General features: G+C 43.4%; 1 non-coding gene across 1 annotated transcript; it reads left to right on the top strand.

The window, feature by feature from the left end:
* The first annotated feature begins 97956 nt into the window (after positions 1–97956).
* Positions 97957–98031, top strand: Trnat-ugu. Its single transcript has one exon. It is a non-coding gene; the product is annotated as a tRNA-Thr (tRNA).
* Positions 98032–144179: the final 46148 nt, after the last annotated feature.

The raw sequence follows: 144179 nt of genomic DNA, 5'->3' as shown, positions 1-144179 counted from the left end.
CGACGCAAACCATAAAACTGTTCGCAAATCCTGCTAGGTAGCTGCTGGGTCAGCGCGGCAGATTGCTAACACAAGGAGCCAGGGTTCGATTCCTGGCCGGATCGGAGTTTTACTGCACGCAGGGACTGTGTTTTGTGTTGTCCTTAACTTCGTATTGTCAGAAAAGACACAAGTCCTCTAAAACACTACGTCATATCGTCATTGCACTATTGAGGAGTTCGTATGCCCACGAATCGGGGGGAAAAAAGCTTTTCGAGGATGCCTTTGCGGGAGTCACCTCTGTGTACTTTGGCGCACGGTGTTTGTTTTGTTAGTAAAATGACAACGCAGTTGATGAAAACAATGGACATGTTGGCTGGAGAGAGACCGAACGGAACCAGGTGTCGTTCTCTAACAAATCACGAGTGATGCTAGCTGATAACGTACCCGAAAATATTCAGAGGGAACGCGGGACGGAAAACAGGACAACCTCTGTGAGCTAAACATTAAAATATCGTGATGGCGGACAGGTGTTGTGGACAATCACTTGTTCTGACCGACGTAGTTACCTCTGAAACACGCATTTTTTAAATATCGAACCGAGAAGTCAAATACCATTTTTCGTAGATGTCGTTTTAAAAATGTTTCAGTAGTTTTTTAATAACCATTTATTATTTAAAAAATGTTCACCCATTATTTCATCCCCCTATTCGGTGAATTTCCGAGCAAACTGAAACATAATTTTTTTAATGTCCGACCGAGAAAGCAAACAGTTCGTAGTTCTAGTTTCAAAATTTCCTCAGTAGCACATTTTTCAAAAAATCTTTCATTCTTAGGGGGTGGAGTTTCGAAAAATCCATTGTTAAACGAGGACTACGGTATAAGACACATACCCTCTCCAAATTTCAAATTTCTATCCTCACCGTTTTGGGATGCGCGATGATGACTCAGTGAATCACTCAGGACTTTTATTTTATATATAGAGATTAAGGACGAGTCATATGCTTGCTTTGCCTGTTTGTGTGCCACTGAAGTGGTACAAAAATTGTCTATTATACTTCGTGTTGAGTGCATAAAAGTACGATATGGTCGATATTACAATATAATACTGTAAATGACAACATATACTACCGTATTTGGATCAGCAAAACAATACATTTACACAATGTGTGCTCTCTCATTTGATTTCGTAATTAGTCTGATCGGTATAATTGGGAACACAGCATTCTCTCATGTGTACAGAACAAACTTAGGCTGAAACTGAAGACACTGCATAGTACATAATAGAAAGCTGAGAGATATCAACATGACCTCTTCATACAAATTTATCAAAGCAGTTCAACCCTAAACTGGTACAAGGGTCAAACTCTCCGTGATTGTGGATGGGATAGCATTAGATTCAGGAAAACAATGACATAAGCGTTACATAGACTATTTCCATGTACGGATGTATAGTGCTCTCTCTCTCTCTCTCTCTGTATGTTATTTCCGCTCAAAGTAAATGTAAATGTCGTGTGACTAGGGCCACCCATCGAGTAGACCGTCCGCTGGGTGCAAGTCTTTCGATTTGACGCCACTTCGGCGACCTGCGCGTCGGGACCTTAAGATTGACATTCTGTCGCGCTGACCCCTTAGCTACCTGGGGCGAACACTCAGAGATTGATACTTTGAAGAACTAAGACGCTTTGTTTGCTTAGTGAAAGAACAATGATACCATTCCACTAACGAATGACACTGGACAGAAATAGCAGGCAGCCGATTTGAGTTGTCGGTAGACAGTAATCATTTGGAAGGAAAAGAAATGAATCACTGAATATGGAATGAAATGATATTTAATTGTGTAATTACAAACGATGATAACAATAATAAAATGTTAAGAAAATTAAACCAGTCAATGCCATGACGATGTTGCAGTATTTAGGCTTGCAGGAATGAAGATACATTTCAAACGGTATAACTTGTGTCGCACGCGAAGGTCGAAGAGATCTTGGACATAACATTGGTAGTGAGCTATAGTGTATAATCTGTGCTCGTCTTGAGTAACTGTGGAGTAATCTCTACAGACAGGAAGGTAACGACCGGCACATCCATAATTATGGACTGGACCGTCACTAACTGGCAATTCCGTCGTAAGACCATCGCACGCACGGCCTAATAAAAGGGTATCGGGTCGCTACAAATTGCGTTCATATATTGATGAGCGACTTTTCCTATTACGCCTGGTCATCTTATGTCTAAATGCTGAACCAGTAAACATGTCCTTTTTTTTCTAAAGATATTCACTCAGGCGGCCATAATCTTGGGTACAGGTGTTAAAAAGAAAGACGACCTCTTCCCCTACTATAATCAAACCTCCGCGGTGTTCGGTGAAGGCAGAATTAAACTAGACCATTTTCCATTCAGCACTGATGACGGCAATGAGCAAAGAGAACAATATTCTGCATTATTCAAACATTCATTTGAAACATTTTGCGTTTCCCAGTCATACCATCATCTTCAAGTGGACTACTTTGTGTTTGTTATCTGTACTCAGATGCACCTAAAGGCATTTAAATTTTGGTACATTTTCTGTTAGCAGTATTGGAGGAGGCTACTGGAAAGCCGGAATTGATGTTACACCAACGATTATTTACAAAACGTACGAAAGTTTCGTGCACCCAAGCATAACTGACGAAATCTCTTAGAATAAACTGGATTAGCAATTAGTTCTAAGGAACTAACTTGGTGAGGTTTAATGTGGAAGTAAACTACGTCGCTTCTCTGAAAACTAATACATTTAGTAATGCGTTTGCATTTGTGTGACACTTGGCTCTTGTACTACGAACTATGCTTTACGTGTTTTTCTCTCTAGAGATCAGGGGTCATTGATTGGAAACGGAGGACGGTTCAGTAGAGAGGACAAGCAGTGTGTAGTTTTTGATCAAATGTTCATATCAGTAGAGTTAGAAACTGATCTCGACTTGGCTGTGCAAGATTAGTGTATAATTGTCTCCCACTACCTTCGCAAAAAATTTATGGTTATTTTAGTCAAGGGGACAGAGCGTGGTTCGCCAGTCAAATGTTTTTGGTGCAGCCAAAGGGGTAAATACATCGTATAACGTAATTGTGTTCGCACCGTCTTCTGCCTGAATGACTTCCTTCGCGGCAGTGAACTTTTCAAACCAGAGGGCCGAAGAAACATAGTATTCTCTTATTAACCAAGGACATCATGACACCCAAGTTCAATGGCGTTCTTCCCAAACTGACGCTAGAGTTACGTTTTTAAACAACACTATACGAGCTGCAGACGAGGCACTGGTCCCGTATAAATACACTACTGGCCATTAAAATTGCTGCACCAGGAAGATGACGTGCTACAGACACGAAATTAGGCCGACAGCAAGAAGATGCTGTGATATGCAAATGATCAGCTTTTCAGAGCATTCACACAAGGTTGGCGCCGCTGCCGACACCTACAACGTGCTGACATGAGGAAAGTTTCCAACCGATTTGTCATACACAAACAGCATTTGACAGGCGTTAGCTGGTTCAAATGGCTTTGAGCACTATGGGACTTAACTTCAGAGGTCATGAGTCCCCTAGAACTTAGAAATACTTAAACCTAACTAACCTAAAGACATCACACACATCCATGCCCGAGGCAGGATTCGAACCTGCGACCGTAGCGGTCACGCGGTTCCAGATCGAAGCGTCTAGAACCGCACGGCCACACCGGCCGGCGGGCGTTGCCTGGTGAAACGTTGTTGTTATACCTCTTGTAAGGAGGAGATATGCGTACCATCACGTTTCCGACTTTGGTAAAGGTCGGATTGTAGCCTATCGCGATTGCGGTTTTTCGTATCGCGACATTGCTGCTTGCGTTGGTCGAGATCCAATGACTGTTAGCAGAATATGGAATCGGTGGGGCCGGCCGGAGTGGCCGAGCGATTCTAGGCGCTACAGTCTGGAGCCGCACGGCCGCTGCGGTCGCAGGTTCGAATCCTGCCTCGGGCATGGATGTGTGTGATGTCCTTAGGTTAGTTAGGTTTAAGTAGTTCTAAGTTGTAGGGGACTGATGACCACAGCAGTTAAGTCCCATAGTACTCAGAGCCATTTGAACAATTTTTTTTGAATCGGTGGGTTCAGGAGTGGAATACGGAACGCCGTGCTGCATCCCAATGGCCTCGTATCACTAGCAGTCGAGATGACAGGCATCTTATCCGCATGGCTGTAACGGATCGTGCAACCACATCTCGATCCCTGAGTCAAGAGATGGGGACGTTTGCATTACAACAACCATCTGCACGAACAGTTCGACGACGTTTGCCGCAGCATGGACTATCAGCTCGGAGACCATGGCTGCGGTTACCCTTGACGCTGCATCACAAGGAGCACCTGTGATTGTGTACTCAACGACGAACCTGGGTGCACGATTAGCAAAACGTAATTTTTTTGGATGATTCCAGGTTCGGTTTACAGCATCATGATGGCCGCATCAGCGTTTGGCGACATCACGGTGAAAGCACATTGGAAGCGTGTATTCATCATCGCCATACTGGCGTATCGCCCGGCGTGATGGTATGGGGTGCCATTGGTTACACGTCTCGAACACCTCTTGTTCGCATTGACGGCACTTTGAACAGTGGACGTTACATTTCAGATGTGTTACGACCCGTGGCTCTACCCTTCATTTGATACCTGCGAGACCCTACATTTCAGCAGGATAATGCACGACCGCATGTTGCAGGTCCTGTACGGGCCTTTCTGGATACAGAAAATGTTCGACTGCTGCCCTGGCCAGCACATTCTCCAGATCTCTCACCAATTGAAAACATCTGGTCAATGGTGGCTGAGCAACTGGCTCGTCACAATACGCCAGTGACTACTCTTGATGAACTGTGGTATCGTGTTGAAGCTGCATGGGCAGCTGTACCTGTACACGCCATCCAAGCTCTGTTTGACTCAATGTCCAGACGTATCAAGGCCGTTATTACGGCCAGAGGTGGTTGTTCTGAGTACTGATTTCTCAGCCTCTATGCACCCAAATTGCGTGAAAATGTAATCACATGTCAGTTCTAGTATAATATATTTGTCCAATGAATATCCATTTATCATGTGCATTTCTTCTTGGTGTAGCAATTTTAATGGCCAGTAGTGTACATCGTGATGAGGGATATCTCGGAAGTAGCTGAATCTTTGGTTTGTGCAACAACATGCATGCATTATGACCTGGTCTTCCCTCGGTGATCTCGTCGTTGTGGAACGCATTACGGATCAACACAAGTATGCATCTATCCTTAGGGACTACGTCAAGCCCCACACGCCTGTCGTGTTCAACGGCACGAAAGTATCTACCAGCAGGACAGCAGGAGGAGTCACACAGCTCGCAGTGTATGTGCGTGGTTCGAAGAAGTTTACTGTACTCCCCTGGCTGCCAAACTCCCATATATAATCCTAATCGAGAATCTGTGGAATCACCTCGATCGGGGTGTTCGCTCCATGGATCCTCAACGGAGAAACCTGGCGCAGCTGGCCACGGCATTGGAGTCGGTATGGCTCATATGACTGTCGGTAGCATCCAAAACCTCACTGAGTCGCTTCCACACGTCTTTCTTCGGTCCTCGCTGCAAAAGGCGGTTTTTCAGGCTTTTGGCAGATAGTCACATCATTGTAACTGTACAGTGTATTTATTGCACTTTTACGTTCAGTCAAAGAAGAAATTGCCAAAAAAAATTACTTTCTTATAGGCACTAGTAAGTCTATCTATCTATCTATATCCGAATCCCGCTCCAGCTACTGCCGGGTCTGGGTGCTGACGAGTCCTCTCCATTTGACTCGGTCCTCCCACCACTTTTCTTCCTCCACTTGCTGCCAGGTCACACCTCTCCTTTCAACAGATATTCTCACTCCCATTTTCCACCGTGTTCTTGGGCGCCCTCTAGGTCTTTTCCCATCCATCTTTAGTTCTTTAGTTCTTACATAATTTTGGGGAGTCTCTGCCCATGCATCCTCTTAACATGCCCATACCATCTTAATCTCTTTCTTTCAATTTCTTCTCTCATACTTTTTTGTTTGAGGTCCTTTCTAATCTCTACATTCCTTACTCTGTCCATTCTTGTTTTTCCCTTAACTGCTCTGAGAAATTTCATTTCCCCTGCTTGCAGTCTGCTCCAGTCCCTTTTTATCATTGTCCATGTTTCTCCACCATAGGTGACAATAGGGATGTAATAATTCTTATACATAAGGACTTTTGCTCTTTCTGAAACTTCATTATTCCAAATCAGTTGTTTTATTGTTTGCACTTGTAAGTTCCGAGAGTTCTGGAACCTGTACAGATCATCATAAACACCATTTCCACCCTTTTTATTGCTCATGAAAACCACACATTGCATGTTGTACCACCATACAGCGAGATTTTCAGAGGTGGTAGTCCAGATTGCTAAACACACCGTTATCTCTAATACCTAGTAGCACGACCTCTTGCATTGATGCACGCCTGTATTCGTCGCGGCATACCATCCACAAGTTCATCAACGTAGTCCAGACTGTCCCACTCCTCAATTGCGATTCGGCGTAGATCCCTCAGACTGGTTGGTGGGTCAAGTCTTCCATAACCAGCCCTTTTCAGTCTATCCCAGGCATGTTCGATAGGGTTCACGCCTGGAGAACATGCTGACCACTAGTCGAGCGATGTCGTCATCCTGAAGGATGTGATACACAAGATGTGCACGATGGAGGCGTGAATCGTCGTCCATGAAGACGAATGCCTCGCCAATAAGCTCCCGATATGGTTGCGCTGTCGGTCAGAGGATGGAATTCAGTATGGTACAGCTGTTACGGCGCCTTCCATGACCACCAGCGGCGTACATCGGCCCCACATAATGCCACCCAAAAACATCAGGGAAACTCCACCTTGCTGCACTCGCTGGACAGTGTGTCTAAGGCGTTCATCCTGACCGGGTTGCCTACAAACACGTCTCCGACGATTGTCTGGTTGAAAGTGTATGCGACACGTATCGGTGAAGATAACGTGATGCCAGTCCTGAGCGGTCCGTTCGGCATGTTGTTGGGCCCATCTTTACCACGCTGCAAGGTGTCGTGGTTGAAAAGTTGGACCTCGCCATGGACGTCGGGAGTGAAGCTGCGCATCATGAAACTTATTGTGTACAGTTTGAGTCGTAACATGACGTCCTGTGGCTGCACGAAAAGTATTATTCAACATGGTAGCGTTGCTGTTTGGGTTCCTCCGAGCCATAATCCGACGGTAGAGGTCATCCACTGCAGTAGTAGCCCTTGGGTGGCCTCAGCGAGGCATGTCATCGACAGTTCCTGTCTCTCTGTATCTTCTCCATGTCCGATCAACATCGCTTTGGTTCACTCCGAGACGCCTGGAAACTTTCCTTGTGGAGAGCCCTTCCTAGCACAAAGTAACAGTGCGGACTCGAACTAACCGCTGTATTGACTGTCTAGGCACGGTTGAACTACGGGCAACACGAGCCGTGTGCCTCCTTCCTGGTGGAATGACTGGAACTGATCGGCTGTCGGACCCCCTCCGTCTAATAGGCACTGCTCATGCATGGTTGTTTACATCTTTGAGCGGGTTTAGTGACATCTATAAACAAAGGGACTGTGTTTGTGATACAATATCAACAGTCAACGTGTATCTTCAGGAGTTCTGGGAAACGTGGTGATGCAAAACTTTTATTGTTGTGTTTATAAATCCAGATGTATTGTACGTTCCATTTCATTTACTGATTTTTCTCATATATTAATGATTAGGGGAAGATGAGGTTTTATGCTGTACACAACTAAGTGTATGACTTTCATTCAAGCTTAATGACAGCCAGCTGTAAGAGAAGTAACAAGTAATACTGAAGAATTTATCTTCTACCTTGCCTGACGCCGAAGTAGCTTCACTAGTCTATTTTCATGGTTGGGGAAACACGGGATTTCAAGCACAGGAAGAAGGGAAGGATTAAGATCGAATGACTTGGAGAGAACGGACTTTAGTATCACGAACGTGTGGTCTTAGATTATCAGAATCTAGTGAAACACTGTGAAAAGGAAATGTGGCGCCAGATGCCGGGGAATGCATATCACTGTCGTTTTCCACGTTTGTTTCGCGACGTTTATGCCCGGCTCTGGAGCTTCACCCCACAATGTTTATTATGTTGCGTACACCTGCAGACGTGACGGCCCTCCACAGTGTTTATAGTTCTGGTCTCTCTTATGGAAAGACAAACCGAATGAATATTCAGATGACCCAGTGGGTAGTTCCATCTGTCTCGAGTTACGTTTTATGTCAGGGTGTGGTACGGCAGATTAATTCAAATGCATTATTGCCCAACCTGACAAACAATGTCAATAAATTCTCGTTCAAATAGTTGTGTCGCCCTGTCCGCCTCATGTCACTATACTACAGGGGTCTATACCTCCGCATCGGGATTAAACATCACGTTTGCCCTTCCCTGTGAAGAAGATTTATAGGCATATAGCTTTTTGAGCCTATAGTATTCGTAAACTTATTTAACGAAAAGGAGATTCACCTTAGCTTCTATAAAGACAATACATAGTAATTCCAAACAGAAAGTAAATAGACTCGATCAGCTGCTACATACCGCGTAACTGACATGTGCTATTCCACTTCAGGCAACGAGTAAATTTTCAAAATCACCTCCGTACTTACAAATGTGCACTGAAATGGCAATGGATATTCCTTACTGTTACATCAAAAGTTATTACTTGCTCATTATGATAATAAAGTTATTTACTTACTTCACTCAGTTTGTTATTTTAATTGCAGTCGACATATTTCGATAAGGTGCATCTATGAAGTATATTCCGCGTTAACGTAAAGTTGGATGTTAATTTTAGATGTCAGATGCATGTGGAACTATTCAACCAATCTTTCAGGAATACTTAGGAAACGCTGTAATATCGAAACTGTATAATGAGCTTATAAGTTAAACATGTACAGATTGCTAAGCCGTGGAGTGTTGAAGAAATGAGTGTTGAAGAAATGTCATGTGGAATCAAGGTTTAGCAATTCAATCGTTTAAACTTGGAAAATAAGTAGCAGAGATCGGCGTGAAAGAGGTTGCCAATGAAGAATATACGAAAACATTTGTAAAAAGAAATCTCTGACAATATACACTACTAACCAAATTGTATAAGAGAGAACAGACTTGTAAAGAGAGAGAGAGAGAGAGAGAGAGAGAGAGAGAGAGAGACGCGAATTGACCTTGCAGCTACAGAAAGATTTTTCTAACTAGCATTTTGGGAGGTGTTAATCGTGTCATAGAAATAGGTTCCACACGTCAAAAAAAAAAAAAAATCGTGTTTCAGCACAAATGTATCATCGTCAGAGAGCAATCACCCAATCACCTGTATTACATATTTTAATCCTGTAATGACTTGATATTTTAATTCTACAACAATCACATGGCTGATAGCAAGACGTATTTTGGAGAGAAAATCGTCAAGAATTTGTTTTCTAAAAATTATTGTAATTTCTTCCGTTGACACTTTGTTGAATGGACCATTCGCAGAAATGTACTCGTGCACGACAATCATCTGCATATTGTGCCTGCACACGGCGGCATGGCACAGATACAGCAGGTTCTCATCTGGCACTGTCCAGAGAGTTGTGTGATCCACATCACTGGTTGCGGCTAATTGTCTTATGCTTACACTAGTGTCGCCGTCAAGTGCACGAATAAGATCCTCCTCCAGCTGATGTGCTCTCTTCCTTCTACGCCTCCTCCATTCGCAACTGGCAGGCAGAAACGCCCCGTATTCCCTAAGACGACAATCAGTTGTTTCAAACGTCTTCTTGTAGGGCCACTTTCGTTCTGGAAATCCCTTCCGATATAAACGTTGAGCGCTACGACCATTACCAGGAGCTAATCCGTACAGCAAATGGGCATCTGCCAACTCCGCATTTGAGTACACTTCCATTGCACTGCACCGGAAACCAAGTCCCTTATGAACTCCAAATTGTTGATGCAACGTGCTTGCATAGTCCGTGATAAAAGCTATAGAGTTGATGCTATGTGCTTGGGTGCTACCGGAGGAATGAGGCTAGCCGCGCGTCAACGCAAGCAAAGAAGTGAGTCGCATGTCAGCATTACCTTTGATACATTGGAATAACAAACACTGATGGTCAACCTAAGAATTGCAACTTACTATACATTATAGCCAGACGTAACCAAGAGGATATTTTGAACATTTCATGTAGGTAAACATTTCATGTAATGGTGGTATGTTCTGATTCTGTGTGTTTCCCCTGATTAACGTGATTATCAAGAGAAGGAGAAAATGGGTTCTGACACGGAAATGAAGCCTTTTCGGTCCCCAGGTCTATATAACACATTTCATTCCTCTACGGGTGCGGAATGTTTCCTGAAAGTTTGGCCCTACCTTTTTGTCACGCCCTGTATTCATTGTGCTTTTAGTAATTTAGGGAAAAAATGGGAAGACTTATCCTGGACTTGAGTCGCAATCGCTCTACTGGTTTAGTGCTCGAATATTATGAGATTCCGGTTTTTGTGTGAGAAGTAAGGTACACTCTTCACCAGAAACTTTATGTAGGAGCTAGAATGTTTTGCTTCTTTTTATAGCCCTCTCCTGTCTTAAAGATAGGCTGCGTTATAATCGCTGATCTTAGTCTGTAGATAATCATCCCTGAAGTGATCATGCCTGCTTCAAGAAGAAATGTGTCGACAAATTTCAGAGCTATCTGTTTGAGAAACAGTTTCGTGGAAAATTTGATCTTGTACGCCACTTATAAAATTCAAATATTTGCTGATGAAAGTGGAAAAATGCAACACCATGAAGTGCTCGTCCAATATTCATAAAACTTTGCGGAGATGTTCATCACATAAATGTTTTTGGATGATTAAACTTTCATTCCCTTGGTATCTGATGTACATATATAAAATCAGTATGAGATGCGAGCCTCATGGGCACGAACACATTTTCGTACTCATTGTGAAATGGAATCAAAAATCCTTCGAATGTCATCTTGAAGAGTTTATTGAGATGCCTGAATGCTATGTTTGAGAATATTCTTGGATGGAGACTAATATGAAAATCTACATCTCTCATTGCAACATGTCTAGAATGCTGAATGGGTGACAAATGAGGAGACAGATAGGCCAGTCAAGGAACTGCATATCCACCAAGGCGTTTGTGGGACAAACTGAAGTGTGGAGTCTTGCATTATACATGTAGAACAGGGGCGACCAAGAATTAGAATTGTGAGCTGTACCATGGCACGAGCGCTGTAGCTTAGCCTCCCACCGCCACAGCACGCTGTGTCTGAGCTTGAGGGAAAGGAGAAGGGGGGTGGGGGGGGGAGGGGAAAACTTCGAAAGCACCGCACTTAAATGGAAATGCAGTTGCACTGCATACGACTAGGTTTTAATTTTTCACGTTTCTCAACAACACAGATAGAGAGTTGTCAGTGTTATTTGTTTCCGGTGTGCTGAAGACATCATGTAATTTTTATCTGGTACGAACTGTCGGCATACGGACAGATTCAGACATTTTCACAAGTTTTCGCACTCAGGTTGCCAAGTGAAAGTGACTTATTAAGTTTCATAATCGAGAAAAGGTCATTCACACACATATGTTGGTTGAAATGTTGTAGCACTTTTGCAACCTTATTATGGAGATGTGGAAACTCTACCTGAGGTAAACAATGTGGGATTCCTAAGAGAGCTTTAAAGTAATAGGATTTCTCTTTAAAACGGGAATTACCTTGCAGGTCTATCAGCTGAAATGGCAAATGGTTTCGAGAACAGGTCGAAAACAGATGTAAGAGTGGCAGTGTCTTCGAAACGTTTAGAAAAATGTCCTTGCATATCTTATAAGACCGCAATGAATTCTACAAACCTGGCGTTTTCTTTAACGCTAGTGAACCTAGAGAACTGCATTGTCTTTGTCAGAATTTGTCGCTTCTACAGTGCGATTTTCGTTTTAAATGGACCCCCATCAAATCTGAAAAATGTTCCCACCTTGCAATGTCTTACTGTGGTCAGTATGCAATCAAGTCCACTTAAAACAGGTGTGCAATGAATTGCAGATGTTCTAATTTACCTTTCTGCAATCATTTTTCCTTCATAAATTCAACAATAGCGGGTTCATGTTAAACAATCGTTCCAGACATGTCCCTTTAGTTAAACAACGTTCTTCGCAGTAATATATAAAGTCTCATTTACAGTTCGTTCGATCCACTGAAAACTGACAATGGAACAACTCGTGTTCCACCAATTTTTCCACATGCTTCATGCCTGGAAATTTAGCACAAAGTGCTTCTTGATGTACAGAACAATGAATTTCTTTTTTATAAAAAATGAAATTCCTCCAGCTGTACTTAAGATTTATATTTTCCTCGCTACTAGTTTCGACGTTGTGTCAACGCCATCTTCAGGCCCGTACACTTTCGGTTACTGCCCGCCATCCATGTGGAGCATGTGTTGGTCTCACCGCGGACTTCTAGACAGAGCCACACACAACTGATTTAATCAAAAGTGTATGGGCCTGAAGATGGTGTTGACGCAACGTCGAAACTAGTAGCGAAGTAAATATAAAATCTTAAGTACAGCTGGAGGAATTTCATTTTTTATAAAAATTGCACCAGCTGTGTCCCACCTTCATCCAGTTTAAATATGGATGTACGACGATGAATTCCTTTTGTCAGTCCTAAGTTTTTGCTCTTTCATTGTCAGCTAAATCTTTAAATTCTTTCTGCATGGTACTGTAACGTTATTTCGTAGCAAATCTGCAATACCTGTAGATTACGCGACTGCATAATAGATACCGAGAATTCTCACCCCTCTCTTCTGTCATTCACATTCAGTTTTAAAGGCTTGCGACGACAGATCGCTAGATTGCCTCTTTTTGTGTAAACAGCCACTGGATCTCTGAACGTAATTCATACAACGAGCAGATAGCGAAGGGTAAAAATTGCTGACACCACGATTCCGCCAAACTGAGAAGAGTTGTGCCGACCGGAAAATACCGCATCGCAATACTAAAATGAAATGTCGCATTGTACTGAGTATTTCCGAGAAGACCGAGCAAACCTGAGACAGGCCGAATCTTATCCACCACGCAGCCCGCACAACCGGCTCGCGGGCCATTTGGTACGCTGTGAGCTGCACTGAGCTACAATATGCCATTCGGCTGGAGATCTCAACCGAGCTTCCCGTAACCTATTCCTGATTGTTCGTGGAGACACTCTGCCTGTAACCTCTACCTGCATGTCGTATTGTCATTCGTTTCTTTATCAGAGTCAAATGAACAGTTCTAGAATTTTCTTCTAAAAAAACCTATACCTACTTTTCTTGCTAAACAGTTATCCTGAGACCATAGTCACCACTCGTTCCGCAGCTATTACACCAGAAAAAACTGTGCTGTCTGTCCTCCTATGTACTTCATGCACGATCCGACCTTTATCAAAGCCTGAAAGATGACTATAAACTGCATATACATATTCTGGGCATCGTGTGTTGCGATCAGGATCTCAAAAGTTCTATAAAACATTAGGCACACCAGTAGCCGTTACGTACTCACACCATTCTTCTTCTTCTTCATCATCATCATCATCATCATTTAAGACTGATTATGCCTTTCAGCGTTCAGTCTGGAGCATAGCCCCCCTTATACAGTTCCTCCATGATCCCCTATCCAGTGCTAACATTGGTGCCTCTTCTGATGTTAAACCTATTACTTCAAAATCATTCTTAACCGAATCCAGGTACCTTCTCCTCGGTCTGCCCCGACTCCTCTTACCCTCTACTGCTGAATCCATGAGTCTCTTGGGTAACCTTGCTTCTCCCATGCGTGTAACATGACCCCACCATCTAAGCCTGTTCGCCCTGACTGCTACATCTATAGAGTTCATTCCCAGTTTTTCTTTGATTTCCTCATTGTGGACACCCTCCTGCCATTGTTCCCATCTACTAGTACCTGCAATCATCCTAGCTACTTTCATATCCGTAACCTCAACCTTGTTGATAAGGTAACCTGAATCCACCCAGCTTTCGCTCCCATACAACAAAGTTGGTCGAAAGATTGAACGGTGCACAGATAACTTAGTCTTGGTACTGACTTCTTTCTTGCAGAAGAGAGTAGATCGTAGCTGAGCGCTCGCTGCATTAGCTTTGCTACACCTCGCTTCCAGTTCCTTCACTGTGTTGCCATCCTGTGAGAATAACCATTCTTCACCTACAGGAATATCTACACAGAGAAAAACAAGTACCCATAAGGTTGAAATTTTATCAACATACGAAGAGGGACAATAAAGTAATGAGACTGATGTGAAAAAAAAATGTTGCTCACCGTTTTAGTCAAGATTAATGTTGTCTCTTTCAAAGTAGTTCCCTTTTGATTGCACAAACTTCTTCCAGCGCTTCTGCCATTGATGGTAACATTTCCGGAACTCATCTTCTGTAATATCCTCCAAGACCCTCGTCACGGCGTTTTGGACATCTTGTGTTGTTTGAAAATAGTGTCCCTTGACCGCCGTTTTGACTCTTGGAAACAGAAAAAAGTCTCACGGCGCGATATCTGGTGAATAAGGTGGCTGTGGTAGTACTGAAATTTGTTTTGAGGTTAAAAATTACTGTACTTACAGAGCAGTATGGGATGGCGAATTATCGTGATGCACAATCCAATTATCAGCAATATTGGAACGGACGAACAGTTTCTCGATTGATGTTCAGTTCTTCTGCAATCATTTTCACGGATAGTCTTTGATCAGATCGTACGAGTTCACGCACCCTGGCCAAGTTGACACCCGTCCGTGAGGTCGATGGTCGTCCACTGCGGTCTTCATCTTCAACATTCGTTCTGTCTTCACTAAACATTTTATGCCAACGAAAAACTTGAGCTCTTGACATAACCTCCTCTCCGAAAGCCTTCTGGAGCTTACCGTAAGTTGACGTCGCGTTTTCACCAAATCTAATGCAAAAAGAAATGGTATACCGTTGCGCAACATTGTGATGTTCCATTTCCGTGACGAGAGACACAAACACATGTTAACTTATTCCAGCACAACTCACGACTGAGCAGTTGCATCGATGTGCCACTTGGACTAGAAGCAGCTTATAGACCAAGGTCAAAGATGTTGTGCCTATGCAAGCCCGCACGGTTGCCACATCTTACAAAGAAAATCAGTCTTATTACTTTATTGTTGCATCTCATATTCCACCGGGGTGGAAATACTGGAATATTAATTTGGTACCATCCAATCAAGATCTTCATGGCATAACATTTTGGTTAAATGAAACTTCCTGGCAGATTAAAACTGTGTGCCCGACCGAGACTCGAACTCGGGACCTTTGCCTTTCGCGGGCAAGTGCTCTGCCAACTGAGCTACCGAAGCACGACTCACGCCCGTTACTCACAGCTTTACTTCTGCCACTACCTCGTCTTCTACCTTCCAAACTTTACAGAAGCTCTCCTGCGAACCTTGCAGAACTAGCACTCCTGAAAGAAAGGATATTGCGGAGACATGGCTTAGCCACAGCCTGGGGGATGTTTCCAGAATGAGATTTTCACTCTGCAGCGGAGTGTGCGCTGATATGAAACTTCCTGGCAGATTAAAACTGTGTGCCCGACCGAGACTCGAACTCGGGACCTTTGCCTTCGCAGGAGAGCTTCTGTAAAGTTTGGAAGGTAGGAGACGAGGTACTGGCAGAAGTAAAGCTGTGAGTACCGGGCGTGAGTCGTGCTTCGGTAGCTCAGTTGGTACAGCACTTGCCCGCGAAAGGCAAAGGTCCCGAGTTCGAGTCTCGGTCGGGCACACAGCTTTAATCTGCCAGGAAGTTTCATATCAGCGCACACTCCGCTGCAGAGTGAAAATCTCATTCTGGAAATTTTGGTTAAATCTTCTCTCGGTGCTATGGAGTCAAATGTGGTAGTGAAATGTCCTCTCTGTCGTTCTCAGTAGTTCCATAAGATGAGCGGTGACAACTACATGATTTAAACTATTCTCGTTAGTTAATACTGACAAAGAAGTTTCGCGGTTTCTCCCTATTTTGATCTAAGGTTTTTGCCTACTTGTACCACACTGTGTAGCCGGCCTTACTGGCAAACTCTTAGATATGTCCAAAAGATCTGTCTACAATGAGATGTCGTGGTCAGTCATGAATTTGATGCTTCTGGTCGTGCGAAAAAGGTAGCTGGTTCACCATCAAAGACTTTGCTTCCTCTTTCTTCCCCTGTAAAGGAAGCTGTAAATTTGATCCGTCGTGTGAAACAGGGAGTTGCGGTATAATTCGCGGTGCGTGTGGAGCAGCCAGGTGGGCGACCAGCTAAGTCAGGTCAGCCTGACCTTCTGACCGCCCACAGCGCACCAGACAGCGAGGATAGCGCGTCTCTGGGCTTAACGCGCCTCTTGCGAGTCCCGACGTAACCCCGTGTTAATCCTCGCCCACATGTATTCAAAGCTCGGCGTTTTAACGGAGAATTTTCTTATCCCAGCGCATCTCACAGCGAGCGCGAGTTTTCTCTTTACACCACTCGGACGTTCCAGAACGAACGGACAGCACTTCAGTCCCGCTCTCTCGCTGCTCGTGAATTATTTTCAGTTTTTTTTTCTACTAAATGTAAAAACATGCATGCCGGGCGGCAGTGGCGCCGCCCTCGGACGATGCTTGTACTAACACGGTGCGGCGTAAACTGCTGTCAGAGCGCTGCTTTACGGTGGGGAACGAGTTTGGGCTGGTGGCAACATGTGAATACCAGAGTGTGCCACAGTAAGGCGGCGTGCGAGATAAAATACCCAGCGCAGTGCCTTGTCTGTCGGCATACCTCTACATGAAATGCGTGCCGTCAGCAGCACGTGTGGTCTGACAGGCGAGTAACGAAAGGGGCTGTCTGCACATCTGACGGATCCCATTTCATGTACTAGCGACCTTACTGAACCACCACGTGTTCTTCACTTGGAGAGGTGGGGTGGGGGGGGGGGGTGGGGGTTATTGGTCATGTATGGAAGAGGGAAGAGAGGGTGGGGCAGGAGAAGCGCCATACCACATACCATTACATGCGTTAATGAGTTCTTCACTTCGTCATTGAGTGGCGGATTTAGTGTCTTTAGTGTCTTAAGCAACAAGTGTTCAGAAGTACACCTACTCGCCGCTCAATACACTGTAGGTACAGGGTCAAAAATTTCTCATATAACGTTATTATCTAGAGCAACTGTAGTAAAAAGCCGCGCGAGATTAGCCGAGCGGTCTCAGGTGCTGCAGTCATGGACTGTGCGGCTGGTCCCGGCGGAGGTTCGAGTCCTCCCTCGGGCATGGGTATGTGTGTGTTTGTTCTTAGGATAATTTAGATTAAGTAGTGTGTAAGCTTAGTGAATGATGACCTTAGTTGTTAAGTCCCATAAGATTTCACACACATTTGAACATTTTTGTAGTAAAGCCAGTTAGATCTTGATTGAATACAGACAAACGTCAAGTTGTGCACTTTATACGAAAAATTAAACCATTACGGGTATAAGTGCAGTTATTTTAATTGATGACTGATGATAACTTACTCAACAACATTACGTTAGTATTAACTTTCTTTTCAGGCTAATAATTACAGCTATTACAAGTTGTATTATTTTTAAATTGGTTAGTACTTCTAAGTACGCAAGGCACATGTAAGCCATTAATGTTTATGTTCCCCTAGACTATTCTATTATTGAAGGGTGGATGCATGAATGCGAAACAAATAGTCTATACTGATAGGCGTAATCCACTTCGTGGTGGAATTAGGACTGTGCAGTGAACGTCAGGTAGTGGATTACGAAACGTATTTACAGGAAGATAGACACAGAGAAAAAACAACTAATACATTGAAGTAGGTAAATAGTAAGGCACCAACGATTACAATATCTGTACCTATTGTAACAAGACATTCAGTTGTAAAGGGAAGAGACACTTCATTCAAGCACAAATACAAATACACGCCCGCGGACGCACAGGCGGTGACTAAGAGTGTGTCATATATGAATATGGTATATGCCGTTTCGGACATGTCCGAAAGAACAGGTACCATCTTCATACAGATAAGGCTTACCAGCCAATGATCTTCTTCAGTGCGGATGCACTCACATTGCCCGAACTCTTACGCGACTCGGTAGATTGACCGCCGCGAGCAATGAGTATAGTGAGCAGCGGCACTACCAACGTAGTATGTGGACAGTAAGTTGGGAATGTCGGTCTCACGGGGAACGTGCCAGAGGTAAGTGCCTGAAGTCGCACTATCCTCGGTGGCTCAGACGGATAGAGCGTCCGGGTCCGAGTCCCGGTCGGGTCACACATTTTCAACTGTCCCTGTTGATACTTATCAACGCCTGTCAGCAGCTAAAGGTCTGGATTTCATTGTAATTTCATTCAAGATTGTGTCATATTCGTGTTGACAGCTAAAATCAGCTTGACAGGAGCACGTGGAGGGCCATTTTCACACTATGCTCCACACATGGTTTTGTCTTTGGACTTCCACCGGCCGCTAAGGTGACCGCGTGACTGGGAAAACCCGTTCGTTGGGCAATATAATGGTTTCTCATTTCTCATGACCACTTTTCTCGTCCAGTTCAAAATTAAAGCTTACCCAAAAATTAAAGAAGACCGAACCACATGTGTCACTGAAGAGCCAGAAGGCTCGTTTGAAGCGGAAAATATGGATGATTACGCGTATGAAGACGCGCCTTCGATATCCGCATTCGTTTATACGTTATTGTAAGTTAAATGTTATAAATAATTCCTGAAGGGCAAAAGTAAATATCTCGTTAACACATTGTCCGAATGCAACAAACGAGTATCTATGGATACGGCTCGGAGAACTGTATCGGACTGTGATGGTAGATTTACTGAAATTATTTACATATTTAAATGAGAGGCCGAAAAGTTGATTTCGCACAATTAAAAACAACTTTTCTTATTAAATAAATAGATAAACATTAAAAGTGTCGGCAGTACTATAAACTTAATAGGAAATTATTTAATGTGCAATTTAAATTGTTCGTTGATATTTACACCGTAAATCCGAAATTATTGTTTATAAATAGAATATGGCAGATAAAACAGTACACTATTTCTCGGAAAATTTCCGTGTGATTTGATGTCTCATATGTGTACAAAAGGTTAACATTAAGAATTTCAGCAGTTTTCACGTTCAGTAGTTAAACACACTACAGAGGTGTTTGACTGAGGTTTCCTGGGTGAAGAGCGGCAATTTGGAGGGGAGTCTAGGTTCGGACGCCGTTGAAGGCGGTCAGGCTGTGTTAGTCTACATTAGCAGAAAGTTTTATATGATGAACAGTGAAACATCCGCTAGTTCGCGTGTGTGAGTTATTCACAGATTCTGCTTTCGGACATATTTTTCGGGATCTGATGAACTTGTTATTTTTCGGGTTGCGTGTAATACAAGCCTCACTTATAAGGTTTCAGTGTGAAGCCATTGTGGAATTTATAGACTTATGTACTGTGGAACTTTAACGGTTTTCTAAAGATAACTCACGGAATTAATCCTGGTTTATTCAACCGCGTCCAAGATTTTAAGAAACTCGGTCATTCTCTGAAATTATTTTATTGTGAACTGTGACTGTTGATTTTTCTATGTTCTTATTGCAAATAAACTCAAATTTGTGAAACTTTAAAAATACGTGAGTGCGTAGATGATTTTTGCAAAGCAAATCCTGCCTGCATTTATATTAAATACTTTTGTGGGCATGGGTACAATGCGAGGAATGTGAGTTGGCACCCGACAGACGAATCGTAGCCAAACTTGTAAGTCCAACCGCATTTAAAGGGGCCCACTGAAGTGTTTGATGCTGTGTAATGTGTCGGTAAATACTTTCGTGCAGTAGCACGTGAGGGCTCCGTGTTCATACAGAACTTGTGAACGGTTTAAGACCTTGATTTTTGGAGAGGTGATGAGAGAGATTGTATTTTATTTCGTCATCCACACTACATCCATATTCCCATACAACCCCTACGGTCGTACTGTACATTTAACGGCCTGTATACTCCGCAAGTCACTGCGTAGTACATGGTGAACGGAGCTTCGTATCCTATCAGTTTTATGTCTTATTCCATTCGGTTATCGAGCGAGCGATAAATGACTTTCTACCTGCCTATGTACGTGTCCTAATCTCTCTTATTTTCTCAATCCCCACGTGAGATATTCGATCGTGGCAGCTTAATGGTCGCACAGTGTTCTTCGCAAACAGTCCTTTAAATTTACCCAACTGGGTTTCGTGAGAACTACGTCGTCTTTCTTCCAAGCATTCCCCGAGCACTTCTGTTACCCTTTCAAGTTGGCTACATCGACATGTTACAAGCCTAACAATTAATTAGACTCAAACAGACACAGTTCTGTCATACAAATAAATGGGGATATATGGTGACACAGGAAGTGGAATGATGACATAACTGCGGAGTGAATGTAGGGCCTCGATTTATTGGTAAGAAACTTGGAAACATCAGCTCGTTGTACGAAAAATGACCAAGCGCTTCTAGGCGCTACGGTCGCAGGTTCGAATCCTGCCTTGGGCATGAATGTGTGTGATGTCCTTAGGTTAGTTAGGTTTAAGTAGTTCTAAGTTCTAGGGGACTGATGACCTCAGAAGTCCCATAGTGCTCAGGGCCATTTGAACCATTTTTGTACGAAAAAAGTCGATTGTAAAATGTTTATAAAGCACATACTGGCAATACGGCGCAAGTGTTTGAGATTTATCAGGTTGGACAAACGGAATACGTCAGGAATGCTAATGAAAAGTTGACAAAGAATGGCTATTGGTTTTTTAATACCTCGGAAAGTTAACTGCTAAGTACTCTAGAAAAGTCGCCGTACATTCTTGTGAAAATTTGCTAAGTGAATTATCTGAAGCAGTTTTCAGGACATAAATTCGGTTACTAGTCTGCAACATGTCGTTTCCGTGTACACCACGGAGACATTGAAGTATTATTCACACAGAGCATTTCCTTTCATATAACCTGTTTCCTGCTCTAGAAATTTCATCGTTCTTGGTTTAACTGCTGTCACAGGATTTCTCAGCACCATGTGTTTTAAGGAAAAAGCCGTTGATATCCATTACTATCTTGCCTTATGTGTAAGGGAGAAAATAGACAATTTGTCAGGTTGGCATGAAGGGGTGGATTATCAGGGCCACAACAATGCCAACACTATGAGATCTCCTACACCTAACGTCAGATGATTTGTAAATGTGTCACAGCTGTAGAATAAAAATTTTCTAAAGTTGCATTTTACGAAACAGCTTAGAAATAAAATCCAAGTGGGGAGGATATGGCTGGATGCTACAAAAATTCTGAAACTGTTTCTGATCAAGCAATGGTTTATTGCATTCTATATAGTGACACAAGGGTGCCAGAAATGAACAACAGAGAGTATGTAAAAGTATTCCTCTCTAGGTTAGCCACCCAAGTCGATTCTTCGACTTGTAGAACAGGACATAATATATCTTCCTGCTGCAAATGCAAAGGAAATCATTACTACATTCTGTGCCAACTTCTAAGCCGTATCGGCAGCATGTAAGTTAACGCGTGATCCAGCTTAACCATCTGCACATGACAAACTGCCTGTTGGCTTCTGCCTAGCGCTCTTCGGCCGACGTCTAATGGTTTTCTGGCATTGCGCGCCAGATACATATAATCTACTGCCGCGAGCTCGCTTCGGCTCCAGTCCACCACCAACAATGGAGAGTGAAACTTTGACAATGCCAGCCACTCGTGTTAGCGAAACGTCAGAAAAATCATGAGACAAACGTCGACCGAAGAACTCGAGACAGAAGCTAACTGGCAGTTTGTCAACAAGGGGCGGCGAAAGCCTTAACAATTTGGCATCTAGATTCCTGTCAAAAAGCCCTTAAAGTTTACTCAGACTGCTTGATCAGTTAAAAGTCAATCGTTTCCTGTTCCTCGGCTAATAGAATGCTAATGGCTATGGATAGATTGAGATGGAAATGCTATCCTACGATAATAACTTAACAATTTTTGTCAATGTCAGTATTATTTTATATTTCGACAAGATATGTTCTGACCGACACTTAATTCAACCTGTGACAACAATAATATAAGACGAATAAAACCACTTGAAACACTGCGCAATATACAGTCGAAAGAAGACTGATACTCAGCTTGAAGTAAAAGGATTGTGGCCAAGCACCGGAAAAAATTGAATGTTGTACGCTCGTGTTGTCGAATGTCTGTGTGTTTTATCACATAAACATGATTAAACCAACGCAATAGAGCAGTTATTTTCCGAACACTGACGCCCGAGTCCCTACACTAGGCGAAGCTCAGTGTCCATGTTGCACAGTGTAGCCTAAGCGCTGGGGAGCTGCTGTGACACGCCGTACTGGGGCGATGTGAGACGGACACGGTGGCTGCACTATCTGGATTCACCAGTGAACTCAGTCTGTCTTCGTTCACTGATGACAACATGCTTGTTTCGACGTTGTTGGTGCCATTTCGAGTTTTCTGCAGAAGACGTGTCGAGCTATCCTCCCAGTGTCGGTGTGCTGATACGGGGAGCTCACCACATACTAATTACATAATTACGCTGTATTACGATTAAACTAACTTTGTGATTGACGTTTCAGTGTGTCGAGTGGTAGTGTGCCTTAACGGAGACCATCACAATGAGTTTCAGCCTGTCAAGTACCGTTACAGAGGTTACCGAAGTGAGAGCTCAAGCCATTGTGCTAAGAAATTGCAACCTCTCCCTTCTTAATCGGCCTATTGGATTGCGATGTAAATGATCGTGATCGGGTATGCCTAATGAAATTTAACAATGAGTACGGCTATCGTTACCGAAGGAAAAAAGTACCTGTTCGTAGGAGGAAAGTGTACAACCGACCCTTCTGAAGGAAGAATCTATTCTAAACCTAATCTAAATACTGATAATAACTTTGAAATGGGTGGAATTTAGTGCTATTGCTCACGAACCACACAGGGGCAAAAAGGTACCACGTAAAATTTATAATACAAAAAACACCGATAGTATAAAAACCACTGATTAGCAAAAATGGGATAATTAAACGCTCGCCAGCCCGCTAGGGCAATGAATATCCATATTCTTGAGATAGGTAATGGCAAAGAAAATTAAGCAAATAACCACTAGCGTGGCAAAAGAAGGTTGTCACGCTTTTTCACAACACAACAGTTCACGAGAAAATAAATGAATCAGAAAGCACTGAGTTTGCAGTTACTTTTTCTGAAATACTAAATTTTGAAAGCACTGTTAAATGAAATTGCTGCTGAAATAATTGGTTGATTGTAACTAAAACTTTGTTACGTAAAAAAATGACTTTCAGTAACCTCAGCGTAACGTAATTCAAAATTTTAAAAAAGGCAAGCAATTTACTGTTAATTACTGAAAAACTGCACTGAATTTACTTTAAGCAAATGAGCAACTGATTTACTTTGATATAAGAACTATAAGATACTTACCAAGCCAACAGAAGTCACTCGCTTAGCTAAATAAAGAATAAATGAAATTGCGCACTCTTAATTTGTGCTGTATGTTTAATTATTGGTTTCGTCAGTGAACTTTTACGTTACTTTAAGCGAGTGAAGTTAATACTCAAAACTGCAAATCCGTTAAGCCTCTGTTATGGTTCAAATGGTTCAAATGGCTCTGAGCACTATGGGACTTAACATCTGTGGTCATCAGTCCCCTAGAACTTAGAACTACTTAAACCTAACTATCCTAAGGACATCACACACATCCATGCCCGAGGGAGGATTCGAAACTGCGACCTAGCGGTCACACGGTTCCAGACTGAAGCGCCAAGAACCGCACGGCCACACCGGCCGGCCCTCTGTTATGCAATACAAGAATGAACAGTTACTGAGGCAGCAAAATTTATATTGAAACTGGTCATTAGCAAACAAAAAAACTAGCAGTAAATAGTTAATCAATTTTCGTACTTTTACGACACTCGGGGATTGCATGGAAAGGGACCCTGCTTGTTAAAAATGCCTCAGGACGCAGACAGCACTGGTGGCCTATATATTTTAACTATTGCAAGTTATTGTTATGAAAGTTAGTCAAACTTTCTGAAACAAGTGCCACTGGCTAATGCCTGTACAATACTAGTTATAGTCTGTCAGTTAAGAGTATTACGATATTGTAGCTGTGCGGACGACGAAGTAGCAGCCCACGGCAATGCTGACCCGCCGCTGCTGCTGGTGCTTGTTGAGAACCACGAATCGTCTCCAGAACCATGAATAATTATGGGATAGACAACAGTTAGAATTGCAGCTTTCTCCACCAGTTCACTCCTACCGTGCTCTCAATAATCGCAGGTTAACGATGTTGGCGCGCCTACATTGGCGCGAATATAGCTGCACACCGCGTCTGCAGGGGCGTCGAACAAACACTTCCGCACTCTTTCATGACTCAAGCTGCTCTGCCTCCCCTCTGCTCACAACGCGACAGACTTACCATAAGCAACGATAAACAACGGCACAACTGCTGCCATTTCGTCGTTGCTATCGATACCTTTAAATAAAGTTCCCTTGGCGATTACCCAGCAATTTACAATACTTACACAATAATTACAATCAATTATATACATTCACATATAAATACACTATTACATCCATTACATATTAAATGAAGTTACTGTGATAAGGCTTAGAGATTATGAATTGGAAGTACAGTACAAGTTATCAACGTTTATTGATGATGATGATGACGTGGTCCAACACTCCGAGGAGCATAGGGGACGATGCGGGAGACCCGCACCGCCGTACTAGGCAAGGTCCTAGCGGAGGTGGTTTGCCATTGCCTTCCTCCGACGGTAATGAGGATGAATGATGACGATGAAGACGACACAATAACACCCAGTCATCTCGAGGCAGGAAAAATCCCTGACCCCGCCGGGAATCGAACCCAAAGGTCGAAAAATTTTGGGTGGTGCAAAACGTATTTTATCTGCATTTTCAATATTACAAAATGAGAAAGATGAAAACAGATCACTTCCTATCCTTATACTGGCTGAAGAATTGTTCCTTTAAATCCTAAATATCTTGTAGTTCGTGAAAGATATTGATGTTAAGAAAACACTTTGATGAGCAGTTGATAGAATTCTGCAAACTGAATTGTCTTCACATTTATCAGATCATTGAGGTATAAATAGAATCTTCTGAGAATTTTTTGTCCTGGACCTCCATTATTAAAAATCACTGGGTTATGCGATAGCACCGAAATTTCAACGGACATAGCGCGTTATTTTCCCCAAACTTATTATTACTTGTTTTTCTTCAGATAAACTTCACCACTGACGAGTTCTGAATAATATCTAACATCTTTTTTTGCCATGCAAAATTTGCGTCTTGTGCCAAAACTTAGAGAAGTTTACATAGATTCGTCTCATTAGCATTCTAAAAAAATGTTCAAATGTGTGTGAAATCTTATGGGACTTAACTGCTAAGGTCATCAGTCCCTAAGCTTACACGTTACGTAAACTAAACTATCCTAAGGACAAACACACACATCCATGCCCAAGGGAGGGCTCGAACCTCCACCGGGACCAGCCGCACAGGCCATGACTGCAGCGCCTAAGACCGCTCGGCTAATACCGCGCGGCATTAGCATTTTAATACAGCTAAAAATGCGAATGAATCCTGGAACAATGTATCACTAAGCTAAATAGTTAGTGAAAGATCCCTTTATTGCTATAAAAATGAACGTGTCATGTATTTGCTTATGTTGTTTCAAAATCCACGGCAAATTCTCATCTGCTAATGATGGCCGCGCGGGAGTAGCCGAGCGGTGTAGGCGCTGCCGTCATGGACTGTATGGCTGGTCCCGGCGGAGGTTCGAGTCCTCCCTCGGTCATGTGTATGTGTTTGTCCTTAGGATAATTTAGGTTAAGTAGTGTGTAAGCTTAGGGACTGATGACCTTAGCAATTGAGTCCCGTAAGATTTCACACAAATTTGGACATTTTATTGCTAATGATGGCCTTTAAAAATTACATTATTCCAGTGAAAATAATCTGTAATACTTGCATACTGCAGTAGAAAAGAAAGTCTCGCCTATTAACCGTATGTAAAAACACTCTCCTCTTTACGTGCTATCATTTGCCAAAGTCTCATTTCCATAGCACAAACTGTTTACGAGATATGATAAATGTAATGCATATTTCATTCTAGTTTTATCGTTGGCGGGTACGAGCAGAACTGAATGCGCTACATACAGTGTATTTTCTAGAGATTAGAGATAGATATAGATTTCCTGCGAAGTTTAAAGAATGATGCAACACATTATCTACATTTGGCACAGCAAATGTATGACGTAACATCCTCCAAACGCAAACTCATAGAAGCTCCTGTTTTTCCTTGCAAACTATTAGAGTTTCGTGCAGTACTTTATTTAATGTCGAAACATCACTATATGAACATTAACGAAATGATAGGCAATTCCTCATGAATCTGATGAATGAGACTACGAGATTCAAAACATTAATTTCTTTTTCCAACAGTTTCCTTTAAACCATTTGAGAAATATTTGCATAGAGCCAGTTTGCGGATATGGCTGTTGATGCAGTCTAACGAGTCAGCTACCTGTCATTTCCAGTGTTACAGCATGTTGGAGCTTTGACGTACGAGTAAGCCATCTCCGTACCCTGCTAGTCAAACGTCCACTATCCCACCTAGCAAAGTTACTGGGAACCTTATTTTGTATGAGGAGGGCCTAACACTGAAATCTAAGGTCACAGAGGAAATCACTACTGTGCTTCCGCTAGTTCTGTGCAATGTTATTGACTAATTCACATTCCATAATTACACATGCATTCAGCCATGTTTTCTGGGTACTATAATTTTGATAAAGGTTGGTGTATATGCCTTCAACTGTGGCCAATTCTACGAAAACAAAAACTTAGTGTGATAAAAAGGAAATGTAACATCAGTTTGCGTAAGGTAGTGGCCAAAATATATGTTAAGATAAGTTTGTAAGGTTTCCAGGTGGCTAAGTTCGCTCAAATGGCACGACGGTGCGGTGAGCATCGATACCTATCATCTCCACTCAAAGATTTGATCAGACTAATAGATGCACATTTACACGATGCTGAAAAGCTGGTTGTTGTTGTTGTTGTTGTGGTCTTCAGTCCTGAGACTGGTTTGATGCAGCTCTCCATGCTACTCTATCCTGTGCAAGCTTTTTCATCTCCCAGTACCTACTGCAACCTACATCCTTCTGAATCTGCTTAGTGTATTCATCTCTTGGTCTCCCTCTACGATTTTTACCCTCCACGCTGCCCTCCAATACTAAATTGGTGATCCCTTGATGCCTCAGAACATGTCCTACCAACCGATCCCTTCTTCTGGTCAAGTTGTGCCACAAACTTCTCTTCTCCCCAATCCTATTCAATACTTCCTCATTAGTTATGTGATCTACCCATCTAATCTTCAGCATTCTTCTGTAGCACCACATTTCGAAAGCTTCTATTCTCTTCTTGTCCAAACTATTTATCGTCCATGTTTCACGGTAACGAGGTCATATTAGGATAGAGAAATTCGAATTGATTAAAGTTGGTCAGATATTCATAGGTTAGATAGGCACCGTAGAGGAGCTACCGCCACAAAACGGCAGCCAGTCAGCAGCGAGTGTGGAAGTATACGTCTGTGAATATACTGGAAAGAATTTTTGAGTGTCAACCACCACCCACAGTTTTGTCAGGCATTTTTGATAGGTTGAGCCAATCTTTTCTTTGATGATACCAACTTCGTAATGGATTTAGTAGCAAATTTGCATAATTTACTGTAAGAAATGATAGTTGAGGGAACAACAGTGTTTAAAGTTAATTTCTGTTTCTTTTACCATTGTTTCAGTTTACCATTACTGATCTACACTCATGCTCATAAATTAAGGATAATGCTGATACATGGTGAAACAATGTTCTGGTGGGCGGTTTGCGGGTTTAAATCACCTTGGGGTATGACCATGCGGTGCATTTCACCTGCGATCGTCGCACGGTGGCGCTGGCAGCAGTACACATACGCAGAGGTGTGTTGGTTCATGTCAGAGTACGGTGCAGCGAGTTAGTGTGCAGACGTTTTCAGATATGATAATGGTGACTGTATGTTGTAAATGGCTCAAAGTACACATATCGGTGACGTTATGAAGGATAGAATACTAGGGCGACTGGAGGCTGGTCAAACACAGTAGGTCGTAGCACGGGCCCTCCGTGTGCCACAAAGTGTGATCTCAAGATTACGGCAACGATTCCAGCAGACAGGAAACGTGTCCAGGCGCTCCAGTACGGGACGTCCACAGTGTACAACACCACAAGAAGACCGATATCTCACCATCAGTGCCCGCAGACGGCCACGGAGTACTGCAGATAGCCTTGCTCGGGACGTTACCGCAGCCACTGAAACAGTTGTCTCCGGACACACAGTCTACAGACAACTGAGCAGACATGGTTTATTCGCCCGGAGATCTGCAAGGTTCATTCCACTGACCCGTGGTACAGGAGAGCCCGTAAAGCCTGGTGTCAAGAACACAGTACATGGTCATTGGAACAGTGGTCCCAGGTTATGTTCACGGACGAGTCCAGGTCTAGTCTGAACAGTGATTCTCGCCGGGTTTTCACCTGGTGTGAACCAGGAACCAGATGCCAACCCCTTAATGTCCTTGAAAGGGACCTGTATGGAGGTCGTGGTTTTATGGTGTGGGGTGGGATTATAATTGGTGCACGTACGCCCCTGCATGTCTTTGACAGAGGAACTGTAACAGGTCAGGTGTATCGGGACGTCATTTTGCACCAGTATGTCTGCCTTTTCAGGGGTGCAGTGGATCCCACGTTCCTCCTGATCGATGATAACGCACGGCCTCACCGAGCTGCCACCGTGGAGGAGTACCTTGAAACAGAAGGTATCAGGCGAATGGAGTGGCCTGCCTGTTCTCCATACCTGAACCCCATCGAGCACGTCTGGGATGTTCTCGGTCGACGTATCGCTGCACGTTTCAAACCCCTAGGACACTTCAGGAACTCCGACAGGCACTGGTGCAAGAATGGGAGGCTATACCCCAGCAGCTGCTCGACCACCTGATCCAGAGTATGCCAACCCGTTGTGCTGCCTGTGTACTTGTGCATGGTGATCATATCCCATATTGATGTCGGGATACATGCGCACGAAACAGTGGCGTTTTGTTGCACATGTGTTTCGGGACGGTTTTCTCAACCTATCACCAGTACCATGTCGTGTGTGTTCCCTATGTTCCTACGGTAGTGGCGCCAGTTTTGTGTAGTGCCACGTTGTGTGGCACCACATTGTGCAGTTATCCTTAATTTATGAGCAGGAGTGTATAGAACAAAAGTTCTTTGATGTCCGTGTATTAACAAAAATTAAATCACGTATTCTTAAGATATCATTTTCAAAATATTGTGTGTTACAGTAGCACAAGTCGGCTGCGTTACAGCAGTGCCGTTTCTGTGCTGCACCTTACTACCTTAAGAAATTAATAAAATTTTGGCGTTTCTAGTGTAGTTGATTTAAGCTTTACACAGTAAACATTGCAGAAAAACCCAACAAACAGAATTAGTTTTGGTAGGCATTTAACGTCTGCATAGCTTCGACTCCTCAGCTAATTTAATCAGCAACTGTGCTCTTTAACATAACAGGCATTAATGCATGAGCAACAGACTTGTAAGCATGTGTGTCTATTAAACCAGAAAATAGCGGGATTATTTGTAACGTAAAATAATCTGTTAAAACCTGTCACTGTAACATACATACACACTTGATAATTTCAAACCAATGAAGATGTTCGACAGTACATTGAGGCGACACGTGTATGTCATAATATTGCTTGCGCTTCTTTAGTTAAAGATAAACGTCTTTTCGAATAATCAGAAGGTTTCTGTGGCTTTAAGGCAAACCAGTATACAGAGGGCAGAAGGCTAGTCAAGTCAAGAACGTAACCTTACCTTCTAAAGCTGTATACTTCTACAGGACAGAAGTCTCTCGCGGCCGATACAAATGTTAGGCGGCCATTATCATCTCGATGCCTGGTGAATGTAACGAGGCTGTAACTATTAACGGAGCTATGACTGCTTGGAAAACGTGAGTTTCAGATCTAGAGTGATTTCGGGCAGCCATTCCCGACGGATGCAGCCCAGCAAGCAGCCCATCACCCTCGGAAGCAGAGCGAAAGTGCGGGAAGCGAGGCCGCTGGAACGCTCACTCGGTTACATCTGGCGCGACCTCACGGGGTAACTACTGTACGCGCGGCTACCTGCCGCCGCTCGCACGCTAATGTTTACGACCTGTAATTACAGCCGGAGACTCCGGCACTTCTCGCTGGGCCTTCTCAGCCGGCGCTCGGACCAGTTCACGACTTACGGCACTTTTCCTTTTGTAAGCCTACTTTTAATATCGTCAACCAGAAGCTAGAAAGTGGACACTAGATCTTAATTGACAACGACCTCGGGCGAATCGTTCACGGGCACACTTACACATGCTGAGGTAAGTCTTCTAAAATCAGATATGTACTGGGTTATTCTGCTGCCCATACACTCGGGTTTTATGCAACCCACAGTGCTGTCAAATACCACAAGTATCCCTCGCGTACTGTGTGCAAACTATTAGTCTTACAGAAAAAAATGAAGAGGACCTGTAGGAAATTTAATGTTGCTAAATTTTGTACTGGGATGGGACTAACAACCTGCGCGTAGCGAGCGAGAGAATATGAAAATCCAGCGTGTCGGTTTTGAAGGCACTGCAGGTTGCATAAAGCCTATCAGTAGGGACAGCTGCTGCACGGGATTAGCCGAGCGGTCTAAGGGCGCTGCTGTCATGGAGTGTGCGGCTGGTCCCGGCGGAGGTTCGAGTCCACCCTCGGGCATGGGTGTGTGTGTTTGTCCTTACGATAATTTAGATTAAGTAGTATGTAAGCTTAGGGACTGATGACCTTAGCAGTTAAGTCCCATAAGATTTCACACATTTTTGGTAGGGACAGCTGAATCATCCTGTTTAAGTATCATCATCGTACAGTAGAAACGAAAGAAAACCTTTTGGAAAGTTTCATATTGTCGCCTAGTGAACAAACTACGAATGTGGCGATTTGTGATTGGAGAGAACAATTCCTATCAAATGCAACACATCATGTCCTTCTAAACTAATAGACACCTTCAGAAGTAAAAGTAGCTTGTGGTGTACCCCAGGCTAGTGTTAAAGGACCAGTACTGTTTACAGTCTACAGTGTCTTATTTATCTTGAACATCTTTGTCTCCAAGAAAAATGAAAAGAATGTTCCCAGAAAATATACATCTTCTCCTTGTTCGGGTACATTGTACTGACACAAAACTGCAACTCCAGACGTTTGACTGAATGACCTGTGTGCATTTTCCTTCTGTTACACTTTGTTTACTGTCAGTTCCAGCAAGTGGATAGTTACATTGCCCCAGGCACCAATGCGTGCTAGCACAGAAGAGTAAAATTGAATTTTGTGTTACGTTTTTAATAACGTGATGGCGTATCGTACCGCTACATAATATTTTTGAACAGCTCTTGAGGAGAGCAAGTGAAATCGGACTAAAAGATATTGTATAAAAAAAGTACTCCGTCGTCAGGCCACGAGTGGCCTACCGGGACTATCCGAGCGCCGTGTCATCCTCAGGGGAGGGTGCAGATATGAGGGGCGTGGGGTCAGCACATCGCTCTATGGTATTCTTGAACGAAGCCGCTACTACTCGGTCGAGTAGCGCCTGAAATTTGTACCTGTGATCTAGGGGTAGCGTCTTTGATTCATAATCAAAACGTCTTCGGTCCCGGGTTCGATCCCCGCCACTGCCTAAATTTTCATAAATAATCAGCATTGGCGGCCGAAAACTTCCGGCATAAGAAGTCAGGATAGAGGTTCAGGGCACTCTCTTGTCCTTGGGGTGGGAAATTGCCCCTAAAGGCGGAAGAATCTGCAATGATCAACGACATGAGGATGCAGAAGGCAATGGAAACCACTGCATTAAAGACACGTAACGTGTATCCACAGGACATTTGGCCTGTAATTGAAGAAGTGTCATGATGATCTCTCCATTGGCGAAAGATTCCGGAATAGTCCCCCATTCTGATCTCCGGGAGGGAACTGCCAAGGGGGAGGTAACCATGAGAAAAAGATTGAATAATCAACGAAAGAATAACGTTCTACGAGTCGGGGCGTGGAATGTCAGAAGCTTGAACGTGGTAGGGAAACTAGAAAATCTGAAAAGGGAAATGCAAAGGCTCAATCTAGATATAGTAGGGGTCAGTGAAGTGAAGTGGAAGGAAGACGATTTCTGGTCAGATGAGTATCGGGTAATATCAACAGCAGCGGAAAATGGTATAACAGGTGTAGGATTCGTTATGAATAGGAAGGTAGGGCAGAGGATGTGTTACTGTGAACAGTTCAGTGACCGGGTTGTTCTAATCAGAATCGACAGCAGACCAACACCGACAACGATAGTTCAGGTATACATGCCGACGTCGCACGCTGAAGATCAACAGATAGAGAAAGTGTATGAGGATATTGAAAGGGTAATACAGTATGTAAAGGGGGACGAAAATCTAATAGTCATGGGCGACTGGAATGCAGTTGTAGGGGAAGGAGTAGAAGAAAAGGTTACAGGAGAATATGGGCTTGGGACAAGGAATGAAAGAGGAGAAAGACTAATTGAGTGTTGTAACAAGTTTCAGCTAGTAATAGCGAATACCCTGTTCAAGAATCAGAAGAGGAGGAGGTATACTTGGAAAAGGCCGGGAGATACGGGAAGATTTCAATTAGATTACGTCATGGTCAGACAGAGATTTCGAAATCAGATACTGGACTGTAAGGCGTACCCAGGAGCAGATATAGACTCAGATCACAATATAGTAGTGATGAAGAGTAGGCTGAAGTTCAAGACATTAGTCAGGAAGAATCAATACGCGAAGAAGTGGGATACGGAAGCACTAAGGAATGATGAGATACGTGTTGAAGTTCACTAACACTATAGATACAGCAATAAGGAATAGCGCAGTAGGCAGTACAGTTGAAGAGGAATGGACATCTCTAAAAAGGGCCATCACAGAAGTTGGGAAGGAAAACATAGGTACAAAGAAGGTAGCTGCGAAGAAACCATGGGTAACAGAAGAAATACTTCAGTTGATTGATGAAAGGAGGAAGTACAAACATGTTCCGGGAAAATTAGGAATACAGAAATACAAGTCGCTGAGGAATGAAATAAATAGGAAGTGCAGGGAAGCTAAGACGAAATGGCTGCAGGAAAAATGTGAAGACATCGAAAAAGATATGATTGTCGGAAGGACAGACTCAGCATACAGGAAAGTCAAAACAACCTTTACTGACATTAAAAGCAACAGTGGTAACATTAAGAGTGCAACGGGAATTCCATTGTTAAATGCAGAGGAGAGAGCAGATAGGTGGAAAGAATACATTGAAAGCCTCTATGAGGGTGAAGATTTGTCTGATGTGATAGAAGAAGAAACAGGAGTCGATTTAGAAGAGATAGGGGATCCAGTATTAGAATCGGAATTTAAAAGAGCTTTGGAGGACTTACGGTGAAATAAGGCAAAAGGGATAGATAACATTCCATCAGAATTTCTAAAATCATTGGGGGAAGTGGCAACAAAACGACTATTCACGTCGGTGTGTAGAATATATGAGTCTGGCGACATACCATCTGACTTTCGGAAAAGCATCATCCACACAATTCCGAAGACGGCAAGAGCTCACAAGTGCGAGAATTATCGCGCAATCAGCTTATCAGCTCATGCATCGAAGCTGTTTACAAGAATAATATACAGAAGAATGGAAAAGAAAATTGAGAATGCGCTAGGTGACGATCAGTTTGGCTTTAGGAAAAGTAAAGGGACGAGAGAAAAAATTAGGGGTAAGCTATAGGGAGAGATGGGTCATATACAATATGTACAACAACCAAGAGGGAATAATAGGAGTGGACGATCAAGAACGAAGTGCTCGTATTAAGAAGGGTGTCAGACAAGGCTGTAGCCTTTCGCCCCTACTCTTCAATCTGTACATCGAGGAAGCAGAGATGGAAATAAAAGAAAGGTTCAGGAGTGGAATTAAAATACAAGGTGAAAGGATATCAATGATACGATTCGCTGATGACATTGCTATCTTGAGTGAAAGTGAAGAAGAATTAAATGATCTGCTGAACGGAATGAACAGTCTAATGAGTACACAGTATGGTTTGAGAGTAAATCGGAGAAAGACGAAGGTAATGAGAAGTAGTAGAAATGAGAACAGCGAGAAACTTAACATCAGGATTGATGGTCAGGAAGTGAATGAAGTTAAGGAATTCTGCTACCTAGGCAGTAAAATAACCAATGACGGACGGAGCAAGGAGGACATCAAAAGCAGACTCGCTATGGCAAAGAAGGCATTTCTGACCAAGAAAAGTCTACTAATATCAAATACCGGCCTTAATTTGAGGAAGAAATTTCTGAGGATGTACGTCTGGAGTACAGCATTGTATGGTAGTGAAACATGGACTGTGGGAAAACCGGAACAGAAGAGAATCGATGATGTGGTGCTATAGACGAATGTTGAAAATTAGGTGGACTGATAAGGTAAGGAATGAGGAGGTTCTACGCAGAATCGGAGAGGAAAGGAATATGTGGAAAACACTGATAAGGAGAAGGGACAGGTTGATAGGACATCTGCTAAGACATGAGGGAATGACTTCCATGGTACTTGAGGGAGTTGTAGAGAGCAAAAACTATAGAGGAAGAGAGAGATTGATTGGAATACGTCAAGCAAATAATTGAGGACGTAGGTTGCAAGTGCTACTCTCAGATGAAGAAGTTAGCACAGGAAAGGAATTCGTGGCGGGCCGCATCAAAGTAGACTGATGACAAAAAAAAAAAAAAAAAACTGAACCATAATTGTAACCAGCCACGCACTTCTTCGTCCGAAGCGAATCGACAGCCACGACTGTCTTTCTTCAGTGTTCCAAAAATATGGAAATCGCATCGGGAGAAGGAAGTTTAAGGGCTTTCCAGCGAAACGTGTTGCCGAGGTTGTTTCTAGTACGCTGCAGAACTTGAGATGGGCAGTCCTGATACATACTCCGTACGTCCCGATCTCTTCCCACGCGATTTCCGTATTTTTTGAGCCCTGAAGGAAGATATTCATGGTCGGCGATTTGTTTCGGGCGAAGTGGTGCACTCCTGGGTATAATCACGATTCCTGTAGGCAAACGCTAATATTTTTCCACGAAAGTATCGACTATGTTGTTTCACAGTGGCATAAATGTATTAATATTTAGCGCGATTACTTTTGAAAAAATGAAAAATTTACTTACTTTTCTCCATCAGTCTCGTTTTGATTTGTCTGCCATTTATATTTAAAGAGGTATTCAGGCAGATAAATTATTTCTCTGTTCCGACTGACTTGCTAATTTTTATATAAATAGAGCAGCTTTTCTTGTGTAGAAATAAGAATGTAAACCGAAATATTCAACAAAGAGACAAAAATTACAGTCGAAGATCCAGATAATCCATCTAAACTATTAATAACATAAAAAGTTTGAGAAGGATTTGACCTGTCTCCAATTCTTTTTGACACGTACACAGATGGTCTAGTCAGGGCTTGGAAACAAAATATCACCTAAGGTGGAAAGATCAACAGTGAGAAATGTTTTAATACCCTACTACACACAAATGATCGAGTAATAACTCTGTAAGTAGGCTGTTTAGGTTTTAATGTTGGTAACGCCACTTAGCGCTCTGTATGAAAATCACTGACTGTGTTGTGTGCAGTCTGTGGCTGGTTGGCATTGTTGGAATATTCGCTGGAGTAGTGTTGGGCAGCTGGATGTGAACAGCGCGTAGCGTTGGGCAGTTGGAGGTGAGCCGCCAGCAGTGGTGGATGTGGGGAGGGAGACGCCAGAGTTTTGAGAGATTACTATGTGAGCACGATCTGGACGTGTGCCGTCAGAAAAAGGAAATTTGTTTAATTTGATGCCACAAAATTATATATATATATATATATATATATAATGACTTTTGAAAGATATTAAGGTAAATAATTGTTTGTTCTCTATCAAAATCTTTCATTTGCTAACTGTGCCTGTCAGTAGTTAGTGCCTTCAGTAGTTAGAATCTTTTATTTAGCTGGCAGTATTGGTGCTCGCTGTGCTGCAGTAGTTCGAGTAACGAAGATTTTTGTGAGGTAAGTGATTCATGAAGGGTATAGGTTATTGTTAGTCAGGGCCATTCTTTTGTAGGGATTATTGAAAGTCAGATGGCGCTGCGCTAAGAATATTGTGTCAGTTTAGTGATGATCAGCATATGTAAAGAGAGAACTGTCTGAGTACGTTGAGTTTTGCTCAGCTGTTTGAAAATCAAATAACGTAAGAGGTTTATCAGCACAGTCATTCATAATTTTTCAAAGGGGACGTTACAACTCAATAAAATGAAGATAATCTTCAAAATGTCGTCTATCATATTAATTTGTTGTGTGCAAAGTATAACACGAAAATCTCCACTAACAAAACAAAAATTATGGCATGCAAGGTGTGGTAGTGAACACAAGCACGGAGACTCGTTGGGCGAGGCGCCTGTCATAGGCGCAACAAGGTCACTCAAACCTGTCCGATCTCTCGGGTGCCGGCCGGCTGCAAACAGCTGTACCTCCTGCAATGTTGCAACGTGAGGACATTCTCATTCGAGGTGATCGACGGATCACGATCAAACACCTTGCTGCACAACTGGACATCTCTGTTGGTAGTGCTGACGTACTGGTCCTGCACTTGGGGTACTGAAAGGTGTGTTCCCGCGGGGTTCCTCTCCGTCTAAAAGAAGGCCGTAAAGAGGACAATATGTGAGGAACTGCTTGCGCGCTACTACGTTGCTGGTCGTGACAATTTTCTGTCGAACACTGTAACAGGCTTTGAAAGATGTGTTCATCGCTTCGAATGGGAAACAAAACAGCAAGCCGTGGAGTGGCACCGCGACACCTCCCCTTCGAAGAAGAAGTTCAAAGCCGCACCCTGAGCCGGGAAAGTCATGGAGACGATTTTCTGGGACTATTCCTTCATGGTATGACGATCAACTCTGAAGTGTACTGAGGTACCCTCAAGAAATCGAAGAAACGACTTCAGCGACAAAATGAATTTCTCCTTCTCCATGAGAACGTAAGGCCTCACACAAGTCCGTGCACCCGAGAGGAGCTCACGAAACTTGACTGGACTGTTCTTCCTCATCCACTCTACAGCCAGCATTTCGTACGTTCCGAGTTCCACCAGTCTGGTCCATCCAAGGACTCACTCCGCGAGAAGCAGTACTTGAATGATGGGAAGATTATTCATGCAGCAAGACGTCAGCTCTGACGTCGACCAGTGAAGTAATACCGTCCGAGCATATAGGCCCTCGTAGTAAGGTTGCGCAAGACCGCGGCTCTCAGTGGAAATTATGTTGAAAAGCAGCGTTCTGTCGGCAACAGAGTGGGGAATGATATGGTGTATTACGATCCTGAATAAAATCGACATGTTTTCAGAAAAAAACATATGTTGCATTACTTATTGAACGCCCCTCGTAAATAGAAACACATGGTGGGAACATGTAGACAGAATGTGTGAAAATAGTCTTCCAAACCAGGTTCTTGTCTACAAGCGTAGAGGGACTGAGAGTGGAAAGAAGAGTACGCTGGACCTTGTTGGTCGCAACATCTGAATGCACCTGATCCACGAAGAGAGAAGACCGTTACGTTGCCAGATTACAATCGGCATGTTTTTTGGGCCCCAGCACATTGTGTGACGGTGTCAGTTAACATCACCTTCACCTCTGTTTCACGCAGCCGGTAATTTGGACGTCAGATGTTACATTTATGAAAAGACAGGTGGCCGGGCTCCTTATTCGAGATCTCCATAAGGTTACTGTTCAACAAGGCAACACAAGGCCGCATGTTACCAGTGCTGTCCTGACACAGTGATCGACTGTTACCCTGGCCAGGTCTGTCGCCCACTGAAAACATCTGTTCACGTGTTGCCAGTGAACTGGGACGCCACCACTCACCAGCCATCACGATTGATGAACTGGCGTGGATGTGAAGCAGCGCGGAATGATCCACCAGTAGCTGTCATCCAAACTCAGTTCGACAAGATGCCCAGCCGGCTTAGAATCATTGCCGCTGCCAGAGATGGCAGCAAGTCATCTACAGTACTGTTTACGCAAAATAAATCCTTACAAATGTTGCAGTTTTATCGGCTTACAAAGTGTTACATCTGCTCGGTATACAGGGTGGTCCACTGATAGTGACCGGGCCAAATATCTCACGAAATAAGCATCAAACGAAAAAACTACAAAGAACGAAACTTGTCTAGCTTGAAGGGGGAAACCAGATGGCGTTATGGTTTGCCCGCTAGATGCCGTTGCCATAGGTCAAACGGACATTAACTGCTTCTTTTTAAATAGGAACCCTCATTTTTTTAACATATTCGGGTAGTACGTAAAGAAATATGAATATTTTAGTTGGACCACTTTTTTCGCTTTGCGGTATATGGCGCTGTATATGCTGAACAGCCTAACAGAGCCAGAACAGACAAGAAACTTACCTCAGAAAACTCATTTGCTCCTATGCCTTATAAATTGTCCACCGTTCAGTACAGAAAACTGTAAAGTTCCTTAGTGTGAGAGTTTTAGTGTTAGAGATATCTTTCAGATCTCTGTCACACCCTTTGTTCCTTATAAGCTGTTCATTTTATTGGTGAGACGTCAGCCTTAGGGCAAAGAAGTACGGAAGGCATTCTGTTTCGGAGAGAATGGAGAGAGCATTCTGTTTCGGAAAGTGGTGGAGGACGCAATGCATTCTGGATTTTCATCGACGCAGTACAGTTGGCGTCCGTTCGAGATCCGGGACAACAGCAGGATGGTAACTGCTCTTGCTACGGTGTGGGGATTTAACTGAGATTACCGTCATCTGAAGTTTGGAAACCTTCCAATCAAATAAGAGTGGTTTTACAGCCGCAGTTTTGATGTTTAATTTTATTATTTCATTTTTTTTGCGATTCGGGACTCAAAGTTTATTACAGTGAATCTTGACTTGTTATGACTTGCTCGTTAACTTGCTCGGTAGGCTGTTAATTCCAGTGCAAGTCTAACACCTCCTAAATAACATGGGTAAAGCGATCATTTGTGTCAGATCGTTTAAAGTCGATTCAGTCGCGATATCTGGAACTGAGAATTCTCATTAGTTTTTAGGGGTCCTAGACGTGGGGGTAATGGAGTATTTGCAATATTCTGGAAGACGTATGGAGACTTGTAAGTAGTCATAAAAATTTCCCGTTCCGAACCTGTTGAAAAACTTTGTAAGGCTGACTTTTAATCATTTTATTGAAAGGAAAACACCTGACTGAATTATTTTTTCCTCTCCCTGAGAGCCTGGGGAGGGGGTGGGGGGGGGAGGCGGAGGAGGGGAGGGACCGTTTTGCCTCTTTTATACCACCGTAATAAAATGAAACACCTGCAGCCGTCGTTTTATTATATTGCAACCAATTTCAGTGACTCATTACACCATCTTCGGGCCTTAACTGCCGCTGAGGGTTGCATTCCAATAGTATACGCGATCCCATGAGTGGCCAACGTCTTTGAACTGGCTTCCGTAGAATACCGCCAACGCGATGTTGTATCTGGAACCTAAAGCTACCAACCAATGATGCTCAGTATCTGGCTAGTATTACATCATTATCAGAAGTTGAAGTTCCCGTAATAGACCTCTTTAATTTACACTACTATCCATTAAAATTTCTACACCACGAAGATGACGTGCTACAGACGCGAAATTTTACCGACAGGAAGAAGATGCTGTGATATGCAAATGATCAGCTGTTCAGAGCATTCACACAAGGTTCGCGCCGGTGGCGACACCTACAACATGCTGACATGAGGAAAGTTTTTAACCGATTTATCATACACAAACAGCAGTTGACCGGCGTTCCTTAGTGAAACGTTGTTGTGATGCCTCGTGTAAGGAGGATAAATGCATACCATCACGTTTCCGACTTTGATAAAGGTCGGATTGTAGCCTATCGCGATTGTGGTTTATCGTATCGCGACATTGCTGCTCGCATTGGTCGAGAATCGGTGGCTTCAGGAGGGTAATACGGAACGCCGTACTTCATCCCAACGGCCTCGTATCACTAGCAGTCGAGATGACAGGCATCTTATCAGCATGGCTGTAACGGATCGTGCAGACACGTCTCGATCCCTGAGTCAACAGATGGGGACGTTCGCAAGAGAACAACCATCTGCACGAACAGTTCCACGACGTTTGCAGCAGCAGGGACTATCAGCTCGGAGACCATGGCTTCGGTTACCCTTGACGCTGCATCACAGACAGGAGCGCCTGCGATGGTGTACTCGACGACGAACCTGGGTACACGAATGGCGAAACGGCATTTTTTCGGATGAATCCAGGTTCTTTTTACAGCATCATGATGGTCGCATCCGTGTTTGGCGACATCGCGGTGAACGCACATTGGAAGGTATATTCGTCATCGCCATACTGGCGTATCACCCGGTGTGATGGCATGGTGTGTCATTGGGTACACGTCTCGGTCACCTCTTGTTCGACTGATGGCACTTTGAACAGTGGACGTTACATTTCAGAGCCGTGGCTCTACCCTTCATTTGATCCCTGCGAAAACCTACACTTCAGCAGGATAATGCACGACCGCATGTTGCAGGTATTGTACGGCCCTTTCTGGATACTGAAAACGCTCGACTGCTGCCCTGTCCAGCACATTCTCCAGATCTCTCACCAATCGAAAACGTCTGGTTGATGGTGGCCGAGCAACTGGCTCGTCACAATACGCCAGTCACTACTCTTGATGAACTGTGATATCATGCTGAAGGTGCATGGGCAGCTGTACCAGTACACGCCATCCAAGCTCTGTTTCTCTCATTGGCCATGTGTATCAAGGCCGTTATTACGGCCAGAGGTGGTTGTTCCGGGTACTGGTTTCTCAGGATCTATGCATCCAAATTGCGTGAAAATGTAATCACACGTCAGTTCTGGTATAATGTATTTGTCCAATGAATACCCGTTTATCATCTGCATTTCTTCTTGGTGTAGCGATTTCAATTGCCAGTAGTGCAGCTGATCCGTTCAGGATTTGTATTCGGTTATTGAAAGACTTATTTCAAATGATACAATTCCGGAAGGCAGCAGCGTTCCCGACACTGTCTCCCCGCTCACACACACCAGTAAAAATCAACATGCGTTGGGTTCATCTTCACAAACTACTGCTTCAGACGTAATGCATTCTTGCAAATACCAGCAGCACCCCTTCTTCCCCCAACTGTTCCTCCCTCGATTTGCATCTTCGTTACGCGCAGCGCTGCGCCCACAGCGGAGGAAACGAGTGCAGGCGAAGGCCGCTCTAATTGCGAGACTGGCAGTCGGTACCCAACTGCGGCCGATCCGACGTCTGGTTTACTACTGAACGTAGCGCGCAGAAAAAAGGAAGCGAGTAAAGCTACAATCCCAGACCACTCTCGCCATTATTTCCTCCGACTGGATTTAAAAAAAGAGCCATTGCGAACAGCTGCCAGAACCAGAACGCGTTCGTAACAGGCAGCACTTTCTGCCTCGCTGTTCCGCAACGACGAAAAAAGAGACGCCGCTTTTTTTCCCCTTCGCAAAAGGTTGAGATGGGAGCAACAGTCCGTGAGATGGGTGCCTGTTCGCGATTCCTTTGTGGCGGCTTCTTGGGAGAAGTAGGCATCCGCTTTTAGAACCACAGTTTTGCTGTAGAAAGCGCTCCCACTAGAAACCAAATTTCACTTAATATATGGGGATTTGGTAAGTAATTCTGATGAGTTTTTTCTGCCTGCTAGGTGTCCCAGAATGGTTCAAATGGCTCTGAGCACTATGGGACTCAACTGCTGAGGTCATTAGTCCCCTAGAACTTAGAACTAGTTAAACCGAACTAACCTAAGGACATCACAAACATCCATGCCCGAGGCAGGATTCGAACCTGCGACCGTAGCGGTCTTGCGGTTCCAGACTGCAGCGCCTTTAACCGCACGGCCACTTCGGCCGGCTGTCCCAAATGTAACTTTGTTCATTATTATTGGTAGCGCACATATTAATAACTAATCAATAAGAAAAACGCAAGTGGTTTCGAATTACTAATCCACTTTTCAGCATACCATTTCCCATGTCACAGAGGTGATTCCCGTTTTCATCTTCTTACTCTGGTATTAATAATACAACCATATTCTATGTGCAAGAGGTATGCAAACAGGCTATAGCCATCAAATCCCATAGTACACTACTGGCCATTAAAATTGCTACACCAAGAAGAAATGCAGATGATAAACGGATATTTATTGGACAAATATATTACACTAGAACCGACATGTGATTACATTTTCAGGAAAGTTGCGTGCATACATCCTGAGAAATCAGTATCCAGAACAACCACCTCTGGCCGTAATAACGGCCTCGATACGCCTGGGCATTGAGTCAAACAGAGCTTGGATGGCGTGTACATGTACAGCTGCCCATGCAGCTTCAACATGATACCACAGTTCATCAAGAGTAGCGACTGACGTATTGTGACGAGCCAGTTGCTCGGCCACCATTGAACAGACGTTTTCAATTGGTGAGAGATCTGGAGAATGTGCTGGCCAGGACAGCAGTCGAACATTTTCGTTATCCAGAAAGGCCCGTACAGGACCTGCAACATGCGGTCGTGCATTATCCTGCTGAAATGTAGGGTTTCGCAGGGATCGAATGAAGGGTAGAGCCACGGGTAGCAACACATCTGAAATGTAACGTCCACTGTTCAAAGTGCCGTCAATGCGAACAAGAGGTGATCGAGACGTGTAACCAATGGCACCCCATACCATCACGTCAGTTTATACGCCAGTATGGCAATGACGAATACATGCTTCCAATGTGCGTTCACCGCGATGTCGCGAAACACGGATGCGACCATCATGATGCTGTAAACAGAACCTGGATTCATCCGAAAAAATAACGTTTTGCGATTCGTGCACACAGGGTCGTTGTTGAGTACACCATCGAAGGCGCTCCTGTCTGTGATGCAGCGTCAAGGGTAACCGCAGCCATGGTCTCCGAGCTTACAGTCCATGCTGTTGCAGACGTCGTCGAACTGTTCGTGCAGATGGTTGTTTTCTTGCAAACGTCCACATCTGTTGACTCAGGAATCGAGACGTGGCTGCACGATCCGTTACAGCCATGCGGATAAGATGCCTGTCATCTCGACTGCTAGTGATACGAGGCCGTTGGGAGCCAGCACGGCGTTCCGTATTACCGTCCTGAACGCACCGATTCCATATTCTGCTAACAGTCATTGGATCTCTACCAACGCGATCAGCAATGTCGCTATCCGATAAACCGCAATCGCGATAGGCTACAATCCGACCTTTATCAAAGTCAGAAACGCGATGGTACGCATTTTTCCTCCTTACACGAGGCATCACAACAACGTTTCACCAGGCAACGCCGGTCAACTGCTGTTTGTGTATGAGAAATGGGTTGGAAACTTTCCTCATGTCAGCACGTTGAAGTTGTCGCCACCGGCGCCAAACTTGTGTGAATGGTCTGAAAAGCTAATCATTTGCATATCACAGCATTTTCTTCCTGTCGGTTAAATTTCGCGTCTGTAGCACATCATCTTCGTGGTGTAGCAATTTTAATGTGCAGTAGTGTATTTGTCGTGATGAAACTAAATACAATCTGGATTACTCGGTATATTTACTATTCAGATTACTGGTTTCTATTAAAGGATCAAATCATCTTAGAAAGTAAAGCTGTGCAGGCGGGTTCATAGTCGTGCTTGGACAGCTCAGTCAGCAGAGCACTTACCCGTGAAAGACAAAGGTCCCAGGTTAGATTCCCGCAGACACACAGCTTTAATGTGCATGTGTCAAGTGAGCGCTGTTGAACTGGTAAACTACTGTGTGTGGAATGTGTAAGGGCTTCCCAGCAAAACTCCTTCTTCGGACGAAGAGACGCGCATCTGGGTACAACCATGGTTCCGTAGGCAACAGCTAACATTTTGTCATGAAGGCACTGATCGTGTTGTCCCATAGTGGAATAAATGTATTAACAATTACGGCGATTACTTATGAAATTATAAACAGTTTACTTACTTTTTTCCCATCTGTCTCGTTTTCATTCGACTGCTCCTTATACTATAGTGTTGCATCCCAGCCCTTTCGGACAAAAGTCATTTACAGCAGTTTTCTTTCTTTATACTAACGTTGGTCACGGCTTTCCTAGGACGTCGAGTCTTCAATTACATTTTTGCTTTTTTTTAGTGTCTTCCTTTGACTGTATTCACAGTTTTGTCGGATGATATCGACTGTGACGAGAAAAGTCTAAGAACAAATGTTGCAACTATTTCTGGTTGGTTTGTTGATTTGGAGGAGGGGAGTAAACAGCGAGGTCATCGGTCCCATTTGATTAGGGAAGAAAGGGGAAGGAAATCGGCCGTGCCCTTTCAAAGGAACCATCCCGGCATTTGTCTCAAGTGATTTAAGGAAATCACACAAAACCTAAATCAGGGTGGCCGGACGCGGTCTCGAAACGTCGTCCTCCCGAATTCGAGTCCAGTGTGCTAACCACTGTGCCACCTAGCACAGTGTGTTTCTGGTAGACAGCAAGACGATGGAAGAAGCCACGTGACCTAGGTCGCTCCACACGACCATAAGGAATGATGAGGTTTCCCAGAGAAATCACTAACAGGATGAAAGCGCTTGCGTTCAGACATCAGAGAATAACTTTCATAGTGGAGGCATAGTGGACAAAAACTTAGTGAACTACAGGTATGTAAAGTATCTGCGCAGGTATCCCAGTAATTTTAATTGTTATTTTCTCAAGTCCATCTTGATCACATAGAGTTTTTTACACTTTATGAACGATTTCGGATTATCGCCATCTTCAGATCTTTTGTAAATTAAATATCGTGTAAGCGACCAGGTTCAATTAGTTAAGATTAAATCTATGCAAGTCTTAGTGATGCATGAAATATAAAATATTTATAGCCATGTATGGCAGCCATACATGCCGTTAAAATATTCTGATATAAATCATTGTCAAGTTAAACATGTGCGTGCTAATACTCAAGATAGCGTCATTATTTATACAAAAACCTAATACCAGCAGAGGGCACTATAACCAGAGTACATAGTGAACCAGTGTCGCCAATATGAAGATTAAAATGTGGTATGCATTGTCTTTAGTTAAAAACTTTTTCCCCCTTGGCTAAACGAGCGTCTGTCATTAAAAACATGCACTGACATACCATATGTGAAATTTGACTCATACTTGAAATCCATAAAAAGTACAAATATACAATACAGCCCTTAGCCTGGTTAGGTAACATATAACATTTATGAATGCCAATATGAAAAGTATAAAACAAAAAATAATAAAAAAATCACAAAATCTTCTATCCTAAGATCAGTTAACGGTGAATGAAATCATAATACACTCCTGGAAATGGAAAAAAAACACATTGACACCGGTGTGTCAGACCCACCATACTTGCTCCGGACACTGCGAGACGGCTGTACAAGCAATGATCACACGCACGGCACAGCGGACACACCAGGAACCGCGGTGTTGGCCGTCGAATGGCGCTAGCTGCGCAGCATTTGTGCACCGCCGCCGTCAGTGTCAGCCAGTTTGCCGTGGCATACGGAGCTCCATCGCAGTCTTTAACACTGGTAGCATGCCGCGACAGCGTGGACGTGAACCGTATGTGCAGTTGACGGACTTTGAGCGAGGGCGTATAATGGGCATGCGGGAGGCCGGGTGGAAGTACCGCCGAATTGCTCAAATCGTAGGGCGTGAGGTCTCCACAGTACATCGATGTTGTCGCCAGTGGTCGGCGGAAGGTGCACGTGCCCGTCGACCTGGGACCGGACCGCAGCGACGCACGGATGCACGCCAAGACCGTAGGATCCTACGCAGTGCCGTAGGGGACCGCACCGCCACTTCCCAGCAAATTAGGGACACTGTTGCTCCTGGGGTATCGGCGAGGACCATTCGCAACCGTCCCCATGAAGCTGGGCCGTCTTCCGCTCACGCCCCAACATCGTGCAGCCCGCCTCCAGTGGTGTCGCGACAGGCGTGAATGGAGGGACGAATGGAGACGTGTCGTCTTCAGCGATGAGAGTCGCTTCTGCCTTGGTGCCAATGATGGTCGTATGCGTGTTTGGCGCCGTGCAGGTGAGCGCCACAATCAGGACTGCATACGACCGAGGCACACAGGGCCAACACCCGGCATCATGGTGTGGGGAGCGATCTCCTACACTGGCCGTACACCACTGGTGATCGTCGAGGGGACACTGAATAGTGCACGGTACATCCATACCGTCATCGAACCCATCGTTCTACCATTCCTAGACCGGCAAGGGAACTTGCTGTTCCAACAGGACAATGCACGTCCGCATGTATCCCGTGCCACCCAACGTGCTCTAGAAGGTGTAAGTCAACTAACCTGGCCAGCAAGATCTCCGGATCTGTCCCCCATTGAGCATGTTTGGGACTGGATGAAGCGTCGTCTCACGCGGTCTGCACGTCCAGCACGAACGCTGGTCTAACTGAGGCGCCAGGTGGAAATGGCATGGCAAGCCGTTCCACAGGACTACATCCAGCATCTCTACGATCGTCTCCATGGGAGAATAGTAGCCTGCATTGCTGCGAAAGGTGGATATAGACTGTACTAGTGCCGACATTGTGCATGCTCTGTTGCCTGTGTCTATGTGCCTGTGGTTCTGTCAGTGTGATCATGTGATGTATCTGACCCCAGGAATGTGTCAATAAAGTTTCCCCTTCCTGGGACAATGAATTCACGGTGTTCTTATTTTAATTTCCAGGAGTGTACAATTAATAAATTAGTGACCCTTAATTAAAAATAGAAAATTGATAATCGGTATTATATTAGAGTACAGTATCGATGGCGATTATGTCGTGGCTTCTCTGCACGACTTCCTTGTTTTCCTGTGGTCGAGCTCACGGAGAACGGCCCAGTCTCATCGTCGCCGGAGGCTGGCGCACGCCAATCCTCTGGGGTGCTCCACGCTACTCAGACTAGTAGGTCTCTGAATATATGAAAGTAAGCGTTCAGGTTAAACTCGTTCTTTCATTCAGCAGGAATTCCGGTTGTTGTTTCCTGTGCACATAAATCTCCATTTCTTCCAGCAGGTTCATTAACTGTCCGTTTGGCACCCTATGCAACATTTTCATATTACTATCTATACGTCCTGCCGAACGTTTTTCTCTGTCCATATGTGTACCTTCTTACTCTTACCGGCCATAAAATGTAAAGAAATCTATGTGATCAAGACGGACTTGTGAAAATAAAAGTGCTAAAAATAAAATGATCTCCGACTCATACACAGACTTCATGTCTTCAATTGATAAATTTTAATTGTTGTTTGAGAATTAGAAGTACGATCGTCGCCTGTGCAGAGGCTGTTTGATCACCTGAACTTCTGACATCGAATCAGCCAGCTATGCTATCGCTGTGTATAGCCACTGGTGAACACGAGGAAAGAATCAAATGTTGACTGTTGGTTGCAGCCGAAGAAAGTCGACTTAAACTGAAAGATTTGTCGCCGGTACCGAGATGACTAGGACCATTCCTTTCTGAGGTCTTTGTAGATCTAAGCCCGAGACGACGAAGTTACATTTCTAACATTAACATTTTTGGATCCATGAAGACTGGCTGGCGTTCTTGTAAGCCATCCTGAGCGCTCAGCTGTACAAGGAATAAATTATTTAATGTCAATGAAAAACAGTCTTCTACTGTAACTCCAACAGACTGTCTATTGTAACCACGCGCACCTTTCACCTGCACGCCTCCAATAAATAACTGACCATTTCCGGCGCAAGTACTACTCTAAGATGAAGAGGTTGGCACAGGATAGGAATTCGTGGTCCTATCAAACCACTCAGAAGACTTGTAACAGGAAAAGTTCCATTGACAGATTAAGTTACGCATTCGTCTTTGGAGAACATGCGCACTTAACTTGGACCAAAGACAAATAGGACCAACCGAAGAGACAAGGGAGTTTCGAAGAAAGTAGTTTCGCCGTGGCTTTATTTACTTAATGAGAGGCTGTTGCACAGAAATACTCAACAAACGCCAGGGGAAGACGCTCCAGGAAATTCTCTACGTATCCCATATATCTTTATGGTCCTACATCAGTCTATACTTCTTCGAAGTCATACCATTGTTAGTAAAATGATCGAAAATCGGGTTTACACAGTGTATTTGGAACCGAGTCCCATTTTCTTGTAGGGGACGGTACTGATCAAAACTAGAAAAAAGCTCTGTGAATATAGGTCCGGAAAGAAATACTCGTTGAGACATGGGTCGTTTACGTTCCTAGAGAACGATCGGTACTTTTTTGTGTAGGCTGTCATGCTGTTGATGTTCATTGCTTAGCTGTCTCCTGCAGCAGACATTCCGTACATATCATTTTGAGGTCCAGGTAACGGTACAAGAGTAGTGACTGTGTAAACTCAGGACCACGTAAACAGAAAAACTGAGTCCTATTATCCCATGCAGAAGGAAGCTCTCAGACAACAATACCACAATGCCAGATTACAGTTCTAACAATGAATTTTAGGAGGGAGCGCTTGAAAAATCGTCTGCTTTTCGCCCCGACTCGTTTCATTGATACATTAGCATTTCGTTATTTAGTCTTAACCAAAGAGACGTGCATGTATACACGCTGATGTTGATGGTGTACTGTCTTGCGCAGATCATTGGTGCCGGCCGTTGTGGCCGTGCGGTTCTAGACGCTTCAGTCGGGAACCGCGTGACCGCTACGATCGCAGGCTCGAATCCTGCCTCGGGCATGGATGTGTGTGATGTCCTTAGGACCACGTAAACAGAGAAACTGAGTCCTATTATCCCATGCAGAAGGAAGCTCTCAGACAACAATACCACAGTGCCAGATTACAGTTCTAACAATGAATTTTAGGATGGAGCGCTTGAAAAGCCGTCTGCTTTTCACCCCGACTCGTTTCATTGATACATTACCATTTCGTTATTTAGTCTTAACCAAAGAGACGTGCATGTATACACGCTGATGTTGATGGTGTACTGTCTTGCGCAGATCATTGGTGCCGGCCGTTGTGGCCGTGCGGTTCTAGACGCTTCAGTCAGGAACCGCGTGACCGCTACGATCGCAGGCTCGAATCCTGCCTCGGGCATGGATGTGTGCGATATCCTTAGGTTAGTTAGGTTCAAGTAGTTCTAAGTTATAGGGGACTGATGACCACAGATGTTAAGTCCCATAGTGCTCAGAGCCATTTGAGCCATTTGAACCAGATCTTTGGTCTGACTGGACACATGTCTCGTTGGAGGCTCTTTGGTTTCTGATGGTCAATGAGACTGCTTGCCGCGAGGATTCGTTCTGAACTTGGGTGATATGGCCCCAGGTTTCTCAAGTTGCTCTTGAGTTTTTGAAGACTTCCGTTCTGGTCTTAGTTCTACTCGAACATGTAGTCGCAGGTTGCCGTTTCACATGATGCTTCTCCACTGGTGAGATCGCTACATCTCATTGGCTTAAGCAACGTATTACTGTGTGATCTGCTGCATTCATGTAGCACGAGCGATCTTCCGATGCTGCGGTTAAGCACGGTAAATCTCTTGCTATTACTTCGCTTTCCAATTGCAAGCGGTACGTAGTTCTTTGTGGACATAACCGATTCACTTGTCCGTGTAGACTGGAATATCCGTACACGCTACTGCTATCCATATGCTCATAGTAATTACTAACACTTCCGCTCGCGCATTCAGTTACACGTCAGTTAGATTAAGCATATTCTCCAGATTTTATTGCGTGTTTTGTGAACATATGTGCATATGTAAGATAACAGTTTCCATCGAACCACACAACGATTCCATTCCCTGTTTAACTACACTTCCACCATAAGTTGCACACTCCAGGGTGCTAGGAATATTATTACTTGTTATGTGATTTTTCAGTATTTTTGGGTGTGTAAGTATTATCAAAGCAACCCCATGGCAAATGCAGCAACTCAGCCAACACGTACTGCATTCCAACTCTTGTCAAATGCTCAAACAAAAGCTCTTCTTAAGTGTTCAGAGGTCAGAGTTCTTGTATTCGAATAAGATTTGGAGTTGTTTCAGGTCGGCCGGCCGGGGTGGTCTAGCGGTTCTGGCGCTGCAGCCCGGAACCTCTGGACTGCTACGGTCGCAGATTCGAATCCTGCCTCGGGCATGGGTGTGTGTGATGTCCTTAGGTTAGTTAGGTTCAAGTAGTTCTAAGTTCTAGGGGACTTATGACCTAAGATGTTGAGTCCCATAGTGCTCAGAGCCATTTGAACCATTTTTTTTGTTTGTTTCAGGTCACACAAACTACATAAACATTTGCGTTGCACAGAAGAGGGTATATAAGCCAATCTACATTACACTGAGAGTTTCATAAATTTTGCATTCTATTAGTTCCACTTATTCCCCTCTAAGTACTAGCTAATCATTTCTTGAGACTACGTTGCGTTTGCGAAGGTTAACTATTGTTGTTGTTGTGGTCTTCAGTCCTGAGACTGGTTTGATGCAGCTCTCCATGCTACTCTATCCTGTGCAAGCTTCTTCATCTCCCAGTACCTACTGCAACCTACATCCTTCTGAATCTGCTTAGTGTATTCATCTCTTGGTCTCCCTCTACGATTTTTACCCTCCACGCTGCCCTCCAATGCTAAATTTGTGATCCCTTGATGCCTCAAAACATGTCCTACCAACCGATCCCTTCTTCTGGTCAAGTTGTGCCACAAACTTTGCATGGGGGCTTAATTAAATATAATGAAAATATTTTTAGTAGCTGTATGTCCGATTACGCTGTGTCTCGTAAACGGTTGGCCCTGACTAGTATTATTACGCAATCTGACTGCATAGAACAACAACAAAGAATGAAATGAAAATTTTCGTTAACACAATTAATTAATTAAGTCCCCAGCAACTATAAAACCAACGCAACAACAAGCACAAGAGTAACTGTTCTGTGTGTGGAAGTGTGATTCAACGTACACATCTGGCACGGTTCTTCTTCAATAAGACAAGAAATTTTAAATATCATTTATACTGACGTGATAAAAAAAAAATTAGAAATACTATAATTGCGCAAGAAACCCAGAATTACACTCTAATACAAGAACACAAGCCAGATGCTTTGTTGACTGAACCTGTAATGACGCATTATTCAGGACATTGAAATAACGAGAAAAAAAAGAAAAGTAGTTTGTTACCTTAATTTATATTGATGAAAAGCTCTCTAGACCTTACAATCTCTCCACACCGACTCGCTACTACCACATCTCAACCAGAACTCTGCAATATCACATCTCAGCAAGCACTGCCTACTAGCACATCTCAACAAACACTCCTCACTACGACATCTCAGCACAGACTACTACGAGACCTCGACAGGCACTGACTACTACGAGTTCTTAACAAGCACTCTCTGCTACGAGTTCTTCCCAAGCACTGACTACTACAAGCTCTAGACAGGCACTGTGGAGGCGGCTGAATAATACTCTTTGGCGCAATCTCTGGCGCCGTGGCTCAGTGTAGCCACCTTTCAACTTCTCCCCAATCCTATTCAATACCTCCTCATTAGTGACGTGATCTACCCACTTTATCTTCAGCATTCTTCTGTAGCACCACATTTCAAAAGCTTCTATTCTCTTCTTGTCCAAACTGGTTATCGTCCATGTTTCACTTCCATACATGGCTACACTCCATACAAATACTTTCAGAAACGACTTCCTGACACTTAAATCTATACTCGATGTTAACAAATTTCTCTTCTTCAGAAACGATTTCCTTGCCATTGCCAGTCTACATTTTATATCCTCTCTACTTCGACCATCATCAGTTATTTTACTCCCTAAATAGCAAAACTCCTTTACTACTTTAAGTGTCTCATTTCCTAATCTAATCCCCTCAGCATCACCCGATTTAATTTGACTACATTCCATTATCCTCGTTTTGCTTTTGTTGATGTTCATCTTATATCCTCCTTTCAAGACACTGTCCATTCCGTTCAACTGCTCTTCCAAGTCCTTTGCTGTCTCTGACAGAATTACAATGTCATCGGCGAACCTCAAAGTTTTTACTTCTTCTCCATGAATTTTAATACCTACTCCGAATTTTTCTTTTGTTTCCTGGTTAACTATTGTCGCCTCATTAATTATAGTCAGAAGCGTTTTCACTACGAATTGCCGGGAAAACGACTGTAATCAGTGACATGGAGTTCAATTTTTTGTATTGAGTAGTTGATACGGAAGAAGACAACAGTCGTATTTCACAGTTCGCTCGTTGCATTTGTTTTATCTACGAGTCCGGTTCACATAGCGGGGAATAATAAATTGCGACAATAGCCTCGTGCGGCCAGACGCAAAGTTTCGCCCGATCATGGAAGCAACATACCTGGTTAGCTTTAGTATCAATATGCGTCTAGGAGCTGTGGGTGACAGACTTACAAGCCCATAAACTTTACCGCACCAAGTGACGGGTCAAGTTTATCACCAATTTCTGCGTGTAAAATTATCCACTCTTTCGGAGAACGTTATCCCTGCAAACGTGGAACGGATGTGGTTTGTGTGGTGTCACCGCCAGACACCACACTTGCTAGGTGGTAGCCTTTAAATCGGCCGCGGCCCGTTAGTATACGTCGGACCCGCGTGTCGCCACTACCAGTGATTGCAGACCAAGCGCCGCCACACGGCAGGTCTAGAGAGACTTGCTTTGCACTCGCCCCAGTTGTACAGCCGACTGTGCTAGCGATGGTTCACTGACAAATTACGCTCTCATTTGCCGAGACGATAGCATAGCCTTCGGCTACGTCAATTGCTACGACCTAGCAAGGCGCCATTACCAGTCACTATTGATGCTGCAAAACATGTACCGTCACGAACGATGTTCACCAATTATGGATTAAAGTTCAGTATTCCAGAAGCTACGTACTTTTTTTACTAGACTCAACTCCTTTAACTGTTCCAGACCTCACACCAGCCTGCGTGAGCTTAAACGCGTGCCTTTCGGCTTCCTCCTAGTGGCTTGGCTGTCTTGCCAAGTCACAACAGTCTGTGCAGAAGAGACACTGCTCCATTTTGGGTCGGAGGAGATCCAGTAGGACGGACTCCTCGGTCGTGTGACCTCAGTCTCTTAGATTTCTGTCTAGGGGAACATTTAAGGACATTCTTGAAATCTGTACCTCACAACAACGTGCACATTTTAATTCGGCGTATATATCACGCAAATATCCAAATGCAAAGGTATCCGTGTTCGTTCGTACAACAACAAGGTCTGTTAAATGTGCTAGGAGGATGGTAACGATACTGAGCACAACCTGTAGTGCCGACCGACAGACGGCTATCATAGAGCACAATGGTTCTTATCTCAAAAAGTAGTTGTTGTTATTGAAACTGGTTTTAAGCGGTAATATCTCCTGCTAAAACCAGCCAAGGTAGCCGAGAGCGCTAACACGCTGCTTCCTGGACTCGGGTAGGCGCGCCGGCCCCAGATCGAATGCGCCCGGCGGATTAACGACGAGGGCCGATGTGCCGGCCAGCCCCGATGTGGTTTTTAGGCGGTTTTCCACATCCTGCTAGTTGAATACCGGGCTGGTCTCCTTGCTCCGCCTCAGTTACACGGCTCGCAGACATCTGAACACATTCGCACTTTTCCATGGATTACACTAGACGCAGACAGTTAGGGTACTCTGATTCCGTCCCGGGGGATACGGGGTGGTGACAGGAAGGGCATCCGGCCACCCCTTAACCATTAACATGCCAAATCCGATTAACGATGGCTGACCTTGCGTAACTGCAGGACAAGGCTCAAGCGATAGATAGATAGTTCTCCTGCTAAACTGAGGGATGCTTTTGAGACACCCTGTACTGCTGCGACTTGAATGGGAAGTGATGGAAAAGGATGCTGGTACAACACGTACTTCCGCCACACATCTTACGATGACCTGCGGATTACGGATGTGGATTCACGTGATGACTGTATTCTTTTGGTAGAACGCGACATTTTAATCAGGATGATAATCTTTTGTACGCTAATTTGGAAATGGCTAGAAGAACATGATCAGTATGTCAAAATGCCTCTCGACACATAACCGAGATGAACCCTGTCGGCCGCGCGGGATTAGCCGAGTGGTCTAAGGCGCTACAGTCATGGACTGTGCGGCTGGTCCCGGCGGAGGTTAGAGTCCTCCCTCGGGCATGGGTGTGTGTGTTTGTCTTTAGGATAATTTAGGTTAAGTAATGTGTAAGCTTAGGGACTGATGACCTTAGCAGTTAAGTCCCATAAGATTTCACACACATTTGAACATTTTTTGAACCCTGTCGTACGCATCGATCACCATATTCGGTAGTCAAATTCAGCAACGGTGAGAAGTACTGCCGAAACAACTGTGGAGATCCACCCACACCCGAAAGAGCACTAGTTCGGTTGATGTGCGTGTGGTGCTTTCACTCTGGATACAAGCACGTGATCAAAATAATGCGCGCGATTGGCGCGGTGCTTCGCCCCTCCCCTCCAGTTCCCACGTGTACAGCGCGAGCGCGCCGCCTCGGGCGACGAATACTAGGAAAGCCACCTCTCTCTGCTTCATGCCCCAGCGTGTAGCCTCCGGGAAAGCAAACACCACCGCCAACATAAATCCCAGCTGCCAGCACGTATCTCTCACTATTAATAATTCATGTATTCAAATGAATCTTTTCGCTACAGTGGTTGTAGGTGAATTATTCGACGTCCCCACACCGTTAATTAAATTTTCGCTCTTCTCTTCCGCGCACGGAGAGGCGTCAGATAAAGCGCTCTTCTTGTACGTTTTCTAAATAACAAAGACAGTGACAGAAGAGTGCAGGTAACGACTTAGGGCTCTGGTGAGACGACAGAGATGCGAGCAGTAACGATGCTTTTGGCGGCGGACACCTAACTAATACCGAGCTGCCAGGTGGTATGTAATTACAATTCACAGTGTACGACAGATGTTTCTAGGAGGGCCATTTACACCGCTGGATGAGTTTTGACACTTCTGAGACGGTCAAAACACGGTCACCATTCTGACACGAATGATAAGTACCGTCCATTAGCTGTGACGTCTCAGTGTTATTAATTACGGTGGCCGACCAGAGAGCGTTGTGCCTCTGGCTCATTCCGTCGTGTCACTGAACTCCGTTCCGACCCCTACCATTCTCACAACACACTACGTCGAACCGAATACGATGTGCAACTAATGTCTTGTTTTGTGATTACATTTATGAGTTTACGAAATGTAATATAAGAAAGCCTCGCGAAATGTGAACGAAGTCGAGAAATCATTTAGTTTTAGTACGAACAAACTCACACAGATGAGAAATTAGCAGTTTTATTACACGCATCTATTCAGTGGCTATTTGGGTGTCAGACGATGCAGGTTACTGACACCGTGGTTGCGGTTTCGGTTCCCCGTGACCCCTTCCGATTTTTCTCAGGTGCAGAAGTTTGGGACGGGGTGCACGTAGTCGTAGTAGACAGTTATATGGAGATAATTGGCGACCAATGCGGTACAATCGCAATAAAGTCATGAGATGTTCAATTGACTCTTTTATAAGGACATGTTAAGCGTTTCGGGATTACACCCATCTTCAGACATCACAAACTTCAACTCCTTCCTAACCAACCAGGCGTACAGCCTTGACAACTCAAAGAAAGTGAATTGAACATCTCATGACTTTATTGCGATTGTACAGCATTGGTTGCCAATTATTAACATAAAAATGATCGCAGGCCTCAAACGGGATTTTATGTCCTGTATATCAGTTATATGGAGACCTAACGAGAACACCGAATGACTGGCATTTTTCATACAGTCAAATAGTTGCCAGAGTAAAATAAGCGGTAAATGACAGAAGAAATACTTGGACAGAAGGAGGGTTTAATCGAGGAACGTCCTCCTAGTCACTCATCCACGTAGCCATTTGAAATATACCAATCATGTTACAAACCTTTGGAACTGAGACCACTTCAGCAGGTTGGGTGACAATTTCGCTTCGAGCCTTGAGAAGTTACGTGTTGCCCTTTCCGTTATCCACTGTAGAATTATTCGATGTGCTGACTGGCAGTCGAACTCAGTACCTCCATTTTAGCAGCCAGCAACGTCTAACACTTATTCTGCTGTGAATTTTGAAATTTTACCGGTCAGCTGTGCATTCAAAGAAGTTTCGGTCTTGCTGCCGGTCATTGTTAAGTTATCCACATAGTTACAGAATAGGTGTTCAAAATGGCTCTGAGCACTATGGGACTCAACATCTTAGGTCATAAGTCCCCTAGAACTTAGAACTACTTAAACCTTACTAACCTAAGGACATCACACACACCCATGCCCGAGGCAGGATTCGAACCTGCGACCGTAGCAGTCCCGCGGTTCCGGACTGCAGCGCCAGAATAGGTGTGTCTGATCCAGTTGGTTATGAGTATATTTTGATTCGTTCCAAAACTGAAAGTGTTTCTACTTTTGACTGTATCTACCAGACAAAATTTGTGAACGTGTCAGGGTGGACAACGCAGCCAATAACCGAAAGCATATATCATTCAGCGGTAAATCCTTTTATCGAAGGAAATAACACTAACTGCGACCATGTCTAGAATATCGCTGGCCCGTTTCATTCATATTTCCTCAGGGAGGGACAGGATTTAACCATTTCTGTTCAGTGCTCACGGAAATAAAAAGCTGAAAGAAGTTGGAGTTAACAATTCGTTTAACTCGAATTGGATTGATAGGTGAAAGAAATAGGTCGTGATCTTGTCGAAGGAAACACCCTTCCATTTTGAGAAACACGAAAAAAATCAGCATCGTCGGACGCCGATTTGGAAATTTTGGAAATTTGTGGTAAGTTTCTATGGGACCAAACCGCTGAGGTAATCGGTCCCTAGGCTTACGCACTTAAACTAACTTACGCTAACGACAACACACACACCTATGCCCGAAGGGGGACTCGAACCTCCGTCTGGAGGGGCCACGCGATCCGTGGTAAGGCGCCCCCTAGACCACACGGCTACCCCGCGCGTCGACGCTGATTTGAACACTGCTCTCCTGCAGTAGTATGCCGGTATCCTACACATTTTCTACAGCTCGTTATACGCATTTTTAACACCGCTGATAGCCACGAGCAGGAAATGAAGTGACATTTAACTGCCAGCGCACGGCCAATCGCAAGACTGGGCAGCGTAGCAAATTGTAGAGAAGAAAGCCGCTTCTCTTTCCCTCCAAATCTTGCAGTAACTCCACGTAAATTTTACAGGTAATAAGAACACCTGCAAAAGACTGACTTTAAGGGCACAAAACCTGCGATTTATAAGCGATACGGTGGGCTGGGAAAAGGGGGCAATAACGAGCAATTTTAAATGTTAACGGCACGCTCCAGCGGTCGAACTAATTTGTTCACTCCTGACTTTCTTCAGTAGTTGCCATCATTGTCGTAGCAAACAGAACTAAATCGGAAAGCGTGTTATTAAATTAGAGCCTCATCGGAGAGCTCGATGCTTTAATCTATATGTCTAAAACCTCTACACACAATATCTATTGCACCTTAAAATACTGTGCCAGTTAGCAAACTGGCACGCTTTGCTGAGACGACCTCAGTGCTTATCAAGATGTGGGCAGTCACGGTGGATTCTTGGCATAGGTCATGGGTGCCAACAAATAATCGCCGATTTATTGTGACAATAACGACTGCACGCAAAAATAAAGAAATGCTACGTTAAACTTCTTCTTCAAACCTTTGTTCGAGTAAAACTATATATTACAACGAAGTGTCACATTTGAATGCTAGTTGTGAAGTTGCATTGTCATTCTCGCCAGTAGAGTCTGCCGGCCGGAGTGGCCGAGGGGTTAAAGGCGCTACAGTCTGGAACTGCACAACCGCTACGGTCGCAGGTTCGAATCCTGCCTCGGGCATGGATGTGAGTGATGTCCTTAGGTTAGTTAGGTTTAAGTAGTTCTAAGTTCTAGGGGACTTATGACCACAGCAGTTGAGTCCCATAGTGCTCAGAGCCATTTTTGAACCAGTAAAGTCTGTGAGGTAACGTGCGAGTTGTGACGCCCTGGAAATATTCTGAGTTGGCGTGGCCGCGCGGGGGTCTTTCGGCGGGCCGCGGCCCGGCAGCAACCACGTGGTGCCGAACGTTAGCTGACTGCGTGGTCCAGCTGCGTGGCTGGGAATTCCATGGTGACGCTGTGTCGATGAAGGAGACACGCCGGGAGTGCCAGAGATGGCGGACTTTGTGAGACCATAATGACACACATTTCGCAGTTCATACAGAAATTAATAATAGCCAGATGAATCATGATACCCCAAAAAGAAACATGTACATTACCATTATTTGCACGACGATTCTGATGGTGTAATCAGGTTTTCAATATCTTTATTAGTTTAAAGTTTAGTAACTGACTGTAAATTATACAAGTGACACCCAGGAACGAATATCGAAAATCTAAACCGTTCAGTCGATTTTGTCGACAGATCTGTCTTTAGAAAGCTATTAGTGTAAATCTAAACTGATGTGAATTACAGGCATACAACTTGAATAGTACATGAGTTATTGGAGGTGAAAGTAGCCGATTACTATCCGTCGCATCAGGCCATAAGTACTCCGCGGTTCCACGAAAAAACGGTAGCAGCATGCTTATAAATATATTTATTCGTATGTGTCTTTGTTTATATCCGGTTTATACTATTCATGAAGAAGTTGGTCAAATATTTACTGTGTTTTATAATTAATAGAGACATTAGACTACCGGCCTACTTTTGCTTGTTATTCTTTTGATATACGAGGGCAGTTCAATAAGTAATGCAACACATTTTTTTTATCGGCCAATTTTGGTTGAAAAAACCGGAAATTTCTTGTGGAATATTTTCAAACATTCCCGCTTCGTCTCGTATAGTTTCATTGACTTCCGACAGGTGGCAGCGCTGTACAGAGCTGTAAAAATGGCGTCTGTAACGGATGTGCGTTGCAAACAACGGGCAGTGATCGAGTTTCTTTTGGCGGAAAACCAGGGCATCTCAGATATTCATAGGCGCTTGCAGAATGTCTACGGTGATCTGGCAGTGGACAAAAGCACGGTGAGTCGTTGGGCAAAGCGTGTGTCATCATCGCCGTAAGGTCAAGCAAGACTGTCTGATCTCCCGCGTGCGGGCCGGCCGTGCACAGCTGTGACTCCTGCAATGGCGGAGCGTGCGAACACACTCGTTTGAGATGATCGACGGATCACCATCAAACAACTCTGTGCTCAACTTGACATCTCTGTTGGTAGTGCTGTCACAATTGTTCACCAGTTGGGATATTCAAAGGTTTGTTCCCGCTGGGTCCCTCGTTGTCTAACCGAACACCATAAAGAGCAAAGGAGAACCATCTGTGCGGAATTGCTTGCTCGTCATGTGGCTGAGGGTGACAATTTCTTGTCAAAGATTGTTACAGGCGATGAAACATGGGTTCATCACTTCGAACCTGAAACAAAACGGCAATCAATGGAGTGGCGCCACACCCACTCCCCTACCAAGAAAAAGTTTAAAGCCATACCCTCAGCCGGTAACGTCAGGGTTACAGTCTTCTGGGACGCTGAAGGGATTATTCTGTTCGATGTCCTTCCCCATGGTCAAACGATCAACTCTGAAGTGTATTGTGCTACTCTTCAGAAATTGAAGAAACGACTTCAGCGTGTTCGTAGGCACAAAAATCTGAACGAACTTCTCTTTCTTCATGACAACGCAAGACCTCACACAAGTCTTCGCACCCGAGAGGAGCTCACAAAACTTCAGTGGACTGTTCTTCCTCATGCAACCTACAGCTCCGATCTCGCACCGTCGGATTTCCATATGTTTGGCCCAATGAAGGACGCAATCCGTGGGAGGCACTACGCGGATGATGAAGAAGTTATTGATGCAGTACGACGTTGGCTCCGACATCGACCAGTGGAATGGTACCGTGCAGGCATACAGGCCCTCATTTCAAGGTGGCGTAAGGCCGTAGCATTGAATGAAGATTACGTTGAAAAATAGTGTTGTGTAGCTAAAAGATTGGGGAATAACCTGGTGTATTTCAATGCTGAATAAAACAACCCCTGTTTCAGAAAAAAAATGTGTTGCATTACTTATTGAACTGCCCTCGTATGTTTATTTGATTTGTTTATGTATTTAATAACGTGTTCCAGAGTGTGTTTATGGTTCAGCTGTGGGAATATTTATTTACTTTCAAGTTATTTAAATGTAAATCCAGTATTTCGAATGTGTTTAATTATTATTGTGAGTGTGCGTTGGCTTGAAGACAGGGCGGGAGCGCTCTAGCGAATCACAGCGCTCGTGAATGGGGAGGCTGGATGGAAGTGGGAGGATGGTACGGGAGAGGAGACAAGATGTCCGGGACAGTACGGCGCGAGGAACGCACGGTCGCGAGAGAAACTTGGAGTATGCAGTGGTTTGCGTGTGGTCGCGAGAGATAGAAATACTTCAGAGTGTAGACTTGTGAGATCTTCGAGGTTTCTACAGTGAAGACGTAGTATGCGTTCAGAAGTGAATATCTCGCGAGCTATGTTGTCGTTCATAACTAATTACATGCAGTAGGAATCTATCGTTTCCCTGTTACTCAGATTATATTTTGTTTACTTTCTGGACGATCGACACCAATAAATGTTTTGCACAAATATACCACATCCTAAAAAGTACTTCTACTACCGTACTCATCATTTACAGTCGTTAAGATAGTACCTGCAGAGTTTATTTATTGAAATCTTTTGTTTATAAATTTCTACGTTACATTCGCAATTGCCGAGTGATAGGAACCTTCGACCATTCGATTCATGTGTATATTCATATTGTATACTGTAGACTCATCAGTATTTGGCCTGTAATGCGGCAACTACCCTAGACAACGAAACCAGCCAAAACTTTTAATATTTCAACTCGGAGTCAGAGGGTACGTAGTTGAGGGCCAACACCTCACTGTTCACATCATTTTATATTTGAAAGCCCGCAAGTCTCATTGCCTAGCATAAGCGTTTTGTCTGATGTACTTCCTGTCAGCAACAATATTGTTCCACCTTCCTAATGGTCGGTTTGTCCATCTTTGGCACGGATAACATCGGCGACACGTCGTGGGACAGAAGCAATGATGCCTTGGTAGGTCGCCGGAGGGATCTGGCATCACACACCTAATTAGTTCAAATGGCTCTGAGCACTATGGGACTTAACATCTGTGATCATCAGTCCCGTAGAACTTAGAACTACTTAAACCTAACTAACCTAAGGACACCACACACATCCATGCCCGAGGCAAGATTCGAACCTGCGACCGTAGCAGTCCAGCGGTTCCGGACTGAGCGCCTAGTCACCTAATTCCCTAAAATTCCGGTGAGTGGGTGATGATCACTGATGCCACGTTCAGCCACATCCCAGAATTGTACGATCGGCTTCAGATTTGGCGAGTTGGGGGCCCAGCGCATCAACTGGGACTCGCCACTGTGCTCCTCGCACCACTCCATCACACTCCTAGTCTTGTGACACGGCGCATCATCTTGTTGAAGAATGCCGCTGCCACTAGGAAACAAGTGGTGTACGTGGTCTACAACCGACGTACGATATTCCTTGGCCACCATGGTGCCTTCCTCGAGCTCCGCTATACCTATGGATGCCCACGTTAATATTCCCTAGAGTACAGGGCTATTACAAATGACTGAAGCGATTTCATAAATTCACTGTAGCTCCATTCATTGACATATGGTCACGACACACTACAGATACGTAGAAAAACTCATAAAGTTTTGTTCGGCTGAACCCGCACTTCAGGTTTCTGCCGCCAGAGCGCTCGAGAGCGCAGTGAGACAAAATGGCGACAGGAGTCGAGAAAGCGTATGTCGTGCTTCAAATGCACTCACATCAGTCAGTCATAACAGTGCAACGACACTTCAGGACGAAGTTCAATAATGATCCACCAACTGCTAACTCCATTCGGCGATGGTATGCGCAGTTTAAAGCTTCTGGATGCCTCTGTAAGAGGAAATCAACGGGTCGGCCTGCAGTGAGCGAAGAAACGGTTGAACGCGTGCGGGCAAGTTTCACGCGTAGCCCGCGGAAGTCGACGAATAAAGCAAGCAGGGAGCTAAACGTACCACAGCCGACGGTTTGGAAAATCTTACGGAAAAGGCTAAAGCAGAAGCCGTACGGTTTACAATTGCTACAAGCCCTGACACCCGATGACAAAGTCAAACGCTTTGAATTTTCGGCGCGGTTGCAACAGCTCATGGAAGAGGATGCGTTCAGTGCGAAACTTGTTTTCAGTGATGAAGCAACATTTTTTCTTAATGGTGAAGTGGACAGACACAATGTGCGAATCTGGGCGGTAGAGAATCCTCACGCATTCGTGCAGCAAATTCGCAATTCACCAAAAGTTATCGTGTTTTGTGCAATCTCACGGTTTAAAGTTTGCGGCCCCTTTTTCTTCTGCGAAAAAAAGGTTACAGGACACGTGTATCTGGACATGCTGGAAAATTGGCTCATGCCACAACTGGAGACCGACAGCGCCGACTTCATCTTTCAACAGGATGGTGCTCTACCGCACTTCCATCATGATGTTCGGCATTTCTTAAACAGGAGATTGGAAAACCGATGGATCGGTCGTGGTGGAGATCATGATCAGCAATTCATGTCATGGCCTCCACGCTCTCCCGACTTAACCCCATGCGATTTCTTTCTGTGGGGTTATGTGAAAGATTCAGTGTTTAAACCTTCTCTACCAAGAAACGTGAGCGATATCGATATTTACCCCCACGGTATCGAAGAATAATTAAAGCTAGCAGGCTCTGATGGAATTTTACAGCTTGTTTAAAATTACTTGATAGTTGACATCTGTGACTAGCCGCTACAGTGTTGCCACATCCACTGCCGGCTACCGCTTAGTTATGGACGACACACAAATACGTCAGATGGTGTCGATGTGTGACGCTGAGAAATGTTGGAAGCGACCGCCGCGAGGTATGACGGAAATGCGAGATGCTCTGTCGGCAGATAATTTTAAGTAACGAATGATTGAATTTCAATTCATGTCGTAATCCAACCACAACCTAGTGATGTGCAATGTATCGGAGAAAATGGCATCAGCAAACGGCGACAGAACTAAAGTCGCGATCGCCTTGTTCACGGCGTTTGAGGCTAACAGGCTAACCTCTACAAGCAAACTCAAGGCAGAAAAATTCCAGATCCAGTAGCAAAAGCAACTGTAATCACTCGCTGTCATTGGTTACCTGAAACTAATCTCACACTGGCCACACGGGCTGTCCCGTTACCGACCTATGAGCAGTTCTCATTGGCACTTAGTTGCAGAGTAGGCGACACAAGCAAATTCCAAACGAAAAAAAACAATGATAGGAAGAAAAATGAGAGCAAACAAAAGAGTCAGTATGGTGATGAAAATTAAGCAGGAAAGTATAAATAAAAAAAATACATTTAAACCAAGTAATTGAATTAAAATAATAATCCAAGTTTTTTGATTACATTTAGAAAAATAAAAAAATCGTTGCAGTTGACGGGATTTGAGCCTACGATCTTCCACATGTCACGTTTGCTCGTTACCAACTGTGCTACGCCATTACAGTGCCAATTAGAGTTGCAGCCTTCAAAAATTCGGATTCACACAATGTCATGCGAAGCCGACCTCTGTGATTTTGTGACACTGAATCGCATCTTATGCGGAAAGATACAGTAGTGTTTGCTTAGTGCTGTGTACGACACGAGTGTATTTCTTCAGCGTCGTGTTGTAACACCATAGTTTAGACATTACATACTTTTGTTGATTCATTTAGCTTTCTGTTTTGTTTAGCATCCCATTGTTGAACTTCTGTAACTATTGTACGATTAATTCGATACTGTAATGAAGTGTAATCTCTGTAATATGCACAATATGAGCAAATGATCTTGTGTCTTCCTCATATAATCTCTTTGGTTATCTTTAAAATTAAATAATTTTATTTAAATAATTTTGTATAGAACTACCAATATATGCAAATGTTCTGTTTTATTTAAAATGTCTGTTTGCTGTTATGTAAACTGCTGACCTTCACTTACGTTTCTTAGTTATTTTGTATGTAAAAGATGGTGTGGTTCCCCTCCGGAACGGAACTTAGTAGCTCGAGCAAAATGTGGTTGGCATGGATAGAAAGGTGGAATTGAGAGTCAGTCGGGGACGAGCTACCAAACTATCAACTGCTCGTGTAAAAGTTGTGTATTGTGCTGGTTCAGAGAGAGGCTTTTCCTGGCGCTTTAGAATGCCTCAGATGGATGGATAAAGAGCTGGAATTATTCTAAAATTGGTATCTATCATCGCCACCAAGAAATGACAGAGTCCAGCAATTCTACCTGCAAACCCACCTACCAACATGAAACCGCCACCACATTGCGAAATCACTGTAATGAAACACTATAGTAATGTACAGTGAAGGATCAGTTCAAATATAAGGTAAAAAATTGACTGAACTCTTGTACCTACCGCGATTTATCCTCAATCACATATTCACTTAGGGTCCCTCCCACGCTAAAGTGTTTACCCAGTGACCTTTATTGAAGGCATATTAAAATTAATATGGCAATAAAGTGTGCTTGTTTGTTGAAAGAATATTACCAATATCTCATATTTGTGTTTCACTGCAGTAAAAGTTCAGAACTGCTACTGTTGGGAGTTATACATTTCATGCTTGCTAAGTACTTGTTTCTCTAGTGTATTGAAAGTGTGTTTCGTTTGCTCTGCTACAGTGGTCAAGATTAAAGACCCCCCTCCACTCAAAGTAGTTCAAATGCACAAAGTTAATTACAGAAAGTTTTAATTACTCATGCTATTCAAGTCAAATTCTATACAATATTGGGTTCCTCTCGTGTACTGAAAGTGCATATTAATTGTGTAATAGGGTCCACAGTTTATCCTTTATGCTTATGATAAATAACAATTAATAAAAAGACCACTATCTATGAAAATAGTAAATTTTTTTATTCAAAATTCAGTGAGAAACTATTTGTTGGTAAAATACACTCCTGGAAATGGAAAAAAGAACACATTGACACCGGTGTGTCAGACCCACCATACTTGCTCCGGACACTGCGAGAGGTCTGTACAAGCAATGATCACACGCACGGCACAGCGGACACACCAGGAACCGCGGTGTTGGCCGTCGAATGGCGCTAGCTGCGCAGCATTTGTGCACCGCCGCCGTCAGTGTCAGCCAGTTTGCCGTGGCATACGGAGCTCCATCGCAGTCTTTAACACTGGTAGCATGCTGCGACAGCGTGGACGTGAACCGTATGTGCAGTTGACGGACTTTGAGCGAGGGCGTATAGTGGGCATGCGGGAGGCCGGGTGGACGTATCGCCGAATTGCTCAACACGTGGGGCGTGAGGTCTCCACAGTACATCGATGTTGTCGCCAGTGGTCGGCGGAAGGTGCACGTGCCCGTCGACCTGGGACCGGACCGCAGCGACGCACGGATGCACGCCAAGACCGTAGGATCCTACGCAGTGCCGTAGGGGACCGCACCGCCACTTCCCAGCAAATTAGGGACACTGTTGCTCCTGGGGTATCGGCGAGGACCATTCGCAACCGTCTCCATGAAGCTGGGCTACGGTCCCGCACACCGTTAGGCCGTCTTCCGCTCACGCCCCAACATCGTGCAGCCCGCCTCCAGTGGTGTCGCGACAGGCGTGAATGGAGGGACGAATGGAGACGTGTCGTCTTCAGCGATGAGAGTCGCTTCTGCCTTGGTGCCAATGATGGTCGTTTGCGTGTTTGGCGCCGTGCAGGTGAGCGCCACAATCAGGACTGCATACGACCGAGGCACACAGGGCCAACACCCGGCATCATGGTGTGGGGAGCGATCTCCTACACTGGCCGTACACCACTGGTGATCGTCGAGGGGACACTGAATAGTGCACGGTACATCCAAAGCGTCATGGAACCCATCGTTCTACCGTTCCTAGACCGGCAAGTGAACTTGCTGTTCCAACAGGACAATGCACGTCCGCATGTATCCCGTGCCACCCAACGTGCTCTAGAAGGTGTAAGTCAACTACCCTGGCCAGCAAGATCTCCGGATCTGTCCCCCATTGAGCATGTTTGGGACTGGATGAAGCGTCGTCTCACGCGGTCTGCACTTCCAGCACGAACGCTGGTCCAACTGAGGGGCCAGGTGGAAATGGCATGGCAAGCCGTTCCACAGGACTACATCCAGCATCTCTACGATCGTCTCCATGTGAGAATAGCAGCCTGCATTTCTGCGAAAGGTGGATATACACTGTACTAGTGCCGACATTGTGCATGCTCTGTTGCCTGTGTCTATGTGCCTGTGGTTCTGTCAGTGTGATCATGTGATGTATCTGATCCCAGGAATGTGTCAATAAAGTTTCCCCTTCCTGGGACAATGAATTCACGGTGTTCTTATTTCAATTTCCAGAAGTGTACATTTAACTTTCATTCTAAATAGAAAAGTATTTAGCTGAGAGAGACTTAACCTATGACCAGTTCAAAATTTTGCAGTGAACTACATTTACAATTTTTGTCAGATAGGAATTTGTTTGAAAAGTACTACGGAACCTATGTTCAATTTACGATTCTGCAGTGAATATTAAGAGTAACGTTATTGAGATCATCCAGTTTGACTAAGTCCTCAAGATAATAGTGTGTTTTGTTATCTGTTATATTTATGCAAATAATTTGTTCTGATCTGTTAGCTGCAATCTTAACGTGAACATACTGTATTCAGGTGCCAGAGTTCGTTGCACTCTCGAGTGACAAAAGTGTACGCTGTGTTTGCCCATTGAAGTTACTTATTTTCAGTTCTTGAATAAGAATGTTACTCATTCTCTTGCCTAATTAGGCTGGCGACCGTTTTCTTTATTCTCTGAACAGTGTAGATAGGTAAAACTTTGTTTGTTACTGTTTAAATACTTACGTAATTTTGACTTTCACTTCCGATAAGCCACCTCCGTTAGGTACAACACTGTCAACATAACGAAATTCCTCTCAGAGGGTAACACTGCTCTGTTGCTTTATACCATAACTGATTTAATTAGATAGTTTTATTTCACGACCTGCCTCCAACTTTAAGGTTATGGTATAGCAGTAGCGTAACTGAGTGTTATAGTGTATATTGTGAAATATGAAATAAAAGGGCCAGACCCAAGATTCGGAATCCAAACGCATTAAACAAGACAGCCAGACAAGGAATTGGAAGCGAATTGACTGTTGTGGCAGTTTGGCAGAGGCGAACGGTTCGGGCGCGACGATGGGCGCTACAATGCGTTCAAGTAATTTTATTCGGTCAATAGTTATTAGATTTTACATTGAATACGCCAAAGAATTACATCCTTTCCTAGATCACATTGACCTAGAACCTCTTGCCCAGCGAATAGTCTCGTGTGACTGGAAAAGAACCCAGGTCACTGCTGTATACAAAAAGGATGATAGGTCGGATGCACAGAATCATAGACCAATACAACTGACGCTGTCTGCTGCAGGACCCTAGAGCTCAGTCTACGCTCAGAAATTATTACATTCCTTCTCCCAAAAGTCATCACGGATTCTGGAAAAAACCGGTCGTCTGAAGTACAGTTTGCTGTATTCATACATGACTTCCTGCAAAACACTGATGCCGATAGATTCCGACTTTCTACGTTTCCTAGATGCGTTCCACACCATAGACTGCTGACCGGAAAATGATAATACGGAGTACCTTCACAAATATGTGACTGGTTCGAGGAATATTTGGCTTCTAGAACCCAGAACTTTCTACTGGACGGCGACTGCTACATACGAGTACAAACGAAAGCAACATGCGTTGTACCCCTAGGAAGCGTTATTGGACTTCTAATGTTTTCAGTGTGTATCATCGATTTATTAGACGAAAAAATGGCTCTAAGCACTATGGGACTTAACATCGGAGGTCATCAGTCCCCTAGACTTATAACTACTTAAACCCAACTAACCTAAGGACATCACACACATCCATGCCCTAGGTAAGACTCGAACCTGCGACCGTAGCAGCAGCGCGGTTCCGGACTGAAGTTCATCAGACGGGATCAGCAGTTCTAAGACTTGGTAAGTATTTCCACCTGCCGAAGTTATTTGAATAAAAGTACGAGGGCGTGCTGAAAAGTACGGCCTCCGAATTTTTTAATTCTGTTTTCAGTATTGATTAACGTTCCGTATTACAAGTCATGTACATTACTCGCTCGACTTCCCTCTTAGCTAACGCAAGCAGCAATCCTCTGCCGCTAGAGGGCTCAGAGTTGTAACGTGTAACATGACCGTGTGTAACGTAACTATAGAGAGAATCACCTAAAACTTGCACCCCAGATATTGCGGAATTGGAAAATGCTATTGATGTGCGGCTTTCATAGAATGAATTAGTAGTCAGGGATTCGTATTGTTAGCCAATAGATAGACTGTAATAATGCTTGGAAAATGCATTTTTTTGTACAGACATATACATTTTTTAAATGGAACAATGTCTACTGACATTAACAAACTGAAAGTAGGTCGAATTAGAATGTCAGCGGTGTTTGTACAATACCCGTGATAGCACACACTAAAGAACAACACAAGTGCATACACTCTTCACGTGGTTTCTGCCAGTAACGAGACAACTGACCATTAAGGCTGTGTTCAAAATGACCACCGATAGCGGCAATATAGGCTTTCAGTGGTATGGAACGGCTGCTGCACACGTGATAGCATTTCAGCGGAGACGTCCGAGCAGGCTACAATAATACGTCATTGCGTATCATCGGGTGTAGTTAGGATGTCTTTCTAGCAGCGTCTTTCAGCTTCCCCCATAGAAAAATGTCTACATGCGTCAAATCCGCGGAACGAGCCGGCCAAGTTACAGGTCCTCTGTGTCCATCCAACGATTTGCAAACAATTCGTGAAGACATGGTGTAGTATTTCGTGTTCTATAGGCTGAACAGCCATCACGTTGGTACCACAAGTTCCTCATGGTCTGCAGAGGAACGTCTTCCAGCATCCGTAGAAGATGGTCTGTTAGGAGGCTCACAGACTCTTTGTGTGTCACAGTAATCCTTACAGAGGCCGATTGCTCGGTGCAGAATATATCTTTCCAGACTGTCTGCGATTTACAATATACGATAGACAGTCAATACTGAAAGTTGTGATTGTGACAAAAAACTTTCAGAACATGCTGCAACCAACTCGTATCTCACGTAAGACTTAACTTATTGCCTTATTTGCTGTTGCTGTTGTGCAGAACACAGGTTTTTGCCAACGCAATCGATTTCGGGCGAGATCTTCGACTCTGCAGATATTTTCCCGTCTTTCTTAGGATCTTTCTGTACTGTTCTCCTCCATGATGTCTGTGGTCCTCCTCGTTAGCCTTTACACTGTGTGTTGCAGTAGAGAGCTTCTCTCTGTAGAGCATCCTGGCTTTTCGGATGGTGTGTCCGATCGTACTCCATTTCCTTCTCTTGATCTGGATGGCGTTATTGCTTCTCTAGTTCTGTTCCAAAGGCCTTCGCTGGATATCACATTTGGCCAAAAGATTTTAAGGAATTTTCGTAAGGCATTTATTGACATAGACCTGAAAACTCTTGCTGATTATGGAGGTAAACTTCGAAGTTTCACATCCGTATAGCAGCACTGCTTTCACGTTTGTTCTAAAAATTCGTAGTTTAGTTAGTATTGAAATCTCTTTTGACCTCCATAATGACTGAAGGCCCCATTCGCCTTTCGGATCCTTGCTTGACATCAGCAGCTGCTCCTCCATTTTCAGTAATTAGACTCCCAAGGTATGTGAACTCGTTTACCTTTCCAACATCCTCATTGTTCACTCTCAGCTTTCTCGTGTCTCTTGTACTGATTTTCATAATCTTCGTCTTGGCGGCATTCGTTTTCAGCCCTTCAATCTCGGCTTCATGTTCAAGGTCAAGCAGCTTTCCTTCCATGTCCTCGCGGCTCTGCGAGAGGAGGCAGACGTCATCGAAAAGCTCAAGATCTTCCAATGTCTCAACCAGTCCCCACTGTATACCTCCCTTTTCCTTCTCCTCCACTTTCCTCATCACATCATCCAGAATCAGACGAGAGATCGTTGAAGATGAAACACATCTTTGGCGAACTCGAGACTTAACTGGGAACTGATCCGTAACTTTACCCTCAGGGATGTCTCGGCACACTTACTATCTTCTCTGGTATCGCGTACTTTTTCAAAGATTTCCACCTATTACCTCTTATAATGGTTGGTTGGTTTTGGGGAAGGAGACCAGACAGCGTGGTCATCGGTCTCATCGGATTAGGGAAGGATGGGGAAGGAAGTCGGCCGTGCCCTTTCAGAGGAACCATCCCGGCATTTGCCTGGAGTGATTTAGGGAAATCACGGAAAACCTAAATCAGGATGGCCGGACGCGGGATTGAACCGTCGTCCTCCCGAATGCGAGTCCAGTGTCTAACCACTGCGCCACCTCGCTCGGTCTACCTCTTATAATGGAGTCGAAGGTCTTTGCACAGTCTAGTGATGAATACATTTGATTGTTCGATGTTGTTGTTGTTGTGGTCTTCAGTCCTGAGACTGGTTTGATGCAGCTCTCCATGCTACTCTATCCTGTGCAAGCTTTTTCATCTCCCAGTACCTACTGCAACCTACATCCTTCTGAATCTGCTTAGTGTATTCATCTCTTGGTCTCCCTCTACGATTTTTGCCCTCCACGCTGCCCTCCAATACTAAATTGGTGATCCCTTGATGCCTCAGAACATGTCCTACCAACCGATCCCTTCTTCTGGTCAAGTTGTGCCACAAACTTCTCTTCTCCCCAATCCTATTCAATACTTCTTCATTAGTTATGTGATCTACCCATCTAATCTTCAGCATTCTTCTGTAGCACCACATTTCGAAAGCTTCTATTCTCTTCTTGTCCAAACTATTTATCGTCCATGTTTCACTTCCATACATGGCTACACTCCATACGAATACTTTCAGAAATGACTTCCTGACACTTAAATCTATACTGGATGTTAACAAATTTCTATTCTTCAGAAACGCTTTCCTTGCCATTGCCAGCCTACATTTTATATCCTCTCTACTTCGACCATCATCAGTTATTTTGCTCCCCAAATAGCAAAACTCCTTTACTACTTTAAGTGCCTCATTTCCTAATCTAATTCCCTCAGCATCACCCGACTTAATTTGACTACATTCCATTATCCTTGTTTTGCTTTTGTTGATGTTCATCTTATACCCTCCTTTCAAGACACTGTCCATTCCATTCAACTGCTCTTCCAAGTCCTTTGCTGTCTCCGACAGAATTACAATGTCATCGGCGAACCTCAATGTTTTGATTTCTTCTCCATGAATTTTAATACCTACTGCGAATTTTTCTTTTGTTTCCTTTACTGCTTGCTCAATATACAGATTGAACAACATCGGGGAGAGGCTACAACCCTGTCTTACTCCCTTCCCAACCACTGCTTCCCTTTCATGTCCCTCGACTCTTATAACTGCCATCTGGTTTCTGTACAAATTGTAAATAGCCTTTCGCTCCCTGTATTTTACCCCTGCCACCTTTAGAATTTGAAAGAGAGTATTCCAGTCAACATTGTCAAAAGCTTTCTCTAAGTCTACAAATGCTAGAAACGTAGGTTTGCCTTTCCTTAATCTTTCTTCTAAGATAAGTCGTAAGGTCAGTATTGCCTCACGTGTTCCAGTGTTTCTACGGAATCCAAATTGATCTTCCCCGAGGTTGGCTTCTACTAGTTTTTCCATTCGTCTGTAAAGAATTCGTGTTAGTATTTTGCAGCTGTGACTTATTAAGCTGATAGTTCGGTAATTTTCACATCTGTCAACACCTGCTTTCTTTGGGATTGGAATTATTATATTCTTCTTGAAATCTGAGGGTATTTCGCCTGTTTCATACATCTTGCTCACCAGATGATAGAGTTTTGTCAGGACTGGCTCTCCCACGGCCGTCAGTAGTTCCAATGGAATATTGTCTACTCCGGGAGCCTTGTTTCGACTCAGGTCTTTCAGTGCTCTGTCAAACTCTTCACGCAAGCGAATTTAAAATGGAATAGAGAGAAAAAAGATGGGAGACTCTAGGGCAAGTACAGAGCTATATAGGCCGTCATTTTTCCTCTCTTATACACGAAAGGAATAGGGTAGAGAATTGGCAATAATAGTATGATGTGTCTTCCGCTATGCATTGTGAAGTGGCATGTAGAATGTTAATGTAGATGCATGTCGGTTGCAATAGCTATGCATAGATGAAGAGACACGCACAGGATAGAATAGCGTGGAGAGTTGCGTCAAAGCAGTATTGGGACCAACATTACAAAAACAACATACGTGTTCGTGTCATCCAGCGTCATCTGTTACACGCTTTGCTTACTACATAGCGCTGAGTTTCTTGATTTTGGTGACGAGCCCTTGATTTGTGGAACGCAGTGTACAATGCGAGACGAGGCATCTTGCAGTTGGCGACTATCGGCTGCTGTGCTGGCGGCCGGGCCGCGCTGGTATGTGGCTATCGCGATCCTCGCACCATCTGCATAACAGGTCCCCGTGCAGCTCGCTCGCTCCTTACGCGGCGTGCCGCCTGCAGATGACGAGTGCTTTACGGCGCACCGCTCCATACGCGTTCCTCGTTAAATGCTTGCCGTCGTTCTAGCAAGTAGCGAGATAAGTGGAATTCCCAGTAAGCGATGCTCGTCTCCGAGCTTTGCATCACTCAGCACTACTCCAATAGCTGGCTTAGCCTCCACTGCCTTGCATTCCGCACGAGAAACTTTTCTTCGTTCCGTCTTACCTCTTTTAGCACAATGTCTTCATACACTTCAACTCGTACTTACGTTTGTAAAAATTCAGGTTATCTCACGGTCACCGGATTAGAATGATACTATACATTAAATGCAAGGCAGTATAAATAGATTTTAGCTCGGAGCAGATGTACTGATAGTCTTGAGGTTGCTTTGCTGTCACGTGAAGCAGAAGTCGGTAGTTCAAACTGGGACACATAAATTATTTATTTTTATTCTGAGCATTGCATAATTTTTAAATGCCATGCCTACGGTTATCAGATTGTAATTTCAATACGTAATCGGTGTTCCAGCGTATGATTTATTGATTACACTTTCCGATAGTCGTCTGTGTACTATATTATTTGTCAGCGCCATATCGTAATGGCAGTTTTTGCTTCATCATTACTGGTCTTTATGTACATTCAATTTGGCACTAGACTTCATATATGAATGTACTGACTTCTATATCTTATTTGATTACTGCCGTGTGCCTAGTTCTTGTATTTCTTTGTAAGTACTGATGCAGTGGCTGACTGTTATGCATGAAGGGTGGGTTTTATACAGCCTGCAATACCGTCAAAAACCACGCATGAGATTTTCATATTCCCTCGCTCATAAAGCGCAAACTATTAGTCCTATAAGAAAAATGAACACGTTCTTTTTGTAGGAAATTTAATGCAGTTAAATTTTGTACTGGAATACGTTTTTTCTGGAGACACAGTTTTCGAGTTATTCAAGAAAAGCGAGTCTGAAGACCACTTTTGGACGTTTTTCTTGAATTTCAGAAACTACAGCCACTAGCGAAAACGCATCCCAGTACAAAATTTTACTACGCTATATTTCCTACAGGAAACCCTGTTCATTTTTTCCTGTAGTGTATGAGAGAATACGAAAATCTCGCGTGTGGTTTTTGAATGCATTACTGGTTGCATATGACCCAGAGGTAAGGCAGCTGAATCTATGGTCTGAAGATGACGCATCGAAAGTTAAACGTGCTTCAGTAGTGAGTAAAACACTGAATATTTATATACATCCAGTGCACACATCTTGAGAACACGGTGAGATGAGTCAATAATTGCGTAGTCGAAAGCCAAATTAAAGAATTAAAAATGAAAATTTTTCTTTGTGAGAAATGGCACGGGAATATGCTTGGAGGATCGATGAGAAGACATAGCTCACAGGTTTCGAGATACATGCGGTTAATTATCGACTCTGAAGGAAGTTGTAATTGGGCATTCTTTACATTAACAAATCATCAAGCGAGTTGAAAGAGACGACAAGAGACAGAAAAACAGAACCCTGGGATTTGCGTTTGTATTCCGACATTTCACGCGTAGCCATCGAGCAATACGGCGGACACTATCATTTATAAAAACGAAATCAGTATTTATTGTAGGCATTAGGCTGACGCTTGCTTGATACCATGAGAGCTGTTGAAAGACTGACGGTGTTGTGGACACAACAGTAATGTATAAGAGTCCTCAGTGAATTCCTTACCAGAAAATACGAGTAGCACTCATTTACACAAAATCACATACGAGCGACAATTTTGCTTTATAATGTCAATCTAAAAGTAATGCACAATTTGCACCTTATACAAAGGGTGTACACTGTATGTTAATTATAAATTCGGAAAAATAACATTACTTAATTAATATTGAGTTTGTAGCTACACATCTCTACTGAAATCCCCGCGCCACAGCACTATTGCACACAGCGAGAGGAGCCAGAACAGAACGACGCATTCCCTTAATAAAGCGCAGTATCGCGTGGTAATTCTTTTTCTGAACACAATGGGGACCATGCTGCAACAGTCCATGCAACAATTCAGCATGATATGTCACAGTGGGTGTGGGCCGCAGTCGCTTCCTCTGTGGTCAAAAAAGTCTGAATGATGAAGAACAAAGTGGCAGACATCTCTCTGTGTAGATTCGGGCAACATATTACTTCCTCCCCCAAATATTTCGCGAAATGGCCACGATGAAAAAACCCGAGAAATTAGAATCAATACCGCCATTGCCGAGTGGAACAGGGAGAGGGGAATCGGTTAGTGGTACCAGAAGTATCTCCACCACACACTGTTAGGTGGCTTGCGGAGTATGATGTAGATGAGGATGTAGAAGAACCGGGAATCGTAAGAGAAGCGAGGCCTGGAATTTTTTTTCAAGAGGGTGCAACACTCTAAAACTGATTCTTTTTATACAACCGATACAGTTAGTTTGACAAGATATGTTGCCACGATAACTGAATTTATGAGGAAATGCGCAAAATTTATTGTAACTTAAACCATTAGTAGATATCAGTTCGACGTTTTTTTAGGTAGAATACTTTAACAGCAAAATTCTAAGCGTATTTCCTTACAGTAAGTTAAGTATAGCTTCTAGATCATTAATGTGAATAACAGAGCCACCCTTTTGATTAATTTTGTGATTAATTTTAGGGTATTCAGCAAGTTATCCGCAAGAAATATTTTTATTGATGCACCATTACTGTTACGTTGTCACTGAAAATTATCTACATCTACATGGCTGCTCTGCAGATCACACTTAAATGCCTGGCAGCGGATTCATCGAACCACCTTCACGATAATTCTCTATTGTTCCAGTCTCAGAAAGAACGCGGAAAAATCGAAAATCTGTATCTCATTTCCATTATTTTATTATGATGGTCATTTCTCTCTATGTAGGTCGGCATCAACAAAATATTTTTGGATTCGGAGGAGAAAGTTGGTGATTGAAATTTCGTGAGAATATTCAGCCGCAACGATAAACGCCATTGTTTTAATGAAGTCCACTCTATGTCCCGTATCTTGTCAGTGACACTCTCTGCGCTATTTTTCGATAAAACAAACCGTGCTGCCCTTTTTTGAACTTCCTCGATTCCGTTAATCCTATCTGGTAATGTTCCCACACAACGCAGCAGTACTCTAAAAGAGGACGGGCGATAGTAGTGTAGGCAGTCTCTTTAGTAGATCTGTTACATTTTCTAAGTGTCCTGCCAATAAAATGAAGTCTTTGGTTTTCCTTCCCCGCAACATTTTCTATGTGTTATTTCCAGTCTAACCTTTCCGTAATTGTAATTCCTAGGTACTTAGTTGAATTTTACAGCCTTTATATTTGGCTGATTTATCATGTAACCGCAGTTTAACGGATTCCCTTTAGAACTCATGTGGATGACCTCACACTATTCGTTATTTAGGGTCAATTGCCAATTTTTTCACCATATAGACATCTTTTAGAAATCGTTTTGCAATTTGTTTTTATGTTTTGATGGCTTTACCAGACGATAAACGACAGCATTATCTGAAAACAACTTAAGATGGCTGCTCAGATTGTCTCCTAAATCGTTTATATAGCAAGGAACAGCAGAGAACCTATAGCACTACCTTGGAGAACGCCAGGAATCACTTCTGTTTTACTCGATGACTTTCCGTCAATTAATACGAACTGTGACCCCTCTGACAGGAAATCACGAATCCAGTCACATAACTGAGACGATATTCCATAAGCAAGCAATTTGACTACAAGCCGCTTTTGTGGTATCTAGAAATACGGAATCAATTTGTAATCCCTTGTCAATAGACTCACCATTTCGTGTGTGTAATGAGATAGCTGTGTTCGCAAGAACGATGTTTTCTAAATCCGTGTTGACTGTGTGTCAATAGACCGTTCTTTTCGAGGTAATTCATAACGTTCGAGCACAATATATGTTGCAAAATACTGCTGCAAATCGACGTTAACCATATGGACTTCTGACAGAGGAAAAATTCAGATCTATGAAGAAAATACTGGTGGACTTCATCAAACAGTTATGTGAAAGTGCCAAATTAAATTTCTCAAAGGGCAGAAACGGAAAGACCGCAGTCGTTCCCTTAACTGGCATACTTCAATCTTTTTTTTTTTTTTTTCAGGGTCGCAGACAATCGTCGCTAAAATGGCGGATGAATATTGTTATGTCAGCGAATAATGTTAGTAAAATATGACAGAGTTTAACAAACAAATCAACAGATACAGAATATGATATAAGGGAAAGAAAAAATATTGAAATCCGTTGATACAATAATAAACCGAGACGAAGGCGTAAATTCATTACAGAATTCCTACATTCGCTCAGTTTTCCCCTTATGTCCTCGCAGAAGTCTTTGAAACAAAGCCACATAAGCGGAAATGTCGATGGGAAAAGAATATGGCACGTCCCCATTAATACTACGTGTTCCATTGATTTGAACTAACTTACCCTTCAGTTTTAAAAGGCTCCAGTATCCAGTAAAATTATAGTGTGGCTATGACTTTAACGTTTAATGGAAAGTCCATTACCCAGCAAGTGCTCTCTGGTGCCTTCCGTTGCGGACGCCTATGCTGTCTACAAAGACCAGCGGTACGGGAAAAGTGAAAATGGGTCAGCGAGTAACGTCTCGCACGTTTTGAACATGAGAAACACTGCGATGCGCTGGGGTGCGCGACAGCTCACACCCGTTCAAAAGGTTGCAGTGTATCAGGCCAGTCCATAGGACTCTCATCTGCCGGAACACCATGAACAAGTGCTGCATGTGTCACTATGAACGCGAGATATAGGAGCAAAGTAAACAGTGGAGGAGCATCTCCTGACAAGGTTACGGAAGCATGTCACGAGGAAGCATGGCAGGAAGCTGTCCTGAGGAAAGTTTATGCTCCACGACAACGCCCAACTCCATTTGGCACTGGACATAGTCGCCTATGCTGGTTCTTCGTGTTATCGAATTTTGCACCATTGTGTGGCGGGCATTTACAGAACGACGGTGGGGTGTTTTGCGAGGTGGAACATTTGGCGAACAGCATAAATGACGACTTCTACAGCCAAGGTCTCTGCCGGTTCACCCACCGTTGGGAAATATGTGTCGCGTTGAAGGATGGATAAATAAAGAAAGGCAAACACCATCAGCAGGTTTTGTGGACGCAACCCCCTTTTGTAGACAATTTAAGCACACATCAACATTTCACAGTGACGACCGGTATTCTCAGTTCGCGGATTACAACGATACATACAGTTTTTTACCTTCTCTCTCATCTCCCTGATATCGTTTGTACAAGGAAACAGGCAGCTCTACCTAGCAATTTTTCATCTGTTCCTACTGGGGTTTCATACACTTCACGTTATCCCAGAGAAAAAAATCAAAAAGAGTGACACCTGGTAACGGGAGAGGATATTCCCTTCCAAGCCAAAGATTGTGGTATCTGTTGTTTAGGTGCTCGCAGAGATTAATATCTATGTGGAAAGTTGCACCACCGAATTTGAACCACATCAGTCAACAAAACTGCGGGAGACAAACGTTTTCGTCGGAAATAATGTGCTATTTTTTATACACTGGACTTACTTGTCAGTGAGGACTGACGTCTGATCTTTGGTTCTAGAGTAAACTCTGTTTTTTCGGTCTGTCAATCGCTGTTCATTATTTCAAGATTACGCGTTTCGTGCTTTGTTTCCGATTTTCAGATCTGTTAATAAATATAAAAGGAAATGACATATTGGGACGTTACCCTGTTATATTTTATTATAAAGCTAAAAAAATTTCAGTTATTGAAAAAAAGGTAGTGTGACATACTGTACTCGTAGTTACACAGTAACTCGTCTTACAGAACCATTATCAGTTTCACTGTCATGTAAACTAAGTATAAACCATTAGTATCTACGACACCGGAAGTGATAGTTTCTGTGAGACGGATTAGTGTGTAGCTACGAGTATGGTACCTCATAAAACATTTTTTCAACAGATAAAATGTAAGCTATTCAGCTGAGGCACCTGAGACCGGTGATTTTGAAATAATAAATTGTGACTGACAGACTGAGAAAAAAAATTTTTTTTTTCTATGGACTTCTTGTTGTTCTTGTACAATGAGGCATATGTGACAGTTTCTTTATCACTCCACCCATGCTTATTGTGACAGCCATCTCGGTTGGAAGAGGTATCACCCGTGAACAATACGAACTACGAAGCTCTGCAGTGCACGGCTACATAGTATAAGGCACTTCCGGAGCTGAACTCGTTGCTCAAAATCTGTCGGCCGCCTTGCTTGCATATACTGATGTGACAGAGCATAGGTGTTGTTATATCTGTACGCTCCTCACTATTCTTTTAAGTGTGCAGATCATTTATAAGTTGTTGGTTGCTTATTGATGAACTTCTCTCGTGTGATCTAACATCTTCTCCTCAAATCCTCCTTTGGTGAGCACTGCGCCTTGAACAACCCATTTTCTCGAAAGTTTCTATCCATGGCGATGAATTTCTCTCACTTAGATTTACGCCTCCAACGGTCGTCTGTACATCTGTTCGATTCTCCAGTCCCTACGCCCTATCGTCAATACATTAAATGCATATCTGCAAGTTATTGTAACGATTAGGGCTCCATCTTCGACAACCAGGCACAAGCTCAAATAATGATAAAGTCCACAGACGATGGTGCGTTACTTTAGAAGGTAGCGCCGTCAAAGTCGACGCAAGAGGCTGTTGTTGTGAAACACGAGCTGTGTACAAACGCGTGCTTGACAACTTCGTATCTCTAGAAATATTCGTTTCCAGCCATTGATATCTTGTCTAAAGATGTCTGCAATGAGCACTAGCCATACTTACAGATTAGTTTTCGTGACTCTTATGATTAAGAACATTTGAATGTTATATGTTTAAGATTATTATTAGCAACATGTTTCGAACCACCTGAGCTCATCATTAGGCATCAAGGCACACAAATCACTTAAATTATTTACGCTTCTAACCAGAATATAGCTAATTCCTTGAGTTTGGATCCAGAGAAAATGCCTGATACATGTACACTATTAGCTGCTGCGATGGTCGAGTATTGGTCCTCGTTCCTATGGCACATGTTACTTATGGACGATTAATACGTAATATTAGAAACAGACTGTCACAATATGGAAATGACCGCACTAATTTAGGAACCTCTGTCGTGTGCACAACTTTGATACTTGAAGTTCGAGACCTTTTGCACTGGTGCTGTTCTCATGGCGACAGAATCCTCGCTTATCAGTGATAGATGCATGGAGAGAAATGCGGGATAACACAAAAAATGGCCTGGGCCAGAAGGTGTGCTTTGATGGGATAAAAATAAGCCTGGTTGCATCGCCAAGTCACCTCATCTATTACTATTTAGTGCACTGATTTAGAACTGCACCACTTTGTATCGTCTCAGGCTATAAGTATTGTCACAGTGAAAAATATGACTTCGAAATTCAATTTAAAGTCAGTTACGCGACTAGGCATATTGTGACTGTGCCAGCATGAGACGAACGATCAAAAAGCTTATTTAACCACTGAGGTGCAACTACCATCAGCTGTGTGTACGTCCCCAGTCAACACAGTCGCATTTTGCCCCAAACAAAGTGAAACAATACCATTTTCAAAAATCATGAAAATATAAAAAGCTTACTATGTGTTACTCAGTTATGCAGTGAGAGGAAAATATAATGACAGGGATTAGTTTCAGTATTGTAAGATGTTGAAAGGTCTCTTTTGGACTCCTTTCATGTTAATTTCTTAAATATGTTGTCATTTACGGCATAAATTCCTCTTCTAAATTTACTGTGGTGTTTCTGACTATCTGGGAGGAGACTGAGCAGTGAAACGTGTTACTTTTACACATAAACAAGAACGATCTTCCACACTACTACACTTTAAAACACAGTTTATATGTAATTCATGTCTCACAGTCTCATACGGAACCTACATCCGCTTTCTTTTATATACTGTATATGATAGGATACTGTCGTCCCTCTTCCCTTTTGTGTGAAAGAATGAATGAGCAAATGTATTTCTAGTCGCATGCTTGATGGTAGCAGACAAGCCTGTCAGCTAGAGAACAGTAGGACCAACGTTGGAACAGGTAGCTACGCTTTCTAAAAGCAGAGAGGTTTCTATTCTTAGTATGGTCCTGTCCGTCCCTTGTAATGTTGGTATAGGAAGCTGCCTCTCTGGTCACTTCCGTTTGTATCGGTTAAGCTCGCTCGGTACGAGCCCAGGTCAGTCTGTCCGCGGCGAGCGTCTGAAGTGGTAAGATCTCCGGCTAAGCGCGTGTCTGCTAAGTCCATAGGACAATGGATTTCTTAAGTTCAGCCTAACTGAAAATTTAATCACCTTTATTTCAGGTTTAGCTCTAAAATATATAATGTTATCTTAAATTGCAACGCAGTGTAATTCGACTGTGAAGTTCAGAATGTTTTCCAGTAGTTGCTTTGTCACTACTTTGTGAGTAAAGTGGAACCACGTGTTGATCAGTAACTCTAACTAAGATCATCAATCTTAAATGCGAATGTGCATGAGATTATAACGTCTCGCCTTGATAATACGTTTCAATACAGCAACTTTTCTGTATGTTCAACCCACGCGGGGTGTATTTTGTGAGACCAGTACCACGTGCTTATACAATTGTTTGACCCATCAGGTTAAGAGTAAGACGATAGCAACCAGTTCAAGGTTTTTCTTTTGTAAATTGCTTTTCGATGTAATTTATTTTAATTATCAAAATTATTGCGGAGTTACACTCTTTGTGTAAACCAAGTTGACCACGTGAAGCATGTGGTGTAAGCATCAAAGTAGCCCTCAGCTATTCTTTTCGGGAAGATTTCACAGAGAGTTAGTATGAATTTAGTATACCAGTGTGTGGCAATTTCATGACTGACAGGATTGCGCTACGAACGTAACTTCTTTGGGTGAAAATTGAATCGGTTGGTTGTGGTTAATTTCCTGTTGCATATGTTTCAACGTTCTTTGTGTGTTATTTTATGAATGCAGTGTTGTATGCAGTCTCCCAATCTTGGCTCCATATTTGATGTGTTCCGTAAGATTACAAACTCACATTTTCACAATCCTAAATAAGGCACCAGTTTAGTTATGAATCAAGTTTAATATGCTGAAATTTCAATGATCAATGTTAAAATAAATTTCCAAATATAAACTGATTTATTTCTTTTTATTTAAATTCTCTTTTTTTATATATATATCACCGGTTGTCGTATGACTATTAAAAGATTATATTTAATGTTAGTCTGGTTGGGAATTTGGTAAGCAAGACTGGATACTTGGTGAAACAGTTGCTCAGTAATGCAAAGTTAACTTCCCCAGACAGCTCACAGGTTTTAACCCGCTTTTATTGAATACCAGCACCGCTTTCACAACAAATTAATGCAACAACATTACGATGTTGCTTGCATGTCTCTAACATTTATCTTTTAAAGCATGGGTATCTTCCTAATTTCCGTTTGTCAAAACAAGTTTTGTGTCACTCGATTCTCTATACACGTCTTGGTTGGTAAACCATTGTAAATGTCGCTCATGTAATAAGTTTCTTTGCATAATTACTGAGTTAAATTTCCCAGCTGGGCATTAACCACCTGTTCGAGATATTTAACAAACTACATGAAAAAATCACCTTGACATGCGAACTTGAAAACAGCTCCCGTCAGTTAAATTATTTAGACTTAACTTTGACAATAGTGAATGACAAAATCTCTTTCAATATTTTTCGTAAGGATTCTTTTTCTGACCAAATTGTGCCAGCCTGTTCCACACACCCACGATCTCACAAAAAAGCATTTTTTCACTCTGCTGTTCATAGAGCAATCTCTACCCCTTTGTCCTCTGAAAATTTAAAAACCGAATTGAATCTAATTAAAACCATTGCAGTTAATAATGGTTACGAACCAAATATAGTAGATGATGTTTTCAGACAGAAAACCAATAACCGAATTACCACGCTTGGGACCACTATTGACGAGCCTAGCGATTTGAAGAAATATTTCTCTTTATCGTATGTAGGGCCAATAACCTACAAATTGTAACGTCTCTTTAAAAATAAATATGGCTGCAACATAGTTTTCTCTACCAACAAATCTATCAAAAATAGTCTTATCCATAATTTAAAACCAAGACGTCGCCTCTGCAAAACTCAGGCGTTTATAAAATCACCTGTGACACTTGCTCAGCTTATTATATAGGACAGACTGGACGAGCTTTTTCGATTAAATATAAAGAGCATCTATTAGGGAAAAAAGGTACGAACGTACATAATTCGTCATTCGCTGACCACCTTCTTATCACAGGACACAAACCTAAAGATGTTCATGATATTAGTATCTTACATACGGAAAAGAAAGGCTTCAGACTTGATATTCTTGAACAGTTGGAAATTTTCAAACATTTTTCCCGTAACGACCATTTAATCCTCAATGAGCAATTACAATTACGTGATAAAAATTTCTTTGATGGTCTAAAGCCCTTGCTTAAAATCACTTAACGCGGTATATTGCTATTATGCTTCCAGTACTGTAGCCTTAAATATTGTTCTCTCTCTCCCTGTTTTACAGTACAATATTTTGTTCAACTTTCGATCTGTTTCATACTATCTGACATAATGTAATCAGCACATTACGTGCACTGCTGTTCCAATGCTTCTGACAGCTGTTGTCATTGTAAATTACAAGCATTCAATACTAGACGGCGCGATACAAGGTGCCGACTTGCTATAACATCGACGGCGCGCGCGCCTGTCAGTCTGATGGTGCTTACAGTGCCGGCCGCACACGCGACCCTTAATCAAGTTGTGCATTCCTAGGAAAATTTTATAATGTACAAATATATTTTTATCTTTAAGGTGAGCACTGTTGCTCTAAACCATTTCATAATTATTTACTCTATGTAAGTATGCTTTCTTTGTCTACTGTACCGTAGCAGTTAGCTATGATGTAATTTTATTACATATGTTTAATTTAATAATTTTTATATTATTCCAGAACTCTGTTATAGGTAATGTAAAATTTTTTTACTTCTGATAAAGGCTGCCTTAGAGCAGTTGCAACCTAGGTAACGTTGAAAATTTTTTACCTGTGCAACCGAAGAGCTGTATTTTCAAGTAATATTATAAATTTCCCAGCTGTATTTTATTTAGTAGAAATATTTTAAGCATTCATTTTCTGTACGACTTTAAACCAACCAAAATTGTCATTTATTATTTAACAGGAGGCCGTTGTCAAAAGAACTGCAGCCGCCATTGTTTAATGACGATACGATTTGAGCCTCATCTTGGCCTTTTCCTTAATTATTCACTCATTAGAGAAAGAACCTATCTTTGTGTTAGTCGAAGTCCGATCATATTAACTTTATTCGTTTACACAATTTCATGAAAGTCTCAGGATCAAAATCTCATTGAACAATATCACGAGCCATCCATCATGCACTGGCCTAACAATCAGCAATAGACAACAGACGACTTAATTATTTAACACTCAATTCTTGTAGCAGCAACTACTCAGATAATGAGAAACAGTTCCATCGCTGTTGATATGTGCTTTATGATGCGGCAAAATACGTTGCCAAACTTTCGAATTACTCGCATCTGTAAAAAATGTTCAAATGTGTGTGAAATCTTATGGGACTTAACAGCTAAGGTCATCAGTCCCTAAGCGTACACACTATTTAACCTAAATTATCCTAAGGACAAACACACACACCCATGCCCGAGGGAGGACTCGAACCTCCGTCGGGGCCAGCCGCACCGCATCTGTAAAATGTTGCATGTTCGGAGTATTTTTCCTGATGGCTCTCGATCTTCCACCATAATTGAGTCCATCAACATAAGGTGGCAAATATGAGGTAGCCAAGGAGATGGAAACGTGGGTTCTACTATGCCAAGACTGCTTGATAGCTACAACAGAAAACACAATTAATTAGCAGGAGTACAAAATAAGAAAGTATTTATAACTTAACTTTGCTGTAGTCCATGATCAGTTGGTTGAAAATTATGGAAGTCGCGACTACACTAAGCATCTGTAGAATGACATAATTTACAAGTCACAAATCTTGCAGTGACGAATTAATCTCTCGTAATCTTGAATGTCGAATCCGGTGAATTTGAAGAGTAACTTGGAACGGAGCTACAAAGACTTGATGGCAGCAACGACTGAGCTGCAGACGATGACTAGCATCGGAGCTGGCTGACCACTGAGCGCGGCTACGAATTGTAGACTGGCACAACTGCACTACTCTCCTGCGGCACATGAAGTGGCCTAGCGGCGCCTCGCGGCGAGCATAAGTACTACGACTGGCTGTGTACTCTTTGGCTAACACAGCGGTTCTTCTGTTCCGTTTGTCGAGAGAATCGCACCCGGTGGATCGATCTCTCAGGTGGCGGTGTGGTCGTATCACTAACGACATCAAATTTCCTTTGAGGTAATTTTCTCCAACTTGAAGGCACGTTTTAAAGGGTCTGCACTCCATATACATCACTTTTTAGCCACTGGTCATACACGTCACATTACCTAATATACACAATTTTGATATTATAATGCTACACACTGGTTCTACAGTACCAACTCTGTACCAACACTATTTGAAATAATTTTACCATAGTGCTGTCTCCCCAAAAACGTATTTTCTGCATCGACAACTCTTGCTTCTCTCACTCTTCAGGGATCGAGAGGTGTTCAACCGCCTATTGCTAAGTAGTGTCTGTCCCTGCAAACTGGCAGTATCCCTGTGCCAAGGCTCAAGAATCCTAACAAGGCTTTTCTTCGGCCTCACCATAATGGGGGACTTGCATATTTACCGGGGGCTCGGTGGTCCTCAATGATACAGTGGTCGGACGCGGCCGTCGCGCACTCCAGCGAATTGTGATATGTGCCCTCAATCAAAATTCAGATATCCGCCGATCTAAAAGTCGATTAATACGCGATTTGCACCAATCAATATTAAAGAAGGTAGAGCACATACTGAGAATACATTCCACTATCATTTCTTCTCTGACGCTACTGCCTAGATTATTTAATTTTCGTGTAAGGAAATGAAAGTAGTCAATGAAATAAGAGAACCCTGCCACGTATTATATTGCTAGAGAAATGTAACAGGTATCGGTTTCACTCCTGATTCTTGCACAAATTTTCAGTAGATGATCACAAATCTTTGAAGCCAATGGAGCACGTACCTCGATTTATCGTGTTGTCCGCAGAGTATGAATCGACGTTGCTGAGCCATTCCCTACTTTGTATAGCGATGAACATCCGTGGTTGCTTACCTGAAAGAAAAGAAAACAAAAATTAGGTACTACGTAGCTAGCAAAGGGCGAAAGCTTCCACCTAAAAATTTTCACTTGCCTAGTGGTTACTATTCCTGATCTGCAGCGAATTGTGCGTTTCCTTTTTAACAACCTTTTTACCAAAAATTGTAACTCCAAACAACAATACGTCTGACAGATGCAAATATCGCAACATTAATGTAATAACTGAATTGATTATTGTTTCCGTTATGAGAAATATAGACTCTGTCCAAACTGGTGATGAAAAAATGATAAAACAGTAATTGTAATCTGGGCAGCATACACTTTTCTGAGTATGTCAAGCACTGTTTTATCAGAATTACTCGTTTCGGGCGGTGTTGCTGAAACATGCCTTTCTTGTGTAATGAGGTATTTCAATGAAAGATTTCTCAATGAGTGACTTTACAAAATATTGCGAATGATGTGAGACTTCACGTAAATTAATTATCCCAACAAGAATGAACGTTGCAATGACGATGGTATAAACTCTTTTGCTGACGCACCGTGTGGTGCAAGTAAGTTAATAGTGTGAAAATTGATATTCATCAACTTTCAGATGTGCCATCATCAATGAGATTAAAAAAAAGGACCGTATTAGGCCAATGAGCATGCTGGGTGACATCACTGTTCCATGATGCGTGACTGACAAGCAAGAAAAATTCTTACGCATAAAGATACGTAATGCAAGAAAACGATCGGCAAAATGATCTTGGCGGGAGGGGAGATTTCGATATTCGATTAAAGAACTATTAACGAATGAAGACGAACAGTGTTAAGTCGTTTCATCCTCTTAACAATTCGCTTCCAACTTTCCGTATCCGTTTGCAACAAAAATCAAAATACGATAAAAATTATCATCATTACAAGGAGACAAGGAAGGTGACTGATTTTTAAAAAATTACACAGATTAAGCATAATGAACAGTTCAGTTATTATCAGCAAACAGAAGTACATAAAAGCTGACATCCGCTCTCTGGGGGCCCATGTAGAAGAAACGTACATACGTAAAAATAACTGAAGATCAATGTACGCATTTGTTATCAACGATGTAACGCAAAAGTTCTATGGCATTCCATAGGCTTCTCTCTTAATATACTTTTGTTTGGTTATGCTTAAGATTTTAGTATCCTTTTCTCAAAGACAAAGTTGTTTGGAGGTCACATGTAAAGATAATTCTTTATCTCCCATCTTCAGATCTGTTAAATAAACGTAGAAGTGACAGCTGGATTCTAATCCTATGTTTACAATATAATAAAGTTAAAAAAGTTGCTATTTATTTACGATACAAACGTATTTAACCTATTAGTCTTCTAGTTACAGAGTAACGAGTCTTAACCGAAACACTATTAGATTCACAGTGACAAATTAAAGACATACTTATATGCTGTCACTTTATATCAAAATTTAACGAAATCTGGTGAAAAATCGTGTCGTGTTACTGAATGCCGTCTGCATGTAAGGGTTGGTAGGTTTGTAGAATTTGTTCACAATTTTAATAAACACAACAGATATACATAACATATTTAGTCATCAATAGTATGTTCTTCTTCACTATTTACAACAGTCTTCCATCGCTGGGGTAACTTTTAGATTCCGCAATTGTAGAAATAAAATGGTTTTGAGGCGAAGAACCCGGAAGGGAGTTCCTTGAAGGTTGCTCGACAGAGAAGGGAAAAGGCCAAAATCTGAGGGTGCAAGATCAGGTGAATAAGGTGGGTGCGGAATGACTTCCTGACCCAACTCTCATACAGAGTTTTTTTAGTCTAGTAGAATGGGAGTGGGTAGAAACACCTCACGAAATCTTCCTGGTCGTTGTTCTAGGACAGTGTCTACAAGACGTCTTAGTTGCTGACAATAAATGTTAGCAGTGATGGTTACACCTCTGGGAAGCAGTTCGTAGTACACCACACCGTCACTGTTCGACCACGCGCATAACATCACCTTTTGTGCATGAGTGGGGGTCTTTATACCGGGAGTTGCTGCTTTGTTTAGGATCAACCATTCCTTTCTTTTTCTGATGTTAGGATAAGGACGCCGTTTGTCGTCATCAGTGATGCACAGGATAGAAATGATCGGTGCTATTCACGAGCCAATTGATGACGAGGAAGCAGAGTTGCACCTTTTTGTATGCGCTATCCATAGACCCGATTTTTGACCCTTCCTCAATTCATGAAAATGTCGCACGATGGTGAAATGATCACAGTTAATCAGATTTGCCAGTTCTCAAGTACAATGACGTGGACCACTGATCTTCTTGAACGTGGAGAGTCACTAATTTCAAAATGATCTTCCTTAAAACTAGAAAATCATTTTCTTGCCGTGCTCTGTACAATGGCATTATCCCCACACACAGTGCAAATGTTTCTGGTTGCCTCCGCTACTGTCACCCCTATTGAACTCAAACAGAAGTATATGTTGGAAATGTTCTCATTTCTCCTCTTGGCACTCCATTCATTTCCTACAGCCGCGAGGTCTCAGGCGTCTTGTCACGGTTCCCGAGGCTCCCCCCGTCGGAGGTTCGAGTCCTCCCTCGGGCATGGGTATGTATGTGTGTGTAGTCCTTAACGTAAGATAGTTTAAGTTAGATTAGGTAGTGTGTAAGCCTAGGGACCGATGACCTCAGCAGTGTGGTCCCATAGGAACTTATCACAAAATTCCAAAATTTTTTTCTATTTTCTAGCGTCCACAGCTTCACTCACTATCTCCAAATCAAAAAATGTCAATATGTAAAGTCAAATAGCTACTGCGAACTACAAATAAGAAATGACACGCGATAAAGAAATCCGTAGAGACGAGAATATCAACATGCAAAACAAAGAAACGCTACGAACTTATGAACCAAGCTAATATTTACGGGCTTAAAAATATAGTCTTGACATAATTTGTATTTAACATCTATTAGAGCGAGAAAAAAAGAGGGAGAAAACATTACAGAGGTTTTTCTTGATTGAAAATCATGTTTTATTAAAGGGAAATAGTTACAAACCTTTTAAGATGTGTCCTTTCTTCTTTTCCAATAAACCATCGTAGAGGGAGGTTCGTAAAGGCCTGGCCGAAAGTAGCGCCGCATTGAGATCGTCTTGTGAAGCTTTTTGAATTTCGTAATATTTTAAACATAGAATAAGAATATAACTGTCACATTGATTGCTTTTAAACACTGAGATGTCTTAAACACAATTTTAATAGTCAAATACTCCTTACGGCTTTCGGCATTACGTAATCATTAAATGCAAATGCAATTACTTTGAGTCAGTAGAAACGTGCCAAGTGGATACATACTATCTATTCAGAATTGTAGTTTTCACTTGCTTGTTGTGAAGGAATGTTGACTACATCTTATGTATCCATCTGGAGAAATTTCTACTGACTCAGAATAACGACATCACACATTTTCCTTTGATAATGATATAAAGTCGAAACGCGAAATGCGTGCTGAAATAATAAAGTTGTGGTCTAGATATCTCAAACAGTTTAAGTGCATCCAGTGGCCGCTTTGTCTCACAGTGCTCTTATGTAAATAATAACAGTTCTTGAAAGTTCCTGGCAGATTAAAACTGTGTGCCGGACCGAGACTCGAACTCGGGACACAGTTTTAATCTGGCAGTAAGTTTCATATCAGCGCACACTCCGCTGCAGAGTGAAAATCTCATTCTGAATAACAGTCTTGTTGGTTGCTAAAGTCAGCTCACGCCACACTTTCCAGCGTCCTGCTGAATGGACTAGCTACAGACGCTACCCAGACTGCCGATAGGGAACGAGGGAGAAGAGTCACTTGTGTGGTTGCTTGAGCGTCCTGGAAGGCAGGTGTGCAGCCTAGATGCTCTCTTTACTGCTAACCCTCACGTGGAGCAGGCACTCTCTGGTTTGTAGCTTACGCACGAAGCGGACGAGCTCTTGTCATCCGCCACTGGTTCTGATCGCCAGTTCTGGCCATCAGCACCACAAACGTGAACCCACCTCGTCTCACGCTTCCTGTTCCTTTACTTTATTTACGCTGCACCTAGACTAGCAGTCAATATTTACTTTCGCCCCAGGGATAACCCTATGTAACTCCTCACTGAAATATACCCCAGAGTTCAATGAATAAAACTCCTTTATTTCGGCAACTCCCATCCGACGCTCACCCATCCCACTACACATCCTGCACAAAATATATTGCTCGTGTAGGACCTCCTGAATGACAGTGCGGTAGATTTTTACTAAAGAGACCTCACAGTTATGGGCGCAAGAACAGGCAAGTTGTTAGTTACGCATTTTCTGAAGATAGGGTCTTGAGAATACAATGAAGAAGTCAGTTCAGACTCTATAAATGTAACAGAATCATACTAACGGCTGCAGAGTAGAAGCTCTATTAAAATCCTTGTTCATCACAGGAAGACAGTAAACGAAAACTCGTAAATGGAAAAAGGGAGTCCATATTTACACGAAATTTTCTGTCGCTTTCTGTTTATCCTATTCGCTTGTAAGACGGGTCTCTCATACTAGGAACCATCGCTGGTAGTGGAGCAGTTCGATATTAATCAAAGACGCTATCTATCTGTAGTAAATAGTTATATCAGAACGTTAGGAACCACTAGCATACTTCAGGGGAATCGACTGGATAAAAGCAAAGAATAACAGAATGTTGCAAGGACCATTACATTACATATGGAAATTTGTAATTTGGAAATTACGCAACTAATAACACTGAAGCTATGTGGCTGGAACTGAGCGAGTGAATAAGATTGTCACCAGGGGAAGTATTTGTCTAGTATGATAGCGATGACTTGTTCAGTCACCAAATGTAGCAAGTGGGAGGGGGACGGCGGATTGTTCAAATTTGATTTCTCTGAGAACTTTTTCGAGCAACAATTGCTCTGATCCGACTGGGCATCCAGGCGAACTGAGTTCGAACGATGCGTTCCCACCAATCCACGCCTTTTCATCTCAATGCCAGAGTCAGTAAGTCGTAGTGACTGGCGAGTAGCGGTGTGCCAGTTTCACGGCAAGCCACAACCAGATTTTTCCTTAGGTGAGAAATCTGGAGAACGAGGGCAACAGATGATCGCCCTCTGTACCGAGGCTACTCAAGGGAATGGGCGATATACGCTCTTTCATTATCATACCGGAAGATAGCGACAGTGGTATCTCTAAGACAGGGAACAGTCACTTGTGTTCACGTGTCAGAGATGTAGTGCGTGCTCTCTAAAGTACTGGCTACATGAACCAGATTGATCGTATTGTGTGCTCAATGTCAACGCGCCAGAATGATACGTTATATGCCCAAAGCCATGCCATACTACCACGCCAGGTACTAGACCAATATGACGAAAGCAGCGTTCGTTCTCTTCCACACAGTGAGACGTCAATCGTAATGCTGCCTGAATAACTGGAACTCCCGACACCATTGTTGTCATGGGATGCGCCAACGCCGGTGCTCCTCTTTCTCTCTCTTACCATTTGCCTCTGGATCGCGGGGTTCCCGGGTTCGATTCCCGGCCGCGTTGGGGATTTTCTCTACCCGGGGACTGCTTGTTTGTTTTGTCCTCATCATTTCATCATCATCATCATTAGTGACAGTGGCTAGATTGGACTGTGAAAAGAACTGGACTGTGTAAAAATTGGGACTTCGTACGGGCGCTGACGACCGCGCATTTGAGCGGCTCATAAACCAAACATCAACATCTCTCTCTTATCGCATCAAGAATATCCGCAGCAGTGCACAATGTGCTGTTTGTCCGCGGTGCGCCGGCCGCTGTGGCCGAGCGGTTCTAGGCGCTTCAATCCGGAACCGCGCTGCTGCTACGGTCGCAGGTTCGAATCCTGCCTCCTTCATGGATGTGTGTGATGACCTCAGATGTTAAATCCCATAGTGCTTAGAGCCATTTGAACCATTTTGTCCGCTTTGCTCCAGTCGTCGTTACTCTGTCCACGCTGATTTCCTGACACAAGATACCTGACTTGGTTGTAAGATCCTGTACGGCCAAGCAGATAATACGTCTCTCCTCTCTGGCGCTAGTCGCTTTGAACCATCGAGATTTAGCCTGCAGTTGAGTATCGCCATCTTGGAATCCTGAAACCATCGATTCCGTATTCATATAACAATCGTGGAACCTGACCAAACATGAGAAGTATTTTAATCAGATTGGAATCCATATGATCCTGTTGTGCAAGGCGATCGTTGAACGGTAGGCAAAGAAAAGAAGAGCAGTCGATTATGAAATCCGTGGTTTTATTACAGCGAATCTATATTGTAACACTTCTGCTACTAAATGTAACTGGATTTTCTCTTTCGATGCCAGTCAGTTGTCAGGATGAGGATTACTGCAATAGGCATTTAATTCTAAAGCATTATGTCAGGGTGAAAATCCTAAATTAATTTTTCTCTCCTAACAACATGTGGGCAGGGTGGGTTCTTCCTTGGCTCGGGTATGAGGTAAAATGAAACAGCATTTTTACATAAGATAACTTTTATTGCAAGTTTCGTACAACTGTTTCCTTACTCGATCTTCTGGCTCGGAGAACGGCAGCTGTGTCGTTTACGAAGCCTTCTGCTGTGGCAGCGGCGGCGGCGGCGTCTGATTACGCGTGGCAGTGTGTATCTCGTGTTGCCGTCTCGCCCAGCTGACTGGAGACGCGCAGCGCGAGGTGGCCCGTTAAATTATTGCGAGCGAAGTCGTGCATCGGATGGTGATACCTTGGATGTGGCGTCCCAGTGTTTCTCTTCTCAAGCGGCCGCGTGTGTTGTGCGTCGGCCAGCGGAGCGGCGCGGCGGGCGAAGGCCAGTATCCTGGACTCGAACAACGGACTCACGCTTGCCAGTCTTCGGCTGTCAGATCTTCATCCCAGCTCACAGGTGACGACTGATGATGGCGGGCCGTCTTCTTCCCGTCCTCACGAGTCACCCGGGTACGTAAAAATCTGACTTCAAATACCTTTTAACTTCTGTCTTCTGGCACCGAGGCTGCGGCTTGCTATTCCATTACATCGGCGGACTTGGTGCGTCTGTGCATGATGCAGTCTCTGCATGACGGTCTTCAGCACCGAAACTGACTGAAAACTACTGCTACTCTTCTCTTCTTCCTTCGTCTGTCAGGCTCACTGCGTCTCGCGTATTTATTCACTTCAGTTTACTGGAGGTGAACGACTTCACGGTCATTGCCTCTTCTGTCACGTTGAAAAGCGTCTCGAAGAATCTTCTTAACGTCAGTCATTGGCTCTTGGAACGTAGGCGAGGGCCTTTGATCACATGAGACGACTGAGAAACACGTGAGCCAGTCATTGCCTCTTCTGTCACGTTGAAATGCTTCTCGAAGAATCTTCTTAACGACGGTTATTGGCTCTTGGAATGTAGGCGAGGGCCTTTACTCAGATGTGACAACTGAGAAACACGTGAGCCGGTCGGGCGATGCCCTGACGGCTGAATCGACAGCATCCGCTTATGTGTAACTTGCTGACTTCATGGTCATTGTCTCTTCTGCTCTTCTGTTCTGCCCGCTGTTTGCCAGTGTGCAATTCTTCTAAACTAAACTAAGTTTTTCATTTATATTCTAATTTCTACTTCACTTTGATTTCACTAATTAATTTCTTAATTGCCACTCAACAATATTTCAACTATTACATAGTCATCTTCAGTGCGTAGAACAACAAATGACATTAGTCCAATGTGTTATTTACTAAAGAATGCGCATTGAAGATGACTTTGTCATAGTTGAAATCTGGATCTGCTGTAACAAAACAACGGGTTTAGCGATCAGTGCTGTTCTTGTCTCCACTATCTACGAGCAGTATTATCGCAGTACGGTAAACCGCAGTTTCCACAAGCTACTATCCTGCCATCATGCGCAGGTAGGTGTTTCTTCTCTTATAGCAGGCCTGACTCGATTTTTCTTACAAACAGCCAATATTCAAATCCGATTTCTGAACGAGAAACCCGCTGAGCAACCTTTTTATATGCAGAATGTAGACGGTGTTACTCCTACCTGTTTTGTGTGCATGCACTCAAATGAAAATCAACTGTGCTTCCCATCATGTAGTTCATTTCATGTCAGTTTGATGTCTGTTACATGCCACTTTCAAGGTGCTGAAGTTTTAGTGTCCAGGGATATGGTTCTGTAATTAGGTGGACAGAAATGGTCCCTTTGCGTAACAACGCCCCAGAGGAGTAACTGGGCGGGCCGCATTTCGCAAGCACACAGTCGTAACACTACGTCATCCCAGCAGCGATAAGTGCAACAGCTGGCCGTGGTGATATCTTGATGGCCATTTGGTTGCGTGAAAGGACTCCTCAACGTCTCCACCGCTGTTGCAAGTCGCAGATACGAGTGATGTGTGATGTATCTGAGACACAGTTGTAGTTTCAAAATCGCCTGCAGAACAGCTCACGCCTGAGTCGTAACACCCGGTGGGTCATCTTTGCGCCTGTATTCCACGAGAAGGTGAAACCAGCAATACTTTGGAAGGTATCTCCCTCCCTCTATTAAAACTGGTCAGGAGCTCAACGTTCCAAGGAACTGTCGACGACTCGCTACTGTTACCCTGTAATCCAATAACAACAAATGAATGTCTGAAATTTCTTTCGTGTTTCTTAAAATTAAAATATAATTAAACAAATGGCAAAAAGTATGTGAAATTCACAGCGAATGTAACTAACAAAATGTACTGTATAGCTTGTCTCTACCATTTTTACCATCTACATCCTCTTTTATCACAAACAGAATCCTCAGGACGCGTTCTATCAACCGATTCCAGTTTTTGGGCAGGCTGTGCCGTAAGTTTCTTTTCTCCCCCAATTCGAAGCACCTTCTCATGAGTTATCCCATCTTTCCATGCAATCACCAAAATTATTTTCTAGTAACACATCTCAAAAGCCTCTATTCATCTTGAAAGCTCACTGTTGACCTTCCACATTCAGTGTTCAATTTCGCTTTCTCTGTTTTTAAAGTTTTCTCTGCAAAGGGTTGCGGAAGCATGGCACACGCTTTCGGGAGTAGCCAGACAATGATCGCGTAGCGCGCACACACGCATGCCGTAACGTTACAGCTGAAGCACATGCTTCCTACTCCCGCCACGGTGTGCAGTGTAGTGAGCGGAAGACTGATTGGTGCTGAATGCTGATTGGTGCATCTCGCTGCTGAGAGGAAGTTAAGCCCGAAACCCAGTTCTTTACAAAAACTTACCAAATAAACATCTTCCTAGCTTCTCAACAATTCTCGATTTCTTGAATAAAACTACATTTTTCACTGACAGTAAAACATTTTTAGTAGAAAGAAATGATAATTAAATCGAAACCCTTAGCTGTCAACAGGTGTCATTGATATACATCAATGGGGACAGCTGAAAATGTGTGCCCTGACCGGGGCTCGAACCCAGGATCTCCTGCTTACATGGCAGACGCTCTATCCATCTTTTTTTTTTCATTTTGTTCGATATAGTTCGCTGCGTTTGGTCTGGGCGGACGTCACAACACATCCGTTCAAATTGATCGTTCATTCCTTGACTCACTTTTTTTATTGCAGAGAGCACGCAGCTCTCTGACCGAACACGCTTTTTTTTGGTTTAATCTCATTTTGTTCGCTTTTGTTCGTTGTAGCTGCTCGGGGCGGACGTCGTAAGACATCTGATTAAGTTCGTTGATGATCGATTAACTCAGTTTTTTTATTACAGAGGGTACGTAACCCTCTGAGCGAACACGCTGAGCTACCTTGCCGGAAAATGATTTTGTGCCCAATGCCTACTTTGCTTTATTTGACAATGTGTTAGCACGCTGAGCTAACGGCATTCATCTGAGCCACCGAGGGCACAGATGAATAGCGCGACTGCAGGGACTTATCCCTTGCACGCCTCCCGTGAAACCCACATTCCCAACCGTCCACAACCTACATTCGTAGTGTACCTAATAGATATTTGTCCATTCACTCATTACTCGCGCCAGACTAAGCTGACGAGTCCCGTAAGAGTCCGGGCAAAGCGTGCACATTCGCACTGGCGCGAGTAATGAGTCAATCGGCAAATATCTATCAGGAACACTACGAATGTAGGTTGTGGACAGTTGGGAATGTGGGTCTCACGGGAGGCGTGCAAGCGATAAGTCCCTGCAGTCGCACTATCCTCTGTGTCCTTGGTGGCTCAGAGGGATAGAGCGTCTGCCATGAAAGCAGGAGATCCCGGGTTCGAATCCCAGTCGGGGCACACATTTTCAGCTGTCCCCACTGATGTATATCAACAACACCTGTCGGCAGCTAAGGGTTTCGATTTAATTATCATTTCATTCTAGAGAAGCTGCACGGTCATCAATGGTATCTGTTCTATCGGGAACAGATACCACCTTCATCTCTTAGTAGAAAGTTTACTGGACGTCATCGTTTCAGTATGTTGGAACAGGGTCTGGCAGATCACGCAATTAATGGCGCCCCGTCCCGCGTGCTTTCACTGACGATGCGCTCCAGGCAGCGGCGTACATAGTTTTAAGCGGAGCCTAACCGTGGTGTCTGAGTCCACGTGAGGCCAGAGTAGCGAGTTCCAGCAGTTTCGTGCTTTCAGATCTTCTTTTTCATCAACTATGACGAAAGGATTTGCTGGTTGAGCGAATTCTCGCGCGCCGTTCGCCGACGACTACGTCTTGTCCTGGTTCTGCACGTTGGATATGTACACTTATCAGCCAGGACATTGTGACCACATACGTAATAGCCGGTATGTCCATCTTTGGCACGGGGCACGGACAACAGCGGCAAGGCGTCGTGACACGCAAGCAGTGAGGCCTTGGGCAGGTAGCCGGAGGGAGGTGGCACCGCAACCGACCTCACAAGTCAACTAATCCCCGGAAATTTTGGGGAGGGGGCGGGGGCGATGAGCTCTGACGTCACGTTCAGTCACATCCCAGGTGTCTTCGATCGCGTTCAAATCTGGCGAATTGGGGGCCAGCACATCAGTTGGAACTCACCACTGTGCTCCTCGATCCACTCCGTCGTACTCCTTGCTTTGTGACGTGGCGCATTATCTTGTTGAAAAATGCGACTGCCATCGAGAAACATTATCGTCATGAAGGGCTGTGGGTTGTCTGCAACCAGTGTACGATACTACTCGGCCGTCTTGGTGCTTCGCACTGGACCCATGGATGCCCACGTGAATGTTCCCAAGGTGTCAGAAGTCACCAGACAATGCAACGCTCTGCCACTGCGCCGACGTCCAGTGCCGATGGTCACGTGTCCATTTCAGTCGTAGTTGCTGTTGTCGTGGTGTTAACATTGACGCACACATGGGTCGTCGGTTGTGGAGGCCCACCGTTAGGAGTGTTCGGTGCACTGTGTGTTCAGACACACTTGTACTCTGCCCAGCATTAAAGTCTTATGTTAATTCCGCCACAGTTTGCCGCCTGTCCTGTTTTAATAGTCTACCGAGCCTACGCTGTCCGAAATATGTAGTAAGGGATGGCCGCCCAAGCGCACGATGTCTGATCGTGGTTTCACTTTGGTTTCGTCATGTGTTGAAGACTCTCACCACAGCACTCCTCGAACACCCGGCAAGTAGTGCAGTTTCCGAAATGCTCGTGCCGAGCCTCCTGGCCATTACGATCTGTCCTCGGTGAGACTCAGATAGATGTTGCGCCCTCCCCATTCTACATACAAACGGCACTGATACTACAGACACTGCGCGTGTGTCTGGCAGGCATTCCGAGCCCGGTGACGCTGCTATTGCCTGGACAAGTTTATATCGATAGTAGGTCGGTGGTCATAATGTTCTGGCTGATCAGTGTAAACTCACCGGACAAAGTATTATTCATATACTTATATGGATATGGTGTCTGTTCTTTCGGACATGTCCGAAAGAACAGACACCATATGGATATAAGTATATAGTTCTGGCAATACCGGCCATGACCTTCTTCTGTGCGGATGCACGCATATTAACCGAACTCTTACAGGACTTGGTAAGAATATCTTCCACAAGTAATGAGTGTGTTGGGTTGGAACACTACGAATGTAGTGTGTGGACATATAAGGTGAGAATGTGGGTCTCGCATGAGGCGTGCGCGAGATAGTCCCTGCAGTCGCACTATCCTCTGTGCCCTCGGTGGCTCAGATGGATAGAGCGTCTGCCATGTAAGCAGGAGATCCCGGGTTCGAGTCCCGGTCGGAGCACACATTTCCACATGTCCCCGTTGATATATATCAACACCCGTCAGCAGCTGAAGGTATTAATATATAAAGTATTATTCACTCCTAGAGAAATCAATACAAGCATCATTTATTACCGTGCGGACATGGTAAGCGCCTGGATTCAGTTAAGAATTGAGTTCCAAGGTTGTGCAGGCACGTCGCATTCACGTTAAGCCAGTTCAACCAAATTGGTAAAATGCTGATGTCGGTGTTTTATCCGTTGTTCCAACATGTCCCACAGATTTTCTTTGGGTTCAGGTTAGGTGATTTTGCAGGACATTCGAGATGTAATAGGACGGGGGAGTGTAGTTTGTGGACAATAGGTTCGGAATGTGGGTCTTACGGGGAGCGTGCTAGAGATAAGTCCCTGCAGTTGCAGTATTCTGTGTCCTCGGTGGCTCAGACGGCCAGAGCGTCTGCTATGTAAGTAGGAGATCCTGGGTTCAAGTCCCGGTCAGGGCACACATTTTCAACTGTCCCCGTCTATATTTATCAACACCTGTAAGCAGCTAAAGGTCTGATTCGTTGTAATTTCATGAAACACAAACGTCTCGCAGATTGCTGCTGTCTTATGGTCAGGTAGAGGCAGCGCATGTGCGGTTGAGCGCGTGACTCAACTGCTGCGACATCTGCAAAGGTTTAAGAATTAATCTGTACGTGCGCTTTGAGGTGACAATTTTTAGTTCTCTGCCCACATTATCACTTTAACACCGTTGGATAACACTGTTCTTGTGCCTTGTGGTTCAATAAACGAGACGAGTGCCACGTCACTGTAGGCTCTACTGCTCGTATGAGTTACACGAACCGCAAGGACGGTTTCAAAAAGTAATTATACAATTTGGTGACATCTTGCGTGACGCCTTCTCAGTAGTCTCGGAACATAGATTTTCAATCACGGGAAAGAAATGCCGACTCCCTTCCTTTCGTTAGTCTACTGTTCTACAATCGCTATCAGAAGATTGCTGGAGCCAGAACTGTAGTAAATTTCCGTTAATCAGTTGCTTGATAACCGGAGTCCCAAATGCGTACACGACACTTATAGGCAACTGCAGAGCGAGAAGCCACCCAGTACAGCGCAAGCTTCATAATGAGGTACCCAATATTTTGTCATTTTTCAACTATTCTTCTTTTCTTACAAATAGCTCGCAGACTGGCTACTCATAGAAACTTGGGAACTGTTAATGCAAATAGAACTGTTAAGCCCTGAGTTAGTGAAACTCTGCCTTTTCGATTCAAAACCCAATAATCGATGTAATACCATCTGACTCTGGCAAGAAAAAAGGAACGTGAAAGAGTAGCTCACACATTAAATTGTGCAGCTTATGAATGGCAGACATTGTACGCATAATTAAACCCCAACGAACGTGAAAATCTCTAGAGAGATCCTGTAAAGAATTAATAAGGGTAATAGTGATAAACTTATAGCTCACCACTGTGCAGTTGGGATATGTGCTGTTTTCTGTAATCACAACACTTAGACATGAAAATGAGTAGCTGCTGGTAAAATTGCTTCAAGTTATTTGAATGATGAAGCGGTTCAAAAGAACTGAATATGCAAGATGCTGAACAAGCCGATAAAACACTCTCTACGATTTAGTTTGGAGAACATGAACACACATACTGTATACAATCTTCCACGCCAATTCTTCACTCTGTCACCGGCGTTTTTATATTCACAGCTCAAAAGTCTGCATGCAGAGAACGGTCTATTTATTACCAGAACAGTCTATCTGAGAACAGAATAACTTGGTCATCTTTGTGTGCTACAGTTAGATAGACAAAAGTTGTACTTATCAGTACGTGAATATGGAATGATGGGAGAGAAAGCATTCATCGAAATATATAATGTGTCCTAAAAGTCCGTTAACATTTGAAAATGCAAATGGCTCTGAGCACTATGGGACTTAACATCTGAGGTCGTCAGTCCCCTAGAACTTAGAACTACTTAAACCTAACTAACCTAAGGACATCACACACATCCATGGCCGAAGCAGGATTCGAACCTGCGACAGTAGCGGTAGCGCGGTTCCAGACTGAAGCGCCTAGAACCGCTCGGCCACACTGGCCGGATTTTGAAAATGCACTAATCAACAGAATAATCTAGTCAGAGAGGTAAAACATGACTCTCTGAAATGACATGAGGTTTTATTGAAACCAAAAACGAGTGCAAAAACCGGCCTGCACGACGTCAGTGTCGCCGCATGAGAATCGTCAGCATGACGGTTGCGAGGAACTCTGACATGTTAGAGAATCGCATAATCCCTAGCTTGGCTATAAACACCTGCTGGAAGGTACGGTCTTATGCAGGATCGCGCTGCACGCAATACTGCTATACGTGTGAAAGAACTCTTGCTCACATCGTTTGGTGAGGATCGCGTGCTGGCCGTCATTTTCATCATGCTTGACCTCCCAGATCCCCAGATCTCAATCCATGTGATTATCGGTTGTGGGATTACCTGACGTTCCAGGTCTACCGCGACCGTCCGACATCATTACGCACACTGAAAGACAACAACCTACGGCAATTTCTCACCATACCTACTGATATGTCGTACAGTGCTTTTCACGACATTGTCCCTCCACTACAGGCACTGTTTATGTATGGCGACGGACATGTTCAGCGTTTGTTGTAAAGAATACAGTCTTCGCTAAGAATCAATCGTCATTTCAAGCATGTATGACAATTTTTAGCTCTCTGCTCACATTATTCCACAAAGTATTGTTTTCAAATGTCAACTGACTTTTGGGTCACCCAAGTACATACATGTTCAATAAATGACATAGGATAGTGGAAATGAGAAAAAGAAAACTCTGATTAAACGGTATACTGATTTCAAATCAAACAAACAGAAGACACAAGCTACTTGGCATTCACGATGCGCAAGCAATGTAAGTCGAAAATTCCAGCAATCGCAGGGACTTGAAGATAAATGATCTCTAAATCGAAAGCGAGAGTGAAGAAACTGAACGCATAAACGCTTCGAACTGAATGACCCGAACATGATCCTTAAACCAGCTTCAAGTTTAGTGAAACCACAAATTTCAAAATACCAACCGCCTGAATATCAACTTACCTTCGCAATTCGCAGCAAGTTGAATAAGCAAAATAAGTGAAAATAAGCCTTGGGATACATACACCACACGAATGAATCAGCTGAAAAACATTACCTATGAGCAACCACTTCGAATAAATGAAACGTTCTCATCATTATCTATAAACACGCGGCGCAGCATTTTAAACTCCGAAACCGCTAACAAGCCTCCCGGAACAAACGTGTTTCAAAGCTATCTGCAAACGTACACTTCCAACGGCTAGCGTACTGGTTGGCTGAAGATGAGGTCGGATGCTGTAAAAGGTGACCAAGATTCCTCTGCAACATCTCACAAGGAACTCCTTGAGTGCGAGGTCGCCAGTTCAGTCATTAGAGAAGCTTATTTGAAAGTGTTGTGTTAACAGTTACGACAGGAAAAATATTAGCCCCTAATGACTCACCATGCGAATAAAGTGGGAGACGGAAAACGAGTGAGACGCAGAGATCAACCTTCTGTGGTATGTATATATTTCACCTCACAAAAAGGACATCGTCGACGTTCAAGGAATGCGAATCCGAATTCCTTAGGAGTTACAAACCGTGCACTGCGCTCAGCTGCGTATACATTCTTAAAGAATGCATATAGAAACATATTGGTGTAGCGGGGTGATGAGAACTGATGGAATGGGAAAACAGTTGGCGTGGAGCTTATCGTGTAACTGGCTATCCTTGAAGGTGTAGCGACAGATAGTGCGATAGTCTTATAGTGCGATAGTCTTATAGACACGGAAAAAGCAAACATCCAGAAGCTGGATTTGTCCAGTGGTTGCAGGTGGTATGAACTGCAATGTCACACACGTTTCCAGGGGGGCTAGTTTCCTCTAAGGAAGTATGATTTTTATACACAGACCAGGGATCAACCAAAAGCAAGTTATTTTGACCATCTAGTGGTCAAAAGCAGTGCTCATACCATAGGTGTAGTTCTGCTACGCCCGTTTTCTCACTCTTGCTTGCTGTGACGTACATATTCCCTACTTCCCTCGCAAGATCACACATACAGGAAAGAATCGTACGGGGAAGAGCACCTCCAATTTCTCGTGGCACAATAAATAACTTTCCACAAAGTTTAGCATCCAGATTAACAGTCGGCTTAATTGAGTACGAATGCGTTAAGGCATATCTGTTGGTTGACTTTGACACAACTCTCTTGGTACTTCTAATTTCCAGGGTTCCTTACATATGCATTACCTCTTTAAATCCCGATTGGTCGGAGCTGAAAACCAACTCCTTACTGAAAGATACGATAAGTTTGTTTATCTCATCTACAAATTTTCGGACCGATTTAGCAATTTGCTGTGCTTCGTCAAGTTGATGCTTTGTATGAAATTTCGTTGTCTTACGTCTTCCAATTCTGTACCACTGTTTGAAGTTATGTAACCAACCACTGCTTCCTTTGAATCTACGTCGTGCGAACTTTTATGTGCGTAACGTACTAGGTCACTATCATGAACGTCCTGTAAATTACATCGGGCATCCTTGAAACGTGCAAACACTAGTTTTTTTAACAAAAGCACATTGCCCTCTCTTGAATATCCGTAGTTTTTCTTATGCAGTACGCGGTCATATTGCTGCAGCTTTATTCGAAATCGGTATATAATTATTTTTTTACTACGCTGTGGATGGTCTTCCCTGCACGTATATATGTTGAGTACCTGCTCCTTGGTCAGTGACTGTACTTCACTAAGTTTCGCTGCAGAAGGGTTTTACGGTTCCCTGTCCGACAAGGATGATGAACAACATAGCTCGAAACTTGTTTCAGTATCACTTTCACTTGTTAAGCACGTATCGTCTTCATTGTACTCCTCATTTAGGTTGTCCGCACTGTCGACCGTACACTACACCACGCATTCCACTGACTCGTCTTGCAAAACGGTAATACTTCATCTATCACTTCTTTCTCATTCTGTGAGAATTCCTTGGGCTCCTTTCTGACGAAATGCAAACTTCGACAACTGTTGTTATAGGTATAATGCAATGTTTGCTTTGTTTACTGTTGCCTTTGTCCTGCTTTGTATCAACAGCACTAGCACTATACCAGTGTTATGAGTTTCTCGTCGACTAAGCAGTCCAATTACGCTCTGTAGTCTCATGCTGTGCTCACAGCTGGATACTTCCTGTCCCGCCCCCTGTTGCCATAAGAAGCCAACATTGTGGTGGCATGGTAGACAATATGTCGGGCGTCGAATGCCCTAAACATTATTGGCCTTATGCGATCTTTTACGCAAGGGATTCCCTGTCAGAGGCGACTCAGAGCCTACACAGTATATATCAATACAAGCTACAAACCGTCTTTGAAAAGTATCAGCAGAGACCATTTCGCGAGTTACAGGAAGCTGAGACGCCCTGCTAAACCCGCAGGACTGGACAGGTAGTTTAAATTGTGAAAAGGGGCCAAAATAAGGGGCTGCCAGCTACCCTCGAACAAACAACTTTATTATTTGATCAAACATTACAAGAGCCCAATTTTTTTTAACACACAGCTTTAATCTTTGCGACTTAATTACCGGCTGAAAGCTACTCTAATTTAAAAACCGCTGAAGGCCAATAACTTAAAACGCAAGAATAATCAGAAATTTAAAAGGCAAGCCTCATCTTACAACAGTTCTTCATTTAGGCTGAAGGCCCAAAGAATCTGAGATTTTCAGAGCAAACAATTTGAATTCAAAGTCGGGTGAAATCCCAACACTTAAGGATAAGCAAATTAATTAAAAAAACAAAGGCCTTACGTAAAACAGTTCTTAATTAGGTAAAACTCAATCAAATTAGAAATTTAAAAGGTAAAGCGTTATCTTAAAACAGTTCTTTAATTAGGCTGAAGGCCCAAGGAATTAGACACTTCAAGAGCAAACAAGCTAAATTCAAATCGGCTAAAGGCCTAACACTTAAAACTCCATAGCATTAATATTTTTAAATACCAAAGGCCTTACGTGAAACAGTTCTTTAATTTAGGGTGAAGGCCTTAAGAGCAAAACAACTCAGACTCAAAATTGGCTGAAGGCCCAACACTTAAAATTCAACAACATTAAAATTTTTAAAATGCCAAAGGTGCTACGTGAAACAGTCCTTTAAATTAGGATGAAGGCCTAAAGAACCTTGCGCCTTAAGGGCAAAACAACCTTAACTTAAAAAAATCGGCTAGAAGCCATACAAATACGAACAACAAGAACAAATAAAAAAAGGCTGTACACCCAAGGGCACTCAGATGTTCGAGGCTCGGCCTGGAATTCAAACACTAATGCTCAACTAGGTGAGACAGGCAGTCGGGCCAACCATTCACGATCCGACGACAACTCAACCGACTGACAGTTAATGGACCCACCGACAAGATAACTTCCACTTCACCCGACCAGAGCACAACTGGGAATTCAACGGAACAACGTAGAAGATATTGGCGCCCACAAGCAACCAAACATGGAACTGTCAAACTACACACTGTGCTGGACAGCAACAACATGATGAGGAAACTACACTACCTGAAATTTACGTTAGCGGTCCGGGCAGGTAACCGGAACGTTAACGACCACAAGGCAGAAGATTCTGTTAGTGCACTTCAATTCAAATAACCAAATACAGTGAAACTCCACCGGAGGGTGGCTAGACTTTTCCAGTTTGAAAACCACATTGTTGCTCTCGGGAATATCCCCAGTCGACAACGAACTCCAGGCGACACAATGTGAACAGTCGTGACTTGCTGGTAGATTAAGTCAAAACTCAACCTTCATATCCAGGATCGGTGAGCCACGAATCTAGTAGCAATGGGAACAGCACTCCACACTCTGACGCGGCATAGGGACCGCCAGCGGGTCCGGCCAAACTACGCGCCGCGGAGATTTCCTCGGTGCCCCACGCCAACCGACCAACTGCCCAGGCCCGGAAATGGTGAAAGGACCAAATATACGTCGGCCGATGAGACGACCAACCGAACGATCAAGCAACGATCTCCCTCAATCGGACAGTTCGTGTGTGTCGCCAGTGGTCGGCGCTCCGTCCCCGACTTCACTGCTGCTGTGTCCCGACTGCACTGCTGGTCCATCTCCAACTGACTGCCAGACACACGACGACCCGGAAATACAATCGATCCTTCCAGAGATGGTACGATATGCGCTGCTGCTGCCGCTCGCGGGCAAGTAAGGCAGAAAGTTAGTGACGCCAGTAAATGGAATAAGAAAACGAGGCGGCAGTACCATAATAGAAGATGACAAACAATAAATGGGATAAACGCCAGCCGTGCATTGCTCAGAAGCAAATTATTAATTAACTGAAAATGCCTGTTTAATACGTCCTCACGTTATATTTAAGCAAGCACCTTTCAGCCATGGAAACGCACAAGAGTTGTCAGGTAGAGGAGGACTGTGTTGCAACAGATGGACCGTGGTCAGGATAAATGGTTATTTCAACCTCCAGGAATGTTTCCGCAAAAGCGACAGCCAGCAGCGTATTTGGACAAAACGAGAGGAAACTACCGCCGAGGGATCCGGGAGGCGGCCTCGCGGCAGGCACGTTTCTCCACGACGAGGCGCCTCCACAAATTTTAAGGAGAAAAACGGGCGTTTAGAAAGCAGCATTTAGCTGCGGCAGAGGACAGCGGTTGCGAGTAAAAGTTTAATTCCGGTAGGTCACGCGGCGATTGCGCCAGCGCCAGCGCCCGCTCGGCCTGCCGTGTCTCGCCCGGCACCTGGCGGCTTGGCTGGCAGTGCGGTCCGCCCACGCACTTTCACCGCAGCCAGCGGCCACTTGGCCACGGGGCAGTCACTGGACACTTGCGGCGAGGCGTCCTGGGCGGGCGGCGTGCTCTGCCACGAGGCTTCGTGTCAGATGGTTCTTAGACTCCTAAAGCTTGATGTCTGCGTTACGTATTTTATCCTTCACTAATTCCAGCCTTACACCAAGCGATGAAGCTCTGTGGTCGGCATATTAGAATCTTATTTGGGACGACTCCTCTTCAGATCACTGTCCGACTGTCCAGATTTATACTTATATGGATATGGTTTCTGTTCCTTCGGACATGTCCGAAAGAACAGACACCATATCCATATAAGTACGAGGAGCGTTCAGAAAGTAAGCTCCGATCGGTCGCGAAATGGAAACGACTATGAAAATCCGATAAAGCTTTGCACAGATGTGTTGGGTAGTGTCTCTAGTACAACCCCAGTTAGCATCACGTCGCTCTTCTCATTTCTGAGCTCGCAGTAAGTGCGTAAAGATGTCTAGAAAATAGTGTCTGCCGCCAAGTACGAGGGCCTGGTGAGAAATTTCGCCTGAAGCTATGCAGCTAACATTACATAACTGTCGTGCTGTTTCTTCTTCATGACAATTCTCAGCCTCATTCTGCAGGGGCAATGAAGATGCTCCTGCATCGTTTTCAAATGGAAATGTGAGATTACCCACAATACAGCCCGCAATTGTCTCCCCCTGAGTTTCATCTCTGGTCACATGAACCGCTGTCTTTGAAGACAACATTTTGACACAGACAGCGAGGTGTAGGCCAGCGTGGAGAATTGGCGGAAAGCACTGGCGGCTGCCTTCTATGATGAGGCTATTGAAAAGTTGGTACAACGCTATGACAAAGGTCTAAGTCAGAACGGCGACTACGTAGAGAAGTAGCTGAAAGGTGTAGCTAATTGTTACAAGTAAAACATTTCTGATGTTCACTGTGGTTTCAATTTGGCAATCAATCGGAGCTTACTTTCTGAACAGGCCTCGTATATAGTTCTGGCAACACCGGCCATGACCTTCTTCTTCTGTGCGGATGCACACATATTACCCGAATTCTTACGGGACTTGGTAAGGATGTCTCCCACGAGTAATGAGTGTGTTGTGGTGGGACACTAGGAATGTAGTGTGTGGACATATAAGGTGAGAATGTGGGTCTCGCGGGAGGCGTGCGCGAGATAGTCCCTGCAGTCGCACTATCCTCTGAGCCTTCGGTGGCTCAGAAGGATGCCGGCACGGTAGCTCAGCGTGTTCGGTCAGAGGGTTAGCTGCCCTCTGTAATAAAAAAACTGAGACAATCGATCCACAACGAACTTAAACGGATGTCTTACGACGTCCGCCCCGAGCAGAAGCAACGAACAAAAGCGAACAAAATGAGATTAAAAAAAAAAAGAGGATAGAGCGTCTACCAGGTAAGCATGAGATCCCAGGTTCGAGCCCCGGTCGGGGTACAATTTTCACCTGTCCCCTTGATATACATCAAAGCCCGTCAGCAGCTGAAAGTATTAATATATAATTCTAATATCGTCCAGATTTAGGTTTTCCGTGATTGCCCTCACTGTCTTGGGGCAAATGCCGGGTTGGTTTCTTCGAAAGGACACGACCGATATCCTTACCCATCGTTGTGTAATCCGAGCTTGTACTTTGTCTCTGATGGCCTCGTTGTAGGCAGCTCGTCAAACTCAAATATTCCTTTTTTCCTTCCTCCTTTGCAGATTGGTGAGTCACAAGACGTGAGCCATATACATATCGCATCCGAAGTAGATACAACAGACGGCGTCTCAGGTGCATCAGACAGCAGTAAATAGTGAATCTGAAGCACTCATTGACGAATTTCCACTTAAATTCTGTCAGCCAGTTAAAAAAAAAAAGTGTAGTTACATGACTACGACTAAAAATGATAATTTGTTCATTAATGTTAACACCAATCATGTATACATAGCCTCTATAGCCTCTACACTGAGTCGTTTCGTTAATCGTTCAGTTTACCCATAGAAAGTGCAACTAACTAACCGCAGACCTTATGTTGCATACATTAACGATTTTCCGTCAGCAGCGTTATAAAATGCAGATTCTGTGAATTTTGAAGATGGTACAAGTTCAGAAACAAACGAATAACAATACCAGAACTTACGATCTTGATCATGGCAGACATTCAGCAACCGTATTTAAGTTTTAACCGCTTGTACAAATTTTATTGCACTGATCTGGTTTTGATACTAATGGCATCTTCATCAGAATATGTTACAGCTACCTATTATTTTTTTTAATCAGCGTAGGTGAATAACAACCATATCACAAACCTTTAACTAGCAGTAGAAATATTAAAAACAGAAAAAGAATTACTTACATAGATTCACACGGAGAGATAATAAAAACATATGAGTTAAAGCGCTCAAGTCAAATAAGTAAAAGTTATAATTTTAAAGCCGTACAGCCAACAGATTGCAACAAGATTTAACTTGACCTGGTTTCCACACCGATTATGGGTGTCTTCCTCAGAGAAAAATAGAAACAATTATGTGTAGTGACAACTGAAAACAGATTTACGAGTATATTGCTCTCGTCATATAAAACAACTTCTTAAAACCATTTTTGAAACCATATAAAAATTGCAGGTACTGGAAATGAGATAACGATGGTACTTGTCACTAAAAATGATAACAAAATTACATAGCACACCGTATGCTCGCTCGACGAAAGATCCGTACCCAAAGACTGAAAAGTTGCACAGATCACACCAATATTCAAGAAAGGCAGAGTAATCCACTAAATTACAGGCCCGTATCATTAACGTCAATATATAGCAGTATTTTGGAACATATATTGTGTTCGAAAATTGTGAATTACCTCGAAGAGAACGGTCTATTGACACATTTTCAACAACGATTTAGAAAACACCGTTCTTGAAAAACACAATCAGCTCTTTACTGATGCGAGCTGTTGAGTGCTTTTGACAGTGGATTTCAAATTGAACCCGTATTTCTGGATTTCTAGAAGGCTTTTGGTACTGTAACACACAAGTGGCTTGTAGTGAAATTGCGTGCTTGTCGAATATCGTCTCCTTTATGTGACTGGATTCGTGATTTCCTGTCAGAGACGTCACAGTTCGTATTAATTGACGGAAAGTCCTCGAGTAAAACAGAAGTGATTTCTGGCATTCCCCAAGGTAGTGTTATAGGCCCTCTCTTGTGCCTTATTTATATAAACGATTTAGGAGACAATACGGGCAGCCATCTTAGGTTGTTTGCAAACGTTGCTGTCGTTTATCGTCTAGTGAAGTCATCAGAAGATGAAAATCAAGTGCAAAACTATTTAGATAAGCTATGTATGGTACGAAACTTGGAAATTGACCCTAAATAACGAAAAGTGTGTGGTCAGGAATCTGTTAAACTTCGATTACACAATGAATCAATCAAATCTAAGGGCCGTAAATTCAAGTAAATACCTAGGAATTAAAATTATGAACAACTGAAATGGGAAAGAACATACAGAAAATGTTGTGAAGAAGGCTAACCAAAGATCGCGTTTTATCGGCAAAAATCTTAGAACCTGCAACAGACCTACTAAAGAGACAGCCTACACATAGATTGTCCGTCCTCTTTTGGAATACTGCTGCGCGGTTGAGATCCTTACCAAAGTCGAGAAAGTTCAAAGAAGGGAAGCACGTTTTGTACTATCGAGAAACAGGGGAGAGAGTGTCACGGACGTGATACAGGATTTGGGGTGGACATCATTAAATAAAAAGCGTTTCTCGTTCCGGCGGGATCTTCTCACGAAATAATTTCAATTATCAGATTCCTCCTTCGGATGCGAAAATATTTTGTTGACACCGACTTACATAGGGAAAAACGATCACCATAATGAAATAATGGAAATCAGAGCTCGCACAGAAACATATAGGTGTTCGTTTCTTCCGCGCACTGTTCGAGAATGTAATAAAATAGAATTATTGTGAATATGTTTGGATGAACCCTCTGTCAGGCACTTCAGTGTGATTTGCAGAGTACTCATGTGGATGTGGATGTGGACGTAGAAAGGCTGTAGGAGGAAACAGACACGATGGTGCCATCGTACGACAGCATTTTGCTCTTAAATCTGTTTTCAGCTGTCGGTACATGTAACTGTTTTTGTTTTGTTCTGATGAAGACATCGATAGTCGGTGTCGAAACGAGGTCAAGATAGATCCTGTTGCAAAGGGTTGGCTATATTACACAGATGAGAAGTAAAAATTATCTTATAAGGCCAACATTAAAAGTCGTTAGGGTTGACATCAGACTGAAAGATACTATGTAAGTACTACCTTTTCTGTTTTTAATATTTCTAGTACTACTTAAAGTTTTTGATACGGTTGTTATAACCCTATGCTGAATAAAAAATTATAGGGAACTGTAACTTATTGTGATGATGGTATCATTACTTGGTATCGAAACATGATCAGGGCAATAAAATTTCTGCAACCGGTTGGCTGGTTTTATCCTTCATTAAAAAGAAAAATACTGGAACTGTTACTGAAGGGACAGAGAACGAGATATTAGCAAATCTTTCAAGATAAATGGACTATCATTTCATTTTGATATGTCTGATGTATCCTTATGCAGAACGTCAGAAGTTATTTAAAGGCATCAATCTGTCGAATTGTTTGATGCTACCCTGTATCTTTTCCTATCTTTTCATTCTGCAGTACGCCCATCCTCTTAGTCAATCTCTTCTGCGTGTTCTAGCCATTCTACCGCTGCTATCTTACCCTTCTACTGCTCGATCCAACGACAAGTTGAATGTTAAGTATTCACTGGACGTCATAGCAAATACCCCATTAATCTCTCCTTTCTTGTACCAAAGGTCTTTTATACATTTCTTAACTCACCTGGTATTTATAATAACTTTTCAATGTCAACTCAGTTCTTAACGTGCTTCGATAAATTCCACATTTAAAACGCTTGCAGTATATCTCCGGATTTCGCGAAGTCTGGCATAAAGTGAAGATTGAGAATGATCTACAAAGTAGAATATATTTATTACGTAAAATTTATGAAGAGTACCATTTGACGAGTTTAGAAAAAAAAGAGAAAATCAGTAGTTCCTAAAGTCGAACATCCTATACGGACAAACATTGCGATTAATGATAGAATAATGGAACATAGAGAACATTTTACCTATTTAGGTTGCGACGTCATATATGAGTCTGATGAAGACATAGAAAAGAAGTTGGAAATGTTTGGGAGTATATATGGAACAATAAACAGACGTATAGAAAATAAAACGAACGAGATATATGAATTAATCCAGTTGATATGTAAGAACGTGACACTACCAGAAGAATGGAAATTGGCCATATAGGCCCGATATACACGTAGGGCAGCAAAATGGAATGTGTTAACTACAAAGGTATCAGCGGAAATTTCCATAACTGATAAACGGAACTCTTCTGAAAACTTCATTTACATCAGTGATTTCTGTAACTCGGTTGTTTTCTACATGCACAGTACTATAGAATCACAGCTGTAAAATAATCGGCGGTGGCTGAGCTAAAGGATATCCCAGCTGCCCCAAGCAGATTTATGACGTGAATTCGCTGTATCTACTCAGGTCAATTACTAGATTAGGAAACGCAACAACTAATCCTACCAGCTATACATGTGATGCTTCCTTATGCGATACCTTGTAATGTGACTTAGTCAAAACTAACGCATTAGATCCATAATAAGTTTCTGCCACTCTCTGATACGACAGAACTGAGAATTTCATAGGTGAGAAGGTGTGAAAACAGGAGAGAGATTACGAAAACAGAGCAAAAGGCTTAACTACGGTTTGCTGATGAAAGACGGCCGAATACGGCGTAAGGATTTATGCTCACTGGAGTGGTCGGCGCCGTTGCGTAAAAGCTAAGCTCCACTTGACGACATGTGCAGTGGAAAGGACGGCGTGGGGACATTAAGAAGCGGAGCTGATGGCTTATCTGTCGCTGGGTGGCCTGCGCGCACGACCGTGAAGTTACGGCGTATTACGTCGCAGGTCGACCATACGACCGCACCAGCCAGCACAGCCGGACGAAAGCTGCTCGCGACAAGGGCTCCGTCACAGCCGTACGCGCCGCGTCATGCCTTCCTGCAGCCACCTTACAGATCACTTACGTCTCTCTGTCGGGGGTACCCGTTGCACTATTGCAACTTACGTCTTATGAGTCTAGCCACAGTACCTCAAATGCTAATAATTACTAATAATTTTGATCTTCTTGCGGATAGAACAAGATGATCCGTTGGATCATGTGACATAGCTATTACTTTTGCGTCCTCTTCCTCTTCCCCAGCGTCAAATCACACAACTACGACCACCTGTACGTGTGAAAACTTTTCGCTAGGTCTGTATATGGTGAGGTTGTTGACTACGATATATGTATGTTGACGTGATAATGACGGAACAGATTTGGTTTTGTAAAATGTAAACTTTTACGGGCGGAAATGTCACAATTAATAAAATGTTTCGGGCTATAGTGCTGTGATCGAATCGATTTCACCTTAAAACCCAACGTTATGTTCCTATCTGTGGAGGACACTGTCAAGGGGGATCGCAGCTTCTTTGAATGTCCGACTCACAAACCTGGCTCGCTACCGACTACAGCAAAATTCCGCTTCCGCGTTCTTCTGCACGGTGGGTGACGTCCCATGTTTTGAATGCGCGAGCGCAATTGGCCTTCGTCGACTGCCCTCGTCTGCTGTTGCCATCAGCCCATGGCGGAAGACTGGTACACGTCTTTTTTCAGCACCGGAATCCAGATGACTTTCATTTTCAAGCTCCCTTGCTTATACTGAAATTCCTGGCGTGCTTTACAACCTCTGTGACACCTCTGTATAGCCTTTTATGGTATCCACTTGTGGCTACCAGTATTTGAGTCCTGTCTAAATGAATGTGGTGGTCTCTCCTGGATGCAAAGCATCTGTCAGTCTCCCTCTTCTGCAATTGTCCTTGCACTCTTCAGGTAGTTTTTTTGACCGTTTTTTTTGTAGTACCCACGTACATCTTGGAGTAACTCACGCCGGCCAGAACAAAACTGTGGTCTACGGATTAGCTTCGTGACATTCTCTAAAACTATTAATCACGGGGAAGGCCTCTTTATCGGTTAGGTTAGGAGGTCACTTGAGTGTGAGGTCACTGTCACTTGTATATTATACGAGGGCTACTTGTTTTTTCAACCTCCGATGGATCGCCAGATGGAAACTACAGTGAAAATCAAACATGTTTTAGTTGCAAAATTTAGCTACACCTTTGCTCCGACTTAGACAGTTGTACTACTGGGATGTCAGCTTCCCAATACCCTCGTCACAGACGATCGTGACAATGACGAACTGTTAGTAGAGGATCGCGACAATATCATCTGATACGCCTGCAGCTTTACTGTATGGTTAAATGATGATGGCGTCGTCTTGGGTATTGCCGCATCATGAAAGCACATACCAACAGTGATGGAATTGTTTCTCATTATCTGAGTAGCTGCTGCTAAAAAAATTGAGTGCTAAGTAATTAAGTCGTCTCTTGTCTATTGCTGATTGTTAGGCCAGTGCATGATGGATGGCTCGCGATATTGCTCTATGAGATTTTGATCCTGAGACTTTCATGAAATTCTTACACCATAGAAGTGTGTAGTACTGTATGGTTTAATGATGATGGCGCCCTTTGGGTAAAATATTCCGGAGGTAAAATAGTCCCCCATTCGGATCTCCGGGCGGGGACTACTCAGGAGGACGTCGTTATCAGGGGAAAGAAATTTGGCGTTCTACGGATCGGAGCGTGGAATGTCAGATCCCTTAATCGGGCAGGTAGGTTAGAAAATTTAAAAAGGGAAATGGATAGGTTAAAGTTAGATATAGTGGGAATTAGTGAAGTTCGGTGGCAGGAGGAACAAGACTTTTGGTCAGATGAATACAGGATTATATATACAAAATCAAATAATGGTAATGCAGGAGTAGGTTTAATAATGAATACAAAAATAGGAGTGCGGGTAAGCTACTACAAACAGCATAGTGAACGCCTTATTGTGGCCAAGATAGACACGAAGCTCACGCCTACTACAGTGGTACAAGTTTATATGCCAACTAGCTCTGCAGATGGCGAAGCAATTGATGAAATGTATGATGAAATAAAAGAAATTATTCAGATGGTGAAGGCAGAGGAAAATTTAATAGTCATAGGAGACTGGAATTCGATGGTAGGAAATTGGAGAGAAGGAAACGCAGTAGGTGAATATGGATTGGGGGTAAGAAATGAAAGAGGAAGCCGCCTGCACAGAGCATAACTTAATCATAGCTAACGCTTGGTTCAAGAATCGTAAAGAACGGTGTATACCTGGAAGAAGCCTGGAGATATTAGAAGGTATCAGATCGATTATATAATGCTAAGACAGAGATTTAGGAACCAGGTTTTAAATTGTAAGACATTTCCAGGGGCAGATGTAGACTCTGACCACAATCAATTGGTTATGAACTGTAGATTAAAACTGAAGAAACTGCAAAAAAGGTGGAAATTTAAGGAGATGGGACCTGGATAAACTGACTAAACCAGAGGTTGTACAGAGTTTCAGGGAGAGCATAAGGGAACAATTCGCCGGAATGCGGCAAGAAATACTGTAGAAGAAGAATGGGTAGCTTTGAGGGATGAAGTAGTGAAGGCAGCAGAGGATCAAGTAGGTAAAAAGACAAGGGCTAGTAGAAATCCTTGGGTAACAGAAGAAATATTGAATTTAATTGATGAAAGGAGAAAATATAAAAATGCAGGAAATGAAGCAGGCAAAAAGGAATAAAAACGTCTCAAAAATGAGATCGACAGGAAGTGCAAAATGGCTAAGCAGGGATGACTAGGGGACAAATATAAGGATGTAGAGGCTTATCTCACTAGGGGTAAGATAGATACTGCCTACAAGAAAATTAAAGAGATATTTGGAGAAAAGCGAACCACTTGTATGAATATCAAGAGCTCAGATGGAAACCCAAGCAAAGAAGGGAAAGCAGAAAGATGGAAGGAGTATATAGAGGGTCTACACAATGGCGATGTACTTGAGGACAATATTATGGAAATGGAAGAGAATGTAGATGAAGATGAAATGGGAGATATGATACTGCGTGAAGAGTTTGACACAGCACTGAAGGACCTAAGTCGAAACAAGGCCCAGGGAGTAGATAACATTCCATTAGAACTACTGATATCCTTGGGAGAGCCAGTCCTGACAAAACTCTACCATCTGGTGAGCAAGATGTATGAGACAGGCGAAATATCCTCGGACTTCAAGAAGAATATAATAATTCTAATCCCAAAGAAGGCAGGTGTTGACATATGTGAAAATTACCGAACTATCAGTTTAACAAGTCACAGCTGCAAAATACTAACACGAATTCTTTACAGACGAATGGAAAAACTGGTAGAAGCCGACCTCGGGGAAGATCAGTTAGGATTCTGTAGAAACGTTGGAACACGTGAGGCAATACTGACCCTACGACTTATTAGAGAAAGCTTCTGACAATGTTGACTGGAATGCTCTCTTTCAAATTCTGAAGGTGGCAGGGGTAAAATACAGGGAGCGAAAGTCTATTTACAATTTGTACTGAAACGAGATGGCAATTATAAGAGTTGAGGGGAATGTAAGGGAAGCAGTGGTTGGAAAGGGAGTAAGACAGGGTTGTAGCTTCTCCCCGATGTTATTCAATCTGTATATTGCGCAAGCAGTAAAGGAAACAAAAGAAAAATTCGGAGTAGGTATTAAAGGCTTTGGAGAAGAAATAAAAACTTTGAGGTTCGCCGATGACATTGTAATTGTAAAGGACCTGGAATAGTAGCTGAACGGAATGGACAATGTCTTGAAAGGAGGATATACAAGAACATCAACAAAAGCATAACCAGGATAATGGAATGTAGTCGAATTAAATCGGGTGATTCTGATGGAATTAGATTAGGACATGAAGCACTTAAACTGTGCGTACTAGAGGAGCCATGAGCATTCGTTCATCTTCGCTAGTGTGAAACACATCTCCTCTACTGAGCAAGTGTTCATAGCTGTTAAGGTACGCACTTTAGAGCCCACGTTTACTGGACATATTTTCTCGTTTTTGTCCACACTACCATCACTGAAAGTTACCTGCCCTACACTCTTCACAACACAAGAACTGATACAGGTATTGAACTGTCAGAGGTATCAGAACGGTTTTCGTTTATAACTTTCGACTCAGTCGTTTCCGGTACAGGGATCCTTACTTCAAATTAATGCATTTATCGTTCTCCATCATCCTAGAAAGTCTGTAACATCATCACGGAATCATCCCGTGTATACGTACATTTACAGACGCCCGTGCCTATAACTTTGACGCTCTGTAGTCTCGTTGGATGACGTTTCCGGAAGTGGGTTCCTAGTCAAAATACAATGTACTCACTCCCCTCAACAAGTCTTAGAAGCCTATAACGGGAATTTCCGACCACCCTGTATATGATTTGGCAGACAGAGTGAGCGGCAATCCGCGGTTGTTTGCTGATGATGCTATGGTGTAAGATAAGGTATCGAATTTGAGTCACTGTAGAAGAATATAAGATGACTTAAACAAAATTTTAGTTGGTTTGATGAATAGCAGCTAGAACCAAATGAAGAAAAATGTAAGGTAATGCTGATGAGTAGGGTACAGCATTAATAGTGTCCTGCCTGGCACAGTCACGTCGTTTAAAGATTTGGGTGTAACGTTGAAAAGCGATATGAAGTTGGACGAGCACGTGAGGAGTGTGGTAGGAAAGGCGAATGGTCAGCTTCCGTTTATTGGGAGAATTCTACAAAAGTGCGGTTTTTCTGTAAAGGAGACTGCATTTAGCACGCTATAGCGACCTATTTTTGAGTATTGCTCGACTGTTTGGGATTCGAACCAGGTCGGGCTAAAGGAAGACATCCAAGCAATTCAAAGATGGGCTGCATGATTTGTTACTGATCGCTACGAACACCGAGCAAGAGATGCTTCGGGAACTCGAATGGGAATCCCTCGAGGGAAGACGATATTCTTTTCGAGGAACACTACTGGGAAAATTTAGAGAAACGGCATTTGAAGCTGACAGCAGAATGATTGTGTTGCCTCTAACATACATTGCGCGCAGGGACCACGAAGATAAGATACGAGTAATTAGAGCCCATTTTTTTTGTGGTGGTCATCAGTCTACTGACTGGTTTGATGCGGCCCGCCACGAATTGCTTTCCTGTGCTAACCTCTTCATCTCAGAGTAGCACTTGCAACCTACGTCCTCAATTATTTGCTTGACGTATTCCAATCTCGGTCTTCCTCTACAGTTTTTGCCCTCTACAGCTCCCTCTAGTACCATGGAAGTCATTCCCTCATGTCTTAGCAGATGTCCTACCATCCTGTCCCTTCTCCTTATCAGTGTTTTCCACATATTCGTTTCCTCCCCGATTCTGCGTAGAACCTCCTCATTCCTTACCTTATCAGTCCACCTGATTTTCAACATTCGTCTATAGCACCACATCTCAAATGCTTCGATTCTCTTCTGTTCCGGTTTTCCCACAGTCCATGTTTCACTACCATACAATGCTGTACTCCAGACGTACATCCTCAGAAATTTCTTCCTCAAATTAAGGCCGGTATTTGATATTAGTAGACTTCTCTTGGCCAGAAATGCCTTTTTTGCCATAGCGAGTCTGCTTTTGATGTCCTCCTTGCTCCGTCCGTCATTGGTTATTTTACTGCCTAGGTAGCAGAATTCCTTAACTTCATTGACTTCGTGACCATCAATCCTGATGTTAAGTTTCTCGCTGTTCTCATTTCTACTACTTCTCATTACCTTCGTCTTTCTCCGATTTACTCTCAAACCATACTGTGTACTCATTAGACTGTTCATTCCGTTCAGCAGATCATTTAATTCTTCTTCACTTTCACTCAGGATAGCAATGTCATCAGCGAATCGTATCATTGATATCCTTTCACCTTGTATTTTAATTCCACTCCTGAACCTTTCTTTTATTTCCATCATTGATTCCTCGATGTACAGATTGAAAAGTAGGGGCGAAAGGCTACAGCCTTGTCTTACACCCTTCTTAATACGAGCACTTCGTTCTTGATCGTCCACTCTTATTATTCCCTCTTGGTTGTTGTACATATTGTATATGACCCATCTCTCCCTATAGCTTACCCCTACTTTTTTCAGAATCTCGAACAGCTTGCACCATTTTATATTGTCGAACGCTTTTTCCAGGTCAACAAATCCTATGAAAGTGTCTTGATGTTTCTTTAGCCTTGCTTCCATTATTAGCCGTAACGTCAGAATTGCCTCTCTCGTCCCTTTACTTTTCCTAAAGCCAAACTGATCGTCACCTAGCGCATTCTCAATTTTCTTTTCCATTCTTCTGTATATTATTCTTGTAAGCAGCTTCGATGCATGAGCTGTTAAGCTGATTGTGCGATAATTCTCGCATTTGTCAGCTCTTGCCGTCTTCGGAATTGTGTGGATGATGCTTTTCCGAAAGTCATATGGTATATCGCCAGACTCATATATTCTACACACCAACGTAAATAGTCGTTTTGTTGCCACTTCCCCCAATGATTTTAGAAATTCTGATGGAATGTTATCTATCCCTTCTGCCTTATTTGACCGTAAGTCCTCCAAAAGCTCTTTTAAATTCCGATTCTAATACTGGATCCCCTATCTCTTCTAAATCAACTCCTGTTTCTTCTTCTATCACATCAGACAAATCTTCACCCTCACAGAGGCTTTCAATGTATTCTTTCCACCTATCTGCTCTCTCCTCTGCACTTAACAGTGGAATTCCCGTTGCACTCTTAATGTTACCACCGTTGCTTTTAATGTCACCAAAGGTTGTTTTGACTTTCCTGTATGCTGAGTCTGTCCTTCCGACAATCATATCTTTTTCGATGTCCTCACGTATTTCCTGCAGCCATTTCGTCTTACCTTCCCTGCACTTCCTATTTATTTTATTCCTCTGCGACTTGTATTTCTGTATTCCTGATTTTCCCGGAACGTGTTTGTACTTCCTCCTTTCATCAATCAACTGAAGTATTTCTTCTGTTACCCATGGTTTCTTCGCAGCTACCTTCTTTGTACCTATGTTTTCCTTCCCAACTTCTGTGATGGCCCTTTTTAGAGATGTCCATTCCTCTGCAACTGTACTGCCTACTGCGCTATTCCTTATTGCTGTATCTATAGCGTTAGAGAACTTCAAACGTGTCTCGTCACTCCTTAGTACTTCCGTATCCCACTACTTTGCGTATTGATTCTTCCTGACTAATGTCTTGAACTTCAGCCTACTCTTCATCACTACTATATTGTGATCGGAGTCTATATCTGCTCCTGGGTACGCCTTACAATCCTGTATCTGATTTCGGAATCTCTGTCTGGCCATGATGTAATCTAATTGAAATCTTCCCGTATCTCCCGGCCTTTTCCAAGTATATCTCCTCCTCTTGTGATTCTTGAACAGGGTATTCGCTATTACTAGCTGAAACTTGTTACAGAACTCAATTAGTCTTTCTCCTCTTTCATTCCTAGTCCCAAGCCCACATTCTCCTGTAACCTTTTCTTCTACTCCTTCCCCTACAACTGCATTCCAGTCGCCCATGACTATTAGATTTTCGTCCCCCTTTACCTACTGCATTACCCTTTCAATATCTTCATACACTTTCTCTATCTGTTCATCTTCAGCTTGCAACGTCGGCATGTATACCTGAACTATCGCTCTCGGTGTTGGTCTGCTGTCGATTCTGATTAGAACAACCCGGTCACTGAACTGTTCACAGTAACACACACACACCCTCTGCCCTACCTTCCTATTCATAACGAATCCTACACCTGTTATACCATTATCTGCTGCTGTTGATATTAACCGATACTCATCTGACCAGAAATCCTTGTCTTCCTTCCACTTCACTTCACTGACCCCTACTATATCTAGATTGAGCCTTTGCATTTCCCTTTTCAGATTTTCTAGTTTCCCTACCACATTCAAGCTTCTGAAATTCCACGCCCCGACTCGTAGAACGTTATCCTTTCGTTGATTATTCAATCTTTTTCTCATGGTAACCTCCCCCTTGGCAGTCCCCTCCCGGAGATCCGAATGGGGGACTATTCAGGAATCTTTTGCCAATGGAGAGATCATCATGATACTTCTTCAATTACAGGCCACATGTCTTGTGGATACACGTTACGTGTCTTTAATGCAGTGGTTTCCATTACCTGCTGCATCCTCATGTCGTTGATCATTGCTGATTCTTCCGTCTTTAGGGGCAATTTCCCACCCCTAGGACAAGAGAGTGCCCTGAACCTCTATCCGCTCCTCCGCCCTCTTTGACAAGGCCGTTGGCAGAATGAGGCTGACTTCTTATGACGGAAGTCTTCGGCCGCCAATGATGATTATTTATCAAAATTTAGGCAGTGGCGGGGATCGAACTCGGGACCGAAGACGTTTTGATTATGAATCAAAGACGCTACCCCTAGATCCCGGGTACTAGAGCCCATACAGTGGCATAAAGACAAAGTTTTTCCCTCTTCTATTTGCGAGTGGAATAGGAAAGGAAATGATCAGTAGTGGTACTGGGCGCCCACCGCTACCCGCCTTTTCGGTTTTCATTCGATCCTGACTTCATTTTTGTGCATGACTATGCGAGACTGCGTCGCACTGCGCAGCTGCAGGAGCTCTTGGAACGAGACGACATTCGGCTAATGGCCTTCCCGTTACCCTTACTTAAATCCCACCGAGATCATGTGGACTGATTTAGGGGGGATTGCGGGGTGGGGGCACGTCAACATGTACCAACCATCATCCAACAGGTGTCAACCGCGCTGGCGGAGGAATGAAACGGCCTACCACAAGAACTCATATGGTTCAAATGGCTCTGAGCACTATGGGACTTAACATCTGAGGTCATCAGAACCTAACTGACCTAAGGACAGCACAAACATCCATGTTCGAGACAGGATTCGAACCTGCGACCGTAGCAGTCGCGCGGTTCCGTATTGAAGCGCCTAGAATCGCTCGGTCACACAAGAACTCCTTACTGACCTTGCGGCCTACGTGGGATCGCGCTACAGAGCATGCATTGCCGTCTTTAATGGTCACAGTATCACACACCCTTTCAAGAACCATTTCGCACCTTTTTTAAGTCCAAAAGACCATCATACATCACGCTAACTTCATTGTAATTATTCTTGCTGAATAGACGTAGCATTTCTGTTGGTCTCTTTGCATATGTCTTTCAGTTACTTCCGTACTACACCGTAGCAGTTCTTTCTGTGTGTAGTGCAAGTTGCCGGTTGTACATCATACGAAAGTTACTTTAGTCCTTAAGTTTTGGACGCCATTGAAGGAGAAAACTGAGTAAGTGCAAATAACTATCGTCTGTTTAACCAGAAATATCAGAGAAATGTGTGAATGCACATGTGTAATGGTAATGTCATCTACCAGATGGCACACAGCTAGTTTGATCGGAGCTTGTCGGACGTTATGTTGCGCCGAAGGGCTACTGGTGTTACGGCCTGTAAGACTACCTGCCGCGCTGGTACTGCACCAGCGATCTGCAGCCCATGTTTCATTCATGTAGGCCAATATAATGGGAGCACGCTGGCCTCACAGATAGCGGCCGGGATTCAATAGCGCTGTACTAAACTAGGGACACGCGCCATATTTAGTCCGCATAGTTTTACTGCTCTGTTTTATGTGTGTCGCAGCGCAATATAAATGTGATATACCGTGTGTGTGTGTGTGTGTGTGTGTGTGTGTGTGAGAGAGAGAGAGAGAGAGAGAGAGAGAGAGAGAACGCTGAGCTCCCGTTCGCGACTCTAGTTGGCTATCGATTATGCGGCTGGAATCTGCTGCTTAGAATGGCAGAAGCACCATACAGCGCTAATGCTAACATGGAGGCAGGGGGCAGGAGGAAGCTTCCAGATTGTTAGCGAGATCCTTTTGGATACTGTGTCTCGCAACACTCCACAACCCCAGAATACGCAAAACTGAGTGCTAGGCGTTCTCAGCTACATGCATCCCGTTTACATCGGAATGTTGTCGACGGCGCCTTTTGTGACACAGCTGCGCATTTCTGAGTAATTGACTGCGATTCAGCAGATTCAAAGTGGAGATGGGGATTGTTCTACTGGACCGTGTTTTGTTTGTAAGGGGCCTTTGACGACCACCGAAGGGAGACAAACTAGTTCTGGTCAGCTCTGCAGTAACTAAGAACGAGGGAATTGTTGATTTCCATGTAACTTATATCAGCAACGCTCAAGCGTTTATCTCCTGTCAAACTTGCGTTTCTTCCAGAGCACAAAATGTTGAAACTGCTTACAGGAATGGACCCGGGCGACGTTTTCGTCGTCGAAAATGCCACCCCTCTGAATCAGCTATTTTTTCACAAAAAAGAAAAGAAATTTAATAAAGAACGAAATATAATTTTAAATTAAGGAAAAGTGTGTTTGTCGATCTAGGTATCCTGCAAGGTGTGTGGCGTAGTGTTTGGTACTCAAGTGAAACAATCGTCCACCACTCACCTCGCTCTATTCGTGTTCTATGTCGTCCATGACGCTAAATTTCTCTAATATTACAGTTAAGGTCTGTCATTATAATTCTGTCAGAGACAGCAAAGAACTTTGAAGAGCAGTTGAACGAAATGGGCAGTGTCTTGAAAGGAAGATATAAGATAAACATCAGCAAAAGCAAAACGAGATAAATGGGATGTAGTCGAATTAAGTAGGGTGATGCTGAGGGAATTAGATTAGGAAATGAGACACTTAAAGCAGTAAAGGAGTTTTGCTATTTGGGGAGCAAAATAACTGATAATGGTCGAAGTAGAGAGGATATAAAACGTGGACTGGCAATGGCAAGGAAAGCGTTTCTGAAGAAGAGAAGTTTGTTAACATCCAGTATAGATTTAAGTGTCAGGAAGTCGTTTCTGGAAGTATTTGTGTGCAGTGTAGCCATGTATGGAAGTGAAGCATGGACGATTAATAGTTTGGACAAGGAGAGAATAGAAGCTTTCGAAATGTGGTGCTACAGAAGAATGCTGAAGATTAGATGGGTAGATCGCATAACTAATGAGGAACCAGAAGAAGGGATCGGTTGGTAGGACATGTTCTGAGCCATCAAGGGATCACCAATTTAGTATTGGAGGGCAGCGTGGAGGGTAAAAACCGAAGAGGGAGACCAAGAGATGAATACACTAAGCAAATTCAGAAGAATGTAGGTTGCAGTAGGTACTGGGAGATGAAGAAGCTTGCACAGGATAGAGTATCATGGAGAGCTGCATCAAACCAGTCTCAGGACTGAAGACCACAACAACATCACAGTTAAGGTCAGTGAATGACATGAAAACATCGGCTGTTCACCCCAAATTACTTCATAAGCGAACAACGAGCTCAACCTGCCATCCACTATTTTGCAAAGAGTCGTACTTCTGTTCGCTTTAGTGCTCTTGGCCCGTTGCCTCATATCCATAAGGAAGACTCACGGGACATATCTCTCGCAGGTCAGAGAGTTTACTTTGAGAGAGCCAATCAGGTACCTTGCTGCAGATTTTTTTGGTTAGAGGAAAGCGTGGCCTCGCGATTACACCACTCAGAGCTAAGTTTTGCTATAATACGGAAACTGAATGCTCGTCTGCAGTTTCATCATGCTGCTACACGTATTTGAGTGAGATCGCTAAATTCTCTTGTCTTAAATCGCGCTTTCCATGAGTGTTTCGCTTAGGCTTCTTCCAGGGCGTACTCTTTTCCGAGTCATGTTCATGTGAAGTAAAGTCTCACACTCGTTTGTTCAAAGTGAAATGGAACTCATTCCTTTATGACAACGAAATCCAGTTGTGTCATACAGCTGTATGCATTCGTGGCATTCAATCTCTCTCATTCGTAAGCATTCGATATCTCAGCCTCTGTCTATCTGTCTGTCTCTCTCTCAACTATTGGTAAGCAGATTGTTGTGGTTACGTTATTTATTCTCATATTGTAAATCTAGGGTTTGATAGTTGCTATGCAATGCTTAGACGATTTTTAATCTCCCATGTATGTTTTATTACACTGTCATTAAAGTACTTGAATTTCATACCATCTTTACCCAACAACCAGTATTCGTCCTGCCAGTATATTAAATATGCCCTTTCTTTGTGCATGAAATCACGTGTCTTTGCACATTCCCGACCAGTATTATGATTATCACGATACTTCGTCTCATTTGACGGCTCTTTTGCAACAAGGGAATGCATACGTTTTTCACGGCCATGCTTTAATCTTTTGCCTTAGCAATATATTCAAATCCGCGATGAGTGCTATTGTTGTAGTGTGCGGCTGACTGCAGCAACGTCTTCATATCAGTCTTCTACGTAAGTTCTTCGAGAACTGGCAAAGTTAAAAAGTTAATTTTCTTGGATACTTAGCTTTAGATGATGCACATGGCAGATTGCATTGTACGAATGCTCGCCTCATCATACGAAGTATTCTTTAAGCTTTGCAGACTTTCTTGCAAATATTGGTTAATCTGTTTCCTTTAGAGACAGATCAGTGAAATTTAAGGGGCATTTGCGAAAGTTTAACCGTTTTCACTGAATTTTTAGAACCAGATAACGTTATCGCAGGTTACTGCTTGACAAAGTAGCTTTAAATCAGTTTTAAGGTACTGCAAAATATGGTTCAGCACTTAAAATTACAAGACGAGTGTTAGCTTTCAATGTATGTCATGATTAGCATGCGCTTAATTTACATTAAATCACTCCGGTCAGATACTTCTAGCTACCTGACGACTGTGATTCGTTGTACTCATCACCAATAGTGCAGGCAAACGATATCGACCCGTTTCGTCTCTTAACGTGTCTGTTTTACGCTTTATTCTACGATCAAAATACTCACTTACATACCGTTTGGTGAATGAGTCTCTAATACCCAATCGGCACGGTAGCTCAGCGTGTTCGTTCAGAGGGTATAGCTACCCTTGTAAAAATAAATTAAAAAAAAAGCTGAGTGCAAGAACAAAATGAGATTTTCTGCCGGCACGGTAGCTCAGCGTGTTCGGTCAGAGAGATGGTTGGCCTAAGTAATAAAAACAACTGAGTGAAAGGATCACCAAACGAACTTCAACAGATGTCATGTGATGTCCGCAACGACCAAACACAACGAACAAAATGAAAAAAAAGCGGTCTAAAGCGCTGCAGTCATGGACTGTTCGGCTGGTCCCGGCGGAGGTTCGAGTCCTCCCTCGGGCATGGGTGTGTGTTTTTGTCCTTAGGATAATTTAGGTTAAATAGTGTGTAAGCTTAGGGACTAAGGACCTTAGCAGTGCTGAAGCACCACACACACACACACACACACACACACACACACACACACACACATATATATATATATATATATATATATATACACTCCTGGAAATTGAAATAAGAACACCGTGAATTCATTGTCCCAGGAAGGGGAAACTTTATTGACACATTCCTGGGGTCAGATACATCACATGATCACACTGACAGAACCACAGGCACTTAGACACAGGCAACAGAGCATGCACAATGTCGGCACTAGTACAGTGTATATCCACCTTTCGCAGCAATGCAGGCTGCTATTCTCCCATGGAGACGATCGTAGAGATGCTGGATGTAGTCCTGTGGAACGGCTTGCCATGCCATTTCCACCTGGCGCCTCAGCTGGACCAGCGTTCGTGCTGGACGTGCAGACCGCGTGAGACGACGCTTCATCCAGTCCCAAACATGCTCAATGGGGGACAGATCCGGAGATCTTGCTGGCCAGGGTAGTTGACTTACACCTTCTACAGCACGTTGGGTGGCACGGGATTTATGTGGACGTGCATTGTCCTGTTGGAACAGCAAGTTCCCTTGCCGGTCTAGGAATGGTAGAACGATGGGTTCGATGACGGTTTGGATGTACCGTGCACTATTCAGTGTTCCCTCGACGATCACCAGTGGTGTATGGCCAGTGTAGGAGATCGCTCCCCACACCATGATGCCGGGTGTTGGCCCTGTGTGCCTCGGTCGTATGCAGTCCTGATTGTGGCGCTCACTTGCACGGCGCCAAACACGCATACGACCATCATTGGCACCAAGGCAGAAGCGACTCTCATCGCTGAAGACGACACGTCTCCATTCGTCCCTCCATTCACGCCTGTCGCGACACCACTGGAGGCGGGCTGCACGATGTTGGGGCGTGAGCGGAAGACGGCCTAACGGTGTGCGGGACCGTAGCCCAGCTTCATGGAGACGGTTGCGAATGGTCCTCGCCGATACCCCAGGAGCAACAGTGTCCCTAATTTGCTGGGAAGTGGCGGTGCGGTCCTCTACGGCACTGCGTAGGACCCTACGGTCTTGGCGTGCATCCGTGCGTCGCTGCGGTCCGGTCCCAGGTCGACGGGCACGTGCACCTTCCGCCGACCACTGGCGACAACATCGATGTACTGTGGAGACCTCACGCCCCACGTGTTGAGCAATTCGGCGGCACGTCCACCCGGCCTCCCGCATACCCACTATACGCCCTCGCTCAAAGTCCGTCAACTGCACATACGGTTCACGTCCACGCTGTCGCGGCATGCTACCAGTGTTAAAGACTGCGATGGAGCTCCGTATGCCACGGCAAACTGGCTGACACTGACGGCGGCGGTGCACAAATGCTGGGCAGCTAGCGCCATTCGACGCCCAACACCGCGGTTCCTGGTGTGTCCGCTGTGCCGTGCGTGTGATCATTGCTTGTACAGCCCTCTCGCAGTGTCCGGAGCAAGTATGGTGGGTCTGACACACCGGTGTCAATGTGTTCTTTTTTCCATTTCCTGAAGTATATATATATATATATATATATATATATATCGGCGGTCTTCATGAACAGTTTCCTCGATTTTTGGCACCAACTCATCAGTCAAAATGGAAAGTCATCCACTCCTCTGTTCGCCACGATCATTTGTTCTGCCTGCACTGAACTCCCAACACCACTTAAACACACTCGTTCTATTTATAATATCTCCGCCGTAAACCGTTTGAATCGCGAAAAAATTACATGCCTTCCGCTAGTATGAAGCGGGTCATAGAACGGAGCTTGTACTTGGTGGGATCTCTTACCGACATCTTTCAGGCTTTTGGATACTACAGCGCGAGTTACGAGCTACCGTGTACCTGAGATGCTCGTTCGGCTTAGCGTATTGCCCTCCCCCTACTACTCAGTGTTGCCGACTCTTAAGAAACAAAATACCACAGCCCGTTATGGTCACAGTACACTTACTGTCTGATCATGATTCGTAATTGAGGCTTTACGGCTACCCTCATATGCAGGACACTACAACATTACACTAACTACAATACTGTAGGAACAACAACACTGCACTAATGTTGGACGGCACGGGAACACCCAGTTCTACGACTGGGACGGAGCTGGGAATGTAGAAAGCCGCTTTGCTGACGACGATTCCTGCTGCCGCTGTGATGGTCTGAGGAAAATTTTCCTGGCTGCTAGCTGCGTAAATGTGAGCGTCATAAACATTAGCAACGATCTCAGGCTGATCTCAAGGCTTCCAATCCACAGTCGCCATTGTTGCCGCTAAATACTTTCAGGACGTAACTTCATAACAAGCCGCCCTTTATTACAAAACGTTTTCGTATTTCCTTCTGCGTCCATCGGAACCAGAGCAGGATGCAGACGTTTCTGTACGGCAGTCTTTTCAGAACAATGGTTCGTTTTTTGTCTGCGGAAAGAAGAGGTGAAGCAGGTTTTCCGGCCAGTTGGAGATAACGGATTTATGAATATACAGTGCGCAGCGAGGTCCTCACAGACGGGGGAGACGCCTAGCAGTCGGGGCTATTACCCGCCGGGAACAAAGCCACAATTAACGCTCATTAAGGCCAGTTGCGCGCCCGCTTAGCATGGAGCCGGCGTATTTCAGCCGCATTTGCATAAGCTAAAGTGAATGCTGGCCAGTGTTTGCTAACAGATTACCTCAAAAGGCTACCTGCCCCCGTCTCAAGGTGATGCACAATTGTGACCTCTCGTTCCGACCAAACACCAGACGGAATTGTAATTTCGGGTGTAGTCTCTGTTAAAAGATATTTCAAGGACGGCTGATTCACCGGCAGTGCTTACACATTTTAAGTTTCACTTGTTTAGCGCACGGTGTTCGAGTATTCTAATCTTTGAAAGGTGTGAAGAAATCGAAAAAGAAATGATCGTCGGGAGGACTGACTCAGCACGTAGAAAAGTCAAAACAGCCTTCAGTGAATATAAAAGCAAGGGTGATAACATTAAGAGCGCAATGGAAATTCCATTATTAAAAGCAGAGGAGAGTGCGGACAGCTGGAGAGAACACGCTGGAGTCCTCTGTGAGGGGGACGACTTGTCTTACGTCATAGAGGATCCAGTATTAGAATTGAAAAGAGCTGTGAAAGATTTGATAAGGTAGGCGCAATAGACAACTTTCCTTGGCAATTTCTAAAATCATTGAGGGTCGTGGAGCCGAACGTCCCTTCAGGTTGATGTGTAGAATCTATGTGACTGGCGACGTACCATCAGACTTCCGGAAAAATATCATCCATACGGTGCCGAAGATAGCAAGGGTAGAAGAGTGGGAAAACTTTAAAGTTATTGTAACCATGTTTCTGACAAAAATAATATACAGAAGAGTGGAGAAGAAAACTGAGGATCTGTTAGATGACGATCAGTTTGGCTTCAGGAAAGATAAAGGCAGTTCCCACGTTGCGATTGATAATGGAAGCAGGATTGGAGAAAAATCAAGACACACTCACAGCATTCGTTGACCTAAAAGAAGCATTCTGCGATATAAAATGATGCAAGATGTTCGAAATTCCGAGTAAAACGCGTTAAGCTATAGGGAAAACGGTTAATAAACGATTTGTACAAGATCCAGGAGGCAACAATTGGATTAGAGGACCAAAAACGAAGTGCTCGAATTAAAACGTGTTTATGACAGGAATGTAGTCTTTCGCCACTACTGTTTAATATATACAGCGAAGAATCAATGGTGGAAATAAAAGGTTCAAAAGTGAAATAAAAATTCAGGGTGAAAGGATACCAATGATAAGACTCGCTGATGTCTTTGCTATCCCCAGTGAATCCCATGAAGAACTGTAGAATCTCTTGAATGAGTGCAGAATAATGACTGAGAGTAAACCGAATAATGACGAAAGTAATGAGAAGTAGAAATAATTATAATACCGAGAAGCTTAATACCAAAATTTGTTATTACGAAGTTGACAAAGTTAATGAATTCTACTACCTTGGAAGCAAAATTACCCATGACAGATGGAGCATGGATGACATAAAAATGAGACTATCGCAGACAAATAGGATATTTCTGTCCAAACGAACTCTGCTGACATCAAACATAGACCATAGTTTGAGGTATAAGTTACTGAGGATATAGGTTTGGATCACAGTATTGTATGATAGTGAATCATGGACAGGCCGGCCGCTGTGGCCGAGCGGTTCTAGGTGCTTCAGTCCGGAACCGCGCTGCTGCTACAAAAAATGGTTCAAATGGCTCTGAGCACTATTGGACTTAACTTCTGTGGTCATCAGTCCCCTAGAACGTAGAACTACTTAAACCTAACTAACCTAAGGACATCACATACATCCATGCCCGAGGCAGGATTCGAACCTGCGACCGTAGCGGTCACGCGGTTCCAGACTGAAGTGCCTTTAACCGCTGCTGCCACAGTGGCAGGTTCCAATCCTGCCTCGTGCATGGCTGTGTGTGATGTCCTTAGCTTAGTTAGGTTTAAGTACTTCTAAGTTCTAGGGGACTGATGACCTCAGATGTTAAGTCCCATAGTGCTCAGAACCATTTGAATCATGGACAGCACGAAAACCGGAACAAACAATAATTGAAGAAAAATAGAATATTTTAGATTGTTTCTCACAGGATTCGCGTAGTCTCAAACCGTATATCACTTTTCTAGCGGATATGGTAGCTTGAGTTCGACATCTGAAACAGACTAACGTACAGCAACATTCAGCAGAAATTAAGTGCGTGCATCGATATCGACAGATAGCCGAGGGAAACGAAACTACTCCGTGGCAAACAACTTGGAATCCGATAACATCGATGTGCAATTCCCGTTCTTCACTCATTACACACTAAGAGCCCTGAATCCGGTATCTCTTGAATTGTTAAAATAGCCACGAAGTCTTTCGCAACGGGTTTGCTGTATAAGCTATTCTCCCAACGGGATGTTGTACAACACTCGAGCGACTGTCGTACTTTATTTGTGGTCTAGCTCTCTGATATTTTAGGGGTGATTTACATCCATGGCCTTGGCATCGCATTACGCAGGAACAGCCAAGCCCAGTACACTGCTCAGTTTCCAGAACCTTGCGCCAGCCACTGACTTCGCATCCGGCCTCCTAACGCTCCAGCTCTTGGTGTAGTCTTTTCCAGCTATTAAATAATGTATCAAGGTAAAACGTCGAGTAAAACGCTTAATATTTCAAACTACAATTGCACACAAATGAAGAGAATGCATTAATTGCAGTAACCCTTCCGTTTTGTTACCTATTTCTCGGAGGATCTATTACTAATAGGAAGAAAAGGAAAATCAGCAGACGTAAGGTAAAATGTTGCGCCAGATTGTTGGTGGAAGATCGCTTCTATAACTAGCTTGATTAATCGCGAGCAGATGTGCTTACGGACTGCATTCTTCTGCAGCGCTGTGTGTTACGTCAGAGGCTGGGCCGTAACACATGTGCCAACTAGTTGCTAGCTGCCGTTCCTACAGTTTGCTGTCCACAACATACACTTATTCCGTCATCCACCTCCTGAGAAAATTTTCAGCGTAGCTTAGGTGACACTGTAACTGAATTAACTATAACTAACCAACAGAATTGTAAGAGTTAGCAGAAGTATTCTTAGCCTGTTACTAAGATGACTTTGACGTAAGTGAAATTTCGTTTCTGATACAGTGATGCGTGTACGAAAGTATACTTTCAGATTTATCTAGCGGACAGTTTCATTATTACAGCTTTTTGAAGTAGACAAGTTAGACTTCCTGCCATTATAAAATTCTTCCTTCAGGAAGCTTTATAGTCAACATAAAGTGATTGGAAGTAGAGGAGGGCTAAGATGTAGGTAAGCTTCCGCCTTCATTTTGAACAGCTACCAAATTGCCGGCTGAATCCGAAAGTAATCTTACCTCTGCCGATGTCGATCCGATCTCAAAAACGCAAACACAGCTAGAAAAAACAAGTACATTATAGGTCTTCATCAAAAAAAGGTTCAAATGTGTGTGAAATCTTATGGGACTTGACTGCTAAGGTCATCAGTCCCTAAGCTTACACACTACTTAACCTAAATTATCCTAAGGACAAACACACACACCCATGCCCGAGGGAGGACTCGAACCTCCGCCGGGACCAGCCGCACAGTCTATGACTGCAGCGCCTGAGACCGCTCGGCTAATCCCGCGCGGCAGGTCTTCATCAATCAATGACTAAAGGTGTTTGAAACAGTAAACATAGCTTGTAACATTATACCACAGATATCCCATGTAATTTTAAATGATGTTTTGCTTGAGTAGAACACACGGTAGTAGTTATATTTCTTGGAATAACATTCCTAAAAACACGTGAGACGTAGGGTACGTATTGTGTTCGTCTATGTTCTACCGATTCATGCATATTTATCTTAAATTACATGTCGGGAAGCATTAGGGAGTTTCTGCGAAGTAAGTGTTAGGAGCAGGGTAACTTCAAACCAGTTGGTTTAGAAATTAGTGCTTGCATTTGGGCAGTCTCTGTTTGCGCCTCAGAACAGGCCTTCCGTATTGGTTTCCGCAGTGTACATGGCTCCAATTTCGCGACGCATCTCTTGCACAGCTGCAGTGTTAAGAGCGTTTACGGCGCCCTTAATGGACACTATTAAATTCTGGAAACTGCGCCCACTCTGAAAGAATGTTTTAATGGTTCCCCTGCGAAGAACGTTACCTACGTGTAAACTGACGCCCTTGACGTAAGTAATGGTGCCAACAACAGATATTTCTTCATTTAACATCCTCTATTCTGCTGGACTTCGTAGTTTCATAATTGTTTCTTAAGACAGTAGGCGTGTAGATGTCTTTGTTTGATTTTGCTTGTGTCACTGGCTTCGGACAGTCTGCCGACGCTGAGAAATACAACTTTCCGGAGCGACGCTCGTTATTCATTTGTGTCCCTTCTACTTTCATACTCGTGCTCTGTATGAAGCACACAACTCACAAGTTGCACCAGCGTTGTTTTAGGCACGAGCTAGAAATGGCTTGCTACCTCCCCCTGCGTCAGTAAGCGCGCTGGATGGGATGAGCTTTCTGCGACCCTCGCGTCCCCTTCTGTCATTAACGACAAATGCAGCATAGTGATAAGTTCGCCGACTACTTTAATCATTATTAAGACTTTAGAGACACTAGGAACATTACCTGAAATTTTGCAACCCTGCTTGGCAGAACATGATAATAATATCAAGACAATAATATTAAAAAGAACAGCAATCCCTCGTGTTCTGCAAAATTGTATTTACAGTTTTTGGCCACGAACCGGTTTTCGGCTTCTCAGGTCATCTTCAGGTGAAACTGAATTTCACAAACACAGATGAAAACGATGTTCAACTTACGCAGATATATTTGCACAGAAGATTAAAAAGAAGTCAGTGTTTGCATTGAAAAACATTACGTTTTTTGTCACATAGAAATAATTTCAATGATTAAAAAGGGGGAGGTAAACAAAGTTGTTGTGTTGAGATGCATTTGACAACTGACGAAAATTCGAATGAATTTACAGTTGAAATCATGTATTTGTAATGGAAACTTACTTTAACAAAGAGGAAGCTGGAAGTTCAGTATGGTACTTTAATCTAGCCGTTCTTTGTCATGTGTTTGTTGATTTCCAATATCTCCAGTAGGCTCATATTTCTGCTTTTATTAACAGAATGTTAAATTTCACATTCTACATCATGTAAATGGTTTCCTATTAAGAGCTAATCAACAAAGGTTGAATCTTCCTTCCCCAATCTCCAGCTTCTCTCGTGTTCATGTAGCCTAATTTCACCAATACACACTTTTTCACACTGCAAATAAAAATTATGCTGCGCAAGTGAGTGACATGAAGTGTATGTTACTGTCTTGACATAAACATGTCGTTACAGCTGTAATCAGATACTCTTTCGTAACGTTAACTCATTTCATTATATTTCACTAAAATTAATTGTATACCTTTGACTAAGGCAATTTGAAATTGTAACTGAAATATTTGACAATTTACGAGAAAGCACGATGTAGATGATCATTTTGTCTGTAAGACATCTCTGTGGCGGTCTCGCTGGTTTGCTCAGAACGTCTATTGCAGCTGGGGACCGCGCGGGCCCTCCTGCACAGAGACAGGCAAAAGAGCGGGCTTTCACCCAGTAGTGGAGCGCGCGGTGCATTGCTGCCTGCTGTGACGCACTGAGTGGCTTCCTAGGGAGAAGGAAATGGGTTTTGCGGCTTTCTCCGGGAAGGTTCATCTAGCGGGAGCAGCGTGACAGATGTGTGGGCGGCTGGGGCTAGCCCGAGGACTCCCCATGTGGGCCACGGCATTGCGGCGAGACTTTGAGAGAGCAGCCGTCTGTTTCCAGTTTCGTGTAAACAGAGATAAATGAGGAAAGACTGAAGAGATATAAATAACAGCTATAAATGGAACAATGATTCGATGAACAGAAGAGACAATAGAAAGAGGGGAAGACAAATAAGAATAAGAAGAATAAGAAGAGAAATGATGATACATGGAAACAAATATTACATAAAGTAGAAATTTTAGAAGGATGATGTCGCAAGTGATAAAATCCTTTAACAAAGCAATCTACTCACACTGCCGAATGCAGCACAGCTGATAATGCAGGTCTTAAGCACAGAATTCTAAAATGAGAACATCCGAAAAATTGGGACTAAGGAACTGTGTAACGCAAAGAGTAAATCTAGATCACAACTGATATTTATTTATTCTGGTAAGCGGTTCATCTCGAGATCATTAATTCCTTGATGACGTGTTGAGCTGGTATACGGAGCTGCTACATGTACCAAAACATACCAGCCAGCAGCAGCAATTGCTCAGTGGCGCCTTTTGGTATATACAGTAACTCCATTTACCGGCTCCACACAAACATAATTGTAATTGCTGACTGGTACCTTTTGGTACATACAGTAGCTCTGTGTACTGGCTCGAAACGTTGCCACTCTACTTGCTTACTGGTACTTTTTTGGTACAGTCAGCAGCTCTGTCTATCAGCTCATGTCACAACTGTAGTTGCTGACTGGTAACTTTTGGTATGTTAAGCATCTCCGCCTATCAGTTCCACATATTGCAATTGTAGTTGCTGACTGATAACTTTTGGTATGTTCAGCATCTCCGACCATCAGTTCCACACAGTGCAATTGTAGTGGCCGACTGGTAACTTTTGGTATGCACAGCAGCTCTGTGTTCCTGCTCCACATGTTGCAATTGTAGTTCAGATGGTTCAAATGGCTCTGAGCACTATGGGACTTAAAATCTGAGGTCATCAGTCCCCTAGAAGTTAGAACTACTTAAACCTAACTAACCTAAGGACATCACACACATCCATGCCCGAGGCAGGATTCGAACCTGCGACCGTAGCAGTCTGCAACTGTCTGTAAGCAACACACGTAACAACTATAGCTGCTGACAGGTACGCTTGGTGAATACAGCAGCTCCTTCTATCAGCTCTACATGTCACAGCTGTAGTTGCTGACTGGTACTTTTTTGGAATGTACAGCAGCTCTGTCTATCAGCTCCACAAATCACAACTGTAGTTGCTGTCTGGTAACTTTTGGTATGTACAGCAGCTCTGTGTGTCAACTCCACATATCACAACTCTAGATGCTGACTGATACATTTTTATAAGTACAGAATCTCTGTATATCAGCTCCACACCTCACAGCTGTAGTTTCTGACTAGTAACTTTTGATATATACAGCAGTTCCACGTTCTGGCTCCACATGTCACAACTGTGGTTGCCGACTGGTACATTTTTGGTACGCACAGCAGCTTCATCTATGGGCTCCACACATCACAACTGTAGTTGTAGACTGGTATTTTTTTGTACACACAACAGCTCTGTCTATAAGCTCGACTTGTTGCAACTGTAGCTGCTGAATGGTACTTTTTGATACACACAACGTTTCCATCTATCAGCTCCACACGTCACCACTGTAGTTGCTGACTGGTACTTTTTTGGAATATACAGTAGCTATGTCTATCAGCTCCACTTGTCACAACTGTAGTTGGTGACTGGTAACTTTTGTTGTGGACAGCAGCTGTGTCTATCAGCTCCACACACCACGACTGTAGTTACTGACTGGTAATTTTGGTACATATAGCAGCTCTGGTCTGTCAACTCCACATGTCACAAAAATAGTTCTTGACTGGTACCTTTTGGTACATGCAGCAGCTCCATGTACTGGCTCCACACATCGCAACTGCAGTTGCTGTCTGGTGATCTTGTTTGTATAGCAGCTTCTTGGACCCGATACACACGTCGTAACTGTAGCTGCTAACTGGTAACTTTCGGTACGTACAAGTGCTCCTGGTCCTGGCTCCAAACATCGCCAAGGAATTAGAGTTCTCAAGATGGTCATGTGTGAATGAAACTGGTTACCAGAATAAATAAATATTAGTTGCGATCTAGACTTGCTGTTTTGGTTATATTGCTTAAGAAGATCTCTGTCGCTAGAATATGAGTTAACAAATTATTAGAAATGAAATGGTTTCATTTGAAATTTGCTAAGAAATTATTTCAAAAATGAAGCATAAGTGAAAGTACGAAATATAGAGACGCCAAGTATTACGTCCTTATTAGAGAAAAAGACACGTAATTTGGGCATGTACTAATAATAAGGTAACTAGGAAGAGTTAATCTGACACTGGAAAGATTCCTAGAGGTAATGATTTTTGGAGAAGACGAATGTGGAAAAGACAAGACTGACGATGTGTGCAGCGCATATGAAGAGATGCCAAAATTTGCTCAAACTAACGAGAAAGTCAATGACATGATTTAGCCAGCTGAAAATCTCATGGCTGTGGGAAAAAGATATATATATATTTCCCAAGGAATATGAATGACTGATACTGACATGCGATATTTCTTAATAGTAGCAGCAGGTGTGAAACACTACAGACCCTGTCATTGTGGTCTGCAGTGAATTAATAGTGGATTGCAGCTGTGAGAGTGACTGTGAACAGCGGTATTGACTTCTCTGGAGCCGAGCTGTGGTTACAGAATAGGTATGATGCTAAAGAACAGTATGTTCTCATTTTCTTCGATGTTTGTCGAAAAATTATTTGTAACAGGGTGGAACTGGAGGACACACTTCTGGAGCCAGTTCTATCAGCGTGTCTGCAATGGCTCGGGTGTGGGCTAGGATTCTCTGCTGAGGAAGAATGTTGTGCAGCTGAAGTAGGACTACTGATGGTACCAATGACTCCTTTATTGAGGCTTGTTGACAATCATTGGTTGGGGGCGTGGTGAATACGAGGTCGTTTCCCTAGCTCCGGCTGCTGATTACGCATTCTGCTTGAGGCGTAGCGCCTTATACCGATCCTGCCTTGGAGGCGGTTAAGTGGGAGATGTGTCTCAGAACTGGATAGGGACAGATGGTGGCGCGAGACTGGATGCGCACGTCGTTTATGTATCAGCCGGTAGAGGACAATATTGGATAGGGGGACTGTGATTTTAGTTTCGATTGTGCCCACTAGAGGCCAATAAAGTAATAGAATGTTTTTAATAAACTGTTCTAGCATTTTCATAAAGTGTTATTATGTCTGTTTGTGTATGTAAAATGTTATAAATGTGTTTTTGCAGTGTGAATGATGCGTGTGTGTGGTTTAAGGTTAATATGAAGATAATTGTTCAACAAGTTATGTAGTAGGATTTAGTGTGGGAACATTTCGAAGAATGATGGATATGGACAAAGGGGATTTTTGTAGAATAGATTTGTAAAGTAAATTTATGGTAACGGGAAAATTAATTCAAGTATAAATAACAATAGTAAATAACTTTACGCATAAGCAGGACTTCAGCATATTAGATAATTACGTCGGTAAAAAGTGCAGTCGTTAAGTTTAGTATTCTGTGATTGGTTATTGATGAAAGGCCGGACTGACGCGGGAGAATGTTGTTTTGCTATTGGCTGTTGAGTAAACTGACCACTGGTAAAGCAATATTCTTCGAGCGCCTTTATCTGCTGGTAGAGAAGACTTAGAGTACTCTAGAGAAGAGTGGAAGCCTAGTCATGAAATAGTTCGCACGTGTGTAGTAGTAGTTCCGATGGAAACGATAAGTTGCCCGATTTAGCAGTGTTTCATACATCAAAATGGTGGTAAAGTGACGGCATAATAATTCCGATGGGAGGGTAGAAATTTCGGAAATTTTAAGTTAATTTTGTGACGAAAAAAAAAAAAAACATATATTCCGCGTGGCGTATTGAGCAGGTCGGTGGCTAAAAACTGTGACTGCATTTGGTACCGACAGACTTAATATTTGGCGAGCATTCTCAATCAAAAACAATCAGTATTTTTGTAGCTATTACGTTTTCGGGAAATGCAACACCATAAACTTGCTAACGCGAGTGAAAGGGATTGTGAGTGACTGTGTTAAGACTAGCACGGGCTTGGCAGTGATACTTGTTCACCTAAGTTTCAGAATACATTAATTGAGGACAAAATTTCCAGCGGTTCATTTAGTGAAAAACTTTCTCCCGAAACGTAGATTAGTGACTTTAATTGCAGCCTGGTTCACGTCGAAGTACAGCAGGGTTCACTCGGCTTCCCTACTGATGATATGCTGAGACAATATTCACAGGTAGATGCAGGTTCGTCGTAAAGGGACGGAAAGAACCGCGTCGCCGCATGCTGCTGCTGGCTAGTCTCCCTGTTCCCATGTCTCCCGGCGTAGTAAGAGGGGCCGTCAGTGTGGCTAGCAGGTTGTCGGGTTGTATCATGCCTCAGCCTCCAGAACAGTATATAGTCTTCTGTTGATACACTGGCGAGGGCAGAGACGGCTAGATGCTCACATCGGACATGCTTAGGCAGCAGGCAGCTGTTCGTCTCCCGGCACTGGTAGAACCGTCTGCATTATCGGCGCAGTGCGGAGAACCACAGTCTCGACGTCACATAACTGCCCAGCTGTTCGGTGATAACGAGTTGGTTTGGCAACGTTTGAATACTGTTTCTATCTGCTGGTTTCACAGTACGTCGGCGTCCGCCCCGATAGCTGAGTGGTCAGCTTGACGGTTTGTCGTCCAATGGACCCCGGTTCGATTCCCGGCAGTGTCGGGGAATTTCTCCGCTCAGGGACTGGATGTTGTGTTGACTTCATCATCATTTCATCCTCATCCGGCGCGCAGGTCGCCCGATGTGGCGTCGAATGTAATAAGACCTGCACCAAGGCGGTCGGACCTGCCCCACAAGGGGCCTCCCGGCCAATGACGCCAAATGCTCATTTCCATTTTTACAGTACGTCGGCTTTAGAGGGTCGCGCCGAATGTTCTGTGCCGGAGGCGACGACGCAGTTGTACTGCAGTACCTCCCGGAACGCTAGCCCGGCGATGTCGCATATAGTCTGTCAACACAGACGAGGTTGTGAAGCCGCTTACCACGCAGTACACTGACCAGCGCCCGTCTCTGGTGTGGCCTGACTACGCCCTGGAGCTGCACAGCTGCTTCTAAGTCTCGTTTATGACTTTACCCCTTTACGCTCAGTGTGTGTGTGTGTGTGTGTGTGTGTGTGTAGTAACGACAATAAACGCTGATGGGTCTGAAGCGGTACTTAGCAAGCAGTAGTGAATCTGTTGGCAGGTTTAATGAAGGAATTACGGGTTACAAAGTTGCCCAAAGATTGTGAACAGCGAGACCCAATTGTCGGTTTGTATATTGAATTAAAAATTGGGAAAAAATTATAGAATACAGTTATGACAACGAAGTCCTCGGCCAGCCGGTGTAGCCGAGCGGTTCTAGGCGCTTCAGTTCGGAACCGCGCTACTGCTACGATCGCAGGTTCGAATCCTGCCTAGGGCATGGATGTGTGATGTCCTTAGGTTAGTTAGGTTTAAGTAGTTCTAAAGGACTGATGACCTTAGATGTTAAGTCCCATAGTGCTTAGAGTCATTTGAACCATTTTGAACGAATTCCTCTTTATGTACGGATTTATAGATTTAGAAAAAACTACTGCCAGAGTTTTAAGTATCTACTGACACGTCTTCAGAAACAATAAATTACGTAAGTAATTTTAATGATGTGAACTCTCGTTACATTCAGAAAACTTGTTTTTGTTTTCGATTTGCTTGCGACAACTGTCAGAACAGCAATTCAAAAGGCAGTTTCTGTTGTGACCAGCCAGAATTCGCCATCAAACCGTCTGAAAGTATGTGCGAAACTTCGTTTTAAAATTGTTTTACGACTGTTGATGTTGCAAAATTGAAAAAGGTTATTAGTCAATCACATAATTTCCATTGCCAGTAAGTAAATTTTACGAAACTGTTATCAGCAGCCTTAAAGGAAGTTAACGAGAAAGGTATTTTCAAACCACGAAGGTATGTGTATTAATGGAACATAGACTAACCACCTTAGTTTTGGTGGTGACAATGTACCTCTGCCTATAGTGCAAATAACCTTCATCATCGAATGGAACAACCTAAAGTTTGAAAGTAGTTCTGAAAGTCAAATGCAATAAACCTAAAATAAAGTGCACTGAACATACCGAAAAGAAAATTGTGCAAATAAACGATGTCATGGAGCAAGCTGATAAACTGGTGCATTTAGGCAATTGAAGATAATGGGCAGGAAAGTGAAAAAGAGAAAAATAATAGGAAGAATAAAATTTACCTGGAGGTTTTTGGCATACTAAATAACATGACGTTAGGAAGAACCCCGCTTACAGCTGGTATAATTGTTGTTTATTAAAAGACACATTTGCCTGCATCAGTGTCTTTTTCGTTCATGAGGGTCGCTTTTGCCTTGCCCTGCGCCGAGCTGCTCTGCTGTTCAAACTGCTGCAGGCAAATTTAAAAAAAAAATGGCGCACGTTTTTACCTTTCGCTCGACATAGTACTGACGTTATTCCCTGAATAGTGAATTTTGACTAGGAGCGATAGGTATGCCTATGATCTTTCAACGTTATTGCACTTGATGATGCGGTTTTAAGCCGCGGTTTCCTGTAATATAAAATAGTTTGTGATACTAAACAGCGTTTTCAAAACGAATGTTCCGATTTTTCTGAAAAGGAAAGTTTCCAATGTGCACTACCAGCGTTCACTTAGACCGTTAATGCGAATACCAACCATGGTCAGAGCGCATGTGGTAATTACTAGGAAAGTCAGGAAAAGAAGTAAGCCGGCTGGAGTGGCCGTGCCGTTCTAGGCGCTACAGTCTGGAGCCGAGCGACCGCTACGGTCGCAGGTTCGAATCCTGCCTCGGGCATGGATGTGTGTGATGTCCTTAGGTTATTTAGGTTTAATTAGTTCTAAGTTCTAGGCGAATGTTGACCTCAGAAGTTAAGTCGCATAGTGCTCAGAGCCAAAAGAAGTAAATGAATTGGGGAACAGAAGGGAGTACTTAAGAACGTAATGAATACGAAATGTGTAGCCAGGCAAATGGACGTCCTTTGTTCGACTGCAAAAGACCGAGACGTCGGCGTTATGGATGGAACGCAAAAAAAAGGGCATTGAGGACGTAGACAATATTAATTAATATGCGCACCAGTTAAATTTTCTCAACCTCCTCCTCACCGCTAGCAATGCTACACACACACACACACACACACACACACACACACACACACACTTACACACAAAACAACCACTTAATAGATTACTTTTTATACAGGAACCCATCTCCGGAAACGTCATCCAACGACGCTACACAGCGTCCAAGTTACAGGCGCTGGTGGCTGTAAATGTATGCGTGTACAGTGTGATTCCTTGATGATGTTACAAACTTTCTAGGATGATATAGAAAGACAAATGCATCAATTTGAGGTAAGGATACCTGTACCGGAAACGAACGAGTCGAAAATTATAAGAGAAAACCGTTCGCACACTTCAAAATGGTTCAAATGGCTCTGAGCTCTATGGGACTTAACATCTATGGTCATCAGTCCCCTAGAACTTAGAACTACTTAAACCTAACTAACCTAAGGACATCACACAACACCCAGTCATCACGAGGCAGAGAAAATCCGTGACCCCGCCGGGAATCGAACCCGGGTCCCACACTTCTGACAGTGGAATACATACCGGTGCTGTTGTTGGTAAGATTATAGGTTAGGCAACTTTCACAGGTGGTAGTTAGACCAAAACAAGAAAAAATATCTAGTAAACATACGGTAAGAGCTATCAGCACTTCTTCAATAAAGGAGATGTGTTTCACCTTAGCGAAGGCGAACAAGTGCTCATAGCTCTCAGGTATGCATTTCCATGTTTACTAGACATTTTATCTTGACTTGGTCCGTACCACCACCTCTGAAAGTCGCATGCCCTACATTCTAATCAAAAACAATACCGATACATGTATTGGTTGGTCGGTTCGGGGAAGGAGACCAGACAGCGTGGTCATCGGTCTCATCGGATTAGGGAAGGATTGGGAAGGAAGTCGGCCGAGCCCTTTCAGAGGAACCATCCGGGCATTTGCCTGGAGTGATTTACGGAAATCACGGAAAACCTAAATCAGGATGGCCGGACGCGGGATTGAACCGTCGTCCTCCCGAATGCGAGTCCAGTGTCTAACCACTGCGCCACCCCGCTCGGTCCGATACATGTATTCTTCAGAACGATTTTCGCTTGTAATTTTCGACTCTTTCGTTTCCGAACCTGGGATCCTTACCTCAAATTGATACATTTATCCGTCTACATCACCCTTGAAAGTTTGTAACATCGTCACGGAATCACCCCGCATATACATAAATTTTTAGGCGCCTATAAATTTGACGTTCTCAGACATGGGTTTTCATATAAAACTTGATCTACTAAGTCCCCTGTAAGCCTCTAGAACTGTCTAACTTGAATTGTGAAATATCCTGCATATCTATATGAATTCTTCTAGACTGGTCGAGATTTCGGCGATGAGCCATTTTACAAGTTGACTGTCAAATCCAAATTTCGTCATCCCATGGGCAGTCCAAAGACCGTATGCGAAATGTTAAAGCGATGCAGTCAAAGGTGGTGACATCATATACAACTCCAGATTTAACAGTCAGCTATAAGAATTTCGCTCCTTGAAGCAGCTCTAGAAAATTCACAGCCGTCATAGTTCATACAGCACGAAAACCCTCGAGTTGGAAACACGCTTACATGGTCTCCAAGCCCATATCTTTGGCTAAACAAAATTACTTAGCTACCAGCAGATACGCTATGTCTTGCAATTTTTTTATTTGTGTTAGAGACTGACACGCCATGAATTCTAGATTGCACATCAACTCTTCTTTACTTGGACAAACTATTATTTTCGACTAACATGTAACCATCTTCAGATCATAAAGCATTCTTGATTATTGTTGGTACCACGTGTGAAGCCGTAGGAGCATCAACGCTAATGAAGAAGGTTTTATGACCTTAAAATGGCTACACTGTTAGCCGAAACTAATAATTCCTCCAGGTAAAGAAGATTTCATGTGAGATCTCGAATTTATGGATTTTCAATCCCTACTATAAATAAAAAAAATGTTAGGAATTAAATAGTGAGCATATTCGGTGAATACGAATTATTTCTGCAGCGACAGCTACAATAGCTTGGCCATCATTATCCTAAGGGAAACGTCAGACAGGCTGCACTTACAATGACTTCATTCCATGTCATTGTGCTGTATATGTGCTGACAGCACTTTCAGACTTAAATTTTTTTGCAATATGTAGACGAAATGTTGTGTGTCTAGTTCAACAAGTTTTTATAGGTTTCAATAGTGCGTGCATGTGTGTGTGTGTGTGTGTGTGTGTGTGTGTGTGTGTGAGTTTTTTTTTCGGGGTTAGGGGGGGGGGGGGGGGGGGGGGGGGAAGAGCAGCTATTGTCATCGGAATGTGACTTCCAGGTAGGTTTTGAAATCGTGGTATGCGCTCACTCGTAAGAAACGACAGTTTATTTTTTGAAGAAGAGACTAGCAAATGTTTCTAAGTTTTATGGTTCATAACAAGCTCACTTTAAGCAGTCTCTGCATTCTTCTCCTCTTTAAAGACAACTTGCCAGACAGTACTAACGACAAGAGGATGTTCAGCTATCGTTTTTGTTCAAAATGGTGGTGTTTCCAGGCAGCAAAACACGAGAAATCCCACACACAAAGCTAATTATGCAGCGTTGATTCTTTAGGACTCGAATTCAAAAACATCACTAAATAAATGTAAGATGTAACTGGCTACAAATGCTGTTACTGGGAAGTTTTGAAATATCTTTTGTATTTGTCGCTCCTGGTCAGATATAAGAGGGGGCCATAAGTTCCTAATCTAGTCAGGCTAAACAAGCAATAAACAAAAATAAAAAATAAAAAACTTGGTTTCGATACTGGAAGAGACTATTGCGAAAATCAAGAACGTATCCAGGCTGTACCTGCATAGAACAAATAACACGTAGCTACATATTAGTCACAACCTTGGGCAGTCACTCTGTACAATTTCAGGTACATGGCGATCAGAAGATACACAAAATTACATTTATATGTCATTATACAGGGCTATTCAAAGAGATGAACCCAATTTAATTGATTTGTATTTCATGAAGTATAAATTGTGTGAACGGAAGTCCGAACACCACAAAGAAATGAGCATAGAGAAAAATAGAAACGCGACCAGCGTGAGCGACTACAAGTAATCACGCGAAAACAGGGCAAGGTGTGACGTGAAGACCTGGTCCAAGGCAGTGGTACATTTTTTAAATTTAACAATGGGCTTTCGGGTCGTGCCTATACAACGTTTTTAACAGTTGTCACAGTTGTCATGCGAGGCCATACAGGCGATTTTCATGTCAGCTATGACGATATGAAAATTATGACAACACAACACCCAGTCCGCGAACGGAGAAAGTCTCAGACCCGTCTGGGAGTCGAACCCGGGCTCCTTCGGTTAGCAGTCTGCTGCACTGACTCCGCAGCTACTGAAGCGGATATCCGAAGCTGTGAAATCCGTGTAAGAAGTGGTAGGCTCTGTCTCTCACCGCCGACAGGTAAACACCTGGGTCAGTGTTTCTTTCCATTCAACGCTTCGGCATGCAGCTCATTATAGCTTGCCGCACTACACTGCCGCGGAACCCACGCCACCTCATCTACAATGTCTGGTGGTAGGGATAAAAAAA

Source organism: Schistocerca piceifrons, chromosome 4, assembly GCF_021461385.2.
Source record: "Schistocerca piceifrons isolate TAMUIC-IGC-003096 chromosome 4, iqSchPice1.1, whole genome shotgun sequence".
Taxonomy (NCBI): domain Eukaryota; kingdom Metazoa; phylum Arthropoda; class Insecta; order Orthoptera; family Acrididae; genus Schistocerca; species Schistocerca piceifrons.
Note: the sequence above shows the minus strand (reverse complement) of the source record. Positions and strands in the feature narration are given on the sequence as shown.